Below are 144,179 nucleotides of genomic sequence, written 5' to 3' on the forward strand. Positions count from 1 at the left end.
ACAACATTTCTAACAAATTATTAAAATACTGCTCCAGCCATGTAAGTAAAGTCCTTTGCCACATTTTGATGCGTCACTTAAGCAAGGAATAGTTCCTGAGAGGCTTAAGTATGCAGTTGTAAAACCGCTGTATAAGAAGGGGGATAAGACGGATACTGCTAACTATAGGCCAATATCGCTACTGACAAGCTTTTCAAAAGTTTTAGAGAAACTAATGCATGCCAGGATAGTTAAGCATCTCAGTGAACACAATAGCTTCAGCAAAAGTCAGTTTGGATTTCAGAAAGGTTTGTCAACAGAAGATGCAATATTTGCATTTACTGGCAAACTCTTGGAATCTATCAACAAAAAACTGAAAGTGATTGGCATATTTTGTGACCTAACAAAAGCATTTGACTGTGTAAATCACCAAATTCTTTTACAAAAAGCTGCACATCTCGGTATAAGTGGTGCAGCAGGGAAATGGCTCGACTCATATCTGTCAAACAGAAAACAAAAAGTTGTAGTAGATAGTCAAGATGGTGTCCCAATATCTTCAGAATGGGGTACCATTACATGTGGAGTGCCGCAGGGCTCAGTTCTTGGCCCCTTACTTTTTATTATATTTATTAATGATCTTCCCCTCTCTACGGAATATTGTAGATTCACCATTTTCGCGGATGACACTACACTACTTATTGATAATTCGGAAGATAAGCTTGAGGTAACGGCAAATAAGGTTTTAAATGAAACGGTAAACTGGTTCAACATTAATGGTCTTATTTTAAATTACTGTAAAACAAACTACATTCAGTTCCACAAAACATCCAAAGATGAGGAAATATTTGTAAAGGTAGGTGAGCAGACAATAACCGGGGTAGATTCCTCAAAATACCTAGGCTTGCATATTGATAGCAAACTGAATTGGTCCAACCACATCATGGATCTGTGCAAAAGACTAAGTTCAGCAACATATGCATTGCGCATTGTTTCTTCTTATAGAAATATGGAAACCATGAAGTCAGCGTATTATGGTTACTTTCATGCAATTATGGCATTTGGAATTATATTTTGGGGAAATCAGCCACTGGCTAAAAAAGTACTGTGTGTACAAAAAAGAGCCATAAGGATCATGTGTGGAGTCCAACCTAGAGCCACATGCAGGAATCTTTTTAAGAAGCTTGAAATACTTACATCCACTGCGCAATATATATTCTCATTGATGTGCTTCATAAGGAAAGAAAAATCCATCTTTAAGCTGAATAGTGCATATCACAGTCACAATACTAGAAGGAAACATGATATCCACTATGAACAGCCAAATCTAAGTATGGTGCAGAAAGGAGTCCATTTCAGTGGCTGTAAGATTTTTAGTGCCCTCCCTTCAAGAATTAAGTGTTTGGTAGATGATGATCTCCTGTTTAAAAAAACCTTAAGGCAGTTCCTATTGCAAGGATCATTTCATACATTAGAAGAGTTCCTGAACTACAGTGTTTAACATCTCTTGTATTGTAAGTTGCAAATGTATGCCCAAATTTGTATTTGTAATACCGAATATTTTTATTGTAAACATATATTTTGCAATATTTATTTCTCTGTAACACTTATTATTTTGTAATCTTTATCTCTCTCTAAAATGTATTTTTGTAGTGGGACCTAAGTTACTGTTTACTGTTTTTTGTTTCGTAATCTCTATCTATTTCTAAAATGTATTTTTTTTGTAGTGGGACCTAAGTTACTGTTTACTTTTTTTGTTTTGTTTTATGTATTACCATAAATTCTGGCCAAAAGCTTGTAAAATTGACACGTTCCATATCCTGTGATACTGTCACAACATGGATCACCGGAACAAGAGATAAATAAATAAAAAATAATAAAATAAATAAATACTATATTTAAGCCACTTCCCTACTGTTCCACTCTCTAACAGTATGTGAAAAAATGAACTCATAAATCAGAGCTCACACAGAAAGATTTCTCTTATTTTATTATGATAATCATTGCCCCCTATTTAGCTGCACACCAACAAACCGTTTCACACTCTGTGGAGAAAGTTAATAATTGAAATTTCTTGAGAAGGTCCTGCCACAGTGAGAAACACTTTTGTTTTAATGACTGCCACCCCCATCATGTATCATATCTACGGCATTCTGTCCCTTGTTTCACAATAATACAAAACGAGCTGCCTTTCTTTGAATTTTTTTGATGTCCTCTGTCAGTCCTATGTTATGTGGATCCCACACTGCCCACAAGTACTACAGAAGATGGTAGACAAGCATAGTATAAGCAGTCTCATTAATTATTCATAATTGTAATTCCTAAGTATTTAGTTGAGTTTACAGCCTTTAGATTTGTGTGATTTATTGTGTAACTGAAATTTAGTGGATTCTTTTTAGTGCTCATGTGAATATTTTCACACTGTTCATGATGTAGAGCCAAACAAACTGGTTGCCGATATGTGGTAAATTAAATTAATATGTTTTCATTAATTACTGTACATGCATGTGTAAGTCTATTGTAAAATAATAATATATATGCTCAAATTACAATTTGCACTGTAGCTGAAATTGTACTGTAAATGTACACTGAGATATCCAATATCAATCTGAACAGTGCTCCAAAAATGAATAAATAAATAAACTAAATTAATTGTCTATTTTTTCATCATACAGATATCATGTCTGAATCATTCTGCAAATTGTTTTGTTCATCTGGCAATTTTACATGGCGGTAAATGACAGCATCATCTGCAAACAATCTAAGAGGGTTGCTCAATTGTCTTCTAAATTGTTTATGTAGATCAGAAATAATGGAGGGCCTATAACACTTCCTGAAGAACACCAGATATTACTTCTGTTTTACTCTAAGACTGTCCGTCAATTATGAATTTTGACCTTTCTGAGAAGAAATCATGAATCCACTCACACAGCTGAGATGATATAATTTGATTAAAAGTCACTATTTCTGATAGCAGTAAACACTCCACCACCAATGGTATTTAATCTGTCCTTTCTGAACACAAGTAGGTCATCTGTAAAAATTTCAGCTTTAGCCAAGTTCCCATACCTAGAACAATTTGAGATTCAGCACTTTCAATTAGTGCTCAGAGCTCTGGTTCTTTTTCAATACAGCTAAGTTTACAGCTACTTATGATTATTTGTATGTCTATCCTGTTCCCGTGTTCTTCCTGCACCCTTTGGAACTGAAGCCCTTTCTTGAACCTTCTAACCTAAAAAAACCACCCAGTTCCCTCCACACAGTACCCAACTACCCATGTAACCACTTCCTGCATACTGTGGACTCCTGAACTATTCAGCAGACCCCAGAAACCCACCATCATATGGTGCAAGTTGAGGAACCTGCAACTTACACAGTTTTAGAACTGTCTGGACCTCTGACTCAGGCCCTCCACTTTGTTCTGTACCAAAGGACCACAGTCAGTTCTGTTTACAATGCTACAGATGGTGAGCTCTGCCTCCCTCTCTCAAGTAAGACTGCCTGTCTTTACTACTTCATTTAGCTACATGAAACCAGAGAGAATCTCTTTTGATCCAAAGTGACACACATCATTAGTAAGAACATGAGCCAACACCTGCAGCTGACTGCAGCCTGTGCTTTTCATGGCATCTGAAAGCATCTGGAATGGCTCCACTCAAGTATGCACAGAGTGCACACTGGATTCTGCAGCCATGTCCCTAAAGAGCCACAACATGTACCTATCACTGTAGTTCCCAACTACCAGTAATCCCACCCTCTGAACCTGCAGGCTGAGTGGAATCCTCTGGAACAGGGCAAGTGACTTTCACATGGCTCAGGGACTTGTTCCGTCACAGACAGTGCCTGAAACCTGTTCATCAATCAAACCGGGAAGGCTCTCCAGTCAGCTCTTGGAAAGTCTTTTGCTGTCGGCCAAACCTTACAATGACCTCCCACTCGAGCAAGGGCGAGGGATCAACCTCAGTGTGAGCAGTACCTGGGACAGCCACATTAGTGGGCTTATTGGGGGGAGGGGGAGGGGGGCGGGGTTGTCCTGGACATCCCTTTGATAGTCCCTCCCCCCCCCCCCCCCCATTAGCAACAGCTTCAAACAGTGAGACCAAAGGCAACATTGCCTGGAGCTGTGAGTGAAGGGTCACCAACTCAGCTCACATCTGAACACAGCAGTCACATATTCTATCAATGATAAAGACAGACTGATAAATAATACATGCCATCTTTGGTCATAAGGACTTATGCCAGTGTGACTTTGTAATGATATGTGATGACACCACACAGCCAACCTGACAGATACCATACAAGGCTTACGAACATACGACATACTAGTGTGCAGTGTTACTTCTGAGGTTCAAACCTGCATTCATCCTGCAGGATGACCAGATGATACCCCTCACAGCCATCGGTTCCCATTTCATTTCAACATAGACTATGCTGATGCCAACAGCATCATAAAACAACTCCTTTCTTTCTAGGGAATTACCAATAAAATATGGTGCACCACAGGCCTCAATCTTAGGTCCACAACTCTTCTTGATTTATGTGGACGACTTGGTTGAATATATGAGTCCCACAAAAACTATTCTGTTTGCCGATGACACCAGCATATTGCTCACTGGATCCAGTCCAGAAACTTTGCGGTCCACAGCAGAAAGTTCTATGAAAAGACTTTCTGAGTGGTTCACAAAAAACAAACTCATTATAAATACTGAAAAAACTGTGTGTGTCGATTCTCATTTAATTCCTCCAACTAATTAAATGTCTATTCAAGCCCAATTAAAAAATGATCCCCTAGAAAATGTAAGTGTCAAGTTATTCAGATAGTGAAGGGAGACAAAAATTAAATAGACATGGGTGACTGGAAGTCAGTAGTAGGAAAAGGAAGAGAAGGAAACGTAGCAGGTGGATATGGAATGGGGGTAAGGAATGAAAGAGGAATCCGCCTGGTAGAATTTTGTACAGAACGTAACTTGATCATAGCTAACACTTGGTTCAAGAATCATAAAAGAAGGTTGTATACATGGAAGAAGACTGGGGATACTGATATATTTCAGATAGATTATATAATGGTAGGACAGATTTAGGAACCAGGTTTTAAATTGTAAAACATTTCCAGGGGCAGATGTGGACTGACCACAATCTATTGGTTATGAACTGTAGATTAAAACTGAAGAAACTGCAAAAAGGTGGGAATTTAAGGAGATGGGAGCTGGATAAACTGACTAAACCAGAGGTTGTACAGAGTTTCAGGGAGAGCGTAAGGGAACAAATGGCAGGAATGGAGGAAAGAAATACAGTACACGAGGAATGGGTAGAAAACTTCCTGGCGGATTAAAACTGTGTGCCCGACCGAGACTCGAACTCGGGACCTTTGCCTTTCGCAGGCAAGTGCTCTACCAACTGAGCTACCGAAGCACGACTCCCGCCCGGTACTCACAGCTTCACTTCTGCCAGTACCTCGCCTCCTACCTTCCAAACTTTACAGAAGCTCTCCTGCGAACCTTGCAGAACTAGCACTCCTGAAAGTCTCGGTCGGGCACACAGTTTTAATCTGCCAGGAAGTTTCATATCAGCGCACACTCCGCTACAGAGTGAAAATCTCATTCTGGAAGAATGGGTAACTTTGAGGGATGAAGTAGTGAAGGCAGCAGAGGATCAAGTAGGTAAAAAGACGAGGGCTAGTAGAAATCCTTGGGTAACAGAAGAAATATTGAATTTAATTGATGAAAGGAGAAAATATAAAAATGCAGTAAATGAAGCAGCCAAAAAGGAATACAAACGTCTCAAAAATGAGATCGACAGGAAGTGCAAAATGGCTAAGCAGGGATGGCTAGAGGACAAATGTAAGGATGTAGAGGCTTATCTCACTAGGGGTAAGATAGATACTGCCTACAGGAAAATTAAAGAGACCTTTGGAGAAAAGAGAACCACTTACATGAATATCAAGAGCTCAGATGGAAACCCAGTTCTAAGCAAAGAAGGGAAGGCAGAAAGGTGGAAGGAGTATATAGAGGGTCTATACAAGGGCAATGTACTTGAGGACAATATTATAGAAATGGAAGAGGATGTAGATGAAGATGAAATGGGAGATACGATACTGCGTGAAGAGTTTGACAGAGCACTGAAAGACCTAAGTCGAAACAAGGCCCCAGGAGTAGACAACATTCCATTAGAACTACTGATAGCCTTGGGAGAGCCAGTCCTGACAAAACTCTACCATCTGGTGGTCAATATGTATGTGACAGGTGAAATACCCTCAGACGTCAAGAAGAATATAATAATTCCAATCCCAAAGAAAGCAGGGGTTGACAGATGTGAAAATTACCAAACTATCAATTTAATAAGCCACAGCTGGAAAATACTAACATGAATTCTTTACAGACAAATGGAAAAGCTAGTAGAAGCCGACCTCGGGGAAGATCAGTTTAGATTCCGTAGAAATGTTGGAACACATGAGGCAATACTGACCCTATGAGTTATCTTAGAAACTAGATTAAGGAAAGGCAAACCTATGTTTCTAGCATTTGTAGACTTAGAGAAAGCTTTTGACAATGTTGACTGGAATACTCTCTTTCAAATTCGGAATGTGGCAGGGGTAAAATACAGGGAGCAGAGGCTATTTACAAATTGTACAGAAACCAGATGGCAGTTATAAGAGTCGAGGGACATGAAGGGGAAGCAGTGGTTGGGAAGGGAGTGAGACAGGGTTGTAGCCTATCCCCGATGTTGTTCAATCAGTAAAGGAAACAAAAGAAAAATTTGGAGTAGGAATTAAAATCCATGGAGAAGAAATAAAAACTTTGAGGTTTGCCAATGACATTGCAATTCTGTCAGAGACAGCAAAGGACCTGGAAGAGCAGGTGAACAGAATGGACAGTGTCTTGCAAGGAGCATATAAGATGAACATCAACAAAAGCAAAATGAGGATAATGGAATGTAGTCGAATTAAATCGGGTGATGCTGAGGGTATTAGATTAGGAAATGAGACACTTAAAGTAGTAAAGGAGTTTTGCTATTTGGGGAGCAAAATAAATGATGGTTGGTTGGTTGGTTGGTTGGTTGGTTGGTTTCGGGGGAAGGAGACCAGACAGCGAGGTCATCGGTCTCATCGGATTAGGGAAGGATGGGGAAGGAATTCGGCCGTGCCCTTTCAGAGGAACCATCCCAGCATTTGCCTGGAGTGATTTAGGGAAATCACGGAAAACCTAAATCAGGATGGGGATTGAACCGTTGTCCTCCCGAATGCGAGTCCAGTGTCTAACCACTGCGCCACCTCGCTCGGTAATAAATGATGATTGTTGAAGTAGAGAGGATATAAAATGTAGACTGGCAATGGCAAGGAAAGTGTTTCTGAAGAAGAGAAATTTGTTAACATCGAGTATAGATTTAAGTGTCAGAAAGTCTTTTCTGAAAGTATTTGTATGGAGCGTAGCCGTGTATGGAAGTGAAAAGTGGACGATAAATAGTTTAGACAAAAAGAGAATAGAAGCTTTCAAAATGTGATGCTACAGAAGAATGCTGAAGATTAGATGGGTAGATCACACAACTAATGAGGAGGTATTAAATGGAATTGGGGAGAAGAGAAATTTGTGGTATAACTAGACTAGAAGGGATTGGTTGGTAGGAGATATTCTGAGGCATCAAGGGATCACCAATTTAGTATTGGAGGGCAGTGCAGAGGGTAAAAATCGTAGAGGGAGACCAAGAGATGAATACACTAAACAGATTCAGAAGGATGTAGGTTGCAGTAGGTACTGGGAGAGGAAGCAGCTTGCGTAGGATAGAGTAGCATGGAGAGCTGCATCAAACCAGTCTCTGGATTGAAGACCACAACAACAACAACAACAACAACAACAACAACAACAGATGGTCACCTCAACACCTGGTCCAATATCATCTGTACACCATGTGCCAACTCGCTCCTCTGCCCCCCATGGTAGACAATGATAATCTATGCATGCTGGAGGCCTCAGATGAACTCACCACCATTTTACAGTAGACATCTGCATCTGTAGCTACACTCTGCAAACCCGTTAGTTGCATGGCAGCCATCTGACAAATGCCTCAATGAGCAATAGTCTGACTATGTCTTGCTCATGCACCAATGAGCCACGTACAAGCAACCATATGCTTGTGAAATTTAATAAAAATAGTGAATTACAAAGGGCATTCAAAAAATTTTGCACAGTCGGCTCTAATTTTTTTATTTTTTGCAGGAGGAGACATGATGCTGGCAATAATCAGAGCAAAATGCCTCGGACCTTTGGAGGTGACGGAGTCCCACCTCTAACTGACAAACCAGGGACTCCTAAGATACGACTTGGCAAACAAATGGTAATGAGATGGGGAGCTATTAATATCAATGGGGGCTACTCTGGGAAGAAGGTAGAGCTGGCAGAGGCTGCAAGTAAGATGGGGCTGGACGTTTTAGCTGTTAGTGACATTCGGGTAAGGGGTGAGAAAGAAGAGGAAGTGGGAGAATACAAGGTCTACCTCTCAGGAGTCAAAGCAGGAATAGCACAATGGGGTGTAGGGCTTTACATCAGGAAAGAAATGGAACCCAGCGTAGTCGCAATAAGGTATGTAAACGAACGACTGATGTGGATAGATTTGACAGTGTCTAGCAAGAAAATTAGGATTGTGTCAGTATTTCGCATTGTGAAGGGACAGAGCAAGATAAGATGGATAGTTTTTATGAGGCACTCAGTGATGTAGTTGTTAGAGTAAAGGACAAGGACAGTGTTCTGCTCATGGGCGATTTTAACGCCAGGATTGGAAATCGAACAGAAGGGTATGAAAAGGTTATGGGTAAATTTGGAGAGGATATGGAGGCCAACAGGAACGGGAAACAACTCTTGGATTTCTGTGCCAGTATGGGCTTAGTAATCACAAACTCCTTTTTTAAACATAAGAACTTTCACCGGTATACTTGGGAAGGCAGGGGAACCAGATCTGTCATTGACTATATAATAACAGATCAGGAATTCAGGAAGGCTGTGAGGGACACACGTGTATTCAGGGGATTCTTTGATGACACTGATCATTATTTAATCTGCAGTGAAATTGGGATTGTGAGGCCGAAAGTGCAGGAAGTCAGGTCCATATGTAGGAGGATAAGAGTGGAGAAACTTCAGGATAAGGAAATCAGGCACAAGTACATAACAGCAATCTCAGAAAGGTACCAGTTAGTTGAATGTAGTCAATTACAGTCATTGGAAAAGGAATGGACAAGGTACAGGGACACAGTAATAGAAGTGGCTAAAGAATGTCTTGGAACAGTAGTGTGTAAAAGTAGGATGAAGCAAACAGCTTGGTGGAATGATACAGTCAAGGCAGCCTGTAAAAGGAAGAAGAAGGCGTATCAAAAATGGCTACATACCAGAACCCAGGTAGACAGAGAAAGTTATGTTGAAGAAAGAAACAAAGCCAAACAGATAATTGCAGCATCGAAGAAGAAATCGTGGGAAGACTTTGGAAACAGGTTGGAGACTATGGGTCAAGCTGCTGGAAAACCATTCTGGAGTGTAATTAGCAGTCTTCGAAAGGGAGGTAAGAAGGAAATGACAAGTATTTTGGACAGGTCAGGAAAACTGCTGGTGAATCCTGTGGATGCCTTGGGCAGATGGAGGGAATATTTTGAAGAGTTGCTCAATGTAGGTGAAAATGCGATCAGTAATGTTTCAGATTTCGAGGTAGAATGGGACAGGAATGATGATGGAAATAGGATCACATTTGAGGAAGTGGAAAAAATGGTCAATAGATTGCAGTGCAATAAAGCGGCTGGGGTGGATGAAATTAAGTCGGAACTCATCAAATACAGTGGAATGTCAGGTCTTAAATGGCTACACAGGATAATTGAAATGGCCTGGGAGTCGGAACAGGTTCCATCAGACTGGACAAAAGCAGTAATCACACCAATCTTTAAACATGGAAACAGAAAAGATTGTAACAACTACAGAGGTATCTCTTTAATCAGCGTTGTGGGTAAAATCTTCGCAGGTATTGTTGAAAGGAAAGTGCGAGTATTAGTTGAGGACCAATTGGATGAAAATCAGTGTGGGTTTAGGCCTCTTAGAGGTTGTCAGGACCAGATCTTTAGCTTACGGCAAATAATGGAGAAGTGTTATGAGTGGAACAGGGAATTGTATGTATGCTTTATAGATCTAGAAAAGGCATATGACCGGGTTCCTAGGAGGAAGTTATTGTCTGTTCTACAAGATTATGGAATAGGAGGCAAACTTTTGCAAGCAATTAAAGGTCTTTACATGGATAGTCAGGCAGCAGTTAGAGTTGACGGTAAATTGAGTTCATGGTTCAGAGTAGTTTCAGGGGTAAGACAAGGCTGCAACCTGTCTCCACTGTTGTTCATATTATTTATGGATCATATGTTGAAAACAGTAGACTGGCTGGGTGAGATTAAGATATGTGAACACAAAATAAGCAGTCTTGCATATGCGGATGACTTAGTTGTGATGGCAGATTCGATTGAAAGTTTGCAAAGTAATATTTCAGAGCTAGATCAGAAATGTAAGGACTATGGTATGAAGATTAGCATCTCCAAAACGAAAGTAATGTCAGTGGGAAAGAAATATCAACGGATTGAGTGCCAAATAGGAGGAACAAAGTTAGAACAGGTGGACAGTTTCAAGTACTTAGGATGCATATTCTCACAGGATGGCAACATAGTGAAAGAACTGGAAGCGAGGTGTAGCAAAGCTAATGCAGTGAGCGCTCAGCTACGATCTACTCTCTTCTGCAAGAAGGAAGTCAGTACCTAGACTAAGTTATCTGTGCACCGTTCAATCTTTCGACCAACTTTGTTGTATGGGAGCGAAAGCTGGGTGGATTCAGGTTATCTTATCAACAAGGTTGAGGTTACGGATATGAAAGTAGCTAGGATGATTGCAGGTACTAGTAGATGGGAACAATGGCAGGAGGGTGTCCACAATGAGGAAATCAAAGAAAAACTGGGAATGAACTCTATAGATGTAGCAGTCAGGGTGAACAGGCTTAGATGGTGGGGTCATGTTACACGCATGGGAGAAGCAAGGTTACCCAAGAGACTCATGGGTTCAGCAGTAGAGGGTAGGAGGAGTCGGGGCAGACCAAGGAGAAGGTTCCTGGATTCGGTTAAGAATGATTTTGAAGCAATAGGTTTAACATCAGAAGAGGCACCAATGTTAGCACTGAATAGAGGATCATGGAGGAACTGTATAAGGCGGGCTATGCTCCAGACTGAACGCTGAAAGGCATAATCAGTCTTAAATGATGATGATGATGATGATGATGATGAGAATGAAATTTTTTTGTGAACATACTTGGAACATTTAGCTATACATTGAGCCTACTCAATATGGCCTCCATCAGCTGTGACGCATCTGGCCCAACATTGCTTCCATGATGTAAATGCACTTCACTTGACACGGGAAATAAGGTCTTTCTCACTATCAAATGTTTTACCGTGCAGGAGCCAAGTCCTGACTATAGGGAGGATGAGGAACAATTTTCCAACCCATTTTCCTGATTTTCTCCTGCATCATAAGGGCTGTATGGGGTTTGGCATTGTCAGGGTGTAGTCTGATGAGCTGACCCTGAGTCTGTGGGTGTTGATGGCATGTTGCAGCTTGTCTAATGAAAAACACTAATGGTCCTGGTTAATTGTAGAGCCAGGTTCCAAAAAGTCAATGAAAATGACACCACACTGATCCCAGAACAAGGAGGCCATCACCTTTCGGCCTGCTGTTTGTGAAAGTCTTTTTTTCTTCTTCCGAGGGGAACCTGGATGCCGCCACTCCATGGATAGGGAGTTACTCTCAGGTTCGGATGATGAAAAAAAAAAGTTTCATCCTGGGTAATGACGTCTCTAAGAGGAACGCCATCACCAACCGTTGACGCTACCTGGCATCTATTTCACAGTCAATGATGACTCGCCTGTAGGTAAAAGAAAATACTTTATATACCAACTTACAGCTAAATGTTCCAAGTATGTTCAGAAAAAATTTCATTCTCCTCCTGCTAAAAATAAAAATAGAGACGACTGTGCAAAACTTTTAGAAGAATCGAATTACAAAACAAATATGTATTTTAAACTGGAAGTTCATGGTTTACTACAAAATACACCAGTTCATCTTATTCTCAGTTCAGGAAACATGGTTTGTATTATTGATAAGTGGTTCCTAGAATTGAATGATTTAATGAACAATTTGCTCCAGTTACTGATAACTGGAATAAAAGCAATAGGGATCATGGGAATGACTGGTAAACCAATTGGAGAAGAATTATTGAGTAACTTCAGTGTTCAGGATTACACACTGGAATACCCAATGTACTCAGTAGTCGGGTTCAATGCCCTGATTCTGTTAGGCATTTATAGCTAACAGAAAATAAATTATTTAACTTTGATGAGGTACTGTGACTTTTCCATATGACATAGGAAAAATTCACTGACAGTTAAAACCAAATATATTACATTTGTTAGAAATAAAATTTATAGCTGAAGCCTTACTATTAGACAATGTTCCTGATAAACAAATGGTAACAAATAGCAATAGTGTTCAGGAAGATTTAAATGAAATAGTTAATAAGTCTACATTCCCAGGAACAAGTGAAGAGAGTGCAATAGGAACAATATTAAGTAAACATAACAATGCTTTCTCTATATGACCAAGAATTATTAAAAATTTTGAGTGCAAGCTAAAAACAAAACCTCACATACAATTTTATATTAGACCTTATCCAATACCCATAACTTTAAAAGAAGCAGTATGACATTCAGTTGAGAGAATGGAAAATTATTGAAATTCTGGAAAGCTGATATAACATTCCATTAGTAGTGGTAAAAAACAGATGGGTCAGTCTGTTTCATATTAGATGCACAAAACATGGATAAAACAGTGGAGATCAAAAGAAACAGGCGTCCATAATTGATGAATTATTAACTAGATTTACTGGAGCTAAGTATGTAAGCAACATGGAACTTAAAAAGCTGGCTACAGACACACAGCTCTTGCAAAGGATTTGAGAAAGTGTACAGCATTTTTGTTTGGTGGAGGATGTTACCAGTTTTTAGTCTTACCATTTGGTTTAAACATATCAGTATGTTTTTTCATAAGAGCACTAGATAAAACCATGAGACAACTAAAAGAAAAAAATATTAATTTATGTATAGTCTTTAAACAGTTATTCTAGGAATATACTACAGGCCCCTATTTATTCCTCACATAGGGATTGTGAGGATAAGATTAGAACAATTACTGGACTCACAAAGGCATTCAATCATTCTTCTTGTACTCCATATGCAAATGGAATGGGAAGAAACCCTAACAATTGGTACAATAGGACATACCCTCTGCCATGCACCTCACAGTGATTTGCAGTGTAAACATAGATATAATGACTGCCTGGAGTCCTTGTGTCCCAGCCATGATGGGCATGTACTCCTTGGCATATGCAGTGAGTTGCCAGCCTAAGCACCAATAGTGTGATCCCTGCATGGTCAGAGGGGCTACCACACCCCAACAACAGGATGGTTACCGTGTTGGGTTTCGAGTGTGTTACTTTCGCCCGGAAGGAAGGTGGTAAAGATAGAAAGGCACAAAAGGTGAGTAATCATGGTTATTTGTATATTTCTGTAAGTTTGTGGTATTCAATGGTAGGTAATGAGCAGCAGCAGCTGAAAATAGTATATATGGAAACCCACTCATCTTTTCAAGAATTTTAACAATTTTTATGTTCATTTACTGCTGTTTTAATAATGCTCTTTCTTGATAATGTAAACAGACAGAATAATAGCTTATGATATTGAACACAGCAAGTTATAACAAATGTTCTATATTTTAATTTAGTTCTTCATTCAGTCTTATTCTTTATTCCTAAAGGTGCAAGACATACAGAACATGATTTGAGACTACATAAATTATGAAATCAGTGGTATATGTTTCTGAAGAAACATAATTCTGTGTCAATGAAGGTAATAAATTTTTGACAATATAAAGTAATTGGGCAGATAAAAAATCTACTGATCAATTGGTGGCAGAAGAACACACATTAAAAAAAAAAAGAAGGTTTTTGGTATACAGGCTTTTGGAGCCATTGGCTGCTCCTTCCGGCAGAAGGGTTGAAATCCTGTCCGGAAAGTCTCCCCTGATTCGGGTTTCTGGGTGACTCTTTTGAACTTTGCCCCATTTTCCTAATTCAACTTTGGGTGGGTGGGTGGGTGGGTGGGTGGGTGCTCGCGTGTGCACCACCACTATGGGGAGACAATATTCACATAAATGTTTTTAGTGGCAATTACTGACAACTTCCTGCAGCAGCATATGAGGTGGTCATGAGGTTAGTTTGTACTTTGAAAGTGCAAACCAAACATTTTGACTATGTAAATTGTTTAATTATGCATCTTACTGGACATTAACCATACTGGGCAGCACATTGTGTTCACACTCACTTAAGTTGGCAAGTTATTTCAAAATGCTTGTAGTTGTAACAACCAATAAATTACGTGAGACACTCATTATAAACTGTTAACCATCCTTTGCTTTCAGTATTTGAGTTTAAATAGATTTTAAAAAAGTAGTTAATTTTGCTTATGTTTAGGCTTAGTATTATATTTTGCAACTGTGCAACCTTGTAATAACTAATCTGAAGAATTGTATTGGATGGCTATTGCACTGGGAAAATGCCACTGTGTCTAATCAGTAGATATTACACATATTGATGAAAAATTTAAGTAACAAACAATATTTATTTCACATAATAACTATTTAATTTATATTATTTTTATAAAAATAGAATTTTATCTAAAGTCAGATTAGTACACAACCTCTAAATACAAATTACAAGCTGCCAATAACTTCAGGTATCTGAGATTCAAACATTATCCATTTCTTCTATAAAATTACAATTTTTTTTGCATAAAACAACAAGATTCAACATTTGTATGGAGTAACTTTTTAGGTACACAAAAACACACATTTTATGAATTCATAGAAGAAACCCTTTCTCGCTACAAAAACTTGTGTTTTCTTTTGCGAAAATATTTAAAGCTGCTTAAGCAGAACTTTCTCATAACAAGTGTACCTCCATAATGATACAATAATAAACTTAATAGTTAGAGTGTCTATGAATCTAACTTAAGTAATTTTCAAGTATTCATAATTGAAGTGTTACTCATTTTTATATGTTTGATCTCTGGTCCATATTTTTACCACTTTTTACATGTTGTTCCTCTAAAAGCAGCTTTACGTTAGTTTGTATTTGTTCTATGTGCTGTATCAATGCTGACAAGCCATCTGTGTCACCTCCATTCTCTAGGGAAAATAATCTGTGGTTTGTCACAATGCTTTTAGCTTCATTTACTATTTTTGAATTAAATCTTTTTACAATATCCCCGTGTTCTCCTGAAATCCTTGCTTGTGTCCCTTTATTGGGCCAAGTAAACAAGCAAGCTTCCTCTAATGATTTTCCTGAAAACAGCAACAAATTCTGAAAACGTTTTGAAATACATTTACAGTTTTTAAATAATGTATATAAACTAAGTGCAATATTTTCAATTTCATACAAGAGTTGTATTTGAGACATTAAACTCAAAATCTCTGCATTTCCCCTTATATGCTGTTCATCAGAGACAGCAAGAGCTGTCAAAAGATTTAGTAATACAACATGTAGAAAAAATAAGAAAAGCAAAAATACAACTGAAGTAAGCCAAATGTCTGTCAGGAAAGGAAGATTGCTAGCTTCAAATTCTCCTGTCATCATAATGACAGTTTTTAACAATGTTTTTAATGGATTTTCAAAGAAATTGATGGCTTCAGTTCCTTCACCACCAGTTTGTGTTTGATTAAAAATATCTGCAGTATTATTACCTTGAGAATTTGTCGTAGGCTGATTGGTAGATTGTGAGAATATTACATAGAAGCTGAGACAGAAAGCAAAAATTATGAATATGTAAGACTTTAAAAACTGTAGGTAGTTTAATGATACAGCCTTTAACATTTGTACATTAGTTGAAAATTTGTAGTGTCGGCCAGTCACAATAAAAAGATCTCGCCACGACAGCAGAATAGCAATAGTAAAGGCCCACTGAGTAAATGCACCAAGAGGACAATGAAGAAGAATAAGTGCTGCTGTGAGTATCAGACACAGATCAAACAGATTTTCACAATTTTTAGTATACAAATTTGTTTTTAAAACAAGCTGTGCAGTTTCTCTGAGTAACATGAGTATGGTACATATAAATGCAGCTGCACAAAAGCACATTTGAATAGAATGCACCAGTGTGGAATTTTCATTCAGTTTACCAACTTCAATTATAATATATACATTTAACGTAATAACAAAAACAACACAGAGTATGAGGTTCAAGGACAGGAATGGTCTCATACAGTCATCTTTAATTCTCAAAAAACTAGTGATAAGTGGATGCTTTAAGAGTGGTGCATATTCACATGAGCTGCTAAGTGAGTGTAAGAAGTTCATTTCAGAATAGTTTACTTGAGACCTGGGTCCAAGTAAAACTGATTTTCCATTTTTACTTTCTGCTTTTGATGGGCTGCTTTGGATTAGACTGCTGTTACAGCCTTTCAAACAATTTTTTTGGTTTTGTTGAGATATCAACATTTTATAATTGAAGATTAGAACAAAATCATCATTGCTTGGCAACATATTATCTCTAACTTCTATGCTCTTATCTAGCAACCTCTCCATTTCTTCAACAGATAAGGGATACTTCCCAAACATATTTTTTGCAAGTATGTCAGCACCATGACCTAATAATTCAAATATGATGTCCATATTTTCATTTTTAGCAGCATAGTGTAGGGCAGTATTTTGTTTATGATCAGAAATATTTGTATCTACTCCTTTGATAACTTTAGTATTTAACAATATATGAACCATGTGAGAGTCATTCTGGAGACAGGCTAACATAAGAGGTGTTCTCATATTTTTTTCATGTGTTTCATTTGGATCTACCTTTTCGAGAAGTTTCTTTGCAAAATCATGAAGACCTCTTTCACAAGCATACTGCAGGAATGTGTAACCACATTCATCACATTTCAGAAAGTTTTCTTCAAGAGACATTTTTTCAAACATCTCTTCAAATTCTGCATACCTCCTTTGGATCATAAAGTCAAAAAGTATCTTCTTCTCAGGTATGGGCTTGGGCCAAATGTCTTCACCTTCACCATCAAACAAAATAGTACTATCAAGTGGAGCAACATCACCACCTGCATTACGCATGAACTGAATTGCAGGTTTTATCAAGTGAGTGGGACCTCTTCGACTGGAAAGCCGAACAGGTGGAGACATTCCACTTTTGATTCCACCTTTTTCTTCTATCATTACTACAGCAGCATCACATCCTGCAACATCAGCAGGTGTCCTCCCAAAGTCATCCTTTGCATTCACATCAATGTTACCCACATTCAACAGTAATTCTAAACAATCATGCGTATGTTCAGAATTCAAACAAAATGCGGCGATGTGGAGAGGTGTCTGTCCATTACCATCCCTCACATTAACTTCAGCAAGTGGATGTTCAACAAGTAGCTTAAGTGCTGCCCAGTTGCCTGCTGCAGCTGCTACATGCATTGGAGTCCTGAAAATTAAAGTAAAATTTTAAGTTCACTAATACAGTTTTATACTTTTAACAATGTACACACACACACACACACACACACACACACACACACACACACACACACACACAAGGTGTGCTTGCTAGTTTGTGTGTGAATAGTGTGTGTGTGTGTGTGTGTGTGTGTTTTTTTTACTGATGAAGACTGTGACTGAAAGCTTATCCAAGTATCTTAATTTAATTGTGCCTGTCTGTGCCTTAATGTGTCTTCTTTACAGTAAGTAGCAATCTGTATTTTCTGACATTGTTGATATTCCTACCTGGTGTTTGGTAGATGATCTCCTGTTTAAAAAAACCTTCAGGCAGTTCCTATTGCAAGGATCATTTTATACATTAGAAGAGTTCCTGAACTACAGTGTTTAACATTTCTTGTATTGTAAATTGCAAATGTATGCCCAAATTTGTATTTGTAATACCGAATATTTTTATTGTAAACATATATTTTGCAATATTTATTTCTCTGTAACACTTATTTTGTAATCTTTATCTATCTCTAAAATGTATTTTTTCTAGTGGGTTAATCATATGAGAGTGCATAAGAATGGTAAAATTGAGGCACTGAAAGCAGTATTGATGAGAGAAATAATTTAAAGAGACCTAAAAGTATATTGACTGGGTTGGCACATAGCTCAGAACAGATGAGGGATGTCCGTGCCTCATCTGTGGTGAGAGAAATCCCACCCATATCTGACCTGTCAAACCCCTCCACCACCAGCCCAAGTGAGGACTAAGACAGTTATAATAAGTAAAGAATGCCTTCTAGCTGGGTGACACTTACTAGCAAAAGTGAGAAGGCTGAAAATTTAAATGGCATCAGCTCGATCAACAATAAAAAAAAATAGGGAGAGAGAAGTAATTATGTTAGTAGGTGGGTGGGTGGGTGGGTGCAGGTGAATGTCTCGCAGAGCTCTGCATATGGGATCATATTCTGGGGTAACTCATGAAACAGAGCAAAAGTTTTTAGTGTGCAAGAGTGTGTAATAAGAATCATTTGTGGTGTAAACTCAAGAACATCATGTAGAAATTTGTTCAAGGAACATCGTGTTTTAACCACTGCTTCTCAGTATGTGTATTCATTAATGAAATTTGTTGCAAGTAATATAGCTCTAATTCCAACCAATAGTTCAATATATAGTATCAATATTAGGAATAAGAACAATCTACATAAAGACCTAAAATCACTTACCTTGGTCCAAAAAGGGATCCAATATTCAGGAACACACATTTTCAACAAAATGCCAGTGATCATTAAAAGCACAGTTTACACAAAGTTTGAAAGACTTTTTGATAGGAAACTTCTTGTAGTCTATAGATGGATAACTTAACAGGAAATGTTAGACCAGCTTAAATAAAAATGTGTTAGATTTCAGTTTTGACTGCACTTGGTCACAACAGTCAAGATTAGGTATGTTGTGTATGATAAATTTATAAAAAGTACATAACAATGTTTCATTCTGACAGTATATTAATTCTGTAAATATTAGCAGTTCCAGTTTACTGTAATGTATTCACCAATTTTGACAATCTTCTGACAGATTATCAGGGTAGTAAGTATTACATTCAAATGTTATGTTTTTTTTTTTATATTATATTATACTTTCTGACATGTTCCACACCCAAGAGAATCCTCTCACTTTTGGGCCTTTGGAATGAAAACTGAATCTAATCTAATCTAGATGTTTTTTCTCATGGTATTTGACTGGAGTGTAGCTTTGTATGGAAGTGAAACCTAGATAATAAGCTGTTAAGAGAAGAGGCCTGCACAGGACAGACTGGTGTGGAGAGCTACATCAGACCAGTCCTCAGAAGGCCATAATAGCAATGTGGACTATGCATCCCTACCTTTTGTTCAGAATAGATTTTTTACATTTTGGCAAACAGAAAGTTAGAAATCCCCAGATAACACAAAAAAGTAAGAGTGCCTCAACCACTACTACTATAACTCATCTAAATATTTTGAGTCAGTAGGTATTACCGATAATTATATAACAATATGAATGAAATAATGCTCAACATTTCTTAACTTTTCTGATATTTTTTTTCCTTCTTCAAATTAGCCACATTTTGTGTAGATACTAATACAATACATTTTTTTTTTCAATTCCCTTTGACTTTTGATTGTGCACAAGGAGAATTTGCAGTAGTGTCAGTTTTAGATTCATTTTGCAATTGAGAGTTTAAGGAATTGCTGTTGGTAATTTCTCCTCTTGCACATTTAATAGGTTTCTTTACAGATGAAGTTTTACATAAATGTAATATTATCATTTCAACTAAAATTGTAAAACACTGAAACATTGTAATATGTGTGATACTAAGTGAGACAAGTTGACCTTTATGAATGTATCGGGGCGTCGGTAGATGAAACGCCATCAGTGGTGTCTGAAGAGCATGTAGGATACCAATTGTCACATCACGTGCATGACCAAGGAATTGATGTGTTTGTGGCCACTGTTTTGAGGCTTTTTATTGGTGTTATGCATACAATTTCAGTACAAACTGTGGACAATTAAGATAAAAACTAAATGTATTAGATTGCTTCACATCATGGATTAACATTCAAAAAATTAAACTTGAAAATATGATATGCAATTAGCCAGGTCGCATGGTTATTGTGTAATGGCATTCAGTGTGTGTACAGCACAAACTGTTCAATGTGATTGCAGATTTAAAATCTTAAATTTTAATGTATTCTCACATTTTTGACAGTCATCCCAAAGTGAACTTTAAGGCAAAATATGTGGGCAGTGCAGCAAGCTGTCTGCCAAGGGGACAGATTTTGCTGAAAAAGAGCTAACTGCAAACACTATAAAAACACAGCTTATAGTGTTGTTTTATAACTTATTGTATCACAAACTAAAATGGTGAAAGTTACTTATTGGGACAAAAGAGACAATTATATCAAGTTGAATGTTTTATGAGAACAGTACAGACTGTGACTTTGTGGTAACAGAACTAATTTCTTGACATGGACTGACATTTTGTGCAATAACAGTTGTAACACCATAATGTTGGGACTGAAGTAAGATGTGTAACAACTAAACTGTTTCCGAGACATATCACAGGTTGCAATCAGTGGTCCTAGCTGTAACCTGACATGAAACTAAAAAATTATAACAGTGACTAGCAATGATTAGCAAGTGCAGTGATGTCTGGATAGACCACACATTTGCCGAGTGAAGCACATTTGAGCTACATCATCAACTGCAGATATTTTAAACATGAGGATACTGTAAACATTGCGTTTCTTGCTGCATCTTCGAATGAGTGGTAATTTTAAAGGATAATTATGAAAAAAGTTTGGGCTTCTAGCTAGTTACCATCAATTACACCCACAACATTTCGATTGGGCATCTGCCAATCATCCTCAGGTAGTCCACAAAAGATTGGCGGGGATGTCCTCCTTTCTGCAATATATAGTGTGCTCCGAGTATTTTGCACATGCATCAAAATCATGTTGACAGAGCGACCAAATTTCCTGGCAGTAGCGCTTTTGCTGGTGGAACTGTGGAAATTAGTTGTCCTCTGCATTACTGCCTGCCATGACCATCAATGCACTCTATTGTCTTTGATTCGAGCAAATCATGGAGAAGATGGGATTGCATCCATTCTGCAGCTGTCACAGTTCATTAGATTTTCCAATATTTGTATTTCCATGGATTCTTGAATAATGGAGTCTCAAAAAGACATTGGTGTGGACAAAATTATCGTTTTATCATAATCCATTGAAAGTCTAGTGGAGATACCATGCCTGGCAATAGCAGACTTGCTTGGTTGCAAAATGTGAGTGCAAACTGACATTCAGTGCAGTATTCTACCATGGTGCATGTGGTCTGGCCTAGGTAAGCCATCCTACTGTAACATACCACCCTCTGCCCGCCCGCCCGCCCGCCCGCCCGCCCGCCCCCCCCCCCCAGCATTACTATAATATTCAATACCCAGAATCTGTAGCCAGGTATCGGTACTTTCTGTTACACAAAGAATAAAAATCATGCCAATATGTCACCTTTTTCTGTTATGTAATTGTACTATATAATACTATGAATGATATTTAAACAAAATTTACGATTAAGTGAATAATATGTAAATATGCAACATAATAATCACTATGAGCCATCAATATTTACTCAGAACCATAATAATCAGTATGTTATTCATTTGATTATAAGTAGTTATAAATGTTAGCATCTTTATTACTTTCGTTAATTAACTGCAGTTAGATCTCGAAAGTTCAGTTTAGAAAACGTTATTGTAAATCGATCAAAAAGCAGAACCAAATTTAAATTCATGTAATTTTGAGTGATATGTAATTTCAAACTCAAATTTGTAAACCAGAATTATTACCATTACTAAATTAATTAATTGATCATTGCTATAACATGTAATTAACTCCATTAATTGTGTTTGGATGCATATTTCAAAGTTATTAGCCATTAAAAAGGTCAAAGAACTTGTGTATATATTACATAGATGTTAGCAATATTTTCTGATCAATAATTGATTTGTATTTATTAAATTAATGAAATGCATTATTGTGAAAAAGTCATTTAATTTTCAATCTTAAATTTTACCATTTTTAACCTAAAACTCATCTGTAATGAACTAATATTTTATGCTGTAAGTAATCTGATTGTCAACCTTTTGTATATTTGTAACTTTTAATTCTAACTTAATTTCACGATGGTGTAATAATTGAAGTAATGAACACTCATTGTTTGGAATATATATATAAGCAAACACGGCAATGCAGCGTCAGTTCGCCTAGGGGTCCACTTTGTAGTCAAGTCTTAATGTTATCATCAACAAATAAACCTCTGCAAATTGTATGACCTGGAGTTTTAATTAGAAGGAAAGTACAACAAAAATACTTTGCTGTGCATCGCCCTTACTTACATCCACTCCAGGTGCAAATATATAAGTAATTATATTAATGCACTGGTAAATAAATCATATGCATTCATAAAGTAAGGGAGATGTCATACTACTCTGGAAATGTATTTTTTCCACAGTAACAAATTTTCCTTCATTTCACCTAGCAAGACCGGGAGGGGGGGTGGGGGGGTGGGCAGACCGGGGGGGGGTGGGCAGACCGGGGGGGGGTGGGCAGACCGGGGGGGGGTGGGCAGACCGGGGGGGGGGTGGGCAGACGGGGGGGGGTAGGCAGACGGGGGGGGGTGGGCAGACGGGGGGGGGGTGGGCAGACGGGGGGGGCAGACGGGGGGGTGGGCAGACGGGGGGGGTGGGCAGACGGGGGGGGTGGGCAGACGGGGGGGGTGGGCAGACGGGGTGGAGCAGAAGGGGGGGCAGAAGGGGGGGCAGAAGGGGGGGGCAGAAGGGGGGGGGAGAAGGGGCGGCAGAAGGGGGGGAGAAGGGGCGGCAGAAGGGGGGGAGAAGGGGCGGCAGAAGGGGGGGAGAAGGGGGGGCAGAAGGGCGGGCAGAAGGGCGGGCAGAAGGGGGGGCAGAAGGGGGGGCAGAAGGGCGGGCAGAAGGGCGGGCAGAAGGGCGGGCAGAAGGGCGGGCAGAAGGGCGGGCAGAAGGGGGGGCAGAAGGGGGGGCAGAAGGGGGGGGGGGAGAAAAGTGGAAAAAACTGTCACCTCACTACCACAGTACCAGGATGGGTAATTTACACTGTGCAAAGATAAATCCAAGTAATAACTACATGTGTTACTTTCAAGTTTTCCTTCAGTCATTATCTCCAACCCTTGCAATTGCATGACTATAGTTTCAGTCTATGTTGCTGTACTCTTATCATTATCTAGTTGTTTTATTATTAATTTTCTTACCTTCTGCTACAGAGATTAACAGAAGATGGATGTGCACCAGCATCAAGAGTGACTCTGACAAATTCTGCAGCAAGTTTTGAGTCTCTGAGGCCACAGGCTCGTTCAAGAAGTCTAGTATTATATGGCTTCTCGAACCAGAAATCAGCATCAAACCCATCTTTCGCAGCTTCTCGCCTTAGCAGTCGCTGATAAAGGGAAAAGTCACCCAGATCCACTGCCTCAAGTAGACGCTTCTTGCTGGCAGGAAAGTTTTTACCATGAGTGATCAGTCTCAGACACACATCTGGCAGCTCCGCTTGCAGCGCCTCACGCGCTGTTCGCCCACGTGTTAAATGTCTGTCCACATCTAGATCACGGTGTGCAGCCCTGCAAATGAAAGTCTATGTATTACTTATCTCATACAGAATTTATTTCATTTTTGTGAAGTATTTCAGTTGTGAGGGAATATTGCTCGCACATTCTTTAATAAAAGAAGAGTATCATAAGGCTCCAGAAGAATCTATATTACTAAAATGTTATCTTGGTAACATACCAGTTGCAGTGTGGAGGCAACAATGTCAAACTACTCATTAAGGTGTATAATATTATGTTAGAAGTTTAACACAATAAGACAAGTATTACAGTCAGAAACAGTGAGCATCTTGATGCATCATAACTAATGGTGCTATAGTTGACTGACTCCATTCAGCCAGCATGTAATTCTAGATCTGTTAATGACTCTAGATCAGAGATAACTTACTGTGTCCTCCCTACCAAAAAATCTTCACTCAAGTCAAAAATACTGACTGATACCACATATGATTATAATTTTGATAATAAGCAATGATGTCTTGCTGAGACAAGTGTTTTTTAGGAAATTGAGGAATACAGCATCTACTTGATGTCTTGATTTATGGCTTTCAGTGTGTCATGTGAGGAAAGTGATAGTTGAATTCCACATGATCTATGTTTTTGGAGTCCATGTTAGTTGTCACATTGGAGGTCGTTCTGTTCAAGATACATCATTACATTTGAGCTCAGAATATGTTCTAAGACTCTACAGCAAATGAGTTTTAAGGACACTGGATGGTAGTTTTATAGGTAATTTTTGCTACCTTTCTTATAGAAGGGTGTGACCTGTGCTTTCTCCCAGCTACTGGGATGATTTTCTGTTCTGAGAGCCCTGTTACTGTTTTAGTCCAAAGACTAGTTTGATGCAGCTCTCCATGCTACTCTATCCTGTGCAAGCCTCTTCATCTCCAACTAACTACTGCAACTTACATCCTTCTGAATCTGCTTAGTGTATTCATCTCTTGGTTTCCCTCTACAATTTTTAGCATCCACGCTTCCCTCCAATACTAAATTGGTGATTGCTTGATGCCTCAGAACATGTCCTATCAACAGATCCCTTCTTCTAGTCAAGTTGTGCCACCACAAATTACTCTTTTTCCCCAATTCTATTCAGTATGTCCTCATTAGTTACGTGAGCTACCCATCAAATCTTCAGCATTCTTCTGTAGCACCACATTTCAAAGCTTCCATTCTCTTCTTGTCCAAACTGTTTATCACCCATCTTTCACTTGCATATGTGGCTACACTCCATACAAATACCTTCCAAGAAAGACTTACTGACACTTAAATCTATACTCGATGTTAATAAATTTCTCTTCTTCAGAAATGCTTTTCTTGTTATCATCAGTCTACATTTTATATTGTCTCTACTATGACAATCATCAATTATTTTGCTGCCCAGATAGCAAAACTCATCTATTACTTAAAGTGTCTCATTTCCTATTCTAATTCCCTAGGCATCCTTGTTTTGCTTTTGTTGATGTTCATTTATATCCTTCTTTCAAGACACAGTCCATTCCATTCAACTGCTCTTCCAAGTCCATTGCTCTGACAGAATTACAATGTCATCGGCAAACTTTAAGGTTTTTATTCCTTCTCCCTGGATTTTAATTCCTATGCCAAATTTTTCTTTTATTTGCTTACTGCTTGCTCAGAGTACAGATTGAATAACATCAGAGATAGGCTACAACCTTGTCTCACTCCCTTCCCAACCACTGCTTCTTTTTTGTGCCCTTCAACTCTTATAACTGCCATTTGGTTTCTGTACAAACTATAAATAGCTGTTTGCCCCCTGTATTTCCCCCGGTCACCTCCAGCATGATAGATTATAATTTAAAGAAAGGCTGAGTCAGCTTGAGTTCACTGTAGAATCCAGTACATGTTACATCAAGCCCTGGAGCATTGTTCATTTTTAATGATTTCAGCTGTTTCTCAAAGCCACTGACAGTAATATATATTTTACGTATCTTTTCAGTGACACAAGAATTAAATCTGGGCAATATTCCCACATGTACCTTTGTAAAGGAATGTTGGAAAACAGGTCAGCATTTATGCTATTGCTTTGCTACCTTCCGTTTCATTTCCTGTCTCACTCGAAAGTGCCTGGACACCTGCTTTGGTGCCACTAACAGCTTTCACACATGAACAGAATTTCTTTAGGCTTTGTGAAAGGTGTTTTGACAATATTCTCATAAAGTGTCACTGAAAGCTTCATGCAGTGCTCTCGAATCAGTCAAACACATTTCATTCAATATCTCGAGACACAACTAGTTGGTATCCTTCAACTGTTAATACTTTTACTTCCACAAATGACCAATATTTTCCCTGAACTTAGTACTCATTTTAATATAGTTGTACATGAACATTTCTGAAAGTGTTATTTAGTTGAAGTTCCATTTAAATTTTTTATTCAGATGGTTATATTGAACTTGCTGAATTCAGTTATGCAATTAATTTTACTAGAAGCTCAGTTAATTGGAAGTTGTAGCTAACAGAGTTTTACTACAATATATAATGAGGAAAACATTTTGCGCAAATTGACAGAATAAGAAGTATTTTTACCATTCATTCAGAAGCAGTCATTCCACTCTTTCTGAGAAAATACTTTAAATTATGACACTAATTAACTTCCAAGATAATTAAAATTGCAGTTCACATGTTGTATAGTTTCAAGTGCCAATTTTACCTCTGTGATTGTTGGATTATAAACTTTGACATCATATTTTTGTCACTATATTTTTTCTATCTAGATTACATACCTCACTAATTAAATAGATCAGTAATCAATGACTTTGATAATTTGATATCACAAAAAATAAATTTAAAGATGGATTCCATACTTGCAATTAGCGTATTCCCAAGGTGGAAGCATAAGATTTCTACATACTTTTATAACTTACTAACCTTCAACATTTTTCAGTTCAGTCATAGTGCATCTAAAATAGCAAAATCTAACTAAGCCAATCTTCAACACATTATGTAGTTTCTGAGACTAATAAATATCCATACGCCAATCTTTAAATAGCCCACCTCACTCCAGAATCTTGAGTATGCGACTGGAAATCAATCATATAACACAATTGTGTCGGTCTGTGTTAAAGTCCGCTGGTCGCATTAGTTCACAGAACAGTTATTTTGGTCAATAAGAAATAGTCTGAGGGCTCCAGTCATATTGTTAGCATCTATGTATCTAAAAGTCTGCAGTCTGAAAGCTCAGAAGTAACAACTATGGTGGTTAGAGTGGAATTATAGCTCTGAAAATCTGTTCTGGTGGAATAATATCTGTGCATCTTAAAATCACAGATGCAATAGTAATCTTACAAAATAGAAATGTGACTGTGCGATGAAACCTACTTACTGGACAATTTAATTATGTTGTCAAATGTCTAAACGACAATAACATGCACTGTATATTAAGATGATATATTGCTACTGCATCAAGTTTTTATTGAAATATCCAAAGAACAGAGTGTCACTGAATTAAAGCCAAGTTATTGTATTGTGGACATGCTTATGGAAGAAATGTGATTCATCTATCTATAAAAAATGTGTATTGTATCATCAGAACTGGCCATCAAAATTTTCTGTGTGTGAATACAGTGGGAAGGAACCATTTAATTTTAACTGTTGGATGTCTCAAATAATTTGGCACTATCATTTCTAAAATTACATTTCAGAATGATATTTCAAAAACATCAAGATATGAGACTTCTACATCCACATTGACAAACCACTAAAAACTGCACAACAGCAGGCTATGTCCCTTTGTACCAGTTAATAATAATAATAATAACAATAATAATAATAATAATAATAACAATAATAACAACAATAATAATAATGTTTATTTGTCCATGTTAACTTTACAGTCTTGGACATAGTCATTTTTTGTACAATTATATCAATATCATTTCATTCCAAGAATGAATATACACATCAAGTAGCACATTGTATATCACTCCATACATATAATGATTATATACATCAGTTAGCCAATAATAACAATACCACCACTAATATACTGCAGTATCTAAACGGATAAACTAACAGTACTGCAGCTCAGAATTCTTTTAATGAGTATAAACATCTTTCTATTAACATTTTTCTACTAACATTTTTCAACTTGCCCTTGAAAAGATTGCCTTTGGGTTGTTTTCTATTTTTTGGCAACTTATTATAGAATTGTCTCCCAGTTACATATGGACTGTGGTCTGTAGCTTTCTTGTTAGTCCGTATCCTAAGATAGTCACTTTTGGCTCGAATATTGTAATTATGGGTGTCACTGTTCTTTATACTATTATCCATGTTCTCTTTTACAAACATTATGGTCTTAAATACATGCAATGAGTAAACAGTCAATAATTTATAATTTTTGAAATAGTCCCTATAGGACTGGCGTTTGCCTATATTAGCAATTATCCTAACTGCTCTCTTTTGAAGTCTGAAAATGCGATCCATATAGACAGTGGGTGCTCCACCCCAGACCTCGATCCCATATTGCAGATGTGAGTGTATTAACCTATAATACACTTGTTTAAGGACAAGGGGAGCTACTTTATTTGCAACACATTTTAGTAAGTAAATATTACTAGAAACCTTTTTACAGGTGGAGCCGATATGCTCTTTCCAGGTGAGATGTTCATAAATCAATAGGCCTAAAAACTTATGTTTGTCAGAAGTTTCAACTGTAGAAAGTGATTGAGTATGAGTATTATTAAAATGTAGCAAGAACTTTATTACTACAGTCTTGTCCTTATTCAGTGTAAGCTTATTCACTGTTAGATATTCTGTGATCATTTCAAAGTTCTCTTTGTTGCTTTGGAATGCTGCCTGCTCTACAGCCCCAGCTAATAAAATATGTATCATCAGCATAGTTCACTAGTTTGGAGTTTTGTGGCTGTGTTATGTCATTAATATATACTATAAACAAGAATGGTCCAAGTATACTTCCTTGGGGAACTCCACAATTGAGAGTTCTATACGCTGACTTTACTGTTTGGATCTTACTTTCATTCTTATAATTTAGTTTTGTGCACTGTCTTGTATCACAGAGATAAGAACTTGGTAATTTAGAGCTACTCCTCTTATCCCATAATTTTCTAACTTGGATAACAATACTGCATGATTCACAGAATCTAATGCTTTAGACAGATCTAGGAAAGTCCCTACAACTTTGTTTCCTTTATCCAGCCAGTTTAGTAGTTTATGGAAAAAAGTTGCTAATGCTGTTATTGTAGAGCATCCTTTTCGAAACCCATGTTGTGTTTTATTTAATAGTTTGTATTTACAGAAGAATGATTCCATTTGATCTAGAATTATTCTTTCAAGCAGCTTGCCAAGTGTTGAAGTCAAAGAGATTGGCCGGTAGTTATTTGTCTGTGATAGCCCCCTTTTTATACACTGGTTGTATCTCAGTGATTTTTAAAAGCTCTGGAAAGGTCCCCTGTCCAGTTGAATTGTTAATTAGATGTGTTATTGGTTTTATTAACTCATTTTTGCATTTTTTAAGTAGTGTGGATGATTATGTCATCCCAGCCACTAGATGATTTTACTTTGAGTTTTGAGATTATATTCATGACCTCAAACTCTGTTACACTCCTTAGGAAAAATGAATTACTCATTTTAACTGTGTTTATCTTCAGGGGTGATTCATCTTTTAGAGTTTCTTCACATTCCATTCATGTATAGAGTGCAAGAAGAATACTTGTTTGAATGCCTCTGTGCATGCTGTAATTAATCTAATGTTGTCCACACAATCACTATATGAGCGATAAAGAGGGTGTCCTAGAGTCATCATTAAAACTGATTCTTGAAACTTTGTTAATATACTTCCTCAGGTTAGTTTATGTCTGCCTTCAAGAGTCTGCCAGTTCAGTTTCTTCAGCATCAATGTAACACCCTTCCATGGGTCAAATGAAGCTTTGACCATTTGTGCTGCCCTTGTCTGTATATGTTCAATATCCCCTGTTAGTCCTATTTGCTATCGGTTCCACACATTTTAGCAATATTCTAGAACTGGTTGCACAAGTGATTTGTAAGTAATCTCCTTTGTAGACTGATTGCATTTCCCCACTATTCTAACAATAAACCAAAATCTACCACCTGCTTCACCCATAACTGAGCATGTGTGATCATTTCATTTCATATCCCTACAAAGTGTTAGACCCAGGTATTTGTACAAGTTGGCTGATTAAAATAGTGACTCACTGATATTATAGGCATAGGGTACTACATTTTTTCATTTTGTGAAGTGCAAAATTTTACAATTTTGGACATTTAAAGCAAGTTGATAATCTTTGCACCACTTTGAAATCTTCTCAAGATCTGACTGAATATTCATGCAGCTTCTTTCAGACAGTACTTCATTATGGATAATGATACTTCTACCCCCGATGATGACTCTCCATCCAAGATAACAGCTGCATCCTTCCTTCCTAAAAGTCCTCAATCCAGTCAACAAATTTAACTTGGTACCCTCTATGATCAAACTTCACAGTAAGTGTAGGTGAGGTACTGAGTCAAATGCTTTCAGAAATCAAGAAAGTACTGCGTCTACCTTACTGCCTTGATTCGAAGCTTTCAGTATGTCATGTGAGAAAAGTGCAAGTTGGGTTTTCACATTAGTGGTGTCTTTGGAATTCCTGCTAGTTGACATGGAGGAGATCAGTCAGTTTAAGACACCTAATAAAAGGAAGGAAGGAATGAGCTCAGAATATATTCTACAATTCTGCAACAAATCAGTGTCAAGGATATTGGATGGTAGTTTTGTGGCTCACTTCTACTACCCTTCTTAGAGACAGCTTTGTCGCATGCGTTCTTCCAACAACTGCACATGGCTTTCTGTTTGAGGGGGGTCTATGATAGATTATAGTTAGAAGAGGGACTAACTCAACCAGAAATTAAAAATAGAATCTGGCAGGGAGAGTCCTATGCTTTGTTTTTGCATCTATCCAAGCAGTAGTCTGTGTTTCTTTATAACTTTCTTTAAAGTGGCTGTATACCATAGAGTGGTCCCTCCCATTATAAACTGTTCTACTGGGTAGATGTCTATCCAGTACATGGTCAACTGTTCTTCCAAACTTGAGCCATAATTCATCATTTTCCTGCCCTGTGTTGCAAGTTTCAAGTTCCTCATTGAGATACGACACTATTGATTTTTTATCTAATTTACTGAAAATATATTTCTTTTTCCTTGTTTTAGTTAGGCTTTGTACTCTGGAAGTCATTGTTGCCACAACCATGTCATGGTCACTGATAACAGTTTTGATGTGGACATCCTTAAAGAGGCCAGGTCTGTTTGTTGCCATTAGATGTAATACATTTTCATCATCAGCAGGCTTCTGAACCCTCTGTTCTATGTAGTTTCCAGAGAAGGCATTTAGTAATGTTTCACAGGATGTCTTGTCATGCCCACCACTAACAAAACTAAGTATTCCAGTACTCGCAAGTGAACAGAGTTCCTCTCTCAAGTTTTCAATTACAGCATAGGTGAGTCTGTTGGTTGATAGAAGGATCCAATTATAATTTTATGCCTTCCCTTCATGTTAAGTCTTTTCCAAACAGCCATGTATGCAGCTTCAATTTCTATCTTTGTGCATTTGAGCTTTCTGTCTACTGCGACAATTACATTACTTCCACTTCCCTATCCTTTCAATATATACCTAAATTTTAACCAGATTTCTGCACTTAGCATTTTGTTAGCTTCACTGCTTGTCAGGAGTGATCCAAACACTGGCTCTTTGTTGCGAATGCTTCTGCAGCTAACTAATAGGATTTTAATACTTCTGCCTGTGGTGGTGGTCATTCCTTTGGATGTTACAGTAATTCTCCTGGGTCTCTTACAGCTGTCATTGTCTGGATTAGGTGGAGAGTCACCCAATCTAAAGCACCCTTGTGTACATCCCACATGCAGTCGGCTGTCTGGGCAGCAGCCTTTGATCTAGAGTGCACACCTGGCTCATTTAGGGGGACCCTACAGTTCTCAACCCTATGGCACAAGTCCAGGAAGTTGCTGCCTAGGTTGTGACAGAATTTTCTGTGTCTCAGATTCAAGGCCTCCACACAACTCAGCACCAAGGGGGCCCATGATCTATTCTAGAGACAGTGCTGCAAATTGTAAGATTCATTGAAAATCCATGAGCAGGGCTGATCTTCTCAACCTTCTACCAGTCACTATGTAGAGGTTCACCCACTTTGTTTCTTCATTTGTCGTTTGTTGTCCTCGGTATCTATGTACTGGCTGAAAAAATTGGGGTTGGATGTGCAACTACTGTCTAGTGTAAATGATGTAGCCGACAGATGCACAGTTTCATTTCACAGTCTTTTACTTTCACTTTTCACAACCCCCCAATAATACACAGTTACTTGCTAGTGCACTGGTGTTCTAACTTCCCATAAGCCTCATTACTAGTTAGCAAGTGAAAATCCACATAATGCAACAATAGTTTACTGTTGAACATCTACGAGCAGTAAAAGCCTATCCAGAAAGTTCACAGTTTTTGAAGAATAGAAAGCTACATATAGTGCAGACACTGTCACTGTTTTAACACATGGCCTAATCGTGTAACACTTATTACACTGTTAAGTTGATGCATTGATGTTGTCATAACCAACACAGGTTCCTCGTCTGAAACTTGGCCGTGGACTGACTGTCTTATGACCAAAAACTGTGCCCTTATATATTCTCACAATAATAAGTGCTGAAACTACACACTGTTCGAAGTTAAATTTACAGAAATTACAATTAAAACTTAACCCATTAAATAAACTGAATACATCAAAAAATTCCATCTTTTTAACTGTTTCTTCTACTACACGAGTTAGGCCAAATTATTTGTTTAAATTGTGAAATTAACAAGCATAGTTACACAAACAATACTTTAGACAAAACTGTTAATTACTTTGAAATTAATTAAGGGCTGGTGTTGCTAACATGTTTTCGACTAAAGCAAAATAGTTACTTTAAGAATACCAGCATTTTGTATTCCAAATGTTTACAATTATTACATAATTTATATTTGTTTATACGTCAACAATAAAATTTAAGTTACAAAACAATTACTGATTTCACCCTATAACAAAAGATACTAACCAGGAATAGTCAAAATAAATTAGAAAATCAGTTACATACATAAAACTAAGCACAAAATTAGATCTGGTGCTATATTCTTTAAAACTGAGGGCCACCCTTTCTCTTTTATGACAATGCAGATTATACCCAAGTATGTTAATGGTAATTAGTTCAAAAGTGAAAAAAAAATTAAGTACGCAGTTGGCAAAACAAGAGGGGAAGCAAAAATATCCCAGCTTGCTTCATCACAATTGGAATGATTCAAGTACGATCTCCAAGCCCAAATGAGAGGCATTGTTTGTCACAATGAGAGCCAACATCTGCATTTGGTTGCACCCTGTCCACTCAGTGGCTGCCAGGATAGTCTTTTCAGCAGGCTTAATGAGGTCCCCAGGCATAAATACTGATTGTACGTGGTATTCCTCCCTTGCTACCATTTGCCTGAGGTGGCACCATTATTTGCTGTGCATTTGAACTGCTGAGGATTACTAGACTTTTGCCACCCCCAGACACAGGGCTTGGCACATTTCCCAACAAATGAAGTGTGTCTCACAGGCTCAGTTTCAGTCTCCTTAGAAGGTAGCATTTATCGGCTAGGGGGCTGTCTGTAACATTCTGAGCCCTCTCTGGTCCCTGCCTGCCCTGTAAAAGATGCCTACGCCCGCCACTGACATGCCACTCACAGTCGAGCGCATAAGTGGTATAATAGCTCCAGTATTTTCTGCAGAAGAGACAGAGTCCATAATTGAGGATAGAACAGAACTCTTGGTAGCTCTCTCAACACATCAGTTTGCAGAAGCATTCAATCACTTGACAGTCGTCAAGATGATTTCCAGCTGCTCTAAAGCGAAAACGAAGTGTAAGAGGGATGCTGGATGAAACGCATTTGGCTATCAAGAGAGACATGTGTGATGCCTTCAGTGACTACCTTATCAGAATATTGTCAAATGACATTTCATAAATTCCAAAGAAATTCTGGTCGTACCTAAAGGCTGTTAGCGTCACCAAAGTTAGTGTCCAGTCCCTAGTGAATGAGACAGGAACTGAAAATGAGGGTAGCAAAGCAAAAGCTGAAATGCTTAACTCCAGTTTCAAATGTTCCTTTGCAAAGGAAAACCCAGGAGAATTGCCCCAATTTTATCCTTGTACCGCTGAGATGATGAATGAAATAAGTATTAGTGCTAGTGGTGTTGAGAAACAGCTGAAATTATCAACATTGAACAAAGCTTCAGGCCCCATTGGAATCCCTGTCAGATTCTATAATGAATTTGCTGCTGAGTTAGCAACCCCCCCCCCCCCTCAAAACTATAATCTATCAGATTCCTCGAACAAAAAACTGTGCCCAGTTCTTGGAAAAAGGCACAAGTCAAATCTGTCTAGAAGAAGGGTAGTAAAAGTGATCCACAAAACTACTGTTCAATATCCCTGACATCGATTTGTTGTAGAATCTTAGAACATATTTTGTGCTCAGACCTAATGAGGTATCTTGAACAGAATGACTACCTCAATGTCAGTCAGCAACAATTCTGAAAACATCGATCATATGAAACCTAACTCTCACTTTTCTCACATAACATACCAAAAGCTTTTGGTTGAGACAACCAGGTAGATGCAGTGTTTATTGAATTCTGAAAAGCATTCGACTCTGTGCCACACCTACACTTACTGTCAATAGTATGATTATATGGGGTATCAAGTGAAATTTGTGACTAAACTGAACTTTTTAGTAGGGAGGACACAACATGTTATCTTGGATGGAAAGTCATTGTCAGATGTAGAAGTAGCTCTGGGTGTGCCCCAGGGAAGTGTGTTGTGACCCTCGCTCTTCATGTTGGCTTTTTGCAGATGGTGCAGTTATCTGTAATGAAGTACTATCTGAGAGAAGCTGCATAAATATTCAGTCAGAGCTGGATAAAAATTTTTACATGATGCAGAGATTGGCAACTTGCTTTAAACGTTCAGAAGTAAAATTTTGTGCTTCACAAAACAAAAAAAAATATAGTACCCTCTGACTATATCAAGAGTCATCACTGGCATTGGCCAACTCATACAAATACCTGGGTGTAAAACTTTGTAGGGATATGAAGTGGAATGATCGCATAGGTTCAGTCATGGGTGAAACAGGTGGTAGACGTTGGTTTATTGGTAGAACTTGCTTACAAATCACTTATGCAATCCATCACAGAATATTGGTCAAGTGTGTGGGACCCACAGGGGGTATTGAACATATACAGGAAAGAGCGGCACAAAAGGTCACAGAGATACTGAAGAAACTGAACTGGAAGACTCTTTGAGACAGATGTAAACTATCCCAAGAAAGTCTATTAACAAAGTTTCAAGAACTGGCTTTAAATTACTCTAGGGATATACTACATCTAGGGATATACTACAACTCTCATGTATTACTCACACCGGTATCGTGAGGATAAAATTAGAATAATTTTTGCATGCACAGAGGCATTCAAACAATCTTTCTTCCCGCACTCCATATGCAAATGGAGCACGAAGAAACCCTAATAACTGGTACAATGGGACATACCGTCTGCCATCCACCTCATGGTGATGTGTAGATGTAGATGCAGATGCTTATGAATAGCAACTACATAACTCATCCCATGCCTCAGGACAGCATACACAATGGGGCTGCACTATGCCTGTTCCAATATTTTACTGAATAGTAAACAAATAACTTTGGACCAAGCCTGCTGATTATCTTTTAATTTATGGGAATGATATGCTGAAGGTATCCAAAGCTTTTAGAACTGAAGTAATTAACAGCCAAACTGAGATATCTATTACAAAAACAGGAAAACTTTGCACCAACTGTTTCTTTCTAGGTTATGCTCACTAACAATTATAAAAATATCGGTAGCCTAATTTATGATAATTGCAGACAGTATACACTGCTGTTGATGGGACCTGATATTTTAGTTATTGACAGTAACTGCCTATTTACTATGAAGCTGGTTATGCATGACTAACAACTTGCAAAAATTCACCTAACTATTACATTTGGAAGAGTCTCAAAATTCTAAAAAATATGACTTTTTCACATAAAATATATAATGAAATTAAGGAACAACTGGTTTACAATGAGGATACTGTGACCAAAAGTTTCTGAAAAGCACAAATTAAGGTTACAATTGATATTATAGTAACATACGAGGTGTCTTTTTTTGTACTCAAAAATGTTTGAGAAAATACAGTGTATTATGATAGACACAAGTGTTGACAAAATGAATGGAAGATTAAGTAAAAATGACAGGAACAGTGTTGTAACACATTAGGATGTAGATTTTTGAATCGGACTAATCTGGCACACATGGACTTGCATAAAGGAAAATTCGTAAGTCTGCTTATGTAGGCTGCATAAATGAATGTGGGAACCATACAATTTTTAAATTTTTTTTTTACCTAGTTGGGTGGATCTGTGATAACTTCTACACTGGTGTGCCGAAGACACAAGCCACCTCTTGGATGTCAGGGCAGCCGAGAGTTAGAATTGTACACAGTGAGTGTCATATCATAATTAGTTACTAATACTGACACATATGAAAGTGTATGAGGGAAGTGGAAGGGGGATGGGGGTGCCCCATGAAAAGTGTGGAGCATCATCAGCTAGTGGCAGCTAACAATGCTATTTGCATCTGGCTTTTCCCACACAGGAATTTTTCCTTTCTCAATGAAATCTATGTAACAAGCTGAGTGAGAGTATGAATGAATAAATGGATGAATGGATGGATGGATGAAAACAGTTTTACAGGTTATCTAGAAACTGTTTATATATATTTTCACTATATGCTTTCAGTGTTAACTTTCAATGAGCTGTACAAAATGACCAGTGATCCAGTAAAATACTTGGTGGTGCTGACTGATATTGGTAACCTGGTAACAATGATTTAATTTCTACTCTCAAAGACTAGATGAAATACATACAATGCCATAACACCAAATAAAGCTCTCTTACAAAAGCACAGTGAGAGCTACAGCTATGTTTATATGATGTTCCTTTTTCATTACCTTGATTTCTCAATAATAGCAGTAGCAGCTCTATATCTTTTTTTATTGGCAGCCAGATGAATTGCTGAAAGCCCTGTATTATCAAGAATATTTATATCAAATCGCTGGCATTCTATGAGCTTTTCAATGCAAGACTCAAACTCTGAAGCTGCTTCTGGAAGGCAGTCATCTCTGAAGGCCAGCACAATGTAATGGAGGGCACTCTGACCCGAACTGTCCACCGCATTCACCCGCGTTGCTGCATGTGACAGTAAAACTCCGAGGACTGCTGCATTACCACACCTGTTGTAACAGCATTAAAAATAAATAATTCTTCACATTTCCATTGGTGGTAAAAAACAAATAATTCTTCACATTTCCATTGGTGGTCAAGTTTGATGTTTGGTACTTATTTTGTGTGGAAATAAAGTGAATGTCCATTAATACTACACACATATTTCTGTATAGATAAAAATAATGAGCACAATGAGGAGAACTATTAAAAGTATGAATTAAGAGAAAGTAGCTTTGTAAGGCCAACATGGAGTTAAATTACAAACCTAAAAATTTTATATTTCAGCTTATTTTTCCATTATTTATTAATTAATTTATATTTTTGTTTTCTAATCAGCATTTCCAACAATAATAATCTCTCCCCTCATTATTGAGGTGCTCAATTTTTTTTAACCTGTGTTTTTCCAACACAGAAATCCTGGGTGACTTTCCTACCTAATTCCCAACTAGTCTCAATTCCTTCACTTGCCTCTTTCATCAGATAAAAACACCTCCCATTCCAAATAATTATTTGTGTAACTACAGCTTTCCTGCCATTTAGTGAGTGGAATTTCTTTATGTATTTTTAACTGCTAAGGTAATTTATCATTAAGTCAATCATCCTCAATGAAAAAATTGTTATAGGCTCTTTTCCTTTCTTTGAAACCATATTAAGCATAAAAAGTTGAATATTAAGACAAAGGTTAATCTATAAGAAGAAACATGTCTATGGGAGAGGAGGAGAGAGGAGAAAAAAACTGTTGCAAAATGTGATGCACTAAGCCATGTGCTGACACGACCAATCCCCTCCATACTACACATCCAATGATGCCAGTGGCAGCAGATGATGTGGTAGTTGTTCAGTCCAGATGGGCCTTCCAAGGCCTGTGGACAGAGTTTACATTTTTCCTTCAGGTTTAAACTCTCTCCTTTAGATTCTTCCAGTGAACCTCAGTCCTGCACTTATTTTTTCTACAACTAGTTCCACGTGATCGTTCCATTTTTGGTTGTGGCAGAAGCATAATCCTAAGTATTTTGCAGTTGTTACTGTCCTCGGTCATTGATCACCAGCCATGTAATCAAATAATAAAGTATCTTTCTGCAATACATTACATTTATCTACAACGAGAGTCAGCTGCAGGCCCTGCACTCAGTGTCGATTCTTGGCTGGTCTTTTTGAATTTTGCAAAAATTTTATCATGTTGCCACTTTCCAGTTTACTACACCATTGATTGTGAATAGTCCCACTGAGTTTTTAATGTTGTCCACCAGTTCATCTCGATACATTGCGAACAGTAACAGCATCCAAACACACTCAGATGGGTCATGCTCAAACTAACTTTAAAATAACATCTGACAATTTAGACCAATTCAAAAGTGTGTGTTGAGCTCTATTTGCTATGAAGCCCTCAAACAAATCACAAAGCTGGACCAATATTCTGTGTGATCGTATTTTATTCACCTGGCAGCAGTGAGGAAATGAAGTCAATGCTTTGAACAGAAATAAAAGAACACAGTGTCAGTCTGGGTATGATGACCTACTGCCTTCTTGATTACATTAATATACAGAACAAGCAAGAGTTTCACAAAATGTCTATCTGTGGACTGTGTTGAATCATACAGAGAAAATTTTCAGTCTCCATAAGATCATAATTCCCACGAATAACTTATATTTCACAATTCTAAAACAGATTGCATTCACAGATACCAGTCTACGGTTATCTTGACAACCACAGTGACTCATATCTTTTTACAATCAGTTAGTTGTTTCCACACTTTGTGGTTCATAATAGTGACCTTTTGCTATATGGGACAATCCTTTGTGCCACACAAGTTGTGCCAAGTTTATGGCAGCAGTAATTTAAAGAAGTTCATCTAAATGGTGTTCATGAGAGAGAGAGAGAGAGAGAGAGAGAGAGAGAGAGAGAGAGACTCACCTGGCAGCGTAGTGTATTGGTTCAGGTACAACTACATTGACATTTGGCTTCACACCACATTCCAGTAGTTTACTTGTAAATGTTGCTGGAATTTCAGGATGGCGAGATGCTATTTCTAGACAAGTAGAGAAGTGAGGGAAGCCATAGCGATACAGAGGATTAACCTGACCTCTTTCAAGCAAGTTACAGAATGTCTGGAAATCATTTCCCAGTAGTGCATCTAACAATGCTTTCTGTGCATCCACTTCACTTTGTTGGGGAGTTTGATGATCCATTACTTTCCATCTGCAAACAAAAGAAAGACAACAGTTACACTAGAAAGCATCTGTTAAGTTCTATTCTTTTAACGGTAATAAGTTCAAAGCCAGTTTTCATAGTATCACTAGCAGGGACAGTATTAGAAAGTGGAACTAATTTGTTAAAAATTTAGGTCAATGTGACAATTTTCAACCACATATTAGGGAAACAAATCAACTTAAAATAAATGTTTCACAACCTGTGACAATAATTTAGCAACACAAGGAAAAATAAGAGCTTTTTTTTAATGTTTGAGCATTGCAGCAAAATTAGAGAAGTGATGTAGGAAATTAACAATAATATCTTTGATTGTGTAGTTCTTAAAATTCTAATAACAAATGTGCACTTTTATGGCATTTCCTCACCATACGTTAAATATCTTAACAATAGAGAACAAAGGTCCTCAGTAACAAATGATATCAAACTAATAAAATTCAGAGTGGGAAAGCATTAAATGTAGGATCCAGAATGAATTTTCATTCTACAGTGAAGTGTGTGCTGATTTTAAACTTTGTCATATCAAAACCATTTTCTGAACCATGGCTTTAACTTGGAACCTTCAGCCTTCATGGGTAAGTGGTCTACTTTCTGGTAGAAGACAAGGTACTGGTGTAAGTAAAGCTGTGAGGGCATGTCATGCTGGACAGCTCAGTCAGTAGAGCACTTGCGCACAAAAGGCATAGGTACAAGGTTCGAGTCCCAGTCAAGCAAAGAGTTTTGGTCTGCCCGGAAGTATTGAACATAGTATCTCACAAGATTTGGTGTTTGGCCTGCTTCTCTTCTTGACCTACATAAATTATTTACCATGGGAATGGGGAGGCTGTTCAGAAACTTACGTTTGTTGATATGTATAATGGTAAATGTCCAAAATGCATCAATACAAAATGATCAGAAAAACAGCAAAATAGGCTTGCAACTGATTCACAGCAAATACCTTAACCCTTAATATTAGAAAAAGTCAGTCAATGCAATTCCAAAGAAATAAAAATGATTTTAGTAGCAGACAAATCAGTGGACACACACAGCATGAAGGTACAAGTCTTAATTTACAGGCATATAGACCAATTATAAACTGAGGTGGAACTGGTATGTCAGTAAGGTAATCAAACATCTTAACTCTGCTTGCTTTGCATGTAGAAGTCTCTCCCTCATTTTTTAGATCTACAGACAGCAGTGCTAGTACATTTTGCATTCATTCGCCGAGTACTACCCAATGGCATAATCGTCTGTTGCAGTGCTGCTGAGGCTAAAAAAGTATTTATTGGACAGAAGTGTGCAGTAGGAATCTTAAGTAGACATCAAAACAAGACATCTACAGAAGCCTCTTCAATAACCTTTACATTCTTTCTCTCTGAGTAATTAGTCTTCTGACTGGTTTAATGCAGCCTGTCGTGACTTTCCCTGAGTAGCACTTGCACCCAATTATTTTATGGCTGTATTCCAATCTCTGTCTTCCTGTACAGTTTCTACCATGTACACTTCCCTCTAGTGCCATGGGAGTTATTTGTTCATGTGTTATCACGTGCACCATCATCCTGTCCCTTGTGAGTGTTTTCCATATGTTCCTCTCTTTGCCAATTCTACAGACAACCTTCACATTTCTCATCTTATCTATCCATGTGCTGCCCGCCTCAGGCTTGTGCCACAGGATGAATGAGATGCATCATCTCATAGCCATTCTGGTCAATACCAGAGAAGGTACTAGTGTCATACCCCGTCATCGTGTAGTATGCCAGCGACACCTTTCGCCGTGACTCTGCGAGCAACTAACATCTTCTCAGTCACGGTTTATGGCTCTACTCATCTTAAACTTAAATTTCAATTAGCATTTTGTTTTCATTGCAAATTTAATGTGACAGACTTCGATGAACCTGTGTTAGGCACAGACTTTCTGCGATACCACGGGCTCTCTCCAGAACTTTCATCAGTCACGCTGTTACAACCTCCCTCCAACTGACGCATCGCAGGCTCCATCACAATGCCCTTGCATTCGAGAATGATGACTGCTGCCTCTCTGCCACAGTTAGCTGAACTCTCGTGCCTCATTCCTGACCCGGTAAATTCATTGTGCAAACTACTCGACAAGTGACACGACATCACAGCTCTATACCTCAGTCACAGTCTTCACTGAGAAGGTTCACGTCAACCTGGCATCTTGCTCACCTGGTGAGTAAGCTACTTCCTCCACAATAGATAGCTTCAATGAGACGTCCGCCACCGAGACAAAACCATCCCCTTCGCAGTAGTTGAGCCAACGAGCTACACAGCTACTTCTACAGCTCCCGCCGAGCCTCTACAAGCCCGCACCACGGCACCCACCGCAGTTGACAGTGACCGTGTGACGTTGACCCCCACCCCAGAGTGACTACTGCTCGTCTGACTTTGAGGACATCCATTAAGGTTATTACAAACTGTACTTGTCACAGGCAACATACCTCCAAAGGACCTCCTGTCCGCACAAAGGCACGCCGCCTGTCAGGTAAGAAACTTCGCGCTGTCAAAGAGTACATTCAGGAATTCTTAACTTAGGGATCGTACATATTTCCGACAGCAGTTTGTCACCACCCATTCATCTCATCCCCAAAAAGGACTCAACTTTCAGACTTTGCAGGGATTATCGTAGGCTCAATGCTCGCAGCATTCTGGACAATTACCACACGCACCACATTCGGGACTTTGCATTGCAATTACATGGCGCTCAGTATGTCAGCGTCATTGACTGTCATAAGACATACGTACATCACCAGATTGCAATTTACAAAGACGACATTCCTGAAACTGCCATTATAACTCCCTTTGCCGTGTTCAAATACTGCTTTATGCCTTATGGACTCGAAAATGAAGCTCAGACATGGCAACGTTTTGTGAACTATTTCTCCAGATTCCATTTTGTTACACTTATCTCGATGACATTTTAATTATTTTCTGTGACTGCTGAAGAACACGAGAATCACCTTTCCCAGGTACTCCGCATACTCTCTGATAACAGTGTAGAGATAAATGACAACAAATCACAGCTGTGTCTGACGGAAGTTACTTTCCTAGGTCACACCGTGAACTCTAAAGGCATACTTCCCACGTCTGAACATGCCACTCACATTATTAGCTTACCACTGCCCTTCAGTTTTCGTAATCTCCGGCATTTCTCGGGCACGATCGATTTCTTCAGGTGCCACATTCCTCATACCACCTAAAATGACTAGCTAATGCAGTTCACGCTAGCTCCTCCCAGCACCAATAACCCAATTTCAATCACTACTGATGCTAGTTGTACCGCGATTGGTGCTGTGCTGCAGCAACATATAGGCAAGACCTCTTTGCCACTGCACTTATTTTCCGAAAAGTAGTCTGCTTCTCAGCATAAGTGGTCTGCCTTTGATAGGTGACTTCTTGCTATCTACAAAGCTATACGCTACTTTCAAGAGGGTACCGAGGCACGAGATGTCAATATTTACACGGACTACCGTCCCCTCGTTGATGCTCTACGTAATACTGCCAGTGATCTCCCTCCACGCCGCTTTCTGCATATGGACTTCATCAGCCAATATACGACAGACGTCTGTTTTATCGAAGATGTGGATAACATCACAGCAGACTACATGTAACACATTGATACTATTACAAGCCTCTTTGACCCGGCAGAACTCTTACAACTACAAACTACAGATCCTGAGGTGCAGTTAGTAACTACAAACAACTTCACTTCCCTCTGCATCCGACCGTGCCCTTTTCCTAGTGTTGAGCAACCAGTCCTTTGTGATACATTGACAAACACATCACAGCCCCTTGTGCCTCTTCCCCTACACCAGACCATCTTTTCTCCACTACATGACTAGCTCACCTGAGCATCATAGCAACGGTTCAGCTTGTCACTGAACATTTCGTCTGGCTGAATGTTAAGAAAAACTGCTTCGAGTGGGCTCGAGCACGGGTGTTGTGCCAGCATGCTAAAGTTGGTCAGCACACTCAGCTGTCTCTTTGACACAGATTCTGAAGGGACATTTTAAACACTTACACACGGATCTCGTCGGCCCCCTATCCCCTCTGCTGACCACTGCTACATTGACCACATAACAAGGAAGTCTCTTGGAACGATATCTTGGCAGATACTGTGGCCCGAGTACTCATTACCCGCTGGCTCTCCTGTTTTGGCTGCCCTTCATCCATCATCACGGATCAGGGCCACCAGTTTGAATCTTTGATCTTTGACTGCTTACGGGTTCTACGCGGTGCAAAGAGATTTCGTACGACAGCTTATCACCCACAAAGTAACGGGTCGGTCGAATGCTGGCACCGAACACTGAAAGCAGTTTTAATGTGTCACTCGAACTTTCGGTCCCATGGACTTCCGTGTGTTCTATTGGGCATATGCACAGCCTATAAAGACGAAAGATGATTTGAAAGTTTTGCTTGCAGAAATCCTTTACAGAAAGCCTCTCGTACCACTCGCTGAATTTGTAGAGGACCCTAATACTACCGAAGATGAGGTACTGTCCTCTCTAGTCGAGCAAGTTCGCTCTCATATTGCACACATGTACAACCCTGGCTGCACACACGCCCACAAGCTATTCTGCACAAGGACCTTGCAAGTTGGGACTTTATTATATTATGAAACTGTTCATCCGACCATAACTCTGCTGTAGTGAGGACCTCATCAGGTTCTCAATTTATCGGAAAATACAACGGTGATCTTGCTAAATGGCATACCACAAACAGTCTCCCTACAACAGGTGAAACCATCATGTGTCCTTGCCAACCAGCTCTCAGATGACGAGGACTCTGAGGTCACCCCAAGTATAGTCGTGAAGAGCGACTCAATCCCTGGTGAGTGTTCAGTAGGCACTCCCACCTCATGCTCCCTCCATCGTCGTCAGGGTAGTGTAAGTGATAGTGTTCCTAGCAGTGAGTACTGCATGTGATGAATTGTCACAATTTTCTTCCAGCGCCCACGACTTCTGCTGCCACGGCTACGTTCACTGTCGCTGTCTCTGCATACCCCAACGCGGATATTTCCTGGCACTGTCAAAAAGACAATTTGTTATTCATGCACCACCTCACTCCCTCGGAGATTCTGATTGTAACCTAACGCTCATCTGAACTTTCCAATTACATACTGACTTTGTAGATGGCTCTCTTCGAGCTTCCATCAGTGATGTCTCCTTACATTTCACATCCAGTGCGATCAGCCCTCGCAACCTACGCCTATTCGTGTCCTATCCTCCCATGTGGGTTGACCTCTGCGCCAACCGGCATGCTTACAAGATTATGTCGTGTCTTCACTTCCTGCTGTCTCGATCAATCTCAATTTCTCTAACTGCTCCTCGCTGCAGCCACTCGCTGATTTTTGTCAAGATTTTTGGTATCCATCTGGCACAAAACTTGTAGTAACCAAGCTTTTCGGTAATGATTTCATGCAACAAACTTCGTGAAATTTGTGGAAAACTCATAGAGAGTTCCGTTATTGTGAAATTACGGTTTTCACGGACCGCGGCATCGACTTTTTCGACAAGTTCGGCAGTCACTATGCTGGGTCTTCCACTTCGCTCTTCGTCGTGAACGTTAGTTCGGCCATTTTTAAATTTTATGACCCATTGACGCACTCCACCTTCAGTGATTATGTTGTCCCCATACACTTCACAAAACTGCCGATAGATTTCTATCGGTGTACAGTTTTTTGCAGTCAGAAACCTTATTACAGCACGCACTTCACACTTCGCGGCATTTTCAATTAACGCTGACGTTTCAAACTGTCTCAGTAACTGAACGGAGTACAGCACGAACCTCTCACTAGCACGGCAGGATGCCGACTGAGCGGCGGAATGTAATGACACCAAGATGGCCGCGCTAGCCCCGCCCCTAACGGACACAAACGAAGACTTAAATGTACTTTGTGGATAGCCCTCGTATTAATGCCCATAAAGGAACATAATGTTCTATTTTAAACAATGTAATGCTAATTTTCTATAATATTCTGAACCACGCAAAGTTCAGAAATATTCAGTATGGAAGCATGTCGAAAACGAATCAGTGAGAACGTTTCTTGGTCGGGGCAAGAGTGATGGAAGAGACGTGACTGTGCGTCGCTGATGACAAGCACTATCTTCAGCGGCCTGTGCTGCTACAGACAGCAGGGTGTGCCACGATGCAACCTGCAGCTCGTCAATATGCTGTAAACTCAAGCGGCACTCCCGCTTCTGTTTTGCAGACTCCTGTTGGATTACAGGCTAAGTGAGCTCGTAACACTTGGGTGGCATGAGTACTGGTCTCAGACGTAAAGATGGCTGCCATTCACTGCGCCATATAGAAGCAGGCATCACCACCACCTTGAGTAGTGACTCAAATTCATTGACTTACGTAAGTGCTACTTCGTAAGTGACCTCAATTTGGTAGTGAATGTTCAGAAATGCTTGTGTTTCTTTGTTGGGAATGAATATAGCGCCTAGAAAATATTTTGCATTATTTATCATGTCCCAAAGCCTTGAGCACCATCTGTTGAGCAGCGATACATTCACCAGCAGCATGGTGAGGGGAGGCGGGGGGGGGGGGGGGTCCTGTGCATCCAGAAGCGCTGGATCAGCTTTCGCCTTTTTTGTTATATTCCTCCTTTTTCTCCATATAAGTTGTAATGCTGAGAGAATCTGCAACGGAAGCTGAGCGAACCATTCTGCACCCAGTACGGTATGCTTCCTTCAATCACTGGGCGGCATCAGGACGTTTCTATGGCAGTTTTACGTTGCAATTTACACTTGGCAGTTTAATGGACATACAGACTGTGCCAGATGTACCAAATCTAAAAATTACGTCCCTTATTTATCTCCATTTAGAGCTAAATGATTGTCTTTGAACTAGTTACTAGATATTCTAAGTTTGCTTCTGTTCTGTTACATCAGGCTCCCCATATCATTTCGAGTCGCAGTGAGAGTAGTAACGACAGCATAAAGAACAGATTTGCATACCGTGATAACAGGGAGGTTGTTTCCATAAATCACAGAAAAAAGTCCAGGCACAGAAGCTTGAGGAACACCTCTAGAAAGCTTTCGAGATCCAGAGTGATTATTATTAAACTTCAACTTTTGTTTCCTGTTATTAAGACACGATACTACAAGAGAGAGTTGTGTTAGAATTTAAGGACTCACAGAATCAAACGTCTTGCTTAGATCTATCGCAAATGATTTTGTCTCAAAGGCGCCATGTAGTGTTAAATTCTCAACAGCTTTCAGAGTTTATGAGTTAGTCCTGCCACAGTACTGAGAGTAAGAGCTACTCTATTAAATGAGCACAATATTTCGCCTGAAGGCTCTGCAGTTTAAGCACAGAATTATGCATTTAAATGAAATCTGTGGCTCGTTTGGAAGAGTAGCCTAGCTAAACGAAAAACGAAACGGAAGTTTTGAATAGCTGAGACGGCGGAAAAAGTTAAGGATATTTACCTATTCCCACTTTCCATGAGTGCAATAAGACAACATTTGAAATCGCTGGCACATCAGTGGATTCCGACCTCTCCCAAGAGAATGTGCACGGAGACGCGGACTGCGTCTTCGAGTTACAACCGACTCGGAAGCTGGCTGCGCGTGAATCGATAATCCGCGCCCACGTTGGCGCCACGCACAGCCAGACAGCCTCCGCTACACTCGTGCCAGCATGCGTAACGCGATAATTTTGTGGTCGTCAGACTGTTTTACTGAAGAGTCAATAGTGACGTCCGTTCTCAACGCTCATTGGTAACCTACATAAATCAGTGTGTTATGGATCCCAGCCAGCCATCCCTACTTAGCCTTTTTGCACTTCCTGTCGATCTCATTTCTGAGACGTTTGTATTCCTTTTTGCCTGCTTCATTTACTGCATTTTTATATTTTCTCCTTTCATCAATTAAATTCAATATTTCTTCTGTTACCCAAGGATTTCTACTAGCCCTCGTATTTTTACCTACTTGATCCTCTGCTGCCTTCACTACTTCATCCCTCAAAGCTACCCATTCTTCTCCTACTGAATTTCTTTCCCCCATTCCCGCCATTTGTTCCCTTACGCTCTCCCTGAAACTCTGTACAACCTCTGGTTTAGTCAGTTTATCCAGGTCCCATCTCCTTAAACTTCCACCTTTTTGCAGTTTCTTCAGTTTTAATCTACAGTTCATAACCAATAGATTGTGCTCAGAGTCCACATCTGCCCCTGGAAATGTCTTAGAATTTAAAACCTGGTTCCTAAATCTCTGTCTTACCATTATATAATCTATCTGATACCTTTTAGTATCTCCAGGGTTCTTCCATGTATACAACCTTCTTTCATGATTCTTGAACCAAGTGTTAGCTATGATTAAGTTATGCTCTGCACAAAATTCTACCAGACGGCTTCCTCTTTCATTTCTTACCCCCAATCCATATTCACCTACTATGTTTCCTTCTCTCCCTTTTCCTACTACCGAATTCCAGTCACCCATGACTATTAAATTTTCGTCTCCCTTCACTATCTGAATAATTTTTTATTTCATCTCACATTTCTTCAATTTCTTCGTCATCTGCAGAGCTAGTTGGCATATAAACTTGTACTACTGTAGTAGGTGTGGGCTTCGTATATATCTTGGCCACAATAATGCGTTCACTAAGCTGTTTGTAGTAGCTTACCCGCGTTCCTATTTTTTTTATTCATTATTAAACCTACTCCTGCATTACCCCTATTTGACTTTGTATTTATAACCCTGTACTCGCCTGACCAAAAGTCTTGTTCCTCCTGCCACCGAACTTCACTAATTCCCACTACATCTAACTTTAACCTATCCATTTCCCTTTTTAAATTTTCTAACCTACCTGCCCGATTAAGGGATCTGACATTCCACGCTCCGATCCGTAGAACGCCAGTTCTCTTTCTCCTGATTTTGTCTCAAAGGCGCCATGTAGTGTTAAATTCTCAACAGCTTTCAGAGTTTATGGATTGGTCCTGCCACAGTACTAAGAATAAGAGCTACTCTATTAAATGAGCACAATATTTCGCCTGCCTGCAGGAAAATTAAAGAGACCTTCGGAGAAAAGAGGACCACTTGTATGAATATCAAGAGCTCAGATGGCAACCCAGTTCTAAGCAAAGAAGGGAAAGCAGAAAGGTGGAAGGAGTATATAGAGGGCCTATACAAGGCCGATGTAGTTGAGGACAATATTATGGAAATGGAAGAGGATGTAGATGAAGATGAAATGGGAGATAAGATACTGCGTGAAGTGTTTGACAGAGCACTGAAAGACCTGAGTCGAAACAAGGCCCCGGGAGTAGACAACATTCCATTAGAACTACTGACGGCCTTGGGAGAGCCAGTCCTGACAAAACTCTACCATCTGGTGAGCGAGATGTATGAGACAGGCGAAATACCCTCATACTTCAAGAAGAATATAATAATCCCAATCCCAAAGAAAGCAGGTGTTGACAGATGCGAAAATTACCGAACTATCAGTTTAATAAGTCACAGCTGCAAAATACTAAAGCGAATTTTTTAGAGACGAATGGAAGCCGAACCTTGGGGAAGATCAGTTTGGATTCTGTAGAAATATTGGAACACGTGAGGCAATACTGACCCTACGGCTTATCTTAGAAGCTAGATTAAGGAAAGGCAAACCTACGTTTCTAGCATTTGTAGACTTGGAGAAAGCTTTTGAATATGCTGACTGGAATACTCTCTTTCAAATTCTGAAGGTGGCAGGGGTAAAATATAGGAAGCGAAAGGCTATTTACAATTTGTATAGAAACCAAATGGCAGTTATAAGAGTTGAGGGGCATGAAAGGGAAGCAGTGGTTGGGAAGGGAGTGAGACAGGGTTGTAGCCTCTCCCCGATGTTATTCAATCTGTATATTGAGCAAGCAGTGAAGGAAACAAAAGAAAAATTCGGTGTAGGTATTAAAATCCATGGAGAAGAAATAAAAACTTTGAGGTTCGCCGACGACATTGTAATTCTGTCAGAGACAGCAAAGGACTTGGAAGAGCAGTTGAACGGAATGGATGGTGTCTTGAAGGGAGGATATAAGATGAACATCAACAAAAGCAAAACGAGGATAATGGAATGTAATCGAATTAAGTCGGGTGATGTTGAGGGTATTAGATTAGGAAATGAGGAACTTGAAGTAGTAAAGGAGTTTTGCTATTTGGGGAGTAAAATAACTGATGATGGTCGAAGTAGAGAGGATATAAAATGTAGACTGGCAATGGCAAGGAAAGCGTTTCTGAAGAAGAGAAATTTGTTAACATAGAGTATTGATTTAAGTGTTAGGAAGTCGTTTCTGAAAGTATTTGTATGGAGTGTAGCCATGTATGGAAGTGAAACGTGGACGATAAATAGTTTAGACAAGAAGAGAATAGAAGCTTTCGAAATGTGGTGCTACAGAAGAATGCTGAAGATTAGATGGGTAGATCACATAACTAATGAGGAGGTGTTGAATAGGATTGGGGAGAAGAGAAGTGGAACAACTTGACTAGAAGAAGCGATCGGTTGGTAGGACATGTTCTGAGGCATCAAGGGATCGCCAATTTAGTATTGGAGGGCAGTGTGGAGGGTAAAATTCTTAGAGGGAGACCAAGAGATGAATACACCAAGCAGATTCAGAAGGATGTAGGTTGCAGTAGGTACTGGGAGATTAAGAAGCTTGCACAGGATAGAGTAGCATGGAGAGCTGCATCAAACCAGTCTCAGAACTGAAGACGACGACAACAACAACATGGATCCCAGCAGACTGGCTGTAGCAACGGCGCGGGAAGTTGGCCGTCGGCCCCCAAAGTACTAACACTAATACCTCGTGTCGACTTTTGTTTCAGATTGTTGCCGCTCTCTGCGACACAAACTTGTGAGACTGATTCCAGACTAAGTTTTGTTGTGAGCGGATGATTTATTTATTAATAACAATAATAGTACATGCCTTATGCTATATGAGACGATTACAAAATTAATGTTTACTACTAAATGTTTTGAATATCATTTTTCTTCTTCTACTCACTGCGTGTTTGTAATACAACATTTTTATTGTAATTTCATATGCCTTACTATAGAAATGTACCGCATTTGGAGACGACTGTCTGTAATGCGCATTCTTGAATCCGTGTTACTTCCGTGTCAAAATTTATACCATAACATCCGGTCGGTACGAGTCGTTTGTGCCCTTGAGTTGTCAGCACTACAAGACAATGAAACATTACCATCCCTCCCATATCCTCGAAGTCTAATCGGGCGGTAGCCGCGCTATTTAACGCTCAGCCCGTAAGGTCGGGCCGAACTCACCAACGTCAATTGAAACCAAGCACATCTTAAAATGTTACTGTCCCTAAGTATTTTTTATCAGCTACTGAGCAGGAAAATTACACCTGAGTAGCCGTTAGATCACTTTTTTGGCATCGACTATTAGTTGCTAGATGCAATTGTTATGTAATAAGACAGAAGCGCGGCCCGCAGTTTGGCGACGACCCCTGACCGATTAATAAGTCACGGACATAGCGGCAACCGCCGAGTTGGGTAAATGGGAATCAAAAGTCGCGGCATTTAAGTTCAGTGTAACGTCCTTTCAAACTGTATCTACGCACTAATTTGCAAATTCAAATAGGTTCGAAATGCGAAAGTGTGAAAAATTCGACGGACTGTACACGATCACTATTTCACAATGGTATTACAGGAGAACATTCTACATTCTGGCATAAGAAATGGAGCCTTTGAATAAAACGGAAATAGAAAATCAAAATCCTAAGGTTGGTTTTCACACCACCTACATGTACGTCTCGCAAACCACCGAACGGCGTGGGAGACGGTACCTTCCATTGCGCAAATCAGGGCTTCTTTCCTTATCATTGGCGTATGGATTAACGTCATTTTACCTTCGCGGTATCCACGAGAGCGATACGGCTAGGCGTTAGTATATTCCTGGAGTTCTCATTTAAATCTGGTTCTTGAAACACTAAGTAGACCTTCACGAGACAGTTGGCGTGTGTCTACAACAATTTGTCTGTCCAGACTTTTCAGCATCTCCGCAAAACCTTTTCGCAGGCCAAATAAACTTGCGAGCATACGTGTTGCCCCTCTGTGTATATTCAGTATCCCCTGTTAGAACTATTTGGTAGGGGCCCCACACATTTGAACAATATTCTATGATGGGTGGCAAAAAATTATTCGTAAGTAATCTCCTTCGTAAACTAATTAGATTTTCTCGTTATCCTACCAATGAATCTACGTCTGCTATCTGCCTTACGTTCGACTGCATCTATGTGATCATTGCACTTCATTTCCCTATGTATTGTGACTCTTAGGATATCACGTTTCTTCGTTACTCTATGTACACACCATTAACAGTTTTGAACACTTAAACCAGGATGCCAATCTCTGCATCTCTTCAGAATCTTGTTGACTAATTGTGGAACTGTTTTCAGGTAGTACATTATAGGTAACTGTACAGCTGAAGAATGTCTGAGGTTGCTACTGACATTGCCTGCAAACATCATTAATATACAACACGAATAGCAAGGGTCCAAACGCACTTTCTTGGGGTGCACCCGAAGTTACTTCTACATCCAAGATAACGTGTTGCCTCCTCACTGCCAAAACATCCCCAATCCAGTCACAAAAGTCATTTCACAATCCAGTCACAAATGTCATTTCACACCCGTAGTTTATAAGCGTTGATGCGAAACTGAGTCAAGAGCTTTTCGGAAGTCAACGAAAGCTGCACCTACGTGATCCACGGATTTCACAATGTCACGGGCAGAATGCGAGAGTGTGATTCCGCATGATCAGTGTTTTCGAAACAATAGCTGATTTGCAAGGCGGAGGCCACTCCGAGATACTTCATCATATGTGAGCTCGGAGTACGTCCCAAGATTCTATGGTAGAGTATGTCCCAAGATTCTATGGTAGTTGGACGCCGATGACATTTTACTGCAATTTTGTGCACCACTTCTACTCTCCTCCTTGCGGACGGGTGTGACTCACGCTTCCTTCCAACTCTGCTACTGGGCACAGTTTCTTTCTCTTTTTTTTTTGTTCGCTAGATCTACGGTATATTGTGGTTCAAAAGAGGAGATGGGTCAGTCACGAATTCTGTATAGAATCTCTAAAGGATTCCACCGGACCCCTAGGCCGTATTCAGTTGCAGCAACTTCAGCTGTTTCTCAACTCGGTGATACCGAATATGGATGACTCATCTTTGCAGTGGTTCGAGAATTAAACCGTTTCAGTACTCCTGTACCTTCTACCTTTGGAGAGCAACTCTGCTTCGCTGGGCATGCTCCTATTGGAAGTGCTACGTCCTTCCCTTCCTCCGATTTCGAACTCACTCACCCAGCCAGTTACACAATTAACAGAGGAACGGAATAAAATTAAGCTATCATTAAAGAATTAAATGCAATTCCCGAAAAAGATACAGCTTTGGTCTTGGTTTTTCACGACACATATTCGACTTATTACTACTTAACCTACTTAGGATCTGGGGAAACAATGTCAATGTAGGCCACTACTGAAAAACCCGATAGCATTGCGTAGCCAAGTCACGAGCGGGCATCATTTTCGAAACTAAGGGAAACAGCTTCACAGAGCCATATTTGCATTCTAAATTATTGGTTAGATTTCATCCAGGCATGATTCCCTTTCGACGTGAGTTCAAGACTTTTTGCCACGTGATACAAGTAAAAGGTAATTTGAGTTTAACCAAGTCGAAGAAACTTTTCAGTGATGAAATAAACTTCTAAGACTGGTATCCGATGAGATAGTATCCACATACACCGCAACCTGTTGTTCACTGCATGACAGAGGGCTGTCTTCGTGGCAATGTTAGCGATTTAGTGATTTTTTTTTCGTGTATGGCGCAAGGAAAAATTTACTGTATGCCTTGTAACGTGCTCTTCTCTTCGTTATTCTTGTGATCCTAGTCCGAGATATGCGTTGCAAGCAGAACTGCGGCACAGTCTTCAGTCTTTGGTTCATGTTTGAGTAGGCCTACCTTCGTTACGCATTCTTATGGGTTAGACCAATCTGTTACGAATCTACTAGTGTGTCTCTAATTTCGTGTGATGTATTCTATCACGCCTGCTTGATAACAATTTCGAACGTTAGAGCAGTACCCTAGTAATGATCGCATCGCGTGTGCAGTTTCCTCCACACGAGAACCGCACGTTCTAAAAACCACCCAAATCCACAAGTTTCTCCATGATCAAGCACTACTAGCAGTTTTACAGGTTCGCAGATATTTTTTACGGTGATGGAACGAGGGGTATTTCCTCTAGTTGATGGTGAATGCCGGGATAGCTCCGCCATCCACTTGCCTCACAAAATGACCAATGAAGACAGAAAAAAAACACTGCACAACACAAAGGATCACTTTTTTGAAACCCCATACATATTTCCCATTGCTACTTGTAAGTTTGAAATTTGGCTCCAAGGTGCCTACAACTTTCTTCTGTAATGACGCAAAAGTGTGGCGCCCTGAGGAGTCACGCCCGGCGACGATTCGAACAGCAAGGCACAGATAGATACGTGCTAAGAAAAAGGCCAGAGCTCAGGAGTTCATGTGAGGTATAAGGTGGACGACTGATGCCACACTGGTGCCACATTTCACCACAATTCTGCCCAACACCGCAGAGGAAGTGCCACACGGTGGGGAAGGGGGGGGGGGCTGAGGCAGCCCCTCTTACCCACAATTCACCTCTTCTTTTGACGGCTCCGCGATGGATGTCAGAACCGCGACGCCCAGCGCTGAACTTACGCGGTTTTCCTCTGTGTGGCCGAGGAAAACTTACCACACACATCGCCGGTCCGAACCGACGCGAAAAATCCTCAGGGGGTGGCATAAAGCGCGTCAGTAATACCACAGTTCCGCTTGAAGCGCTCACCTTCAAACATTTTGCGATCGAAAAAGACAGTTCGCAGTGCAGTGAGCACCAGGACGAATTCATCGTCAATCTCTGGCACTGCCGACACCTCACGGATGCTGCAATCCTTTTCTAAGGACGTCGTGGCCTAGCAACCGCACTGAAAGTAATTTCACCCCTCTAGAGCGGACCTCTGCGACTTCAGTTTTTGGCCTGGTGTACAATGTGGAACCACAAGGGACCGTTCAAAACTGGTCACACCTCCGTCCTGGCATGTCTACCGGCAGGCGACCAGGAGTCTCGTCACACGTTTTCTCTGTACAGGACATTTTTTTGAAGCGCTCAAAAAACGTGGGCGCGTGGCACTGAGGGTGTTGCAAATCTGGAGGATCTTTTAGAAACCCTTTTGAAGCTCGCTTAGTCCATCGATTCGGGCAAAGGGGTCGCAAAGCAGCTTGGTCGTTGGCTCTCTCACAGCGTATGCTTCTAGAAAGTCCCATCCTTTTGTTGGATTCCCTTACGGTGTTTATTAAGTCCTTGGCTAAAGCCATAATATCCCTCATAGACGTAAGATGGCGGAGACTGTCTACAAGTGCCAAGTTTAAAACTGTGAGCAGTGCAGTCACATAATGTGCTTTTGGTTGTATATCCAAAACTAACTGTTTTTAGTGCTTTGAACTTACCTCTCATATTCGAGGCACCATCAAAGCACTGTCCTCTTAAGTTATCCATTGAAAAATCAAGATGAGCAAAAACGTCTTAAAATACTAAACAGAGTTTGTGATTCAGTGTTGAAGGTCTCGTATAAGCCAATAAAGTCTTCGTTGATGATTAAGGAATCGTCTACAGTACAAATACAAAATGACACTTGTTCGTGAATCGAAGAATCGGTTGTTTTGTCAACCATAATAGAAAAATGTTCAGTCTTCTTGATTGAAGCCAATACCTTTCTCAACACACTTTCCCAGTAGATCAATAATCTCGTTTTGAATATCGTGGGACGTCCACTTATACCCCGAAGGCCCTAACCAATCTTTAAACTCAGGTATGTCATTCTTTCGGCGTTCCAACAATTGAAAAAAATTTGAGTTTACATCTTCGTGCCCTATAATTGGTAGTCCTTGTCAGCGTAGAAATCGCACGGTAGTAAAAAACCGTCTCAACAGCTTAACGGCCTTTCTGCGTATCACTATCTAACTGTTTCATTCAATTGGGAAGCCACACTTCGGTTAGTAATAGAATTTAGTTTCCCAAAACCTTCTCTATGCGTAAACATTTTCATCGAGACAGAATTTTTCCAGAGCCTTTCTCCAGTTAGAAAACCCTACGGAAGTAAATGCATCTTCTTTTTTTGAAGAAAATTTTAATAGATTTTTAGCATCTGCCTCTTTGTAGGTCTTGCAAAAAACTTTTTCGGTAGATGCTTCATATTCTAACCATGTATATGTGATCAACCAAGACTTCTGAAATGATCTTCCCTTACCAGTTTGTCCAGGTCTCGGCTGTGAACGGTTCCCACCTGAAGAAGACAAAGCAATTGATGACTAATTGTTGGAGGTTGACTTGCAGTATCATCAACTTCCAAGCGCGCCTTTCTGATAACAAATTTATCCATTGCAAACTTAATTCACTATACTCTAAGAGACTAAAGTAAACGAATAAAATATAGCCATAAAATTGTCCACTAGACACTAAAGTCGGAACACTACACACCTCTGCAGCATGCACTGAATGAAACTATCTAAACTGAATGATTGCGACAGCAGTGTGGGCTTTATTATACCTGCGGCATCGTAATGATTCGAAGCGTCAAAGCGACGCACGGCGGAGGGTTCCAGGCGCTTCTGCTCCAGTCCTTTTGATGTCGCCGGGGCCGCAGCGCTGGCCCGCCGGCGCCAGACTTCACCCGAAGTTTCGCGCACCGGGACAAATTCTAAGTGTGCTCGCAGCACCGTAACACTATCATGATTCACACATCTCGTTTTTAGTTAACCTGCTTACTACTATAACAATTTGTTTTATCCCATTACTCAATGTATTTTAAAAGGTAACTATCGTCATACAAGGAAAATAAAAATTTCCAACATAATTTTGTGATTTTACAAAGCATAATATGACTAATAATTTTCTCAAATTATTGACGCGGGGGGGTCTGCCCCCCAAACGAATTTTTGAGGGGGCTCGGGCCCCCTCAGGCCCCATGGAGTCGGCGGCTGTGGCTCTGAGCACTATGGGACTTAACATCTGAGGCCATCACCCCTAGAACTTAAAACTACTTAAACCTAATTAACCTAAGGACATTACACACATCCATGCCCGAGGCAGGATTCGAACCTGCGACCGTAGCGGTCGCGCGGTTCCAGTCTGAAGCGCCTAGAACCGCTCGGTCACACCGGCCGGCACGGCGCCTGTGTATACATCAGCCCAAGAGTAGGCAGCTAAAAACAGGGACGTGGAGAAAGGGTTAAGAAAGACACCATACAGAAACGGAGGTCCAAAACTAAAAATTAAATGACCTTCGCCGTACTACTTTGGCGGATAAAAAAGTAAAACGGTCGAGAGCCCCCGCGTCATTTGCTAAAACGGCCGATAATTCAGACGGCAAAACCAAGATGGAACGTAAACGGTTAAGAACTGGACATTCAGTCAGGAAATGACGGACAGTTAAAACTTGGGAGCAATGTGTACAAAGTGGTGGGGTAGCGCCATTTATCAAACTATGATGCAGTGCCCAATACGCAACGTCGTTAAAATTAGCTCCCCCTGGTGGTGGTGCCGGGAGGAGGTCGTCCAAGCCGCTGGGAGAGGCTTAATAAGCCGGAGCTTATTCCTGTGAAAGGAGAGTGTGGCGGTACGCCACATAACGTGAAAAAATAATATTGAAGAATTCCGCAAATTTAACAAAACTGACGACGTAATGAAATAAATATTATCGCAGAAAAATCGAAAAGACTATGTAATCAACTAATATGATCTGTGACTGTTATTGTAATCTCTGTTCCTTCTGATAAAGGATCAGACATTTCCCTTTTGTTTCTTGGTTGTGTAAGAAGCCGTTTTGTGACGAGGCACTAAAGCGCCTAAGTTTCATGTAACATTTAGACCAAATATAATCAAATATTACTTAAAAGTGTCGCTAATGTTTTACTGCAACAACTCCTATATTCATGAAGTGATATATATTAACGATTTATGCAAATTTTATAGGTGAACACTGGCGCTGAGGTCAACGCCATTGTTCTAAAAAGATAACGGCCTAGAGTCAAAATAAATATTTTAATATTTGCTAATTTTGACAAATAAATAAAAATAAATGTAAATGTAGGAGATTTCTCTTGATTAGTAGTTCTTTTGAAACAGTGAGTTTTTCTAATATTGAACCTTATTCATTTAACGTGATTTCAGTAAATTTTTTTGATCGCCGCTTAACGGATATTGCGGAATTTCCTCAGCATTGTCTTTCCACAAAAGTAAAAAGAACAATTAACGAAAGTAAACTGTAGCTGTATATCTGGAATATTGTGTGTTGGTGGTGTCTTTTGATATAAAAACAGCTTGTCGGGCAAACTAACCGAAAAGTACCATGGCGTAAATAATTTTCCAGTTGTGAAGCAGGCAGAATAATACTATCTCCAACTTTACATAACCAACAAATACCAACAATACATACAACCACCACAAGGACCATTGGCGATGCCAAAGGGACATCACCTCCTGACAGACGGCAACACAGAGTTCATCGGAAGGAATACAGGCACTAGCGGGCTGAGGGACGAGGACTGCAGCCTTGGCAGCAGCGTCAGCAGCCTCGTTTCCTGGCAGACCGACATGACCAGGAACCCACGTAAACATCACAGTGGCTCCACCAAAAGTGAGCAAGTGACAGTTTTCCTGGACCCACTGCACTAAGGGATGGGCAGTGTACAGTGCACATAAGATTTTGAAGGGCGCTGAGTGAGTCTGACCAGAAGACACAATCGAAAAGTGTGTCGCCGTATGTACTCAGAGACCAGATACAGGATGAAGAGCTCGGCTGTAAATACTGAGCAGTGTGCCGGAAGCTGATATCGAAAGACACGGGTGCCAATGACGAAGGCACACCCGACTCCACGGTCAGTCCGAGTGCCCTCAGTGTACATGAAGGTATTATCGCGAAGTTCCATGTGAAGGTCGAAGTCCAGGAAATGTGCCGTCGGCCCATATGCAGTTCTACGTATTAAGCAGAAAGTGCTTTCCCACAAGAGAAACATGCTGCAACATCTGAATGTGGACAGCATCTGGCCCTGGGGCGGAGGATAGGGATGAACTGAGAGCATGATCTAGCTCCCTCATAGTAAAGACGGCGTCGTAGCACTCCCGATTCTGAGAAGAGAAGGGTACCGCCCGAGCCTCCTCCGCTCGTTGCTGATGGTGGGAGGCAGGGTGATAGTGGGAAGAGCACGAAACTTCCGCAAAATGGCTGCCCAAGGTGTTGGAGATAGCAAAAGGTTCCACAATAGCGTTGTCTGCTACTGTTCAAATGGCTCTGAGCACTATGGGACTTAACATCTATGGTCATCAGTGCCCTAGAACTACTTAAACCTAACTAACCTAAGGACATCACACACATCCATGCCCGAGGCAGGATTCGAACCTGCGACCGTAGCAGTCGCGCGGTTCCGGACTGAGCGCCTAGAACCGCTAGACCACCGAGGCCGGCTGCTACTGTCAGGCCGGAAATTGGCGAATGGATCTTGGTCCCAGAGAGCTATTGGAAATTGGCCCACACGATAAAGGAAGGGGTGGAACTGTTAAAAGAATTAGTGAATGAATTCCACTTAGCTTTTTGCTATCCGGAAGAACTTGGCGACACATGAGTTAAAAACGCGGAGAGCACGTCTCCGTGTGCGAATTGCATCGCGGCATGCCTCAGCCCACTAAGGGACTGGGACACGTCGTGATAAAGAGGAAGTGCAAGGAATGGAACGTTCTGCAGCAGTAAGGATAACGTTTGTGAGATATTCCACCTGGTCTGCATAACTGGGGAAATCTTTTTCTTCGAAGGTTGCCAGGGAGGAGTAAAGCCGCCACTCAGCCTTAGTAAGCCGCCATTTGGGTGTGCCACAGGTGGGGTAGGGGTCAACAAATGGATAACGGTTGCTCGGGCAGGCGCCAGAAAGAACGGACCACCCAAGGCGATGGGCAAGCTGGACAGTGCAGAAGGATAAATCTAAACGGGAATAGGTGTGCAAGGAGTTGGAAAGGAAAGTGGTTGCTCCAGTGTTAAAGCAGAAGAGGTTGAGTTGATCAAGAAGATCAGCCAAGAAGTAACCACTGACAGGTTCTGGGAGAACCCCAAAGGAAATGATGCACATTAAAGTCACCAAGTAGCAGAAAAGGGAGAGATAGCTGCCCAATAGGCTGAAGGAAGTCTCCCCTGGTGATATCTAATGGTGGAGGGATATAAATGGTACAGAGGGAAAAACTCAGGCAGGAAAGAAAAAGGGAAACTACAACAGCTTGAACGTGGGTAGTCACGGAGATGGGTTGAATATGAATGTCATCCCATATGAGCAGCATGACGCCCCCATGAGATGGAATTCCGACCTCAGAGGGAAGGTCAAAACGAACCAGGAAGAAATGTGAAAGCTAAAAGCAGTCATGAGGGCGCAATTTCGTTTCCTGAAGGCAGAGTACAAGGGGACGGTGCGATGCTAAAAGCAGCTGTAAATCCCCTTTGCGGGACTGAAGGCCGCTAATTTTCCACTGGAGGAGAGGAATCATGAGGAAGAGATGTAGGGATGACTCTCGGCGGCTGCCGAGTGACAGCCTGTGAAGAGTCGCTGCTAAATGGCACAGAGGCACGAGGATCCTACTCCACGGGGTCCACAGAAGCATCGGCTTGCTTGTGCTGTCGGTCTGTGGATTCCAATGCTGAAAAACGGTTGGCGGTGTGCACCGGCGACACAGAGGCTGGCCAGGCTAAGGAATCACGTGGCAACACTGTTGAAGAGGATCTTAGAGTCAGGGAAGGAGAAGACCATTTGCCTTTGGTGGACTTCTTCAAGCCTTTCCGGTTAGAGGAAGACTCAGGTGTTTGGGTGGAGGGACGTAGGGAGTCTTCACGGGAGTACTCCTCCTGCCCTTTCCGGCCTACCAGTTGCGTAGCTGGTGGCTTCGTCCCTTGAGACGAGAGTTTGATGGCTTGTTGCACAGCTGGATTGGGGGCATGGCAATGCTACCTTAGCACAACCTCGGGGATGAATTTGAGGTTGAATGTCTGCATGGCCATGTCCTTCATAGAGCGAGGGGTAACAAGAACAGAACTATAGGTGCCAGGCGGGATAATACAGGGTTTGTGACTAGCGAGCGACTGGGTAAGGCACTTTTTCCTTTACTCAGATCTCTTCAACAGCCTGATCATCAAGATACACTGGACAATCCCAAGAGGTGGTGGCACAGCCGCCATTGCAGTTGATACAGTGGGAAGGAGGTGGTGCACATCCCTACCACGAGTTACACATTTGGCTGGGTGTTGACAAGACGTTCTAATGTGGTTGAAACAATGACACTGGTAGCAGTGCATCGGGTTCGGAATGTACGGCAGGATTCTGATAATTTCACAGCCTGCTTTGATCTTGGGTGAAAGCACACCTCTATCTAAGCTGGGAAAAAGAGTGCAGGTTGGCACCAAGCAAGAATCGACCTTTTTCATCACTCGATGATCAGAGAGGTAAGATTGGATTTCGTCTTCGGTTAGACCGTCAAGCAGCCTAGTGTAAATAATACCACGGGGTCTCGAAATGAACATGGTAGCTGTGGAGAAGCGAGGCGGCAAGCAGTTGCTGTGCATGGTAATCAGAAGTAGTTCCCAAAAGCAAAGTGCCATTTTGTAAATGAGAGCAGGATCTCACAGGGCTGGCAATTGCATCAACATCTTTCTGAACAATAAACGGATTTACCACGGTGAAGGATTGACCTTTTTCAGTACGTGAGACCACGGGGAACCGTGGTGCAGTGGGAAGGGTCTTTGAATCATTAGTCTCATTACGTTTACGCTTTGTTGACATTGCTTGTGAAGATGATTGCGGGAAAATGCCCCATAATTGCCAGTGTCTCTGATGGTGTGCTCCTTCCAACTGGGAGCCCCCTTCACAAGGGGGTGCACCCGCCTTAGGCGATTGTTCACACCTCCCGAACACCTGACAGAGGGACCAATCGGCAATTTGGGGAGGTTGTGGCTCAAGCAATCACCCCTTCCTGGGCCTGGCCTGTACCAGGGGGTACGTGTAAACTCTACCTGTCGACCTGGGGCTGGAAATTACGCGTTACCCAGTCACCTGTTAGGTGTCAGACGCACGAGCCGGCCTTCAGGAGCACACAGGGAGGAAGAAGAAAAAGAGGAACCTCAAACACCGAAGCAGAGGAACGAGAGAAGGGAAACAAAGAAAGGAAAAGAGAGCGAAAAAACAATGGTGAGACTTATTACGTCAGCGTCAGACAATGCAGAACATTCCCAATAACACGTCAGACATGTTCTCCAAGGGAGGGGAAAAAGATTAGCAAGAGGATAAACATGTGGCACGGAAGAAGGGGAAAGATGTTTCAAAGGCTGGGGCCCCGTATTAGCCAAGCACGAACCTATCAAAGTGTGACGAGCTTACTGAGAGTGTGTGGAGGGAGGTGGGGGGAGTGGCAACGGGGAAGGAGTGAGGATAGGGAGGGAGGGGCAGGTGAAGGAAATGCAGCCAGGGAATGAAGAATGGCCGCAATAACTCGGGGCCCAAGTGCGCCACGCACGAGCTCACGAAGAGCTGCGAGCCCCTGGGAGGGTTAGAGTGTGGATGAGTTGAGAATTTTGAGTCTAACAGGAGTTGTGCTAGACAGGGGCTGGATGGGGCAGTGGTCAGTGCACGTGCCGAGCAAGCAGGAGGCCTCGGTTCGAGTCCTGGTCTGACACAAATTTTTCACTTTCCCCATTGATTTAAAACAATACCCACTAGCAGATAATGCGTCATTTCTTTATGTATAGCAGAAGTCATCCAGAAGAATAACCGAGACATAGATTATGTTTCAATTTGTCATTGTTTCATACTCAAGTCTGACCGAGGTAACACTTAGTTGCTGTGTGTGTTTTGTTTTAGGGTGCACAAAAACAACTATAGAGTCATACGCGCCATGTCAAAACTATAGAACACGAAGACAGGGAGGAGTTGAAACACGACTACACGTCAATCCCAATCGATGAAAGAGAAGACAGCTTAAAACAGGGATGTGGAGAAAGGTCTAGAAACTATATTATAAAGAAACTGAGGTCCAGAACTAATATTTAAATGGCCTTCGCCGTGTTGCTAAGACGGATAAAAACTAAAACGAGGTCGACAGCCCGTGCGTCCTCTGCTAAAACGGCCGATAACTTTTAGTTGCGCTACGCCAGATTACTAGATTGGATTTGATAGTAACTGGATCTCAGTTTAAGGAAGGAAACTAGATATTATGACTTGTTTTTCAGAATTATTTGTTTAGAGATTCACTGTTTTTGTTTTAGTGATGAGAGTGTGTGAGTGAGTTGATGGTGATTATTTTGCTAGTTTACAGTACTGTGCAAGCTTTTCTTTTCATTTGATCGGTATTAACATTTTAAAGGAAAGAATTTTTTTCCTTGTACGGATCGCGCTTTCAAATTGATATTCGCTCTTAGAGGGGGAACCTTTGTTATTGTAACGGTTACGTCTCTTTAGGCATTCAGATGCAAATTTAGGTCTCCAAGAAGACCAAGCATATATCTGTTGCGCACAATAGGGGACTTTTGTGTTAGACTCCTTTTTGACGGACTGTTCACTATAGCCAGAAGTCTATTACTTGTGAAATTCAGCGCTCGGTAGCGGGACGTTCGGTCTGTAATTACTTGAACCCAGTCTTTCAAGCCATTACAAACGAGAACCGAAACGCCGTACATCATAAAGCCCAAGTCAAGCGGCGGCAACGGCCCGACGTTAGAATGTTGCTTCAAGCATCGAAAATAGTTTTGTGGTACAACTAATCAGTCGACATAAAATTTGAACTTCTAAGCCAGTATGGCGAAGAGAGGTACAGAGAGTGACCCAGCGCTTAATTTCTAAAATTTTAGATGCCGGAACCACCTCTTCAACCATACACCACTGCCCCCCGCCGCCCCCCCCCCCCCCATACCTCATAGTTCAGCTCCATACATATTGGCAACCACAACGGAGGGGTATCTGTTGAGAGGCCAGACAAACATGTGGTTCCTGAAGGGGGGCAGCAGCCTTTTCAGTAGTTGCAGGGGCAACAGTCTGGATGATTGACTGATCTGGCCGTGTAACATTAACCAAAACGGCCTTGCTGTGCTGGTACTGCGAACGGCTGAAAGCAAGGGGAAACTACAGCCGTAATTTTTCCCGAGGACATGCAGCTTTACTGTATGATAAAATGATGATGGCGTCCTCTTGGGTAAAATATTCCGGAGGTAAAATAGTCCCCCATTCGGATCTCCGGGCGGGGACTACTCAAGAGGACGTCATTATCAGGAGAAAGAACACTGGCATTCTACGGATCGGAGCGTGGAATGTCAGATCCCTTAATCGGGCAGGTAGGTTAGAAAATTTAAAAAGGGAAATGGATAGGTTAAAGTTAGATATAGTGGGAATTAGTGAAGTCCGGTGGCAGGAGGAACAAGACTTCTGGTCAGGTGATTACAGGGTTATAAATACAAAATCAAATAGGGGTAATGCAGGAGTAGGTTTAATAATGAATAAAAAAATAGGAGCGCGGGTTAGCTACTATAAACAGCATAGTGAACGCATTATTGTGGCCAAGATAGACACAAAGCCCATGCCTACTACAGTAGTACAAGTTTATATGCCAACTAGCTCTGCAGATGATGATGAAATTGATGAAATGTATGACGAGATAAAAGAAATTATTCAGGTAGTGAAGGGAGACGAAAATTTAATAGTCATGGGTGACTGGAATTCGTCAGTAGGAAAAGGGAGAGAAGGAAACATAGTAGGTGAATATGGATTGGGGGGAAGAAATGAAAGAGGAAGCCGCCTTGTAGAATTTTGCACAGAGCATAACTTAATCATAGCTAACACTTGGTTCAAGAATCATAAAAGAAGGTTGTATACCTGGAAGAATCCTGGAGATACTAATAGGTATCAGATAGATTACATAATGGTAAGACAGAGATTTAGGAACCAGGTTTTAAATTGTAAGACATTTCCAGGGGCAGATGTGGATTCTGACCACAATCTATTGGTTATGAACTGCAGATTGAAACTGAAGAAACTGCAAAAAGGTGGGAATTTAAGGAGATGGGACCTGGATAAACTGAAAGAACCAGAGGTTGTAGAGAGTTTCAGGGAGAGCATAAGGGAACAATTGACAGGAATGGGGGAAAGAAATACAGTAGAAGAAGAATGGGTAGCTCTGAGGGATGAAGTAGTGAAGGCAGCAGAGGATCAAGTAGGTAAAAGGACGAGGGCTAATAGAAATCCTTGGGTAACAGAAGAAATATTGAATTTAATTGATGAAAGGAGAAAATATAAAAATGCAGTAAATGAAGCAGGCAAAAGGGAATACAAACGTCTCAAAAATGAGATCGACAGGAAGTGCAAAATGGCTAAGCAGGGATGGCTAGAGGACAAATGTAAGGATGTAGAGGCTTGTCTCACTAGGGGTAAGATAGATACTGCCTACAGGAAAATTAAAGAGACCTTTGGAGAGAAGAGAACCACTTGTATGAATATCAAGGGCTCAGATGGCAACCCAGTTCTAAGCAAAGAAGGGAAGGCAGAAAGGTGGAAGGAGTATATAGAGGGTTTATACAAGGGCGATGTTCTTGAGGACAGTATTATGGCAATGGAAGAGGATGTAGATGAAGATGAAATGGGAGATAAGATACTGCGTGAAGAGTTTGACAGAGCACTGAGTCGAAACAAGGCCCCGGGAGTAGACAACATTCCATTAGAACTACTGATGGCCTTGGGAGAGCCAGTCATGACAAAACTCTACCATCTGGTGAGCAAGATGTATGAGACAGGCGAAATACCCACAGACTTCAAGAAGAATATAATAATTCCAATACCAAAGAAAGCAGGTGTTGACAGATGTGAAAATTACCGAACTATCAGTTTAATAAGTCACAGCTGCAAAATACTAACGCGAATTCTTTACAGACGAATGGAAAAACTGGTAGAAGCGGACCTCGGGGAAGATCAGTTTGGATTCCGTAGAAATGTTGGAACACGTGAGGCAATATTAACCTTACGACTTATCTTAGAAGAAAGATTAAGAAAAGGCAAACCTACGTTTCTAGCATTTGTAGACTTAGAGAAAGCTTTTGACAACGTTAACTGGAATACTCTCTTTCAAATTCTGAAGGTGGCAGGGGTAAAATACAGGGAGCGAAAGGCTATTTACAATTTGTACAGAAACCAGATGGCAGTTATAAGAGTCGAGGGGCATGAAAGGGAAGCAGTGGTTGGGAAAGGAGTGAGACAGGGTTGTAGCCTCTCCCCGATGTTATTCAATCTGTATATTGAACAAGCAGTAAAGGAAACAAAAGAAAAATTCGGAGTAGGTATTAAAATTCATGGAGAAGAAGTAAAAACTTTGAGGTTCGCCGATGACATTGTAATTCTGTCAGAGAGAGCAAAGGACTTGGAAGAGCAGTTGAACGGAATGGACAGTGTCTTGAAAGGAGGATATAAGATGAACATCAACAAAAGCAAAACGAGGATAATGGAATGTAGTCAAATTAAATCGGGTGATGCTGAGGGGATTAGATTAGGAAATGAGACACTTAAAGTAGTAAAGGAGTTTTGCTATTTAGGGAGTAAAATAACTGATGATGTTCGAAGTAGAGAGGATATAAAATGTAGACTGGCAATGGCAAGGAAAGCGTTTCTGAAGAAGAGAAATTTGTTAACATCGAGTATAGATTTAAGTGTCAGGAGGTCGTTTCTGAAAGTATTTGTATGGAGTGTAGCCATGTATGGAAGTGAAACATGGACGATAACCAGTTTCGACAAGAAGAGAATAGAAGCTTTCGAAATGTGGTGCTACAGAAGAATGCTGAATATAAGGTGGGTAGATCACGTAACTAATGAGGAGGTATTGAATAGGATTGGGGAGAAGAGAAGTTTGTGGCACAACTTGACTAGAAGAAGGGATCGGTTGGTAGGACATGTTTTGAGGCATCAAGGGATCACAAATTTAGCATTGGAGGGCAGCGTGGAGGGTAAAAATCGTAGAGGGAGACCAAGAGATGAATACACTAAGCAGATTCAGAAGGACGTAGGTTGCAGTAGGTACTGGGAGATGAAGAAGCTTGCACAGGATAGAGTAGCATGGAGAGCTGCATCAAACCAGTCTCGGGACTGAAGACCACAACAACAACAACAACAACATATTGGCAGAAGTCGGTTGTCTTTGTGACTGACATGTTTTCAGCTATTGGCAACCGCTACGTTCAAACGGTTGCATTGTTATAGGTATGTCAAGCCCTGGAGTGGCTCGATGTTCCGATCCACGAATTCTGCAAAGTGGTCAGAACGTCTAGGAACTGTGATCGTCAGCAGTGTGTGTGTGTGTGTGTGCGCGCGCGCGTCGTGTCAGTCTGCAAAGTGCTGCATCGCCATGCTGTTGTCATCGGTCAGAATACCGCAGACATTTCGGAGAAACTGGTCACCACAGACTAGTCACGCGTTCAGCTACGGCAATGGAAGACCAGCTGCTTGCTACGTAGCTCCGATTTGTTTTTAATTAATTGGCTTACTGTACGTGGCGTACGGACACCTCAACTGTGGAATGTCGATTATGTCGACGACAACACACCGCAATAGAAGAAAACTTCCGACCCGGCCGGGAATCGAAACCGGTCCCCTTCGATTAATACTCCGTCGCGCTGACCAGCTCATAAGTTTTGAATGGCTTTCGCATTACAAGTCGATGTCACGTTACCATAAGTCAGAACCGGTAATACAAAAATGGTTCAAATGGCTCTGAGCACTATGGGACTTGACTTCGAAGGTCATCAGTCCCCTAGAACTTAGAACTACTTAAACCTAACTAACCTAAGGACAACACACACACATCCATTCCCCAGGTAGGATTCGAACCTGCGACCGTAGGGGTCGCGCGGTTCCAGACTGAAGCGCCTAGAACCGCTCGACCACCCAGGCCGGCCCGGTAATGCACCCTGACTGTAAACTTACCAGACACACAGGAAGCTTCATTTAGCAAACCATTCAGTTAACGAAAAACGCTACCGTGCAGTTTTCAGTTTGTTCCTTTTACGATATATTTAGCCGTTTTCTACACGCCCACCCTTAATGCAAAAACTCATGAATGCGTTCTATGAATTCATTGCCAGTTTTTACTGGTTTCTTTTCGACATATTGGTTATACATTATAAACCCATTCAATGGTTTTATCTAATGTGAATCAGACATATATCTTTCAACAAAACTGTTGGGCATGCGTGTCTACCGACTGTGTAAGAAGGTTTCTCAGGCAGTCAGTGTTACTTCTGAGAAATAATTCATAAATATTAAAACCCTGAAATGTAGGCCCAATTTTATTCTTCGTATTGGAAACAACTGTTTTGTTTCAATTTTGAAGAAGACTTCACGTAGCCTGGAAGGCATTAGGTATACTTCCCTCTAACACCACTTAAAACAGGAGTTTGTACTGTCTGTAAACAGAAATATTAATGGGTCCTTGGTGTTTTGACAATTTTACAAATACTGTGTGTCGCATCTCAAAGGAAGAAGAAAAAAAATTGAAAAAGAATTTATTTTGTTTCTTTTCAGACTTGATAAAATTTTTTACATACAATTTCCCATGGTAGCTTCTCTTGCCACAGTTCAGGAAGCGAATTATTTCATAAGATCCGTTATACTGATTTTTCGAGCGTTGTCTCAGTGAATGCGAAGGAGCAGATGCCAAATCCTTGACAGCATTTCGAGCTGTGCGTGAAGCCTGTTTCGATTGAAGTCTGCTGTACTTACTCCAAGCAAATAAATCCAAACGTGGTGTAGAGGGTATAATTGTTTGGGAGGACGTAAAACAGTATTTCTTCAAGATGGGACAGTCGCTTTATATCCCCTTGAGTGAACCTTCGATCAGTCTCGTTCAGAAGGAGTTCACGGATTTCAAACACGTCTTCCGTAAATCTTCGTCCATGGGAGGTTGGTCGCGCTGCGCGCCTGCGAGACAAGACTGCGCAGAAAATTTCTGCATCATCCCTGCGTTTGTGGGAATGTGTTTGGGCTTATATTCAACGGGAGTAGGAAATAATAGAGTAAACCTTAGAAAATAAAACGTACGCAAGTGAGTTGTGAGAAAGATACTTCCGATCAAGTTAAGCCTAAACCAAGCAAGTTATCATGCTGATGCATAACTACTGTGAACAGTAGGCCACATCACTACGCAAGTCATTAGGATAGCTACTAACAACGCAAAGGAACAAAGAGAGCAATTTCTTGAAAGTTTCAGAATTTTCGTCATAAGTTTGGTGCTCCTCCCCCAAAAATCGGCGCACTAGACGGTCAATGTACAGTTCACCCTTACACCACCTGATCAAAAGTGTCCGGTCGTCTATTGATGGGCATTAATGAGGAGTGCTTTCGTCCTTCACCTTTATGACGGGTTGAACCCTGCTGTGTACACTTTCAAGGAGGTGCCCGGATGTCTGTGGTGGAATGGCAGCCTATTATTCCTCAAGAGTCTGAACCAGAGAAGGCAGTCATGTTGGACACTGGACTTTGGAGCAAAGTCTCCGTTCAGAGTCATTCCAAAGGTATTTGATTGGGTTCAGGTCAGGCTCTGGGTGGGCCAGTTCATTTCGGGAATGTTGTCCACAAACCATTGCCTCACAAGGTGCTGTTTTATGAGAAGGTTGGTTGGTTGGTTTAAAAAAAGTGGGGGGGGGGGGGGACCAAACTGCTAGGTCATTGGTCCCTTGTTCCCATTAAAATAATTCCAAGGGGGTGGGAGTAAAACAAACTAGACACACAAAACAAAGCTCAAAGAAAGGAAAAAACCAGAGTAACGGCAGAAGGGCAACAAACACTAACATCGACAAAATTGGACAAGAGAACCACAGTCGACGTAAGAAACAGGTAAAAGGGATAAAAACAAGAGAGCAGATGACCGTCGCTGGCCGACTACGAGAATAAAAAGGATAAGCCAGCCACTCTGCGACATATTAAAACATCTAGCCTAAAAGCAGTGGGGTGGAGAACGCAAAGGGACAAAGGACATGCGCTAAAACTCAGATTAAATGATAAAACCCGTCGCAGGGCAGCCAAAGGAGTACAGCTCAACAAGATGTGCCACTGTCAGCCGAGCGCCGCACTGACACCGATGTGGGTCATCATGGTGCAGGAGGTAGCCGAGTGTTACCCAAGCGTGGCCAATGCGGAGCCAGCAGAGGACCACAGAGTCCCTGTGAGAGGCTCGCATGGAGGTCTTCCACACATTCTTAGTCTCCTTAATAGCAGACAGTTTGTTGGGTGTACTGACATTATGCCATTCCGACTCCCAAAGCCATAAAACCTTGTGGTGTAAAACTGATCACAGGTCAGCTTCGGAGATGCCAATCTCCAGAATCAGTTTCCGTGTAACCTGTTTGGCCAGCCTGTCGGCAAGTTCGTTGCCTGGGATTCCGATGTGCCCTGGGATCCAGAGAAACAACACTGGACGACTGGACCGTTCCAGGGGATAGATGGACTGCTGGAGACTCCTGGATGGTCGCTACCAAAGGATGACGATGGTAGCACTGGTCGACATCTTGGACGATGCTCAAGGAGTCAGTACACAGGAGTAACGACTCCCCAGGGCATGAATGGATGTGCTCAAGAGCACGAGATATAGCCAACAGCTCTGCAGTGAAAACGCTGCAGCCATCGAGCAAGGAATGCTGTTCGGTATGTCCTCTATGGACATACGCGAAGCCAACGTGACCATCAGCAATCGAGCGGTCGGTGTAAACCACTTCATGCCCTCGGTACATGTGAAGAATCGAGAGGAAGTGACAGTGGAGAGCCACAGGGATAACTGAGTCCTTAGCGCCATGTCAAAGGTCCAGGCAAAGCCGAGGCCTAGGTGTACACTATGGAGGTGTATGTGAATGGACCTCAAGTATAGGTGGTAAAGGCAAGGACTCCAGTTCAGATAGAAGGGATCAGACACGAACAGCAATTGTAGACCCTGATCTGGGCCGCCAATGAGGGAGATGAACCGCCATGGGTGCGAAAAGGAGATGGTAATTCGATGGGCAGGATAACTACAAATGTGTGCAACATAACTGGCGAGCAGTTGTGCATGCCTAACCTTCAATGGAGGGACTTCAGCCTCCACCAGGACGCTGGTCACTGGACTCGTCCTAGAAGCTCCCATCGCTAGTCAAACGCCACAGTAGTGTGGGAGCGGGCCCCTGGAGACCCCACTCATGCGATGTGACAAGGCTATGATATCGCCAGGTCGTGTCGTATGCTTTACGTAAGTCAAAAAAGATGGCAACCAGATGTTGGCGTCTGGAAAAGGCTGTTCCGATGACAGACTCGAGGGACATAAGATTATCAGTGGTAGAGTGACCCTAGCAGAAGCTGCCCTGACATGGAGTCAGAAGGCCACGTGATTTCACGACTCAACCCAACTGCCAACACACCATATTTTCCAGCAGCTTTCAAAGAAAGTGTGTGAGGCTGATGGGCCAGTAGCTATCCACATCATGGGTTTTGACTGGGTTTGATCACCGGAATGATGATTGCGATGGAAAGCCGCCATTGCACCAGATCCAGTTGAAGGTGACAGATGTCGCTTTTAGTCAGACGAGAGATGTTTAATCATCTGACTGTGGATCCGATCCAGCTGAGGAGCTGTGACGGGGCAATTTGCAAGGGCACTGAGGAGCTCTCACTCTGTAAATGGAGCGTTATAGGGTTCACTGTGGCGTGTAGTGAACAAGAGGACTTTTCTATCCATCCGCCGTTTGGGGGCGCGAAAGGCTGGGGGGTAGTTCTCTGGCGCAGAGGCTCGAGCATTGTGCTCAGCAAAGTGCTCGGAAATCGTGTTTGTGTCTGTAGATAACAAGCCATTGATGTTAATGCCAGCGACACACGTTGGGGTCTGGTACCCAAAAAGACGTCTGATCTTCATCCATACTTGGGTAGGTGAAGTATGACACCCAATGGTCGACATGTACCTCTCCCAACACTCCTGTTTCCGTCATTTTATAAGCTGGCGAACATGGACACGGAGCCACTTAAGGGCAATTTAGGTGCCCTAGAGAAGGGTGCCGCTTATGTCGCTGCAGAGCTCGACGACGCTCTTTAATTGCCCCAGCGACTTCCGACGAACACCAAGGGACTGTCTTTCGCCGGGGGGCACCGTAAAGGACAAGGGATCACGTTTTCCGCAGTAGAAACAATCGTTTTAGAGATCTGCTGAACGACGACATCGATGGCACCACGTGGGGGAGATTCAGCGGTGACAGCAGAGGTGACGGCTTCCTAGTCTGTCTTGTTTAAAGCCCATCTGCGTAGGCGTCCGTGGGCGTGACGCCGGGGGAGTGGTCACTACCCCACAGGCCACCATCTGCTCTCCAGTTATTGGCTGCAGAGGGATAAATTAATGGCCAAGTAAATGCCGAGAGCCACACTGAAATGTGTGGGAGCCTCAGTATTTAAGAGGCAGAGGTCGAACTGAGACAGTAAAGCTTCAACATCTCTGCTAGTAAGCGTGGTGCCACCCCACAAGGGGTTATGAGCGTTAAAATCTCTCAAAAATAGGAAAGATTTAGGGATTTGATCAATCAGTGCATCCAATGCATTCAGGGGTACTGCACCATCTGGAGGAAGATATACATTGCAGACAGTTATTTCCTGTGTCGCCCTTATCCTGACAGCCACAGCTTCAAGAGGGGTTTGAAGGGGCACATGTTCACTACAGACCGAGTTTAGGACATAAACGCAAACTCCACCTGACACGTGATTATAGTCACTATGGTTCCTCGAATATCCCTTATAGCTGTGGAGGGCAGGGGTCCACATAGCCAGGAACCAGGTTTCCTGGAGGGCAATGCAGAAAGCAGGGTGTTAAGCTTAGAGCTTCCATAGCTCAGCCAGGTGGTGGAAAAAATTGCAGCAATTCCACTGAAGGATGACATCGTGAGGTTGGAAAGACGAAGTTCGCAAAGAGGCAGGTTATGCCTCAGGGTCATCCACTGCCACCAACTGAGTATTTGTATCTATTCCTATGGTGGCTGAGGCATCACTGAGATCCAGGTCCTAAGGGGACACTAAGATCACCACCTCATCCTCAAATGCAGAATTGGTGGGGAGTGGTGGTGCTGGGGCTACCAGAGGGTACTGTTTCTTTGCAGATTACTTCTTTGTTTGCTTGCTCTCTCGCTTCTGTTTAGGGGCTTGCTGGGAAGACTTCTCCAAAGCAGCTTCAAGCACAGGGGAAGTCTCTAAGGCTCTTCGTCCAGTAGATTTTGGCTCCTTTAGCCACTGGCGAGTGTCCTCTTTGGCATTAGTGGCGACATTGGGAGAGAGGGTCTCAAGGGAGCCCTTCCACACCAGAGGAGGCAGAGGAGGCTGTTGCTTCTCTGGCAGTGGGGAGGGGACCAATGTCCTCTGCGTTTGGGGGGCCTTGCTCCCAAAGTAGGTGGTTTGGGAGCAACGGAGGAAGATTTGCTCCCCTACAACCAAGGGGGCAGATGTGTTCTGGGGACCCAGAGGTCCCACTGTTTGTGGCACAGAATGAGGAACCACTGCCACTTGGGACGGCGATGGTGAAGTAGCTGCAGCATATGTCGACGTCAACTGAATGGGGTGTAATCTTTCAAATTTGCGTTTAGCCTCTGTGAAACTCAACAGGTCCAGGATCTTTTGCTCCATGATTTTCCGCTCCTTTTGGAGTACTGGGCAGTCTGGCGAGCAGGATGGTGGTGCTCTCCACAGCTGAAGCAAGTGGGAGGAGGCGCACATGGAGTATTTTGGTGCAGCGGACGTCTGCAGTCTCGACATGTGGCACTGGATGTGCAGCAGGAAGACGTGAGCCTGAATTTCCAGCACTTAAAGCACCGCATAGGTGGAGGGACTTATGGTTTAACGTCAGAGCGGTAAACCATCACCATGACCTTTTCAGGCAATGAATCACCATCAAAGGCCAAGATGAAGGCACCAGTAACAACCCTGTCGTCTTTGGGTCCCCTGTAAACGCTCTGGATGGAATTAACACCATGCTGTTCTAAATTGTCGCGGAGCTCGTCGTCAGACTTCAAGAGGAGATCGCGATGGAAATTGATCCCCTGGACCATGTTGATGCTTTTATGGTGAGTGATGGAAACAGGAATATCATCCAGCTTGTCAAGGTGAGTAACGCTCGGGATTGGGCTGGGGACGCTGTCTGAATCAAGACTGCGCCGTTTTGCATCCTGAACAGCGCTGTCACTTCTCCAAACGTATCCTCAAGGTGTTCAACGAAAAACTGAGACTTCGTAGGTAGAAACGAGTCCCCATCAGTTCTGCTACGGACTAAAAACCGAGACGAATATGGCTCTTCTTACTGTAGCCCTACGTTCCTCCCATGATGTAGCGAGGGAGGGAAACTATTTGGGGTCATACCTGTCAGCACTGTGTTCGGTCTTGCCCTTCTTAAAGACTGCTGGCGCCATACCGTCACCAGCAAGAGATGACTTAGTCTGCTTCATAGTGGGTCATCCGCCCTGATGCCACACACTCCGATCAGGGGCTCTCCCCAAAGGCGCCACCCAGCCACAGCAAAGGCCATCTGGCATGATGGCTGTCGCCAGGGGTCCAGATGACCCACGAAGATAGACATCTCCCCCTTGGCATACATGGGGAGTTTACAGGTCAGGCATCAGCAGTGCGATCCCTGTGTTGTCAGGGGGCTACCACCAAATGGGTTCATGATGACCCCACCACAACGGTCTGGCTATTGTGCTGGGTATTGGGTGCAGAGAAATCCAATATTGTCATGCGGGCGAAAGAAGATGACGTACCCTGGAAAGTGTCCTCACCCAAATAGTTGAATTGCAGGTGGAGATGCAAAGCCATGACAAGTGATTCAGGAGATCGAATTTAAGGGCACTATGGACAACTTGTGCATCACTTAAGGCATCCTTCCCCATATGACCCGCACTATAGAATTTGGGAAGTGGCAGGTCAAACCAGAAAATGGGACCTGAATGTATAGGGCCAAAAAGTGAGAGACTCCTTTCAGTCTCCTCTTGCGACAGGTAGGAATACCTCGGGCCTATTCTAACCCCAGGACTCGCAGAGGGGCTTTATGAGAAGGCGCATTGTCATGCTGAAGAAACAGGCTTCATCTCCAAACTGATCCTCTACTGTATGCGGCACAGAGACTGTAAAATATGTTCATATCCTTTTACATTAAGCGTTTTTTAAGTGCAATAAGCGATCACACCCTAAGAGCGAGAAACAGCTCCATGCCATAATACCACCTCCTTCGAACTTCACTGTTGGAGCTACACATGAGGTAATTAGGGGTAATATTCTACAGGCATTTGCCCAATTCAGACCCATCGGATTGCCACAAGGTATACGTAATTGACCGCTCGAAATCATTCATTCCCAGTCATCCACTGTCCAGTCGCGTCGCTCTTTGCAGCACCTCAAGCCTCACTTAGCACTAACTGCGGGAATGTGTGGCTTATGAGGGGCTGCTCCAGTAATGGACCCCATTCCTTTTAACTCCGTAGGCACGGTCAGTGTACAAGCTGGACTGCTGGTAGCGCTTCGGAATCCGCGAGTGTTTCCTTCTGCTGACTTCATGCGGTTTTTTACAACCACACCCTGAAATGCTTGACGGTCGCTGTCCACCAGTGCGCGAGGGCTGCCTGGTTCCTTCGTGTCACCAACAGTCGACTGACGAACGTGATACCGAGGCGACATCCAATGACGAGTCCACTTTCGAAATCACTGAGCTCTGCTGGCGCTGGCGGACCCGTGTTCCTCTACTCCTAGCCTCCTTTTACACTGGTTGTCAGTTCCGCACTGCACAGGGCTGTCCTAATTCTTTTGATCAGACAGTGTACAACAGTCACGACCACTGGTCAGTTGTTTATGCAGAAGTGATACCCGGAATTTAATACGTATCCTGACACAGGTTATCTCCTAGTATCACTCTTCTTTGTGTGGAGTTATGGGGCACGGATTGTCAAATGGGGCCGAAGGAGGGAGAAGGAGAGGGTGTAGGGGCACATCCTCTTCTAGCATTACCTTTCCTCAACAGAACTTGACGACACCAGTTTTATTTTTCGAGTTTTCGACAGGTCGGTATTATCTCAGGTGCTTTTCTGAAACTTTTCATATAATTTTATGCATAGTATGTTCTATTTCAAGCTAAATTTATGAAAAGGAATTACTTCATAAAAAAAATTTGTCTTGATCTTACAAACGACAATTACTGGCTCTGAACCTACAGCTCAAATTATTTTTTAGAAACATTTGAAATAACGAATTATTGGCACACTTAAAATTTATTATTAATTACGCAATCCTGTACTGTTTACTATATTTATTTTTGAATTCATTTATGAAACAATAATCGAAATTAATAATGTAACACCAACTACTAGAAATTAATTTAAGAAAAATTGGAAACCCTTTGGAATATAGTTACTTCCGCGGAGTGTGAGTCGCAAGAATGCCTCCGATGTGATTGGACGAATTTTTGTACGAACAATGTGATTTCGGCTTTGTTAATGTGAAAAATCAAAAGACTATGATATACTAAAATTCTGCAACAGCAATTTTCAAATTTATTTGATTCGATCCAACCGTAAGAACCTAAGATGTGACACTTTCAGCTTCAAGAATCAGACCACTAGACAAGAAGAACTCAACATGACAAGCTAAGTAAACTAGAAAGTTTATTGTAACCTTCGCTCCTCTCAAATCTTCATAAAATACTTTGTTTAATGTGGACAATAGATGGAAGCAGGAAGGAGGAGGCAGGTTGCAAGGGGCAGGGTGAAATGCAGTGGGAGTTATAAGACGTTTAAACATCGTCTGGCGTTTACTAGCGTCAATCAAGCGTGTGTTTTAATCAGTTATAAGCAAAAACAGCTGTCGATGAAAATACTAATCGCACATTTTATGGTGTGTAGCATAATTCTTATGACTGACTTTGCTCACAGATCGTTCACATTTGTAAAGGAATCAGGGAGGGGCGCCAGTGTCCACTGGCTAATACGCCGTTGCGTGTCTTTCCCCTCTACGCTCGCAGCCACAATTAGTGGCGAGCAAGGCCACGATCACGTAATTTGTGGCCACGACACGCGATAGCAATGAGCAGGTCCCAGACGCCAGTTGAAGGGGACCCGCAGCGGCTGCAACATTCCGCGAAATACCAATGCGCACATTTCGAGAAACCACGGAGTATGAGGCACAGCAAAGCTGGGAAGAGACAAAATGACGGCCTTGGGAAGCACCGAGTACACATTCAACAACAGCGACGTCAGTTTTTCGTTTTTGCGGCGCAATGACATCTGGCGTTATGCCTGAAACTGGAACAAATGACAGATGCAGGATTAATATGGGAGCCATGAGGTGGTTGTTGTTGTGGTCCTCAGTCCTGAGACTGATTTGATGCAGCTCTCCATGCTGCTCTATCCTGTGCAAGCCTCTTCATCTCCCAGTACCTACTGCAGCCGACATCCTTCTGAATCTGCTTAGTGTATTCATGTCTTGGTCTTCCTTTACGATTTTTACCCTCCACGCTGCCCTCCAATACTAAATTGGTGATCCCTCGATGTCTCAGAACATGTCCTACCAACCGATTCCTTCTTCTAGTCAAGTTGTGCCACAAACTCCCCTTCTCCCCAATTCTATTCAATACCTCCTCATTAGTTATGTGATCTATCCATCTAATCTTCAGCATTCTTCTGTAGCACCACATTTCGAAAGCTTCTATTCTATTCTTGTCTAAGCTATTTATCGTCCACGTTTCACTCCCACACAAGGCTACACTCCATACAAACACTTTCAGAAACGACTTCCTGACATTTAAATCTATACTCGATGTTAACAAATTTCTCTTCTTGAGAAACACTTTCCTTGCCATTGCCAGTCTACATTTTATATCCTCTCTACTTCGACCATCATCGGTTATTTTACTCCCTAAATAGCAAAACTCCTTTACTACTTTAAGTGTCTCATTTCCTAATCTACTTCCCTCAGCATCACCCGACTTAATTCGACTACATTCCATTATCGTCGTTTTGCTTTTGTTGATGTTCATCTTATATCCTCCTTTCAAGACACTATCCATTCCGTTCAACTGCTCTTCCAAGTCCTTTGCTGTCTCTGAAAGAATTACAATGTCATCGGCGAACCTCAAAGTTTTTATTTCTTCTCCATGGATTTTAATACTTACTCCGAACTTTTCTTTTGTTTCCTTTACTGCTTGCTCAATATACAGATTGAATAACATCGGGGAGAGGCTACAACCCTGTCTCACTCCCTTCCCAACCACTGCTTCCCTTTCACGTCCCTCGACTCATAACTGCCATCTGGTTTCTGTACAAATTGTAAATAGCCTATCGCTCCCTGTATTTTACCCCTGCCATCTTCAGAATTTGAGAGAGAGTATTCCAGTCAACACTGTCGAAAGCTTTCTCTAAGTCTACAAATGCTAGAAACGTAGGTTTGCCTTTCCTTAATTTTTCTTCTAAGATAAGTCGTAGCGTCAGTATTGCCTCACGTGTTCCAACATTTCTACGGAATCCAAAGTGATCTTCCCCGAGGTCGGCTTCTACCAGTTTTTCCGTTCGTCTGTAAAGAATTCGCGTTAGTACTTTGCAGCTGTGACTTATTAAACTGATAGTTCGGTCATATTCACATCTGTCAACACCTGCTTTCTTTGGGATTGGGGTTGTTATATTCTTCTTGAAACCTGAGGGAATTTCGCCTGTCTCATACATCTTGCTCACCAGATGGTAGAGTTTTGTCATGACTGGCTCTCCCAAGGCCATCAGTAGTTCTAATGGAATGTTGTCTACTCCGGGGCCTTGTTTCGACTCAGGTCTTTCAGTGCTCTGTCAAACTCTTCACGCAATATCGTATCTCCCATTTCATCTTCATCTACATCCTCTTCCATTTTCGTAATATTGTCCTCAAGTACATCGCCCTTGTATAGACCCTCTATATACTCCTTCGACCTTTCCGTATTCCCTTCTTTGCTTAGAACTGGGTTTCCATCTGAGCTCTTGATATTCATACAAGTGGTTCTCTTTTCTCCAAAGGTCTCTCGAATTTTCCTGTAGGCAGTATCTATCTTACCCCTAGTGAGATAAGCCTCTACATCCTTACATTTGTCCTCTAGCCATCTCTGCTTAGCCATTTTGCACTTCCTGTCGATCTCATTTTTGAGACGTTTGTATTCCTTTTTGCGTGCTTCACTTGCTGCATTTTTGTATTTTCTCCTTTCATCAATTAAATTCAGTATCTCTTCTGTTACCCAGGGATTTCTACTAACCCTCGTCTTTTTACCTATTTGATCCTCTGCTGTCTTCAGTATTTCATCTCTCAAAGCTACCCATTCTTCTTCTACTGTATTTCTTTCCCCATTTCTGTCAATTGTTCCCATATGCTCTCCCTGAAACTTTGTACAACCTCTGGTTCTTTCAGTTTATCCAGGTCCCATCTCCTTAAATTCCCACCTGCCATGAGGTAAGGTCTCTAATATTGCAACTCCAGTACGAAGTCCGTTGTAAAAATTCCGGAACGTTAGTAATTTCGTGCCTATGGTGTGTTGGGGCGAAATGCGGCAGACATCCCTGCATATGCCTGTATTTAATGTCTAACCGCCGGAAGTTTTATTGCTTTGTGTCTGTTATTGTTCAAAGCTGTTGTGTCGCATAATTTCCGAATTTCGAGATGGAGTTAGAGAAGCAACGCGTCTGCATTAAATTTTTCATGAAACTTAATAAAACATTGCAGAGAAACGCTAATTGATGTAGAAAACCTACGGTGATCAATGCTTAAGCCATACTCGATGTTATGAATGGTTCACACGGTTTACAAATGGCCCGACGGAAGTTAAAGATGATCCTAGTTCAGGACGCCTTTCGACGTCAATCGACGACGATCATATCAGGAACATCAACGAAATTGTGTGTGTCAATCGAAGACTGACTTTCCGAGAAATTGCAGAAGAATGTAACATTTCAGCTGGATCATACCATGGAATCCTCGCATAGCATCTTTGAATGCACTGTGTTACCACCAAGTTCGTCTCACAGCTCAGGATTCGAGAGCAGGAAGACCTTCGTCTCGCAAATCTGCGAAGAGCTTTTGGATCGCGGAAATGAGAAAAAGATGTTCCTTAAGAGAATCATAACTGGTAATGAGATTTTTATATTTTCAAAGTTGAAAACCCCGTTGAAAGGAGGAAGATTTGCAACGATAGACGAGATAAAAGATAATTCGCAGACGGCGCTTCGCGCGATCCAGCAAAAGGCGTGCTACGACCGCTTCCGGAAGTGGAAATGGCGTTGGGAGCGGTGTAGCAATTGTGTGGGAGAGTATTTTGAAGGAGACCATGCACAATAAGGAAAAGCTAAGCGCAGGAAAATTTTGTGACCAAAGTTCCGTACATTTTTGAAAAGATCCCATGTTGTTGTTGTGGTCTTCAGTCCTGAGACTGGTTTGATGCAGCTCTCCATGCTACTCTATCCTGTGCAAGCTTCATCTCCCAGTACCTACTGCAGCCTACATCCTTCTGAATCTGCTTAGTGTATTCATCTCTTGGTCTCCCTCTACGATTTTTACCCTCCACGCTGCCCTCCAATACTAAATTTGTGATCCCTCGATGTCTCAGAACATGTCCTACCAACCGATTCCTTCTTCTAGTCAAGTTGTGCCACAAACTCCCCTTCTCCCCAATTCTATTCAATACCTCCTCATTAATTATGTGATCTATCCATCTAATCTTCAGCATTCTTCTGTAGCACCACATTTCGAAAGCTTCTATTCTCTTCATGTCTAAACTATTTATCGTCCACGTTTCACTTCCATACATGGCTACACTCCATACAAATACTTTCAGAAACGACTTCCTGACATTTAAATCTATACTCAATGTTAAATTTTTCTTCTTCAGAAACGCTTTCCTTGCCATTGCCAGTCTACATTTTATATTCTCTCTACTTCGACCATCAGTTATTTTGCTCCCCAAATAGCAAAACTCCTTTACTACTTTAAGCGTCTCATTTCCTAATCTAATTCCCTCAGCATCCCCCGACTTAATTCGACTACATTCCATTATCCTCGTTTTGCTTTTGTTGATGTTCATCTTATACCCTCCTTTCATGACACTGTCCATTCCGTTCAACTGCTCTTTGAAGTCCTTTGCTGTCTCTGGCACAATTACAATGTCATCGGCGAACCTCAAAGTTTTTATTTCTTCTCCATGGATTTTAATACCTACTCCGAACTTTTCTTTTGTTTCCTTTATTGCTTGCTCAATATGCAGACCCCATATATGATTGATATTTGTGTTGAAATTTGACGTACGCATCAAGACAAAGCTTGCCTTGGCGTCTGTTCCAATATGCCCTTAACCGATCGGGGTCTGCCGGTGGAGCTAGCTCGCTCCCTCGTTCATTATTCAGTGTGCGCCGATAACACACCAACAGAAGACGCTTTACGTCCTCCTTGTCAGCAGGTGCTGTTCAATTACAGCCGTGCGGCGTGATTGACACTGCACCTGGCACACGTCAAAGCATTCCGCGACGGCATCGTCAACTTCAAGACATCAGCTTTTTACGTAAGTGCTAATCTGCGGGTCCTCTCTCTATGTGCTCCTTCAAGGCGTATGACGTACTCAACAAGTTTCGCACATATTCTACAAAAGCCTACTCGACGTTCTGGACGAGAGTTAGCCATTCCCAATAAGCCTGTCAGCGTGTTTTGCGGTAACGTTCGCGTTGTAAACTGTACAGGTTTCAAATATGGGTTCACAAGGACCACGTAATTTCAAACCCTGGAAGTTTGTCACCGGAGTTATACCAACTAAGTGATCATTCGCCAGAATGGTTGTAATAAACATCAGACGCGCGTTCCGATGTCGACCAACCGTGAATCAGATGTCTACAGCCTTTTTGTCACACACAGGTAGCATTCCCAACAGGACTGCTCGTAGTCTGCGGAAACACGGAGTGAAGTGTGTTTTTCGGTTACCATCTTCTATTGGAGGCCTTCACATGGCCTCTGAAGGTTGATCTTTGTTAGGATAAGGCGGGCGTCTCTCTACCTCACGCAGTTGTGGCATGTCATACATCGGTCAGACCATAAGGACCATGGAGCTGTGGTGTCTACAGCAGGTGTTCTCAAACTTTTCTGTTGCGTCCCCCTTCTAAAATACACTACTGGCCATTAAAATTGCTACACCAAGAAGAAATGCAGATGATAAACGGGTATACATTGGACAAATATATTATACTAGATCTGACATGTGATTACATTTTCACGCAATTTATGTGCATAGATCCTGAGAAATCAGTACCCAGAACAACCACCTCTGGCCGTAATAATGGTCTTGATACACCTGGGCATTGAGTCAAACAGAGCTCGGATAGCTTGTACAGGTACAGCTGCCCATGCAGCTTCAACATGATACCACATTTCATCAAGGATAGTGACTGGCGTATTGTGACGAGCCAGTTGCTCGGCCACCATTGACCAGACGTTTTCAATTGGTGAGAGATCTGGAGAATGTGCTGGCCAGGGCAGCAGCCGAACATTTTCTGTATCCAGGAAGGCCCGTACAGGACCTGCAACATGCGGTCGTGCATTATCCTGCTGAAATGTAGGGTTTCGCAGGGATCGAATGAAGGGTAGGGCCATGTGTCTTAACACATCTGAAATGTAGCGCCCACTGCTCGAAGTGCCGTCAATGCGAACAAGAGGTGACCGAGACGTATAACCAATGGCACCCAATACCATCACGCCGGGTGATACGCCAGTACGGCGATGACGAATACGCGCTTCCAATGTGCGTTCACCGCGATGTCGCCAAATACGGATGCGACCATCACGATGCTGTAAACAGAACCTGGATTCATCCGAAAAAATGACGTTTTGCCATTCGTGCACCCAGGTTAGTCGTTGAGTACACCATCGCAGGCGCTCCCGTCTGTGATGCAGCGTCAAGGGTAACTACAGCCGTGGTTTCCGAGCTGGTAGTAAATACTGCTTCAAACGTCGTCGAACTGTTCGTACAGATGGTTGTTGTCTTGCAAACGTCCCCATCTGTTGACTCAGGGACTAAGACGTGGCTGCACGATCCGTTACAGCCATGCCGATAAGATGCTGTCATCTCGACTGCTAGTGATACGAGGCCGTTGGGATCCAGCGCGGCGTTCCGTATTACCCTCCTGAACCCACCGATTCCATATTCTGCTAACAGTCATTGGATCTCGACCAACGCGAGCAGCAATGTCGCGATACGATATACCGCAATCGCGATAGGCTACAATTCGAACTTTATCAAAGTCGCAAACGTGATGGTACGCATTTCTCCTCCTTACACGAGGCACCACAACAACGTTTCATTCAGCAGGCAACGCCGGTCAACCGCTGTTTGTGTATGAGAAATCGGTTGGAAACTTTCCTCATGTCAGCACGTTGTAGGTGTCGCCACCAGCGCCAACCTTGTGTGAATGCTCTGAAAAGCTAATCATTTGCATATCACAGCATCTTCTTCGTGTCGGTTAAATTTCGCGTCTGTAGCACGTCATCTTCGTGGTGTAGCAATTTTAATGGCCAGTAGTGTATAAATCATGTTACGCCCATTCCCTACTTTTTTTCCCTCAGCACTTCTCACACTTCACAAAAACGGCTCACGATATGAGTTTATTTCTAATTATTGCAGCAGTTAGTTACAACAACAGTTACAGTTAATGTGTGTCCTTCGAGCACATGAGAGCTAAGTTACCTTTTTTTCTTTTTTAAATTAGTATACATTTGTATAATCCACAGGTACTGAAAGTTAGGAATTACAACTAGTTTATAAATAACCCAGCTGCACGTGTAGTTGTTGGGACTGAGCAGATATGTATTTCACTATTTTTTACAAATGAGTTAATGAAAGTTTAACTATTTTATTTTATGTTCCATCGTAAAGTCAAGCGCCGGCACGGCAGTCAGGAACATTAGAGCAGAGAGGGCTGTGAAGAAGACGTCAGCCAACAGTATGCTGACCGACCCCTCTCTAGGACGACACCGAGACAGCAGCGGCCTCTAGGCGAAGAGGGTCAAGCGCCGCGCAGCGTGGCCACCGCCAGTTGAAGAAGACTGACCATTCTACGAGCGCTACAGCAGCATCAAGGATAGGCACTTGTATAGCAGCGACCTAGGAATTGTGTACACTGAAGAGATTTTCTTTATTTTGTCTGTCGCCCAGTGCTTGCGACAGATCATTGTAAATTCTCAAAGTTAAGTATTGTCATTTATCTTACTGTAATAAAAACTCATCAATACAATTTGCTTGAATTGTTGTCTAGCGATCCAAGAAAAAGGGTTTCCTAGGTAACCCATAGAGGCGAATAGGCAGGAAACAACAACTTATATTGCTTTTAATTCATTTACTGTGTTTTAATATTTGAAAGATCACGACGTACAAATGACGACAGGGCAATAGTCAACATTTAACTCCCAATTTCGAAAGCTGTTGTATTTAAATTGATCACAAAATAAATAAATAAATAAACGAGAGTGAAAATGCACACGGTTCAAAATTCTGAATTTTACTGACACTTTCACGTTTGGTGTGATGGTGTCACGTGTGCGATTAATTTTGTTAAGAAACCACGAGCAGTTTTAGTTGTATCTTTGAAACAGCGACTCTCCGTTCCCTTCCCTGCTGCGGTCAAGACTGATGTTCCGTCTTGATTAATGCCATTGCGGAAAATGTTCTGATTTTAGTGGTTGTTAATCTTTGTTAAGTAGTTAAGATTGCGGGTGATCGGTGACAGGGGCTGTGAGATAAAATGTTACTCTCGACTTATCTCAGCGTTCCTGCTGGATAGTTCTTGTGGAACAAGACAACAAATTAACAATGGTGGAGCTTCCTAACTTGGTTCATCGAAATGAGAATCTGTTCAAAGAAATTCTTTTTCTTTCATAATACGAAATAAAGATGTTTCAGTGAAAGCCGGCGCCCCCCCCCCCCCCCTCTCTTACTCTCTACGCGCCACCCTCTTTGAGGGCGGCTGGTCCACAGCATGAACGTCAAACGCGCGCACAACAACCGAGCACATTTGCTACTGTCTTGGTACCGGTCAACCCATGTAATGCAACACGGAGAGTCTGAACTGCGAACTGCGCTCGCAGCTATTGAGATAGTCTCGTCATGGAAGCAATTGAGATGAAATTTGCTTAGTCTTGCTGCGACCATTTTTCTTAATGAGCTTGGCGCAAGCAACTGCAATAGAAAATGAGTAGTTAAGGAATAAACAGCGACATATGTGCTCTGCATTTAGGCGCTGACTGTTCGCATATTAAGCCTGATTAACATTTTTTGATCCCCTTTCATTACATTATGTGCGAAGTATGTACTTTTAATATAGGACAGGTCAACTTCACCTAATATCTTAAAATATTTAGCCCACAGGTTATAATATGAAACAACATGCTACAAGTTATTTACATATTACAACATTTTCAGTTGATTACGACACACACACACACACACACACACACACACACACACACACACACACACACATTCCTCACTCTTGCAGATATATTTCTCTACACTACGAAATTCTGTTTTCGTTAAGCAATACTTTAACAATATCTCTGATGTCCTTCCGCTCTTACTGTTTCTAGACTCTTGAGAGGATGCTTTACAGTTTTACATCTGAGTACTGAGGACATTTTTCAGCAGCTCTCAGTCTGTGAGAAACATTTCACAGCTAACCTTTTTTCCCAAATCTTAGTAAGACGGAAAACACTGAAGATTTGCTTGGTAGTGGTCATGTGCGATCAACAATGCCAGCTAGTAACTGCTAGCTATATCGGCGCTTAGCGTTTTTAAGGCACTCCGATTTGTGTAGTTATGTCATGTTCCGTAGATCATTTTCACTATTATTTTATAGATATGAAATACATGAATAGTGCTAATATTAATATTACTGAAATTTTTAGTTCTGCACATGCAATTACGTTTAGAGGTACAATTAATTAATTTATTTATTTATTACCAGTTTTGAAACAGGAACTCGTCCATGTAATAGAAGGAGCTGTCCAAAAGAAATGATTTTAAGCTAGGTTTAAAACTTGATCTGCTACCTGCCAGACACTATGTTGTTGGGCAAATGATCAAAGATTTTTGTTGCTGAATAATGTATTCTTTTGAGCAACTGACAGCTTCAGTAACTGATAGGAAAGGTCATTTTTTTCCCTCTAGTGTTGTACGTATGAACATCACTGTTCTTTGCAAATTGAGATGGATTATTTATAACGAATTTTATTTGCTAATATATGTACTCTGATGATGCAGTTAAAATACCTAACTCCTTGAATATGTGTCTACATGACGTCCTTGGGTGAACACCACTAATTATTCTCACTGCTCTCTTTTGTGCAATCAGTACTTTATATCTAAGTTGTGAGTTACCCCAGAAACCTATTCCATAAGACATTATTGAGCGGAAATACGCAGAGTACGTTAGGAGGCTGATCTGTTTATTACCAAGACTAGCGATTATACGAAGAGCGAAAGAAGTTGAACTTAATTGTTTGAGAAGCTCAGTAATATGCTTCTTCCAGTTCAAGTTGTCATCAATGCGAACACCCAAAAATTTGGAGAAATCTACCCTGTTAACTGAGCCCTGTTCATATGCTACATCAATTGTCGGTATAACTATTCGGTGTACAGAACTGGATATAGTGAGTTTTTTTCAAAATTAAGGTAGAGTCCATTTTCTGAGAACCACTTAATTCTTTGAAAGACATCCTTCACAATACCTTCAGCTGCTTTTTCTGGAATGGGATTTATTATAACACTCGTTTCATCTGTAAAAAGTATCAATTCTGCTTGCTGAACGTTAAGTGAGAGGTCATTCACACGAATAAGGAACAGTAGAGGACCCAAAATTGAACCCTGTGGGAGTCCCTTTGTGATAACTCCCTATTCACTAGCATTTACCACCCTCCCAACATTACTTGTGTTATTCAGCACAACTTTTTGCTTTCTGTTCATTATGATTCAAACCAGCTGTGTGTTTATCAAGAGCACGAAACCTACTCTACACGAACTCTTTATTTCTAAACGTATCTTACGAACACAAACCCGTCTCCAGCATTGCAGTGTGCGGAGAAAGTTTGCAAGTAAACACCACGAATGGAAACTAAATGAGCAGCGTCGGCTTGACTGTCGAGTGCAGAGTTTGTCCGACGCCTGATGAGTCATGGGACAGGCGTGGCGGCCAGTAGACCCGTGCGCGTCTCGGGGATGGCACATCCCGCTGGTTCAGCTGCGAGGTGGCTCAGTCGTGTTTCGGGTTCTGACACCCCTCGCCATTATCGGTGTCAATTTGAAGGTTGTGCAGTGTCGGGACAGGATTCTCCAAGCAATTAGGCTGCCCTACAAGTCAATATTTCGGCGACGGGTTCGTCTCTCGAGATGATATCGCAGATGTACATCGCGTTCAACTCGTGAACACCGTGGCCAGCAGTCGGGAACCAGTGTAATGGAATGGCCTGCAGTCGATGCCGACAGCGACCTGATTGGACACCTCCGGGTCTAGATGAAAGTTTACAGTCTCTGGGAGAATCCTCACACACTGTGCGATCTTAGGAGAATGGGAAAGGTTGGAACGACTTCTGGGAGACACGGTGTGCCAGTAAGGGAAAGGTGTACACTATTGAAGAGATATTCCCTACTGTTATTTTGTTTTTATTTCACATTATTATTATTATTATTTATTATTATAACGATTGTTCCCCTTTAGGAGAGCGATTGAACTTGAATTCATAATTTCATCTTCGGATGTTTTTCTTCTTTGCTTCCCAAAACCTCCTCATCCTCTCAGAATGCTCCTTCTTCCGTTGCTCTGTCCATTTTTTACCAGGCTGACGCGATGTTCTTTCCCGAAACTTCACACTTGTGATTTTATGCCGGCACTCGGTGCGATCTTCGAGATTTTTTATGTTGATCAGCTGTAGATCCCTCTGGACCTCTTTCAGCCATTCCGTGCCACATTTACTCCTTGTTATAATATTGAATAATTTCTTTGCTGTTCTGGAGTCTTCCATCCTGTAGATGTGTGTATAAAATTTGGCTCGGCGCTTTCTGATTTCATCTGTTACTATGTTGATCTTTCTATAGAGCTCGTTTTGTGGTCTCTTCATCCAAATGCCATTTTTGTTGATTGGACCGTAAATCTTCCTGAGAATTTTTTCCTGCTTTTCTATTTCCTTAATTTTAGAATGACCATCAATCACCATTGATTCAGCTGCATAGATTGCTTCTGGAAGAATCACTGTTATTATTATTATTATTATTATTATTATCATCATCATTTTGGCTTCACCTTCTCACTTCCTGCTTCTCTTAAAATAAAGCCCCCACAACATACGTATGTAGATACGCAGTTGGTACAGAAGTTGCTCTGAGCAGTTTATCTGGCTGGGTCTCGTCAGCAGTCGGTGTACCAGTGGGAACGAGAAACGGTACGAAGTAGGGAATAGCCTGCTGGGGCGACGTGCAGTGTCGACTGTGGACTGTGTGTTCCGCGACAGTTTGTTAGCTACGGGGCCCCCAGCAGGAACCCTGAAACGTGTCGGCTAAGGGCGCTCTGGCGAAGAAGGTTTATTAGGCGCAGATGGCCAAAGGTGAACAATTCGTGGTTTCAAAACAGCATATTTGCTTCGGCATCCGTTCGCCGACGACTTCTATCATTCTAGAAGCAAGAACTATTGCTGAACACGAGTGAGCTGTGTTAACCAATCACACTGCTGCCACCAAAACAGCCTTATGCTCGCTAACGGTCGTTTCTTTATGAACCTACTTCGACGAAATGACATGGACAACAGCCTGTGTTTACAGTCGCGGGCAGACGGAAGTGCTGCCTCTCGTTGGTACGGAGCAGGGGCACCGGGGCTACGAGAGGTCACGTACCTCCCCGAGCAATTCTTTAGACGTGTTTCTTGTTTACTTTTTTACTGTCAGTTCTTTTCGCCCCCTCTGCGCCTGTACCCCTTGCGCGAGCCTACGTCGCCATCCGCTACGGCCCTGGCTTTGAATATGGGTAAATATAATACGCAGGAGTACAGAATTACTGACACGAAGCTGGAGTCAAATATATGGTTTAAATATATCAGCGTATCATTAAGAAGCGACAAAAATTGGAAAACACACATGACCTCACATTTCACCTGTAGGTCCTAAGACAAAACGAGAAATTAATGCGTAATGAGCAACAAACAAGTTTTCACAAGTTTCATTCGCAAGTGGTTCAAAGTAAGGACAAATATATCTAAATACATTCAAATTTCCAGACGTTAAAACTGTGTGCCGGACCGGGACTCAAACCTGCAGTCCATCACTTCGTGGTGTACGGTCTTACCGCCTATCCAGGCTCCAGCAGCAGCCAGTTATACGTTAATGTGCTACAGAACACTGTAAATATTGCACTAAAATTGTGCCATCTCTCTTCGAGTGTGTACCGGAAGTATCACTAAAATTGTGCCACTGTTCTTCGAATACGTGCTGGTACACAAATAAAATGAATGAAAACTTGTTTTTTAGCGCTCTCTCGGCGATAACTAGAAACCGGTACCGATTGCCTTAATGATGGTCAGCCGCCACTACGATCAACTCTGACAAGGGAAGCAGATATCCGTTTCCGACTGCGCATGCTCTTGATGGAATGGCATCCCTTCCAGTATGAGTGCTATGTTGCCCACAGTACCAGGTCGGTATTTTTCTTTCAGCTTTTTGAGGATCTGATATCTAAACAGACCCGTGGCCATGTGGTCCAACACACCCTCAATTGGTCGAGTCGAGTTCAAATCCCGCTGTTACCGACACTTTTTTTATTCCTAGATATTCAGTTTATATATGTAAAATTTATATATCCGGTTTAGTTACGTACCCCTGTAAGTCAAAAGATTAGAGGTCACCACATTGTAGCACAGTCATAAAATTTTGCTCGATCCGCCACTGCGAAACTCATTTCAGAGTTTGACATCTAACTTCGCAGCCAGCAGAAAAAAAGACAGCTTACAATCAAAGTCGACCTGTGTGACCAGCATTAGTGCCTCTGGAACATTCGCTACCTATTATTATTATCTTTACTTTCTCAGGCGTTAAGTCTGGTTAAAAATGGAGTGACGCGGACCTTTATCAAGCGTCACTTCCTTTTTGCTGTACGGTACATGTTATATTGCATTTAGGAACTTTCGGGTAATTGAACATGTATCAATAATTACGGATTTCTGTAATTGTATATATATGTTTGGATGTAGCTGTATTGCATTGATGTATTGGTGGATATTGTGTGGTATGACTCCTGTAGTTGATAGTATAATTGGTATGATGTCAACTTTATCCTGATGCCACATGTCTTTGACTTCCTCAGCCAGTTGGATGTATTTTTCAATTTTTTCTCCTGTTTTCTTTTGTATATTTGTTGTATTGGGTATGGATATTTCGATTAGTTGTGTTAATTTCTTCTTTTTATTGGTGAGTATGATGTCAGGTTTGTTATGTGGCGTTGTTTTATCTGTTATAATGGTTCTGTTCCAGTATAATTTGTATTCATCATTCTCCAGTACATTTTGTGGTGCATACTTGTATGTAGGAACTTGTTGTTTTAAAAGTTTATGTTGAAAGGCAAGCTGTTGATGTATTATTTTTGCGACATTGTCATGTCTTCTGGGGTATTCTGTATTTGCTAGTATTGTACATCCACTTGTGATGTGATCTACTGTTTCTATTTGTTGTTTACAAAGTCTGCATTTATCTGTTGTGGTATTGGGATCTTTAATAATATGCTTGCTGTAATATCTGGTGTTTATTGTTTGATCCTGTATTGCAATCATGAATCCTTCCGTCTCACTGTATATATTGCCTTTTCTTAGCCATGTGTTGGATGCGTCTTGATCGATGTGTGGCTGTGTTAGATGATACGGGTGCTTGCCATGTAGTGTTTTCTTCTTCCAATTTACTTTCTTCGTATCTGTTGATGTTATGTGATCTAAAGGGTTGTAGAAGTGGTTATGAAATTGCAGTGGTGTAGCCGATGTATTTATATGAGTGATTGCTTTGTGTATTTTGCTAGTTTCTGCTCGTTCTAGAAAGAATTTTCTTAAATTGTCTACCTGTCCATAATGTAGGTTTTTTATGTCGATAAATCCCCTTCCTCCTTCCTTTCTGCTTAATGTGAATCTTTCAGTTACTGAATGTATGTGATGTATTCTATATTTGTGGCATTGTGATCGTGTAAGTGTATTGAGTGCTTCTAGGTCTGTGTTACTCCATTTCACTACTCCAAATGAGTAGGTCAATATTGGTATGGCATAAGTATTTATAGCTTTTGTCTTGTTTCTTGCTGTCAATTCTGTTTTCAGTATTTTTGTTAGTCTTTGTCTATATTTTTCTTTTAGTTCTTCTTTAATATTTGTATTATCTATTCCTATTTTTTGTCTGTATCCTAGATATTTATAGGCATCTGTTTTTCCATCGCTTCTATGCAGTCGCTGTGGTTATCCAATATGTAATCTTGTTTAGTGTGTTTTCCCTTGACTATGCTATTTTTCTTACATTTGTCTGTTCCAAAAGCCATATTTATATCATTGCTGAATACTTCTGTTATCTTTAGTAATTGGTTGAGTTGTTGATTTGTTGCTGCCAGTAGTTTTAGATCATCCATGTATAGCAAATGTGTGATTTTGTGTGGGTATGTTCCAGTAATATTGTATCCATAATTTGTATTATTTAGCATGTTGGATAGTGGGTTCAGAGCAAGGCAGAACCAGAAAGGACATAATGAGTCTCCTTGGTATATTCCACACTTAATCTGTATTGGCTGTGATGTGATATTATTTGAATTTGTTTGGATATTAAGTGTGGTTTTCCAATTTTTCATTATTATGTTTAGGAACTGTATCAATTTAGGATCTACTTTGTATATTTCCAATATTTGTAGTAACCATGAGTGGGGTACACTATCAAAAGCTTTTTGGTAATCAATGTATGCGTAGTGTAGCGACCTTCGTTTAGTTTTAGCTTGATATGTCACCTCTGCATCTATTATCAGTTGCTCTTTACATCCTCGTGCTCCTTTGTAACAGCCTTTTTGTTCTTCATTTATAATTTTGTTCTGTGTCGTATGTGTCATTAATTTCTGTGTAATGACTGAAGTTAATATTTTGTATATTGTTGGTAGGCATGTTATGGGGCGATATTTAGCTGGGTTTGCTGTGTCTGCTTGATCTTTAGGTTTCAGATAAGTTATTCCTTGTGTAAGTGTATCAGGGAATGTGTATGGGTCTGCAATGTAACTGTTAAATAATTTAGTTAGATGTGAATGTGTTGAGGTGAATTTCTTTAGCCAGAAATTTGCTATTTTATTTTTTCCAGGGGCTTTCCAATTGTGAGTAGAATTAATTGCTTGGGTGACTTCATGTTGCAAAATTATCACTTCAGGCATTTGTGGTATCATCTTGTATGTGTCTGTTTCTGCTTGTATCCACCGTGCATGCCTGTTATGTTGTACAGGGTTAGACCATATGTTGCTCCAGAAGTGTTCCATGTCTGTTATGTTTGGTGGATTGTTTATTTTAATGTGTGTGTTATCTATTGTCTGGTAAAATTTCTTTTGGTTTGTGTTGAATGTTTGGTTTTGTTTCCTTCTATTTTCACTTTTTTTGTATCTTCTGAGTCGTTTGGCTAGTGCTTGTAATTTCTGCTTCTTTTCGTCTAATTGCTCTGTCGCTTCTTGTTGTGAGATTTTACCTAACCTTTTTCGTTTTTTTTCCGAGATTTCATTTCTTATAAATTGTGTTAGCTGTCCGATGTCTTTTCTCAGTTTTTCTATTCTGATCTGTAGCCTGTGTTGCCATGCTGGTTTTGTGGGTTTCTTCTGTGTGTTGGTTGGTTCTGATCTCTGTCTAGTGTGTATATTTAGTGTAGTGAGTGCTCCTATATAAACCAGTAGTTGTAACTCTTCCATAGTTGTGTTTTCATTTATTTTGTTGTGTATGATTGTGTTGATAGTTTTTATTGTTGTTTCGACTTGTGGGTTATTTGGTGGTCTATGCAAGAATGGTCTTATGTCTGTATTTGTGTCTTTGTATTCTATATATGTCAGCTGAAATTTTTCTTCTATATCTAACATGTGTGTCACTTCGTGTTCTATTTGTGCTTGTTCTGGTGGCTGTCTTAAGATTTCGTTTTCCTCTGATTGTTTAATTGGTGCGTGTTGTTCTTTGTTTGTTTGCTCTAGGATGTTTGAGTCCATTACTGTATTTTCTTCTTCTGATTGCACATTATTTTGTTCCAATATTTGTTGTACTTGTTGTTTGATGTTTTCTAATTCTGACTGGGGTATCCTGTTATTTTTGATTATTACACGGATCTGATCAGCTAGTCGTTGTTCTGTTAAAAATTTTAATTCTGGGTATCTGGTAATAAATGTTGTGTATACTTGTGATCTGTATCCAGTTGTGTTGGTTCCTAGGTTTGTTGCTTGGTAATAACAGAACATGAGGTGTCGATTAACTTCATCTGACCATCTCATCCTCTGTCTTTGTTTTCCTTCTAGGGTGGTTGCAGGAAGCATATCCTGCAAAACACCTCTATTTGGATTTAAATCATTTTCCAGTTGGCTAGCAGTGTCGTTACCATTGTGGGCGGGCATAGGGTTCAAGCGTCGTCCCCGACCATGACGGCGCTTGTCCGAGGCTTCTTTAGTTCTGTCCTGAACCAACTAATCACACTAAAGGAGGGTTAGCCCTATTAGTGGTTTGTTCTTTTCGTCGCCTTTTACGACTGGCAGAACATACCGGAGGCCTATTCTTTTCCCGGGCCTCCACGGGTATTATTATTATTATTATTATTATTAATTTCCTGCGGCTCAACCGTCTGGATCTTCGGCGACGATCGTGTTCCTAACCTACCCCAGCAATCCTGTCTGTGAAACGAGCCGTGCAGTATGACGTGGAATACGATTCACGTGCCGTTCCTGGCGAAACGTCGCGCCGTTGATAGGCGAAGGCTAGGGTAAAGGTAGACAAATTTTTGTGCAATTCGGAATTCGATTCTGTGAGCTGTTTTCAGGCACACGCATTACTAATGATTAACAAAAAAGCTTTTCTGTCTCACTACAATTTTTGCTGAGAATCTTTGTACAGCGCGGAGGAAAGTCGCCAGGAAATAATTGAAACAAAAACATCAACAGCAAGCGGCGCAGGCTTTGATGAATATCGTCCAAGACGGATCTGGTTCAAGAGTGAAGACTTTTTCTGGGGAATGGCTTGTCTTCTACGTCGGTTCTTTTCTTAACAGCAATGTAGCATCATCATCAATGTAAGACGTTTTCATCACGGCGTAACATTTCACTACTTACAAACACAAAAGAAAATTGCAGCGTTATGACGCAGTATAACACGACGGTTGTGCAAATGCCGACTTCTCTGGTACATGCAACCTGCAGCATATTTTTACTGAACGGGTGACGGCACATATTGCGATTTAGTTTCTTATTATGTGTGAGATGTTCTTGGAGGAGTACGGTATAATATTGACAAGGAGTGAAAATTAGTTACTTCTTACAGTGGGGGCCGCGCCTATTCGTCATTACTGATCTCGTCCAAATTTATTTCATATGAAAGACTGCCAGATGAAGTGGCAGTAGCGGGTTTCCTGATGGCGTAACGATTAACGGGGGAAAAAAATTAGCATTTTTGGCGCGGGACAGGCGTGGCCTGACTCGTTTATGTTAGTGCAATTTCCAAGCGGCGTTTGGCCCAGCGGAAAGAGGATCGTGGGATCAAATCCTTATGACTAAACCTTTTTTTAAATTTTCAGTTTTTACATTACTTACACTGTAAATACACAGAAATGGAACACAGTTACTCACTCCTAGGCAGGGCAATACGCTACAACCCGTTCTGCAAAATTATTGCAAGCAGTCTACGTATGCCTGCAAGAGACTACTGGCTCTTTTGTAGAGGTAGATGAATACGTCACAAAACGTAGGAATGTTGTCACCACTTCGTCGAAACCTGGTAAACTTGAAACAGCTTTATACAAACATTGTTTGTCTGATGTGATGAGGCCCTGCATGTACGGCAACAAATTTCTGTTAATTGGCTCGTGGGGAACACAAACGAATCCACAATTATATGACGAGATTGTTCAAGATGGATTGCCATTGTGCAGTATTAAAATGATTCCTCCCGAAATGCACTCCGCTAGTGCAAACCCTGCGGTGATTTTTATCAACACGTACAGAACATGATCAAAAAGCTTCAAAATTGCTCTTACCTCATCAGAGAAGAAGAAATCCCACCCCGAGAACACTGGATCAGAACAGAGTCCATTGTACATCAGTAGCTATCGTCGCCAGTACTCGGCGAATTCACACGTTACGTGTGGTTTGCTGCCAAACTGTGGTATGATGTAGAACTCTGTTTTTCCGCACAAATAAATTATGTAATGTAAAACTATAAGAGTAATTTTACGTACGAAGTTCTCGTGCACCCCTTACAATCTCTTCCTGGAAATTTATTTCAATCTCAAATTTTCCTTTGACTTTCCTTTTTATGCCTTTCATGAAAATATCAAAAAGTATGTTAAGAATTACTTCAATTTATTTGCATTGTAAGTAAAGTACAAACAGAAAATAAAAACTTCAGCAATTTCCCCATAGTGATCTTGTGTCCACGACCCTCTGGTTACCGTTGTGTGCTTTTTCCGCTACGCCAACCGCTACTGACAAACTATACTAAACTCACGCCCCTCCCCCGGCTCGCGCCAAACATGCTCCTGTTTTCTAACCGCTTTCCCATCTGGAACTCCCACTTCGGTCACTTGCTTTTCTGGCCAGGCCCTGCGTACATCACAAATTCGGACGAAATCGGTGATGAGAGGGCGGTCCTCTTGTTACACCTTTCCCAATTTTTCATCTGGCAGTCACTGACTAGATCGTTACTGATTTTGACGAGTATTTCACGCAGAATAAAATTTAGTGCTACATGCGATGACAAACGTGCTTCGTTTGAAGACACTTTCAATATGTATTTTATAATAGTCGTCTGAACTGGTGAAGGAATCTATTTCTTCACTAATGTACAAGAACAAAGTTTCAGATATTTAGATGCATCTACAAAGAGACGTTTATTTTTCTTTCTGCAGTATCCCCTCGCCTTCAAAAGCGGGGTACGTTAAGAACTCGGTACCGCGCTGATAACATTACCAAATTAAAAACCTATAAGTCGAGCCTACACGAGAGTAGATGGGTTTGGACGAGACTAGTATTCCTATAAACCCCTGCAAACACTTTTAAATACTTCAAAATACAGGGCCACATAACTTTCAAGTGTACAGCGTATATTAAAAAAATAACAATAAGATGTGATACATTGCCTTTCCAACCTAACATAAACCACGGAATACACGACACATTATAAACAATAAACAAATCACACGACCGACGACAAACATACAAAAGAAAACATCCCACTCACCATCTATGTCACATATAACATCATACTTCAGAAAATATACCAATCGCTCGTATTCATTAGACTAGGAAAGGGCATTCTTACAGAACACGTCTGCGTCCCGCAGAGAAATACCACCAAAGTGTGTAGGCTGCAAAGATCTTGTGCGCGGAGGAGCGATGCGAAAGCTAGCAGGGTTATTTCCCTCGAAAGAGAATGCTGTAAACACTCAAACAGACACTAAGAAAGATGACCATCTTGTAAAAACGTGTTTAGAAAGCTCCGAGAACTGGTTTTCCGGGCGGAAATTGCGTATAATCGTCAGTCTCCCATGTATCGCTTTCAAGAAAATTAATTACGGCCGGCACCGAGGTCATTAAGCAACAGTACTTCCCCCGCGCTCCTTCCACGAATGTCATCACTACAAAACATGTTGTACAATAGTAAATACCGTTTGCAGCGCGCTTTAAAGTGATTCGCAAAACAAACACACGATCCTGTACTTCCACCACTGCTGGAACATGCTGTATTTATCAGTGAAATCGTCAAGCAAAGCCGGGAGAATAGCTCTTCAACGTGTGGGAGCAAAATATCAGCAGATGTCGCAAACAGAATGACACACATTCCGAAGTGTCGTTGCCAGATACATCAGTCATACGAAGCCCAATTCGCGCGTTTCTCACAGAACATCCTGAAGGCCATAGATCAAAGCAGTGAAGAACATGTAGTTTCTTTACTTTGGAAAGCATTTAACTCAGTAGCATATCCACTGTTATTAATGCAAATACGATCGTACGGAAAATGAAACTTTTTGTTACTGGATTGACGGTTCCTTGGTAATCAGAATTTACTGTCTCATACTATACAAGTTAAAATGATCTAAAGAACGACGCATTGTGTTGTCTTGTAAGGAGCGTTGGGGTCGTTGCTGTGCGTCTTTTATATTAATGAGCTGCAATACAGCATTAATATTACTCTCACACTTTTCGCAGATGATGCGGTTATCTGTGATAGACCTCGCTCTGAAAATACGTGTACCAACATTCAATCAGATCTCGATACGATCTGAAACTGGCGCGAAGATTGGCAACTCATTTTCTATGTCCGGAAATTTAAAATTTCGCACTTCACAAAATGCGAAAAAAACTTTATATCTTACGACTACATCACCAATGAATGATATTTGGAATCAGTCGTGTCTTTCAAATTCCTAGGTGTAACAAATCGTAAGTATATGAAATGGAACAATAACATTGGCTCAGTCCTGGGTAGAGCAGGCGTCAGACTTGGATTTAGTGATATGATGTTTGGAAAACGCAACCAGCCTACAAAGGAGATTGCCTAAAAGACGCTCGTGCGACCTATCCTACTTTTTCTAATGTTGTTCAAATGTTTTGGGACCTATACCAAAAATGATACTGAACGTACAGCAAGAAAGGCAGCATACAGGATTGCCTGCTGGGAAAATGTCACGGAGATGCTGAAGAAACTGAATTGGCAGATATCTGAACGTAGAAGCCAACCATCACACGAAGGCCTACTCGGAGTTACGAGAGCGAGCATTAACTGAGGGATGTTACAGTCCCCTACGCATCACTTCCGTAGCGACCGTGAAGGCAAGATCGGGCTAAAACGCGTACAGAGTCGTTCAAGCAATCATTCTTCTCGCGCTGCGTACGCAAATGGAAGTCAGAAGCCTGAGTTAACGTCCCGAGGGCAGTGTGCGATTTGCAGGGGGGGATTTCCCCCCTCTGCATCAGACCATCCCCTCCTCTGGTTTTAGTTTATGCATCCCAACCTGGGATGTTTATTTCCCACGCACTGGAGTAAAACTTTACATATAATTTAAATTTGTGGAGCCGAACACTGATAGTTTTTAATACAGTCATACTATTAATATGTTTGCTTATTAATTTTGAAAAAGTGTTATGTAGTAGGTAAGCATTTGAAAACATTTAGAACTAAACGACAAGACGACGCACGCCATATTTCCGTAGCATGCCACAATGTTGCAAGACGTCGCCCGAGCGTAAACGAGGCTTTAGAGCCGGGTCTGTATTGCATGGTGGATGTGATGTGTCGCGTACGAAACTAAAACCTGCAGTCAGATCCAAACGTCGTGGAAAACTGTGAAGAGGTGTCATCCTGCAGAAAGATAACGCTCGCCCACATTCTGCCAAACGGACAGCAGACGCAATAAAGGAGTTGAGATTCGAGGTGCTGGAACATCCACCATAGAGTCCAGACCTGGCTGCAAGCGATTTTCACATGTTTGGACCCTTAACGGAAGCACTACAGGCAAGAAGATTTGAAAGTGATGAAGACGTCACTGCTGCGGTGCAAAATTGGTTACAGATGCAACCGATAAACGTATTGTCTGATGAAATAAAAAACAAAAACTCGTAAAACGTCGGGAAAACTGCATTGAAGTCCTGGGAGGTTACGTGGAAAAATAACGCATGTTTCAGTTTTCTATCATCAGAATAAGTACAGCTTTTCAAAACGTTCCTTTACTTTTTGAATTCCCCTAGAATACCTGTATGTAGATGATTTTGTAAATAAGCTTTACCTATAAAGTACTTTTAAAGATATAACAAGGGATGGCTTTTCTGATCGTGCTTAGGCGCGAATAGTGAGTTTCGGCATTAACATCTATTTATAAATAACTGTTTAACCATGGGTAACGCCACGGTCCAAGCTAGTAACATATATAATTCTACTAACCCCCCCCCCCCCCCCCCGGTAAAAGCACAAATCGAACACTGTCCCAGGGTAAGTACCCTCTGCTACGCACTTGGCACTGGTTTGCACAGTGTAAGAGTAGATACAGCAGTACTCACGTGTTCTGCGCAGAGTCAGTGCCCACGGCGTTGGGTGGTCACACTGGTCGGCTTTGGCCACGCGTCAGAAGAATATCGTGTACGACCGTGGCAGTACCAAACACACACGGCCGCTCGCCGCACAACACTGGCGCGGATGTTTGCGAGCGAAGCCTGCGACGCTGCACGGCTGATGCGCGCGCAGCTCTCAACGCCGACCGTGAACCGGGAAAAGCCTGCAGGCCTCGCGCCGGCCACTGCGCGAGCAAGGTCGCCGGCAGAACGCGCTGGTCATCCGCTCAGCTCCGCCGCGCCACTGGGGAAGCGCTGTGACGTCACGCGGCCAGTGGGTCGCTTCTTCTGGCAGGCCTCGTACCGTTACCTCCAGATATTCCCCGTGACGCCAACTTGCCTCTGACGTCTCAGGTGAAATCTGCAGTAGCGATCTCGTGTGAAGTATGGCAGTAGCCCTCTATTTACGGCGATGTGACGTGAGTCGAAACAAGGCCCCGGCAGTAGACAACATTCCATTGGAACTACTGACGGCCTTGGGAGAGCCAGTCCTGACAAAACTCTACCATCTGGTGAGCAAGATGTATGAGACAGACGAAATACCCTCAGACTTCAACAAGAATATAATAATTCCAATCCCAAAGAAAGCAGGCGTTGACAGATGTGAAAAATACCGAACTATCAGTTTAGTAAGTCACCGCTGCAAAATACTAACGCGAATTCCTTACAGACGAATGGAAAAACTGGTAGAAGCCGACCTCAGCGAAGATCAGTTTGGATTCCGCACAATCTCAACTAAAATATCTGCTTGTGACAGTCTGAGGAAAACAATTACAAATGGTAAAATTTAACGAATTTTAATATACCAAGCATTTGTTTAGTATGTCCTCATATGAGGACGCCATGACCGAAAGGGTTAATCGATACTCACTTCCTTGCCGACAGATTTTTCTCGGCATTTTTTTTTTTTTTTTGCCTTATTGCATCTGAAACAGCCAAGGCAAACTTCAGTTTTTGTTTCAGTGAAAACCAAGCGGGATTTCGTAGAACATAAACTCAATAAAAAATAAATGCCGTGTGATTAGGGTCTCCCGTCGGGTAGACCGTTCGCCAGGTCCAAGTCTTTCGATTTGACGCCACTTCGGCGACTTGCGCGTCGATGGGGATGAAATGGTGATGATTAGGACAACACAACAACCAGTCCCTGAGCGGAGAAAATCTCCGACCCACCCGGGAATCGAACCCGGGCCCTTAGGGTTGACATTCCGTCGCACTAATCACTCAGCTACCGGGGGCGGACATAAACTCAACGAACTTAAGATATGCAAATCACAACAACAGGGCGGGTCGTGTGCTGGGTGACACGGAATTGGTGGGGCGACCGATAAAGAGATGCGTCTGTAGGGATCTTTAATTGGGACAACGTTTGCTACTGATGTAAGACACAGTAGTATACAGAGAAGCTGCAGCATTAGAAAATTGTAGCGAAATGCAGGAAGATCTGCAGCGGATAGGCACTTGGTGCAGGGAGTGGCAACTGACCCTTAACATAGACAAATTTAATGTATTGCGAATACATGAAAGAAGGATCCTTTATTGTATGATTGTATGACAGCGGAACAAACAATGATAGCAGTTACTTCTGTAAAATATCTGGGAGTATGCGTGCGGAACGATTTGAAGTGGAATGATCATATAAAATTAATTGTTGGTAAGGCGGGTACCAGGTCGAGATTCATTGAGAGAGTCCTTAGAAAATGTAGTCCATCAACAAAGGAGGTGGCTTACAAAACACTCGTTCGACCTATACTTGAGTATTGCTCATCAGTGTGGGATCTGTACCAGATGGGGTTGACGGAGGAGATAGAGAAGATCCAAAGAAGAGCGGCGCGTTTCGTCACAGGGTTATTTGGTAAGCGTGATAGCGATACGGAGACGTTTAGCAAACTCAAGTGGCAGACTCTGCAAGAGAGGGGCTCTGCATCGCGGTGTAGCTTGCTCGTCAGGTTTCGAGAGGGTGCGTTTCTGGATGAGGTATCGAGTATATTGGTTCCCCCTACTTATACCTCCAGAGGAGATCACGAATGTAAAATTAGAGAGATTCGAGCGCGCACGGAGGCTTTCCGGCAGTCGTTCTTCCCGCGAACCAGACGCGACTGGAACAGGAAAGGGAGGTAATGACAGTGGCACGTTAAGTGCCCTCCGCCACACACCGTTGGGTGGCATGCGGAGTCTAAATGTAGATGTAGATGTAGCTTTTAACCACATATACACACTTGTCTCGCAAGACGTTTAGCTCCATGTTTCCAGGAGCGTATGTTCTTCTTCTATCGTATACTGTCTGGCGTCATCTCACCCGAAACCGCTCCCCTCCCTCCTCCTCCCCCCCTCCACCCCCCCTCCCCGCCACACAGTTTGATGCCCCAAGAAGCCGCTCGTGTCGACTGCCACTGTGAGCCCCATTTGGTGTCTGGCGTAGGGTACATTTCCCGTTTTCCTGTTCCAGTCGCGAACGGTGACCTGGAAGAGCGATTGGATCTCTCTAATTCTGTCTTCGTGTTCTTTTCGCTAAATATACGCAGTAGAGAGTAATATATTGGTTGACTCTTCTAGGGACATACGCACTCGGAAATTTTAACAATAAACCGCATCGTGATGCAAAACGCACGTCTTGGCAGCGTGTGCTACTGGAGAAGGCTAAGCGCCTTGCGAGGCTTCGTGCTTAGTAAGCGAATCTGTGGAGGAAGGCAGTGGCAAACCACCTCCGCTAGCACCTTGGCTCTTCTCCGTTTCCTCTATCGATCCTATCTGGTACGGATCTCAGACTGAAAAGGAACATTACTTTATTGGTCTAGCTAGGGTGTTTTTAAGGTACCTCCATTGCGGCCAGACTCTCCCTGAGGACTTTGTCAGTAAGTATCAGTCTGGCATCTGCCGTTTCCGCGATTAGTTTTTTGTGACCGTTACACTTTAAGTCACTGCTTACAGACACACTCCTGCGTACTTTACGCATGTAGCTGCTTCCAGTGATTGTTTTGTAGTCGTATAATCATACAGCAGTGGGTCTTTGTGCCTAGTTACATTTGTTTATGTTAGGTATTTATGTGCTAAACCCCGAACCAAGTGTCGATCGTCTACATGCCCTCCTGCTTTTCGTTACAGTTTTCTAGCCTTGCGGCTTTTCTGCTTACAACAGCATAATCCGTGAAAAGCCTCATGGAATTTAACGACGTAGACCCTCAAGAGAAAATACAAGGTGTTTCAGAATGTTTCGATGGTTTCAAACTAATGGCGAAACAAAGTTGAAAATTTTACACAAGGTACAAAATTTATTCAAATTTACCTAAGAAATACTGCAATGGACAAATGACGACCCTTCGCGGCTACACCAATTGTCGAGGCATTTCATCGAGTTTTTTGAACACGTCTTTCGTAACTGCTGCAAAGATTCTGAAAAATTCATCGAAAGTTTGATCTTTTAGCTGTTTTAAGCTTCTCGCCAGGCCGTTTTTGTAACGAACGACGAGGGCTCACCTGTAAGCTGCTAAGCATACGTTCGAGCTGCTCGGAAATTCAGACGACTTTCCGAGGGCCGGTTGAATTTCGATTCGATGCACTGGCAGTTGCACGGAAGTTTCGTACCCAGTTCAATATTGTCCTACAAGGAGGAATTGCATATCGCGGCTCCATCTCGAAATGCTTACGAGAGGCACGTTGCACGCGCACAGAAGATTCCTCGAAGCGAATAGCACACCAACGCGAACGCACGACGTTGCTGTGGTTAGTACGACATATCTGTATGTGGGATGAAAATCGACATTCTGGACTACTCATAGACGGCGCCACTGTCGCGCGTTATTCAAATTTTCAAGTCGTCAAAACTTTGTGAAACTGCCAATATGTTAGGCAGATAGTGCTACGCTGCTCGACAAAGAGTAACAACTAATTAGTAGTAAAAGTGGTTAAAATGGGTCACGTTTTATGGAGTCTACTTCTTGGACACGATTTCGTTCTTTTAATCTAGGAAAAGACGTCATAAACGAGTCTGGCGCTCGTCCTCCAAAATTCGCTGAGCTGGGTGGCCATTTTACTGTCTACCTAAGCGGCAGATGTGGCCACTGTCGACCCTTGTGCAGATGTTTACGCGAAAGTGATAACTATTAATTTGTTACATATCGTGACAAACGGGAAGAAGCGACAGACAAGGAGAGGGGCGCAGCAGAATGTAGTGGGAGCTACAAAACGGCAGCTCCAAGGATGTGACAGTTTGATTCACTCATTAGCAGAAACCGCCGTCAACAAAAACACTAGTCACATCTGTGCTGACGTGGAGCGTATTACTGATCGCTGGCTGCTGCTTTAGATCCTGGACATCAATAAGTAAATTTGGGAATAAAGCTAGAAGTGTCTCTGACCCCTCCGCCCTCCAGACTTTCAAGGAGGGTAGGAGGATGGAGTTTCCTTACTACTGATACGGCGTTGCTCGACTGAAGACCGACGTGAGAAACTCAAGCGCGCTCGAATCACTGAAGACTCGGCTGCGCCCGACAACCCCTCGCGCCCTGGCAGAGGGCGTTGGGAAGAAGGCGGTTACCTGCGAACGGGCGTCTGCGTGCAGGACTCGTGGGTCCGACAACAGGGCTTTGTCAGCGGAGGAACTCGGCAGGTTACATGCAAGGGATGGAAATAAAAGGAGTGGAGAAGGTGATGTGCTATGGAAAGACCATCTGAGACACTATACTGACCTGCGTCTGTCTTCTAAACCTTGTCACTGTCCGCGCGGCTCCCCGTTGGGCATGGGTGTGTGTGTTGTGCTTAGCGTAAATTAGTTTAAGTTAGATTAAGGGGCTCCGGAACGCCATATACTTGCAATGTTAAAATAACGCTTATAAATTACATCTTTCCTCACAAAGTATTTGAGGTAGGAAGTTGAACTTTTTACAGATTATTTATTGGAATATGGGCTACAACTTAACACAGGGATTTTACAAAATTTTAGTTCAGTTATTAAAGATGATTTTTTTTGAATTGTAATGAAAATTCACAACATTTTTTTTGCAATTTTTTATTTATATATTCAAAAATACACAGTTTTTTGGAAAAAGGCTGTGTTAAATTATGTAGAAGGTACTGTGTAACATTTACTGAAAGTTTGAAACAAATATGTTTGGAAGATCCTTAGAAAACATGTAATTAGTATGAGAAAATAAAAGTTTTGGGAATCGAGCGACAAAGATTGGATTAACTTTTTAGTGCATTCCAGGTCCATAGGATGGATTATCTTCATCCTCTGCAAACTCCTCCTCCAGCTTCCTCTTGTTCCTCCTCCTGTTTACTCTTGCTTGTATTTCTAGACTCTTTACAGCCCTGTCTGCAGCCCGAAGGCGTTCCTTGTCTAAAGCAAGCATCGCTCGTACCATGTTAGAACCTATCCTCATTCCCATATTTCTAAATACCTTGCACCTTACAATGTTGCCATCATTGAAAGTCGCAACAGCATCATACACACCAAAGTGAAGTGTTTCTATTCCAACAAATACAGTCTTGGGGATTCTCGACCATATAACACTATTTACACTTTCATTGGGGTTTTGAGTTTTTCCGTGAATATACTTTTTCAACAGTTCAGGTGCTGCTAAGTCTCTGAAAATAGGTTTTATCACCTCCATTATTGCATGAGGCAGACTATGCTTATGAGTGTACACTTCACCAGTTAGCAATCCTTTGTTATATTTACACCAACTGTCTTCTTCTTTGGGACACAAGCTATGTTGGGGATTTTCATCGTCTTTATTGTTTACAGTAATAACACATACCTTTGGCTTTCCAACATTTCTCCTTTTCTTAAAAGCCTTCAGAGGATTTCTAATAACTTTACTTTTACTCGCTATTATACTTCAACAAAACAGAGACTCAAGAAACAGAATTAATTACGAATATTTTCGAGATAACGACAGAGTAAATAAACATGAAACAATCGACAATCACACCAGCGATATATATTGAACCATCACAGGTTAGCCACAACACATACTTCATCTCACATCACTAAAATGTACCTGATGAACACGGACGTTAATAATAACACCATTTGACAGCAGTTTAACAGCGCCACAGTGGGTCACGCCCATGTAGAACACATTTCAAAAAAAATTTAAAAATAGTTGTAGTCTTCGGAATTGAATAAAGTATATATCTATTAAAGGGTAATAGTCTGCAGATTCAGAAAACGCAAAAAAGTAAAAATTGAACTTTTCATGATTTTGAGCCTTTACGGAGCCCCTTAAGTAGAGTGTAAGCCTAGGGACCGATGACCTCAGCAGTTTGGTCCCATAAAAACTTAACAAAAATTTCCAAATTTCTAACCCTATCCCGTCGTACGAAGCGACACAGGGACCGCTCTTGAATTCTCTAAAGACACAGCTGTACTCAACTCTGCAACTCTCCCTGACTCATGACTCTGCTGACATCCTGAACTCAACTGACTGTCTTGCGGCAACGCCCAGTGTTAACGCCCTCTAGTGGCGCACACTTCCTGCGTCACATCACAGAGTCCACACACTTGTTTGTCATCGAAAATGTTGTACCTCATTCTCCGACCACGTGCACGCTGTCCTTTGACTGTAAGTTGCACTTGGACCTAATGATTCACTCTACATCTCTCTGGCTACGCGCTCACGGGCTGCTGACGTCCAGCAAACCCCACACGAGCGGCTTTAAGGCCAATATTTGCCCGCACTTTGGACGCGACCGCTGTCTCTGGAGCAACCTACCCCGCCTGATGTAAGTGAGTACCCAGCTCAGCTGGTGTCCACTGAGATTCTCACAAATATTCTTAAGCTTTTTACCTATGCACGACACAATGAGTTACAATTTCATAGAGCGACCACTTGCGGCAACCAGTGCTAACTTGGACGCCTGCTTACCGTAGTCAAAACATTACGAGAATCCGGTATGTTTCTGGGGCTCGAAGTGTTACCTGTTTTCCTGTTAGAGAAATATTTAATTTTTGTGGAACATTTGTGTAACAAAATACAAATTAAACATATATGCAATATCTTCAGTATTCAATTGCACATATCGAAACGATAAAACAATAAATACCGGGTGATCAAAAAGTCAGTATAAATTTGAAAACTTAATAAACCACGGAATAATGTAGATAGAGAGGTAAAATTGATACACATGCTTGGAATGACATGGGGTTTTACTAGAACAAAAAAAAACAAAGTTCACAAAATGTCCGACAGATGGCGCTGGACAGCAAAACGTCAGTGACTGCGCATGACAATCGCGCAGAAAAGGAGCTGTAATGAGAGAGAGAATCAGATGCGCCAGCAGTCGCAGCATGTTGACGTTACCTGAAAAGGCGTTTTCAGTGAAGCTGTATTATCAGAATGGGGAATGTGCTAGTTCAGCGTTACGATCCTACCGCCATAGGAAGGGGATTCGAACGGGTAAAGGCCCGTTGACAAATGCAGCTGTGGCGAGAATGATTTCGAAGTTCGAAGCCACGGGTTGTTTATACGATAGACCCCGTAGTGGCCGACCGAGCACAAGGCGTAGTGCTACTGAGACAGTTCAGGAAGAAATAGAGACTGTAGCGGGTTCGTCTATGCACTGGGAAGTCAGCGCTCGTGCAGTCGCACGTCGCACCGGCATTCCATAGACTACTGTTTGGTTGGCACTAAGGCGTACCCTCCGATGCTATCCGTACAAAATCCATCGGCATCATGACACTGTTACCTGGCGATTTAGTGAAGTGGAGGGCATTTGCGGTGTGGGCGTTTCAAAACATCGCGGAAGATGACGATTGGTTGAGTAACGTGTTGTGGACCGACGAAGCTCATTTCACGCTCCGAGGATCTGTCAACGCCCACAACTGCAGAATTTGGGCTACCGAAAAAACTGTCGTGGAAACTCCATTGCACGACGAGAAAGTCACGGTATGGGTTGTATTTACCACATCTACCGTTATCGGGCCTTTTTTCTTCGAGGAAATGCGCGATTCTGGTTTTGTAACTGCTACCGTGAGGGTGAGAGGTACGCCGATATGTTACAGAATCGCATCATCCCCAGCCTGGCTGATAAACACCTGCTGGAACGTACGATGTTTATGCAGGATGGCGCTCCACCCCATATTGCTAGACGCGTGAAAGATGTCTTGCGCGCGTCGTTTGGTGATGATCATGTGCTCAGCCGCCACTTTCGTCATGCTTGGCCTCCCAGGTCCCCAGACCTCAGTCCGTGCGACTATTGGCTTTGGGGTTACCTGAAGTCGCAAGTGTATCGTGATCGACCGACATCTCTAGGGATGCTGAAAGACAACATCCGACGCCAATGCCTCACCATAACTCCGGACATACTTTACAGTGCTGTTCACAACATTATTCCTCGACTACAGCTATTGTTGAGGAATGATGGTGGACATATTGAGCGTTTCCTGTAAAGAACATCATCTTTGCTTTGCCTTACTTTGTTATGCTAATTATTGCTATTCTGATCAGATGAAGCGCTATCTGTGGGACATTTTTTGAACTTTTGTATTTATTTGGTTCTAATAAAACCCCATGTCATTCCGAGCATGTGTGTCAATTTGCACCTCTCTATCTACATTATTCCGTGATTTATTCAGTTTTCAAATTTATACTGACTTTTTGATCACCTGGTATTTCATATTACAGGCAAATATATTAGTATAACTAAACTACAAAATACATTTTAACGTTTATTAAAGGATCAAGGGTTGTATTCCAATTGTAATTATACTTAAGGTAAATGTAGGAAAGTCTATTACAGGATCAAGGGTTGTATTCCAATTGTAATTATACTTAATGTAAATGTAGGAAAGTCGTTTACTTTTCAATAATTACAGATTTCGTATAAAAGACTAGGAGCTAACGACAAAATGGATGGTGAAGATGCAACAAGTCAACTGGTTTCCGACTAGAGCCAGTTACCTGTGCTCAACTTGTTTTGAACAGGTATATACGTGAAACTTCCTGGCAGATTAAAACTGTGTGCCGGACCGAGACTCGAACTCGGGACCTTTGTCTTTCGCGGGCAAGTGCTCTACCATCTGAGTTACCCAAGCACGACTCACGCCCCGTCCTCACGGCTTTACTTCTGCCAGTATCTCGTCTCCTACCTTCCAAACTTTACAGAAGCTCTTCTGCGAACCTTGCAGAACTAGCACTCCTGAAAGAAAGGATATTGCAGAGACATGGCTTAGCCACAGCCTAGGGGACGTTTCTAGAATGAGATTTTCACTCTGCAGCGGAGTGTGCACTGATATGAAACTTCCTGGCAGATTAAAACTGTGTGCCGGACCGAAACTCGAACTCGAGACCTTTGCCTTTCGCGGGCAAGTGGTAGAGCACTTGCCCGCGAAAGGCAAAGGTCCCGAGCTCGAGTTGTCGAGTTGTCAGTGTTAACAGAGAAACAACAGTGCGTGAAATAACCGCAGAAATCAACATGGCAGGTACGACGAACGTATCCATCAGGACATTGAATCGAAATTTGGTGTCAATGAGCTGTGGCAGCAGACGACCGACGCGAGTGCCTTCGCTAACAGATCGATATCTGCTGCAGCGCCTCTCCTGGACTCGTGACGGTGTCGGTTGGAGCCTGATGAGATGAGCCCCGATTTCAGTTGGTAAGAGCTGATGGTAGTGTTCGCGTGTGGAGCAGACCCCACGGATCCACGGGCCCAAGTTGTCAGCAGGCCGGTCTTCGAGCAGACGATGGCTCCACAGTAGTGTGCGGTATGTTTACGTGGAATGGACTGGGTCGTCAGGTCCAATTGGACCGAAATGGTTATTTCGGCTACTCCTTTCCAAACAACAATGAAATTTTCATGGATAACAGTAAGTCATGTCACCGGGCTACATTTGTTCGCTATCGGTTTAAAGAACATTCTGAAGAATTCGAGCGAATGATTTGGTCACCCAGATCGCCCGGCATGAATCCCATCGAACATTTATGGGAAATAATGGAGAGGTCAGTTTGTGCACAGCATCCTGCACCGGCAACAATTTGGCAATTATCAACAGCTGTATAGGCAGCATGGCTCAATATTTCTGCAGGGTACCTCCAACGACTTGTTGACTCCATAACCCCGGCCGGGGTGGCCGAGCGGTTCTAGGCGCTACAGTCTGGAACCGCGCGACCGCTGCGTCGCATGTTCGAATCCTGCCTCGGGCATGGATGTGTGTGATGTCCTCAGGTTAGTTAGCTTTAAGTAGTTCTAAGCTCTAGGGGACTGATGATCTCAGAAGTTAAGTCCCATAGTGCTCAGAGCCATTTGAACAATTAGCATGAAGCGTTTCGACAGCATGATGCCTCCATCAAGTGCATTACTGCAGGGTGGTTATAATTAAACTTTCACTATTTGAGTCAGTGTAGACAGAAAATTAAATACAGTATGGTTACCTAACTTTATAGGAACGATCTTTAGACAGTGCGCTGAATGATTTGCGTTGTGAGTAGTGTTGGTGTCATGACTTGCCGTCAGGCGCCGTACTGGTGCGGCGACGTAGGGCTGAAACTCAAGCAACAGTGTGCATTGCAATTGCAGACAGTCAACGTCAGTCTGCACAAGATGAGCAGGGCTTTACTCATAAAGCTGTTTCATCGAAGCTGCTGCTCTTCTCGACTATCGACACATTAAAGGAGCTCGCAGAGGTCCTGTTTTCGCACTGGGCTTGAAGAACGTGATTCTAAAGTCTGAACTAACTGGCTTTTTGTGAATTGCTACTGGGAGAGGCCGACGGCCTTTGCACCACAAATTGTTGAAGACGTTACTGTTTCCACGGCTGAGAATGTTGGACGCAATATGCAGTCTTCAAGCAGTGCACGATCTGTGTCACAATAGCTGAACAGTCCATGGCCACTGTTCGAAAAATGCTGCGAATAATTGTGAAATGGTATCTGTGAAAACTTCGAGGCCCTCGTGGATGGACATGGTCGTCACATTGAGTAACATTTGTACTCTGGATGTTAAACATGGTATGCAATTAACAAATGTTAACCTGTTTCATGCAGAAAACAGCCAAATTTGCAAAATTATGTTTGTTTTAATTTAATTGATGACTAGTTGCGGGTTAACAGAGCCCATTTTCAAATAATCCGAACAGAAAAAATTGTGTCATCGGTAACAGCATACAAACCAGGTCAAGATCGTACATACACTCATATCGAGGTCAAGTTTATCAATGAACATTGGCAGGACAAACATACAAATTGTTTGACACAAATTGTTGTCCCCTTATTAACCAAGCGTGTTGGAAATCTGTGAATGTTAATCTTTCATGTGCAAATTAAAATGTGTTTCTTTCAATGGTTTATTCGTTACTTCTCTTCCACATGTCCCTACAAATGTTTCCACAAAGTTTGATAGTCCTACGATCACTCGTTTTTAACAGAGGTCCTCTCTAGTAGCTCAAGTTTGGTTATACCCACCCCATATATTTCTCTGAAGTGTGATGTTGATTATTTGATGGGTGTGCCAGTGCATTTATGATACGAAATTTAACCCTGTACATAAATTTCTCTGTACAAGTTTAAATTTTTGTACATAACCTCACTAGCACATCCAGCAAATAATCCTCACCATACATAAAATTAGTCTTCATGTAACTATAACGCATTTGATAATGTCTCCACGCTTCCACGGCAGTATGCTTCCTTAATGCCCGCCCGGTTGGCCGTGCAGTCTAACGCACTACTTTCCGGGCGGGAAGGAGCGCCTGGTCCCCGGCACGAATTCGCACGGCGGATATGTGTCGAGGTCCGGTGAACCGGCCAGTCTGTGGATGGTTTTTAGGCGGTTTTCCATCTGCCTCGGCGAATGCGGGCCGGTTCCCCTTATTCCGCCTCAGTTACACTATGTCGGCGATTGCTGCGCAAACAAGTTCTCCACGTACGCGTACACCACCGTTACTCTGCTACGCAAACGTAGGGGCTACACTCGTCTGGTGTGAGACGTTCCCTGGGGGTGGTCCATTGGGGGCCGAAATGCACAATAACCCTGGGTTCGGTGTGGGGCAGCGAAGGGGTGAAGTGGACTGCGGTAGTCGTCGTGGGGTTGTGGACCACTGCGGCTGCGGCGGGGACGGAGCCTCTCCGTAGTTTCTATGTCCCCAGTTAACATACAATACAATACAATGCTTCCTTAATGCATCATTATGACAAACATTAGGAAAAAGTGACTTAAACAGTCTTTACCCCGTGGCTTCACCCAAGTGTGCGTTCGACATATACATTGAACGGTGTCCACCTCTTCCTCCCTCTGTGTCCAACCTCCTCCTCCCACTTCTGTCTATCTCCTCGTCCCTACTCTTTCTGTCTCTTCGTCTCCTGCCCCCTCTCTTTGTCTGCTTCCTCCACTCCCCTCTCTCTGACCATATCTTCCTCCCCATCCCTCTGACCATACACTCCTCCGCCTCTCTCTTTTCATCCTCGTCTTCCCCTCTTCCTTTTCCATCTGCCCACATCTTCCATTTGCCACACCCCATCTTTCTGTCGATTCATTCCTACCAATCGCCCTGTCCATACTCTCCTCCAACCATCTCACCCTGTTCACAACCATGCTCATCAACACGTGTAGCTCCTGCACTACAGTTCAAAAAATGAAGCTCATACTACTCCCACAACATGCCTGTCATGCAGGGCAGGATACACAACAGCGGTCTCAAAATCATTTGGTTGCCAAAATTCATTTAGGTGCCCCTGATGTAAAGGCTGCCATGCAAAGCAAGTCGATGAAATAGGACGATACTACAGTACTCCAATACAACATACTTGTCATCCAGGGCTGTGTACATGTTGTGATACCGTTTCTTACCCCTGACATGGAAGCTGCCTTGTAAAGCAAGTTGATTTGGCAGGCTGATGCTATTCCTACACAACATGCCTGTCGTGCAGGGCAGTCTATATGCCAGAGGCTGGAAAGAAGTGTGTTTTTGCATGTATCTCTGCTCCTACTGGAGCTAGGAGGTTATAAGCCCCACAGTGCAGATACTCATGAGGACTGCTGTTTCTGTGCCATATTTGATTGAGATCGATCCTCAGGTTTGAGAGGAGGTAGCAGACATGCACAAATGCACTCTGCATATATTTTCCAAGTTTTACCACGAATATGTGAAAGGAGCTGGTTTTTGTGGCTAATGTCTATAGGCAGCAACACTCTCATATTGCTAGGCTGATAGCAATGCTCTATTGCATTTTGCATACCAAGCACTGCAGGTTACGCAAGAGGAGCAGTATGGCGCAGTAAAATTCTGTGTTCGGTTAAACCATACAACCACTGAAACTTAACGAAAAGCTGCAGTAAGTATACAGTAATGATCCACTACCTCGTACAACAGTGTTTAGGTGGTTCAAGGACTTCAAAGAAGGCCGACTTGTCTGCGTTAGGCAAGGTGAGCCTGGTGTTTTGTCTTTTGCTATGGCTGACGCCAAAATCAACGCAGCTGCTGTGATTGTCCTTGAGGATCAGCATATAACATTATGTAACTTCAGTGAAGTGTTGAGACTTTCATATGGCAGTGTTCTTTCGATTATGCATGATCATCTCCACACGACCTGTGTTTGTGCCGATGGGGTGCCACGTCTGTTGCTTCCTGAACAGAAGGCTCTGCAAATGGAGACAAGCCGTGAGGTGCTGCATCTCTTTGCCGATGGAATGTATGCGTTTTTGGAACTGATTATCACCGTGATGAGTCACGGCTGCATCATTATGATATTGAAGGAAAACGAGTCAGCACGATGTGGAAATCGCCAGGTTCCACAAAATCAAATGAGGCGAAAGTACGAGTTGCATTCAAGTTCTAAGGCCTCCGATTTTTTTTCTAATCAACTACTCACCCGAAATCGATGAAACTGGCGTTACTTCTCGACGTAATCGCCCTGCAGACTTACACATTTTTCACAACGCTGACGCCATGATTCCATGGCAGCGGCGAAGGCTTCTTTAGGAGTCTGTTTTGACCACTGGAAAATCGCTGAGGCAATAGCAGCACGGCTGGTGAATGTGCGGCCACGGAGAGTGTCTTTCATTGTTGGAAAAAGCCAAAAGTCACTAGGAGCCAGGTCAGGTGAGCAGGGAGCATGAGGAATCACTTCAAAGTTGTTATCACGAAGAAACTGTTGCGTAACGTTAGCTCGAGGGTGCGGGTGCGTTGTCTTGGTGAAACAGCACATACGCAGCCCTTCCCGGACGTTTTTGTTGCAGTGCGGGAAGGAATTTGTTCTTCAAAACATTTTCGTAGGATGCACCTGTTACCGTACTGCCCTTTGGAACGCAATGGATAAGGATTACGCCCTCGCTGTCCCAGAACATGGACACCATCATTTTTTCAGCACTGGCGGTTATCCGAAATTTTTTTGGTGTCGGTGAATCTGTGTGCTTCCATTGAGCTGACTGGCGCTTTGTTTCTGGATTGAAAAATGGCATCCACGTCTCATCCATTGTCACAACCGACGAAAAGAAAGTCCTATTCATGCTGTCGTTGCGCGTCAACATTGCTTGGCAACATGCCACACGGGCAGCCGTGTGGTCGTCCGTCAGCATTCGTGGCACCCACCTCGATGACACTTTTCGCATTTTCAGGTAGTCATGCAGGGTTGTGTGCACAGACCCCACAGAAATGACAACTCTGGAGGCGATCTGTTCAACAGTCATTCGGCAATCCCCCAAAACATTTCTCTCCACTTTCTTGATCATGTCGTCAGACCGTCTTGTGCGAGCCCGAGGTTGTTTCGGTTTGTTGTCACACGATGTTCTGCCTTCATTAAACTGTCGCACCCACGAACGTACTTTCGACACATCCATAACTCCATCACCACGTGTCTCCTTCAACTGTCGAAGAATTTCAATTGGTTTCACACCACACAAATTCAGAAAACGAATGATTGCACGCTGTTCAAGTAAGGAAAACGTCGCCATTTTAAGTATTTAAAACAGTTCTCATTCTCGCCGCTGGCGGTAAAATTCCATCTGCCGTACGGTGCTGTCATCTCTGGGACGTATTGACAATGAACGCGGCCTCATTTTAAAACAATGTGCATGTTTCTATCTCTTTCCAGTCTGGAGAAAAAAAATCGGAGGCCTTAGAACTTGAATGCACCTCGTAGTTCCATCCTCAGGGAAAATGATGTGATCACATTTTTTGACTTTCATGGAATGATCTACCTGCATGCAGTTCCCTCTTGCACTACTGTCACAGCAGCATAGAACACGTCAGTATCGGCTAAAGTGAGGCAGTAAATTGCAAGGAAATGACTAGAACTTTCTAGACCTGGGTGTCGACTTCATCATGACAATGTACAGCCTCATGTCACAAATCGAGACGTGCAGTTTCTGGTTCAGTTCATTACTACCTATGCCTTACAGCTCCGACCTTGCACGCTCTCATTATTTTTATTCCCATGTCTAATGGCAGAGCTTTAGGCCATTTGATATGGTAACTCTAAACAGTGCTAAAAAAGTGAGACGATTGTCAAGGACCTGAAAGAGAGCAGTCTACACCTAAAATACAAAATGAGACGGACAGATACGAAGTCGCTGCAAGATTTGTTCAGCCATTAAACTAGCCGGTACCTCGATCATGTTCACTGTTGTAAAATGTAATGCTTAATAACAAAACCTCTACGTCTGACCAGTTGTTAAACCAGTGTTTTGCAAACATAAGGTCTCAAAACTGTAACATCTGAAAACTGAGTCCGCCTTGACGCAAATCACCTCGTTATTCGTTTTTTCTTTATTTTCCCAAACTAGTTTCGGCGAAAAATATCACCATCGTCAGTAGGTTTTTTTTTAATCTTATTTATTGTATGTTAAAGCATGTTTTAAGCAATTATGGTCGCTGTTTGTGACATATTTTCTGTGCGATTTTTTTCTACTGCCGTTTTTTACTTAGCGAACGTCATGTCATACGTAACCATGTGAGCGGCTGTTAGTAAAATATGTCGCAAACAGCGACAATGATTGCTTAAAACATGCTGTAACATACAATAAATAAGATTTAAAAAAACCACTGATGGTGGTGATATTTGTCGCCGAAACCAGTTTGGGAGAATAACAAGGTGTTTTACATCAAGACTGACTCAATTTTCTGATATTACTGTTTTTCTATGCAAACACGGACCAAATGGAAAAGTTCCAAGATAAAATTATTGTTTCAGAACTGTCTAATGTACAAAGACTTTAACGTTTAACAATTAGCCGTTCCGCAATAAATTACTCAACTGCTCACACTAAACAGAACTTGAACAGAAGAGTAAACGTTTATTGAATCGTATCAAGGTGGACATTACCACATGTTTTGCAGAACCTTTGCGTCCTCTGCTACATATTTCATCGTTAACTAAGAACACACAGTGGTATTAATTCGTGCCAGTTTCAAGCTCTTCAGCTGCTCATCGGATTCCACTCGATTTCATTCGCAAGCGGCGACTCGCCGCGGCGACCCAGCGGTGCAGACCTCCTCGTTACACATTCTACCGAGCGGGCAGCGCCCCGCAGACGCGCGCGGGTTTCCTGAGCTGACCGCCACCGCGTCGAGGCCACCGCCGGTCTCAGGCATCCTTGCGAGCGACTTGTTCGCTTCATTAGTCTGACTGTCTCCATCCTTGCATTGACCTCATCTGTGAGTCCTTCAGTTAAAATCTCACGCACGAATTCTGGGAGTACTGTGAAGGCATTGCTAATTACGCATATAAAATATTTTTTCGTCATTTTCTTTAGATTTCCATTCTTTTTCTTTTGTTCACATGGGCATTTCTAATTGTGATTATGTAAAATTCTACTGTGGTTTTTAAATGTAAATATGTAATTGTGATTATTTAGTTTGCCAATGGATAAATATGTTTCTTGCTTTGTGCCTGTGTTAAAGTTTGTGAAGTTCTCTTTTGGAATATTATTAATTGTGAAAAATGTAGTCAATAACATTTATAAAGATTTATGTAATTTACGATAACGATATAACATCTATAGACAGGGAACAGCGATAGTGATATCGATAGTCGAAAGGTTGTTGTGCAGTAGAGGGGATGGTGGATGGTGTGTCTGAAGCGTGCGCGGAAAAATAGTACTGTGTTTTATGAAAAGCATACATAATTGTATGGACAGTGATACCGAACTATCGGATTGTTAATTCTCTTTACCACTGCGGTATGTAATGCCATCGCCAGCGAACTTCAAGAGCAAATAAACCGGACTCTGAAAGTGCCGCTAACAATACTTTGTTGTGGCCGACACGAACAGTGCTTTTATGCGAATGAACTTTGCTGGTATTGGTTTTGGGTGGTGGAACTATTGTCTATCACATTCTATCAAGCCGTGAAAGTGAAGACTTTAATTTACTGTGCAATATAAATGACTTTCAGTGACGTTGTCGAAGTTTGATATGCGAGAACAGAGTGGACATTGTTTACGGTGTGCTTCACACACAAGAACAATTCTATGAACTGTGTATTTGTGGCTAAGACTATATGAATGTGACTAACTGTGTAATTATCGACGATAGCGTCACGGACAGTGCATGAAGTGTAAAAACGAGCGATGTCTACGTAATGTACTTTGAAACTGAGGACATGTCAACAACGTTCGTATACTGGCGTCTTGTGGTTTGTTAATCACCACGGGGTTAATGATACAGCTGTGCCGGAACTTTATTTGCGTTTCGCCGGAGAAGATTAACCAGCGGAACTGCCTGTATCCTGCTCTCATCATCATAACCCGCCGACATCGTGCTGCCCAACGCAACGCTTCGTATGTAACAAAAAGTTAAGAGATTTCGCCGAACGCTATCCCCTGACCTAGAAACTTTCTTTCTCTATTAAAAGTATAAGAATTACAGACTCTATTCAAATAAATTCTTTGTTTAGTTTATGTTTGCTTTCTGCTAACGAAACTAAAATTACAATCAGAGAATTAAATGTTACCTGGTAGTCATTGTTGAAACACCAGTAAATATAAACTTCTTCCTCTCATTGGAACTAATTCTCCTTGTATTTCAAAATTATTGTAGTTATTTTATGTAGTTTTATGTATTGTTATGAGACTAGATATATGACAGTGACTAATAAGACTATTTTGTCGCGAAATATGGCTTCGCGCGAAAATTACGGCGACCGCCATAATTGCTTGCGTTCTGACTAATAACATAAAAGCTGCTATTCCCGTATTGGTGCATTTCCTGACGTGAGCGTTAATTATAAATGTCAGCTGTCAAATCACGTAGGGACTGTTTACCCAGTAATAAAAGTTTTTGGTACTGTATTGCTACGAGACGTAGTATTAAGAGACACTGGTTATACTCAAAAGTGCGTAGATGTATTGTGAACCCCCGCCAGTGTTCATGCAATTATTAACAGTATTGTGTGTGATTCACGAAATTTTGTCACTTTTTCTAATTCCTTTCAGATATTGTCTTAGATGTCTTTGAATTTTCAGAGAATATATACACAATTTTGTCGGTTCAGGTTAATTTCAGAGCAGTTTCTCGTGAATATTAGAGTTTTCAGTTAATAAACAAAGTGGGATCGTGACCATTTGAGAAGTATAACAAAGAGTGTGGTTTACCAACTAGAATTTTGGATGACTTCACAGCTCAGATTTTGATAATTATTTTTCCTGTGGGTTGAGGTCATCACAGTACCCATCGTTTACACTCAGTTTCTGTCCCTGTTTACAGCAGGAATGGCCGGCCGGTGTGGCCGTGCGGTTCTAGGCGCTTCAGTCTGGAACCGCGTGACCGCTACGGTCGCAGGTTCGAATCCTGCCTCGGGCATGGATGTGTGTGATGTCCTTAGGTTAGTTAGGTTTAAGTAGTTCTAAGTTCTAGGGGACTGATGACCTGAGAAGTTAAGTCGCATAGTGCTCAGAGCCATTTGAACCATTTGAACAGCAAGAATTTGAGCTGCTCATTTGAACTCTGTCCATAAATACACTGACGGAAAAAATCGGTAACCCCAAGCAGGAGTTGTGCGACATAAATGAAAACTTGTAGGCGTGTTTCAGCATCTGAAAGATGAGGTCTATTCAAATTTCGCGCTAGTCGCATAAGAGTGGTGGCAGCTGCACCACAATGAGGAATGCAAATCAAGTTTTCTTTAAATAACGCTTCAACTGTCGTGAGTGATGAGTTGATGTTAGTCAAGAGTGCCTTTGAGGGGACAAAGAAGCTATTATCGACACTTCATTGGATTTGAACGAGGTCGTGTAATAGAGCTACGAAAAGCTGGGTATTCCTTCTCTGATACTGCACAAAGACTTGGCAGGAATGTAGCCACTGTAAATGAATTGCTGACACCGGTGGTCATGAGAATGTCCGACCTCAAGAAGACTGAGCTCCAGACGGCCCTGCGGCACTACCGCAGGGGATGACCGTCGTGTTCAGAGTATGGCTGTGGCGCATCGTACTGCATCTGCAGCAGCAATGTGAGCAGCAATGGCACCACAGTGACACAACGAACTGTTGCAAATCGGCTACTTCAAGGACAGTTCCGTGCCAGATGGCCTGTAGCGTGTATTCCACTGACCCCAAACCACCGCTATTTGCGACTTCCGTAGTGTCAAGCTAGAGCTCATTGGAGGGCAGGGTGGAGGTCGGTTGTGTTTTCTACTGAGAGCTGATTCTGCCTCGGTGCCAGTGATGGCCATGTGTTGGTTAGAAGCAGACTAGTTGAGGACATGCACCCAACCTGTCTGCGTTCTAGACACACTGGACCTCCAACAGGAGCTATGGCGTGGGACAGGATTTCGTATGACAGCAGGGGCAGTCTCGTGGTCATGCCACCCACCCTGACTGTAAAACTGCACCTCAGTCTGCTGATTCGACCTATTGTACTGTCATTCATGAACAGCATTACAGGGGGTGTTTTCCAACAGGATAATGCTTGTCCACATATCGCTGTTGTAGCCCCACATGCTCTACAAAGTGTCGAAATGTTGCCCTGGCCTACTCAATTACCAGATCTGTCTCCAATTGAGCACATATGGGACATGATCGTATGACAATTCAAGCGTCGTTTGTTCCACAAACAGCATTAACCGTCCCTGTATTGACCGACCAAGTGCAACGAACACAAAACTCCATCCCATACTCTGACTTGCAGCACCTGTATAACACAATTCATGCATGTATTTACGCTTGCAATCAATATTCTGGCGGTTAGGGGAGACCAGGGCATGTTGAGCTTTTCCTCATTACAGAGGCTTATCTCCAACATAAACTCGGAAATTATAATACAAAGAATAAACGTTCTTGAACTATATTTTCAAAATATTCCTCCAGGTGTTTCGATCTTGTGTGTCCTCTTTCTCTGCGCACATTCTCCTCATTGCGTGCTGTACATTTTGGAGCCAGGTGGTCATAGGTCGTCCTCTTCTTCTTCTCCTCTCCGATCCCATTCCAGTATCAATTCTGGTATTCTGTCTTTCTCCATTCGTCTTACATGCCTATACCACTGTAATTTCTTCCTATCCATTACGTCGTATATTCTTTCTTTTATTTCCATTCTCCTTACTATTTCGGTGTTCCCTATCTTTTCTTTCCTGGAGATTCTTGCCGATCGTCTCCAGAAGTCCATCTCTAGAGTTTGTAATTTTTTAATGTGCTTCAGGTTAATTGTACAGGTCTCCGTTCCATATAGAACCACACTCTCTAATATGGATTTGTATATTAATTTTTTAGTTCTGCTCATTACATTCCTGCTCCATAAGACTGAGTTAAGCATCCCAATGACCTTCTGACCGCTACTAATTCTTTTATTGATTTATGACCCTGATTTTCCCTCGATTTCTATAATCGATCCCAAATAACAGAAAGTTTTTATCTTTTTGATTTTCTTTCCTTCAATGTATAGCTCATTTAAATCATTAGTCAAGTATCTGTTTTTTGGTAATTAATCTTCAAACCCCAAGTTCTGTTTGCTACTGTTAATTGATTGCACATATAGTTAGCATCTTCCCCATCTTGTGCTACGACTACTTGATCATCAGCAAACAATAAATGATGTAGGTAAACTCCATCTCTTATTTCTAATCCCATACTATTACATTTACGAGACCATGTTCTAAGGCTAATATCTACGAGTATATAGGTTTTAAATAATGATGGTGACATGGGACAGCCTTGTTCTAAATTTCTGTGAAAGTTTACTACCAACTTTCACTTGGAAAATACTATCTTTATACATCTGTTGTATTATTTTAATCAAGGAAGGGTTTATGTTTGCCATATGTAGTGCTCTTCCAAGAAAATTACTTTGGAGAGCACTACATACTTGTTATTTTTTTAAATTATTATTTTTTTTCATATTTAAATTTATGAAATTATTGTTAAATTCTAGAGCATTATTACTGAATCTGGATGGCAATTATTAAACTTGAAAATATGAGTTAAAAAATTAAAAACAAAATTAATTACTGGACATATGTTAAGTGGACTAATCTGCCCCTACCTCGGGCTAAGTTGGCCCAGAGGCTGGGGCAGTTCGACCCGTGTAATCTTTTGATAAGTTAAACTAGTATAACTTTAGGAAATGTAAATAAAACTAATAGTTATCAAGAAACATACTTTAACGTACATAAAATCAAGTTGAATATTGAGTTAAATGCTTAACATTTTATTATGGCAGTGGGAAAGCTTAAACTTATTAGTATTTATAATGTCTTAATACAAACCAATCAACTTTAATCACTGTCCAGATCCAAAGGATCAGTACAGTTATAACACCCATAAAACATCCCACGGATTTCATTTTTCACGCATGTCTGATGAGCCCAATGCTTGCAGTTTGTGCACTGAATCCATTGTGCTCCAGGTTGACTGTTTGAAAAAGGCTTGAGACACCTTAGGCACATTGAGTCTTCATCTTCCTCATGGTCATCGTCATCATCGATGTCATCTTGCCTCGGTTTCTTCCTGCGTTTTAGGCCTACTGCAGAGATTTAGTTAATTTCATTCTACCATTGCTGGTACTTTCTTTTTGATGAAGTGCTTCTTTAGCCTATAATTTAATTTTTCTTTCCAATGCTTTCGCCTTCTTTTCTTTTGCACCTTTTTGTTCTTCCTCGAGGGCTGTTTTTACTGGAGTGTCTGTCACTATGGCAGAAACTCTTTTCCTTTTCCCTGCTGCCAGTCTCAAGATCTCAATGTTATTGAGCGTTTGTGTTCTACTTTGGAGAGAAGGATACGTCGTAGCTACCCATCTCCATCATCGGTGCCTGAACTTGCCACAATTTTGCAGGAAGGCTGGTATAAGTTTCTCTTGAAAACCACACACAACCTGCATTCATCCGGTGGAAGATGTTTTGAATACCAACGGTTTTTCCTGCGCCGTACTGGGCATGTTTGATGTGTCGTCTTTCTGGTGTTTCCATATGTTTGTCCCTCTTCTGCATTAGTAATAGGAAATAAATTCAGGAGATGACCACATACGAAGACATGCTGAAAACTAACACCTTCGAATTTTAATGTGAAAATTCTTAAAGCTTTTTAAATAAAACAAACGTTACTAACATTCTACATACTTATTCTTCATGTCTAAATATTTATTTCTCACTTCTACTTACAGCGCTTCATCGCTATCAAAGTGAAGTCCTCGAAAGTGATCTTCAACTTTTGGAAACAGGTGAAAATCGGATGGGGCCAAATCGCGTTTATACGGAGGATGATGGAAGACAGTGAAGCCAAGGCGTCGGATTGTCGCAGATGACGCAGCGCTCGCGTGTGATCGCGTTGTTATCCTGAAGGGGAGGGTGCCCCACGTGTGGACGAGCTCTTCGAATTCGAAACTCGATTACACAACGGTGTTCATCACGCACCGACATAGTTTCGTTACAGACCGCCACGTTACCAACAATTTGGAGCGCTCTAGGGCTAAAGATCTGCAAATATGTAGACATGAAGAATAAAGATAAAGAATGTTAATAACGTTTTTTTAAAATTCTTTAAGAGTTATCACATTAAAAATTCGGAGGCGTTACTTTTCAGCACGTCCTCGTAGGTTTTCGCAGTGACATTCATTGATAAATGCTCCACGCAATTCTAGCCTCCCAAAACTTGCGTTCAATCTCAGTCTTTTGTCGACTTTCTTCATCCCCATCGTCAGTAGGTTTCGGTAGGCCGTTTCGTACTTCGTTTCGTTGATCGAATTATGTCATGTCGAAGTCGCGAAGTCAGGGAAATTCCATACCGTATGCTAGCAGAAAAATTTGGAGTAGGAATTAAAATCCATGGAGAAGAAATAAAAACTTTGAGGTTTGCCGATAACATTGTAATTCTTCCAGAGACAGCAAAGGACATGGAAGATCAGTTTAACGGGATGGACAGTGTCTCGAAAGGAGGATATAAGATGAACATCAACAAAAGCAAAACGAAGCTAATGGAATGTAGGTGATGCTGAGGGAATTAGATTGGGAAATGAGACATTTAAAGTAGTAAATGAGTTTTGCTATTTGGGGAGTAAAATAACTGATGATGGTCGAAGTAGAGAGGATATAAAATGTAGACTGGCTATGGCAAGGAAAGTATTTTGATGAAAAGAAATCTGTTAACATCGAGTATAGATTTAAGCGTCAGGAAGTCTTTTCTGAAAGTATTTGTATGGAGTGTAGCCATGTATGGAAGTGAAACATGGACAATAAATAGTTTAGACAAGAAGAGAATAGAAGCTTTCGAAATGTGGTGCTACAGAAGGATGCTGAAGATTAGATGGGTAGATCAATTAACTAATGAGGAGGTACTGAACAGAATTGGGGAGAAGAGGAATTTGTGGCACAACTTGACTAGAAGAAGGGATCGGTTGATGGGACGTGTTCTGAGACATCAAGGGATCACCAATTTAGTATTGGAGGGCAGCGTGGAGGGTAAAAATCGTAGAGGAAGACCAAGAGATGAATACACTACGCAGATTCAGAAGAATGTAGGTTGCAGTAGGGACTCGGAGACGAAAAAGATTGCACAGGATAGAGCAGCATGGAGAGCTGCATCAAACCAGTCTCTGAACTGAAGACCACAACAACAACATGCTAGCAGAATTTATGTCAATGTACTTGATGGAATAACACTGGTAGCGATGTTGATTTCCTTAGATGATAGTCGGTCGAAGTGGCCGAGTGGTTCTAGGTGCTACAGTCTGGTACCGCGCGACCGCTACGGTCGCAGGTTCGAATCCTGCCTCGGGCAGAGATGTGTGTGATGTCCTTAGGTTAGTTAGGTTTAAGTAGTTCTAAGTTCGAGGGGCTGATGATTTCAGAAGGTAAGTCCCATAGTGCTCAGAGTCATTTGAACCAACCCTTAGATGATAGATGACTTAGTTTATTTCTCCCTTGACTTTCAGCATCAATCCACCCCACCAAGCGAGGTGGCGCAGTGGTTAGCACACTGGACTCACAATCGGGAGGACGACGGCTCGAACCCGCGTCCGGCCATCCGGATTTAAGTTTTCCGTGATTTCCCTAAATCGCTTCAGGAAAATGCCGGGATGGAAAGGGCACAGCTGACTTCTTTCCCCGTCCTTGCTTACTCCGATGGAACCGATGTCCTTGCTGTTTAGTCCCCTCCCCCAAATCAATCAATCAAAATAAATAAATAAATAAATAAATGTTCAAATGTGTGTGAAATCTTATGGGACTTAACAACTGCTAAGGTCACCAGTCCCTAAGCTTACACACTACTTAACCTAAATTATCCTAAGGACGAACACACACACCCATTCCCGAGGGAGGACTCGAACCTCCGCCGGGACCAACCGCACAGTCCATGACTGCAGCGCCCCAGACCGCTCGGCTAATCCCGCGCGGCTATATCAATCAACCAAACCATCAATTCACCCAACAAAACAAAAGAGATGCTGCGTCCAGTAGAGGACAGCTTCGCTCTCGGTGTTCCTGTAATTAATGAAACACGTTGTGAACATGGTGGCAGCTACTTTCGATCAGGCAATACGAACGATTTCAGAAGGCTGCACATAGCACTGACGCCACATTAAATATCGCGATTTCGACAAACCTGCCGCTGCCGAACACAGCCTCATAAAAAAAAACATCGGGGAATGTTTGATGAAACGGAAATATTGCCCACGCAAGGATCTACTGGGATTCTGTCATCAAAGAAGCCTTTAAATAAGAACGCGTAGCAACAGTTGTAAGTTGTAACTGGGACAGTGGCTGCACACTTAGTGGTCGATGGTAAAAGGCACTCCACGCTGTAAGGCGACAGACAAATAAACTGAGTCATCCACTACATCTACATCTACATCTACATCTATACTCCGCGAGCCACCTTACGGTGTGTGGCGGAGGGTACTTATTGTACCACTATCTGATCCCCCCTTCCCTGTTCCATTCACGAATTGTGCGTGGGAAGAACGACTGCTTGTAAGTCTCCGTATTTGCTCTAATTTCTCGGATCTTTTCGTTGTGATCATTACGCGAGATATATGTGGGCGGTAGTAATATGTTGCCCATCTCTTCCCGGAATGTGCTCTCTCGTAATTTCGATAATAAACCTCTCCGTATTGCGTAACGCCTTTCTTGAAGTGTCCGCCACTGGAGCTTGTTCAGCATCTCCGTAACGCTCTCGCGCTGACTAAATGTCCCCATGACGAATCGCGCTGCTTTTCGCTGGATCATGTCTATCTCTTCTATTAATCCAACCTGGTAAGGGTCCCATACTGATGAGCAATACTCAAGAATCGGACGAACAAGCGTTTTGTAAGCTACTTCTTTCGTCGATGAGTCACATTTTCTTAGAATTCTTCCTATGAATCTCAACCTGGCGCCTGCTTTTCCCACTATTTGTTTTATGTGATCATTCCACTTCAGATCGCTCCGGATAGTAACTCCTAAGTATTTTACGGTCGTTACCGCTTCCAATGATTTACCACCTATGGCATAATCGTACTGGAATCGATTTCTGCCCCTATGTATGCGCATTATATTACATTTATCTACGTTTAGGGAAAGCTGCCAGCTGTCGCACCATTCATTAATCCTCTGCAGGTCTTCCTGGAGTACGTACGAGTCTTCTGATGTTGCTACTTTCTTGTAGACAACCGTGTCATCTGCAAATAGCCTCACGGAGCTACCGATGTTGTCAACTAAGTCATTTATGTATATTGTAAACAATAAAGGTCCTATCACGCTTCCTTGCGGTACTCCCGAAATTACCTCTACATCCGCAGATTTTGAACCGTTAAGAATGACATGTTGTGTTCTTTCTTCTAGGAAATCCTGAATCCAATCACAAACCTGGTCCGATATTCCGTAAGCTCGTATTTTTTTCACTAAACGTAAGTGCGGAACCGTATCAAATGCCTTCCTGAAGTCCAGGAATACGGCATCAATCTGCTCGCCAGTGTCTACGGCACTGTGAATTTCTTGGACAAATAGGGCGAGCTGAGTTTCACATGATCTCTGTTTGCGGAATCCATGTTGGTTATGATGAAGGAGATTTGTATTATCTAAGAACGTCATAATACGAGAACATAAAACATGTTCCATTATTCTACAACAGATTGACGTAAGCGAAATAGGCCTATAATTATTCGCATCTGATTTATGACCCTTCTTGAAAATGGGAACGACCTGCGCTTTCTTCCAGTCGCTAGGTACTTTACGTTCTTCCAGAGATCTACGATAAATTGCTGATAGAAAGGGGGCAAGTTCTTTAGCATAATCACTGTAGAATCTTACGGGTATCTCGTCTGGTCCGGATGCTTTTCCGCTACTAAGTGATAGCAGTTGTTTTTCAATTCCGATATCGTTTATTTCAATATTTTCCATTTTGGCGTCCGTGCGACGGCTGAAGTCAGGGACCGTGTTACGATTTTCCGCAGTGAAACAGTTTCGGAACACTGAATTCAGTATTTCTGCCTTTCTTCGGTCGTCCTCTGTTTCGGTGCCATCGTGGTCAACGAGTGACTGAATAGGGGATTTAGATCCGCTTACCGATTTTACGTATGACCAAAACTTTTTAGGGTTCTTGTTTAGATTGTTTGCCAATGTTTCCGTAGTACCTTTCGTACATGATTGTTATACCACGGTGGATCTTTCCCCTCGCTTTGGACCTTAGTCGGTACGAACTTATCTAAGGCGTACTGGACGATGTTTCTGAATTTTTTTCCATTTTTGTTCCACATCCTCTTCCTCAGAAATGAACGTTTGATGGTGGTCACTCAGATATTCTGCGATTTGTGCCCTATCACTCTTGTTAAGCAAATATATTTTCCTTCCTTTCTTGGCATTTCTTATTACACTTGTAGTCATTGATGCAACCACTGACTTATGATCACTGATACCCTCTTCTACATTCACGGAGTCGAAAAGTTCCGGTCTATTTGTTGCTATGAGGTCTAAAACGTTAGCTTCACGAGTTGGTTCTCTAACTATCTGCTCGAAGTAATTCTCGGACAAGGCAGTCAGGATAATGTCACAAGAGTCTCTGTCCCTGGCTCCAGTTCTGATTGTGTGACTATCCCATTCTATACCTGGTAGATTGAAGTCTCCCCCTATTACAATAGTATGATCACGAAACTTCTTCACGACGTTCTGCAGGTTCTCTCTGAGGCGCTCAACTACTACGGTTGCTGATGCAGGTGGTCTATAGAAGCATCCGACTATCATATCTGACCCACCTTTGATACTTAACTTAACCCAGATTATTTCACATTCGCATTCGCTAATAACTTCACTGGATATTATTGAATTCTTTACTGCTATAAATACTCCTCCACCATTGGCGTTTATCCTATCCTTGCGGTATATATTCCATTCTGTGTCTAGGATTTCGTTACTGTTCACTTCCGGTTTTAACCAACTTTCCGTTCCTAATACTATATGCGCACTATTTCCTTCAATAAGCGATACTAATTCAGGAACCTTGCCCTGGATACTCCTGCAGTTTACCAATATTACGTTAACTTTTCCTGTTTTTGGTCTCTGAGGACGGACGTTCTTTATCAACGATGCTGATGTTCTCTCTGGTAAGCCGTCAGGTATTTTATCGTTTCGCCCAAGGGGGGGGGGGGGTCCCTCTAACCTAAAAAACCCCCGTGTGCACGCCACACGTACTCTGCTACCCTAGTAGCTGCTTCCGGTGTGTAGTGCACGCCTGACCTGTCTAGGGGGGCCCTACAGTTCTCCACCCAATAACGGAGGTCGATGAATTTGCAACCATTATAGTCGCAGAGTCGTCTGAGCCTCTGGTTTAGACCCTCCACACGGCTCCAAACCAGAGGACCGCGATCGACTCTGGGCACTATGCTGCAGATATTAAGCTCAGCTTGCACTCCGCGTGCGATGCTGGTTGTCTTCACCAAATCAGCCAGCCGCCGGAAGGAACCAAGGATGGCCTCAGAACCCAAGCGGCAGGCGTCATTCGTTCCGACATGTGCTACTATCTGCAGCCGGTCACACCCAGTGCGTTCAATAGCTGCCGGACTATCTAACGAAATCAACATCGCTACCAATGTTCTTCGATCAAAGACATCGGCAGAATCTTTGGTAGCAGACAGAAGTTCTGTGACTTCGTGACGTCTCCATGACATAATTCAGCCAAGTAAATAAAGCACCACACGGCCTGCTTGAATCACCTGAGGACGACGACGGAGGGGGTTGTCGAAATCTCGAGACTGGATACGCATATGACGCGGCTAGAATTCTGCGAAGCATTTGTTCATATTCGAGGGATAATACAGTTATACGTCATCTGCAGCTTTGTGAATTCTGAGGTGTGTGTAGCACGAATGTGCTACAATCCTACCTCTAGACGTCTTGATTTGAAATTAAAGAGGGCTCGCATATATCCCCGAAGAACATTCCTTCGCTCAATTTGTATGTAAGAGTGTATCTAGCGTGGGGAACGCTGCTCCATTATCGTATTTAGCTATGGAAAAACATCCTCATAAGCGCTGTTATTTTTTTATAGTATTGCCACACAATCGTGAAGACATCAGGGGTAGATAAATTCGAGAGTTATTGCACAAGCGAGATGACAGTTTATGCATCCAAATTACTACGCAAAATAATTACCAGAATAACGGAAAAGAAAACTGAGGATGTGTCAGACGACAATCAGTTTGCGTATAGGATGCTTAGGGAAAAGGCACTGGGGAAGCAGTTGTGACGTTGCTTTGATAATGGAAGCAAGAAAAACCAATAGGTTATGAATTAAAACACGCACGACTCTAGTGTAATATTCTGCGATACTTATTATTTATTTCAAAAACCTGTTTTCGACTGCTTCGCCATCATCAGGCTTAATAGACAGCGTGCTCAATGATAGGGTGTTCCAAATAAGTATGGACACTGACTACAGCTCCATCAAAAAACTGAAGAATGGCTTACCACAAGAATCAGTTCTTGCACCACTGCTGTTTAGCCTCTATATTGTAGACCTGCCGGAAACACAATCAAGAAAGTTCGGGTATGCTGACGATTGGGCCCTCGCTACAAGATGTAGCACAATTGAAGCATCTGAGGATATCCAAACGAAAGATCTGAAGATATTGGGTGAATATTTCCGTAAGTGGAGACTTCAACCAAATGCTTCCAAAACAGAGGTTAGTTGCTTCCATCTCAACAACAAACTCGCTGGAAAGGAACTCAACATTCGATTTGAAAACACCGTTCTCAGGCATAATAAAACTCCGAAGTACTTGGGCATGACGCTGGACAGAACACTATCTTTTAAAGAGCACCTAACAAAGACTGCCGAAAAATTGAAGACAAGAAACAACATTATCCAAAAGCTCTGTGGCACTACCTGGGGAGCAGCGGCCTCCACTCTCCGCACCTCTGCTTTAGCAATTGTATTCTCGGCTGCCGAGTACTGTGCTCCGATTTGGCTAAACAGCCCACATGTAAAAAAGGTGGATGTCGAGTTGCATAACACTCTAAGGATGATTTCTGGAGTAATTAAATCCACTGCAACGCAATTAAGCCACATCCCGCCGCCACACCTGCGACGTACTGACGCCCTTGTACGTGAATACAAAAACAACGTGGGAAATCGAAGCCTGCCAATCCACCAAGAAATTGAGGCTGCAAACACGAATAGGCTTCGATCTAGGAACCCGCCAACAAGAACAGCAAGGAACTGTGTACAAGAAGGTTTCAGTATCACAAACGCATGGTCTGAAAAATGGAACGCATGGCAAAATCATAACACGCCTTGCATCACACAAAAGCCACCTGGTTTTGACCTACCACGCGAAACGTGGTCCACTCTAAATAGGATTAGAACTCGTCATGGCAGATGTGCTTACTCCCTGTATAAATGGGGTAAAATACCATCCCCTCAGTGTGACTGCGGAGAAAGTCAGACCATCAGCCACATTGTTGAAGAGTGTTCCAGAAGAGCCTATAATGGGAGCCCCGACGACTTCCTCCTCGCAACTCCAGAGTCGATATATTATATTAATAGACTTGACGTTTGTTTGTAATCCGTAAACTTTGTTACATTAGTAATGTTGGTTTGCAATTATTAACGTTTGTTATATTAGTGATTTGTCTGTTTGTTTCTTATGTGTCTGTATTGCCATACGATAAATAAATAAATCAGGTAAAAAGTTAAATATGTGTTTTCCGTTCATAATGTATAAAATATTCTGTCGAGAACCGACGGATCAGTCAATCAATGCAAAAAGAAGTATCAAGGTAAAAACCAGTAAACCTTAGTAGGAACTGTCGATCTAGAAAAAGCGTTTGACAAATGCTGCAGCGCAAGACGTTGGAACTACTAAGAACAAGAGGAATTCGCTCTACAGACAGACACATAAAGAGGCTGTCCCATGAAGAACGGAACTTTTGAAACGCTCGTCATTTCTGTTCTGCTAAGTTGACAGTGCTGAAGGTTGTACAATTTCAATCTGTTTTCTTTGCGGTGCGCTTCACAGCAGAACAGTGTGTTGTCATAATGGAAGCTTACTACATCTGAATGTTGTGCAGGTACGGTTCGCAAATTCCGTGAAATGTTTGGTCAACGTAATGCACCAAATAAATTTTAGATGGGCACTAAACTCTAGAAGTGTCCTCGTATTAGTCGTTCTGTGCATAAAATCACCATCATGAGTGATACAGTTGTTACAGATCCCGTGAAATCTATTTACTGACCTTCACGGAAGTTGGAAATTCTCAGAATCAGTAAGCACGAATACCGAAGGAAATCTGTACCTTTGGACCTATAAAATCCACTGACACAAGTGCTCAAGCCAAATAATCACGAAAAGCGCCGAGAATTTGCCCACTGGATGCTTGTGAGACAAAGAGCGGACAACAACTTCATGAAGAAATAATGTTCACTGATGAGGCGCACTTCTCTGTCCAACGGCTTCGAGAACAAGCAAAACTGCAGCATCTGAGGCACCCGTTGTGCGCTGCCAACTGTGGTCCAGGATGTCGGTTGTTGTGAAGACTGGGCCCTGGTCATAACCATGGATCGACTGAGACTTCAGCAGATATAATGAAATTTTTATTGAGACATTTGAGTCTCAGCTTTCTCTATGGTAATGAAAGAAGCCGAAGAAATGAATTTTCTGGTATAGCCAGGACTTGAATCTAGGTCCCCTGGCCTACTTGGCACCGCAGCAATATAGCTAACACACTTGCATGGACTACCATAATCCAATGGCCTCTCCAACACAAATTTCAACTCATGCCTTCAGCTTATTTAAATATTGTCAAGGCTCTCCAGTAGTGGAACAGCACTCCAGCATTCGACATAATGAGAAAATCCTGCGTATGCATCAGGCATAGGTGGTCTATAGATGTCATATGATTAAATTTACCTTGAGACAATTGAGTCTCAACTTTATCTGCGATAATGGTAGTAGCTGAAGAAATGAATTAAAATTTGTGCTACGGCCGGGTTCAAATACCGACCATTGCACACATTTTAATTTATTTCTCCAATTGCTATAATTATCATAGACTTCAGCAGATGTTCAGGAGTTGGCCACGGGACTGCACGAATGCTTCAAGCTTGGTCAGTGTGTAGATTATGGCTTGCAGATCATCTGTGATGAAGTGTTGAAGTCCGCAGTCAGCAAGCAGGTACGAAGCGGACCACCATCGATCAAGTTGTCTCGGTTTCACTGAAACTCAATAGACTGACATTCTCTCTCGTTCTAGTGACACAGACAGAACGGCCTCATGACTGACTGTGTCTTCGAACTTCGGAAGACTCATTATTTAAAGAGCTGAGACTGTGCCTTTGATGTGGTGGCTCTGGGTTTACGAAAGCTTTTGCCCTCTCGTACTGGCCTCATCAACACTCCACGCCTCACTGTGGTAATTCATTAATTATTCTGGGTCGCTGAGCTTCGGTCTTTCTACCTACGTTCAACTCTGAAGTGGCGCTCTGGAGCTGAAATTACAAAATGGTACTTCACATTATCGGCGGCACGTCTTGTAGGCACACCGGCCAGGAGCTAGTCCTCTCTGCCCTGACTAGCCAGGGACATTTTTTTAAAAAATTAAGCATCTACCACAGTTGGATAGGGACTGCACTTGTGTACGACTGCAGGAGGAACTGGTCACTGTACGTGGATAGCTGGAAGGTATGTTGAACCAGGGCTTCACTTAATGCTGCTGACTTGGGCTGTGTTGCTGCTGGTGCACCCGGGACGAGCTTTGGCGCCTCTGGGTCCTACAGCGTCGCCAGAGATCCCTCATGTCGCAGCGCCTCCCGGTTCGTTCTTCTGGTCCACTGGCACATACCTGGCAGTGAGTGGCAAACAGTGGTATGGTCGCGAATTCCTAGACGAAAGTTGAAAGTCCGTATTGGCAGTACGACTGTCGATTTACCCTTAAAAATTGTTTTTTTCAGTGCTGAAATTACATCTGAGCCGGCACATGATGCCCTGCTGTTTGCACCGGGTCCGATTTTCCTAAAATTTCCGGACAAATCCAGAGCCTGGAACTGCTTGTGATGAGGAGCTCCAGCGGTGGAAGGAGTCTATTAGGGAAACGGTGAAGGGTTCGACAACGCAAAATTATTGAACAAATTCTATGTTCGAATATGATAAATTTCCTTGAGGCAGAGAAGCTTATGTCCACGAATTAGCACAGTTTTAGAAACTATCGCTTTTGTGACACTGAGCTTGCCATTTTCTCACGTGATAACCTGCGAACGATGGACGCATGGGAACAAGGACTTCCCATATTCTTATATCCCCGAGAAGCGTTAGATACGGTAGCCCACTGAAGACTGTTAACAAAGGTACGAGTGTGCGGAATAGGTTCGCAGGTATGTGGTTGGCTCCAAGACATTTTAAGTAAGAGGACGAAGGATGTTATCTTTGATGAGAGTGTTCGTCAAGACGAAGATATCGTCAGGACTGCCCCGGGGAAAGGTGATAGGACTATGGCGGAGCTGTTCGATGATGATGCTGTGGTATACCGGAAGGCATCGTCGTTGAGTTACTGTATGAGGATACAAGAAGGTAGCTCTAAAAAGGTAGGTAAAACAAACCTGTAATGTTGAATATAGCATTAGTAGTGTGATGCTTGACGCAGTCACGTCGATTAAATATCCAAGCATAATGTTGCAAGTGAATATGAAATGGGATGAGCTTGTATGGATTGTAGTGGGGAAGGTGAATGGTCAGATTCGGTTTATTCGGAGAATTTTGGGAGAAAGTAGTTCATCCGTAAAGGAGACTGCATAAAGCACACTAGTGCGACCCATTCGTGAGTACTGATCGATTGTTTAGGATCCGCACCAGGTCGGATTAAAGGAAGGCGTCGAAGAAACTCAAAGGCTGGCTACTAGTGATGGGAACAACCGAATAAAACAATCGATACATTTGGTTGTTCGAAAGCAATCGACGCATTTAGTTGTACTTTTACGTATCGGTTGAATTATTCATTCATTCTTTTGATTGAAACCAGTCCGTGGGAGCAGCCGAATGGAAACGATCTAGTAACTCGGTTGTGGTTTTACGTGTCAGTTGGATTATTATTGATTAATTTTTTCGAGTGGAAGCAGGCAATGGGAGCAACTGAATGAAAACATTCGACACCATTGCAGCTTTGAATATTGACTGAATTATTAAGTGAAAAACGTTTTATATTAAAATTTCACGCACACGAGACTAAACATTAGAAAATAACTACTCAGACAAAAAACGTTTTATATTAAAACGTTTTTTGTCTGAGTAGTTATTTTCTGATGTTTAGTCTCGTGTGCGTGAAATTTTTCAACTGATTTCAAACATTTTGATGAAATTACAACAGGAGCATGTGTAACTTTCAGGTTTATTTCAGTTTCTCTTCAACTGCTTCTTTCTGCTTCCTCCTGCGTATATCTCGTTAAAAGAGCCGGATGTAAAAATTGGAGAGAATCGAACTCACACGAAGCTTAGTAGCAATCGTTCTTAACTGCGAAACATTCGCGAGTGGAACAGGGAAACATGGAAATAGCAGTGGCACGCCAAGTACTCTCAGCCACACACCAGGAAAGAAAGCGAGTTAATATTGCACTGTCATTCACTTCTGAGCTAAGTTGAAAGTTTTGAACCTTTAGCTTATAGAGAAGTTGGTTTAAAATCAATTGCAAAATTTGTGCCGAACAGACAGACCGAAAACCGAAGTTCCGTCCGCCAAACGCCAGGCTCTAAGGCGAGTTAATACTGCAGTGTCACCCATTTCAGAGCCATGTTGAAAGTTTAAAATCTCTAGCTTACGTGGAAGGTACTTTAAAATCAACTGCAAAAATATTACCGAGCAAACAGATAAGAAGAAACCGGCCTAATAAAAACACGTTAAAAAGTGATTGTTTATTTATACATACAAAAATTAACAGTGCAGCTCCCGATATTAAACTTTTGACACCAACGAAAAACTGATTTTTAATGTTACAAATACGAAAATTCATATTTGAGTACGGAAACATATGTTGTTGTTGTGGTCTTCAGTCCTGAGACTGGTTTGATGCAGCTCTCCATGCTACTCTATCCTGTGCAAAATGCTTCATCTCCCAGTACGTACTGCAGCCTACATCCTTCTGAATCTACATAGTGTATTCACCTCTTGGTCTCCCTCTACCATTTTTACCCTCTGCGCTGCCTTTCAATACAAAATTGGTGATCCCTTGATGTCTCAGAACATGTCCTACCAACCGATCCCTACTTCTAATCAATTGTTCCCTCAAACTCCTCTTCTCCCCAATTCTATTCAATACCTCCTTATTAGTTATGTGATCTACCCATCTAATCTTCAGCATTCTTCTGTAGCACCACATTTCGAAAGCTTCTATCCTTTTCTTGTCCATACTATTTATCGTCCATGTTTCACTTCCATACATGACTAAACGCCGTACAAATAATTTCAGACACGACTTCCTGATACTGAAATCTAAACTCGATGTTAACAAATTTCTCTTCTTCAGAAACGCTTTCCTTGCCATTGCCAGTCTACATTTTATATCCTCTCTACTTCGACCATCATCAATTATTTTACTCCCCAAATACCAAAACTCATTTACTACTTTAAGTGTCTCATTTCCTAATCTAATTCCCTCAGCATCACCCGACTTAATTCGACTACATTCCATTATCCTCGTTTTGCTTTTGTTGATGTTCATCTTATACCCTCCTTTCAAGACACTGTCCATTCCGTTCAATTGCTCTTCCAAGTCCATTACTGTCTCTGACAGAAATACAATGTCATCGGCGAACCTCAAAGTTTTTATTTCTTCTCCATGGATTTTAATACCTACTCCGAACTTTTCATTTGTTTCCTTTACTGCTTGCTCAATATACAGATTGAATAACATCGGGGAGAGGCTACAACCCTGTCTCACTCCCTTCCCAACCACTGCTTCCCTTTCATGTTCCTCGACTCTTATAACTGCCATCTGGTTTCTGTTCGAATTGTAAATAGCCTTTCGCTCTCTGTATTTTAGCCCTGCCACCTTCAGAATTTGAAAGAGAGTATTCCAGTCAACATTGTCAAAAGCTTTCTCTAAGTCTACAAATGCTAGAAACGTACGTTTGCCTTTCCTTAAGCCATTTTCTAAGATAATTCGTAGGGTCAATATTGCCTCACGTGTTCCAACATTTCTACGGAATCCATACTGATCTTCCCCGAGGTCGGCTTCTACCAGTTTTTCCATTCGTCTGTAAGGAATTCGCGTTAGTATTTTGCAGCCGTGATTTATTAAACTGATAGCTCGGTAATTTTCACGTCTGTCAACAGCTGCGTTCTGTGGGACTGGAATTATTATATTCTTCTTGAAGTCTGAGGGTATTTCGCCTGTCTCATACATCTTGCTCACCAGATGGTAGAGTTTTGTCAGGACTGGCTCTCCCAAGGCTATCAGTAGTTCTAATGGAATGTTGTCTACTCCTGGGGCCTTGTTTCGACTTAGGTCTTTCAGTGTTCTGTCAAACTCTTCACGCAGTATCATATCTCCCATTTCATCTTCATCCAAACCCTCTTCTATTTCCATAATATTGTCCTCAGGAACATCGCCCTTGTATAGACCCTCTATATACTCCTTCCACCTTTCTGCTTTCCCTTCTTTTCTTAGAACTGGGTTTCCATCTGAGCTCTTGATGTTCATACAAGTGGCTCTCTTTTCTCCAAAGGCCTCTTTAATTTTCCTGTAGGCAGTATCTATCTTACCCCTAGTGAGCTAAGCCTCTACATTCTTACATTTGTCCTCTAGCCATCCCTGCTTAGCCATTTTGCACTACCTGTCGATCTCATTTTTGAGACGCTTGTATTCCTTTTTGCCTGCTTCATTTAATGCGTTTTTATATTTTCTCCTTTCATCAATTAAATTCAATATTTCTTCTGTTACCCAAGGATTTCTACTAGCCCTCGTCTTTTTACCTACTTGATCCTCTGCTGCTTTCACTACTTCATCCCTCAAAGCTACCCATTCTTCTTCTACCGTATTTCTTTCCCCCATTCTTGTCAATTGTCCACTTATGCTCTCCCTGAAACTCTCTACAATCTCTGGTTTAGGCAGTTTGACCAGGTCCCATCTCCTTAAATACCCACTGTTTTTGCAGTTTCTTCAGTTTTAATCTACACTTCATAACCAATAGATTGTGGTCAGAGTCCACATCTGCCCCTGGAAACGTCTTACAATTTAAAACCTGGTTCCTAAATCTCTGTCTTACCATTATATAATCTATCTGATACCTTCTAGTATCTCCAGGCTTCTTCTATGTATACAACCTTCTTTCATGATTCTTGAACCAAGTGTTAGCTATGATTAAGTTATGCTCTGTGTAAAATTGTACCAGGCGGCTTCCTCTTTTATTTCTTACCCCAGTCCATATTCACCTACTACGTTTCCTTCTCTTCCTTTTCCTACTATCGAATTCCAGTCACCCATGACTATTAAATTTTCGTCTCCCTTCACTATCTGAATAATTTCTTTTATCTGATCATACATTTCTTCAATTTCTTCGTCAACTGCAGAGCTAGTTGGCATATAAACTTGTACTACTGCAGTAGGCGTGGGCTTAGTGTCATCTTGGCCACAATAATGCGTTCACTATGCTGTTTGTAGTAGCTTACCCGCACTCCTGTTACATTTTGAAAATACTTTATTTTTAGAAATAAATTATTATTCACCTGTCCTTGCGATAAAATAATTTATTTCTCTGTAAAAAGTTGTCAGTCCTAGTCATGGTTCACGTATAACCGAAAAGCCGGAAAAATTATGTAAATAAAATAACTCAAACCCGGTGAGTGAGTGAAAACATTCATGAAACTGATATGACCGTAGAGACTGGTTTCATTCGGTTGTTTCGTTTGACTAAAAAAACTGATTGAATGGAAAAACAACCGACTGACCATTCGGTCTGCTAGATTTGTTACTGGTAAGTTCGAACAACACGCAAGTGTTACGGAGGTGCTTCGGGAACTCAAATGGGAATCCGCGGAGGGAAGGCGAAGTTATTTTCGAGAAAAACTATTGAAAAATTTAGAGAATCAGCATTTGAAGCTGACTGCAGAACGATTGTACTGCATCCCATATACATTTCGCGTAAAGACCACGAAGATAAGATAAGAGAGATTAGGGGTCATGCGGAGGCATACAGACAGCCGATTTTTCCTCGCTCTGTTTGCAAGCGGGACAGTAAACGAAATGACTAGTGTTGATACAGGGCACGCACCGTAGGATGGCTTGCGAAGTACGTATGTTGAAGCAGATATATAAAAAATAGAATTTGCAGTTAAAGTGTTTGCCTGCTGTCCGTTGGTTTTACAAGTAACGTTCGCATCCACTGGTAAGATAATTAGCGCGCTACATGGTTGCAACACAAACGCTCCGCAGGCCTAACGATCGCACGCACTCGACTGTACACAACAAGCCGTAATTTAAGTTCTGCAGCAAGGTAGTTCCAATGAGGTAACAACAAACGCGGAGGAATATCTCGAGCAATGTTTAATTCTGTGTTAAGCATACGATGTACAGAGTATAGCGTGGGTAGTGCGCCGAAAAGCATAAGAAGGCACTAAGCTTCAGATGATGCTAGTGCTGTTAGAACAGAACTTCATGAAGAGTTATTAACTTTAGAGCACTCAATTGGATCCATTTGGCAGGTGGTGATTTAAGGTTTCCCAGTGGCCTAATGTGAGAGAAAGCAGACGATACAAACTGCCGCGCGTGCTGGCATCCGGGACCCTTCACTAAAGCGCGCTGTGTCTGTAGTCAAGAAAGGGACGCCGTTCAGCCACTCGACGTGCCTGGAGGGGTCCTCTGGAGCTCAGAACCAGACTCTGCGTCCAGCGCGGGAAGCTGCCTGCCCGATTGGCACACAGCACAGCGACGCCCTGCCGAGACTGGACCTCCGGCGTGAGACGCGAAACACCTTCGGTATTCCAGGAGGATCGCCCGGATTCAACAGTGCCAGCTGTTGACCACGGTATACAAGGAAGGCTCGCAGGTATCCCCGGAAAGATCGCATCACAACTGTACGCTGTCATTCTGTCGGCAACTTTGCAACCCTATCTGTACTCAGAATGAGATTTTCACTCTGCAGCGGAGTGTGCGCTGATATGAAACTTCCTGGCAGATTAAAACTGTGTGCCGGGCCGAGACTCGAACTCGGGATCTTTGCCTATCGCAGGCAAGTGCTCTACCAACTGAGGTACCCTAGCACGACTCACGCTCCGTCCTCACAGCTTTACTTCTGCCAGTACCTCGTATCCTACCTTCCAAACTTTACAGAAGCGCTCCTGCGAACGTTGCAGAACCAGCACTCCAGAAAGAAAGGCAGAAGTAAAGCTGCGAGGACGGAGCGTGAGTTGTGCTAGGGAAGCTCAGTTGGTAGAGCACTTGCCCGCGATAGGCAAAGGTCCCGAGTTCGAGTCTCGGTCCGGCACACAGTTTTAATCTGCCAGGAAGTTTCGTATCTGTACTATCGATTTGGAAGAGTGAGGATCGCGAAGTAGAAAATCAAGTAAAATCGCGCAGTACTGAAAAGACACGACAAAATACCTGTAAGGATCTGTTTGGATTATGCGAAAGAACTTGTCTCAGTCCAGTAGCAGCCTATCGTAGGTCCCTAGAGCAACGGAAGTTACCAACACACTGAAACAAAAGAAAAAGAAACCGCAGGTCACTCTTGATTCAGTACTTCCTAGCAGCTGCAGCTCAGTAAGTTACTCCTATCGGGGCAGTGCGGAATATCTAGAAGTACAGGTATAGAAGTATGAAACCAGAATTTCCCTATAGATGCTGCTAGCCGCCAGCGTAGGGCCCGTGAGACCGCTCCTCCAGCGCCATCTGCTTCAATTAAAGGCTGACGACGAATGTCAGCACACAGTAACCCAAGTTCGATACATCGGTATCTGTTTCAAATCCGTAAACATATCGATTTTTGTGCCTACGAATTACGATTTGCGGAAAGCATTGGTTTTCCGTTAGCATTAGAAGAAAACTGCTGCAGAATCGCATCGGACACGCGTCGAAGCTTTCACAGTGTTTGAGAGGTTCAGAAACTCCAAACGTGGTAATTTTGACGTGAGAAACGACGAGCGCCGGAAACCACCGAAAAAGCTCGAAGACAACGAATTGCAGGCCTTACTGGATGAAGATGATACTCAAACTCAGCAGGAACTCGCGGAACAACTGAATGTCACGCAGAAAGCCGTTTCTCTTCGGTTGAAAGCTATGGGAAAGGTACAGAAAGCGGTGAAATGGGTTCCGCATGAACTGAATGAGACAGCAAACAAATCGAAAGACCACTTGTGAAATGCTGTTCGCCAGATACAGAAGGAAGTCGTTTCTCCATCGAATAGTGACAGGTGATGAAAAATGGTTATATTTTGAGAATCCTAAGCATCGTGAATCCAAGAAAACTATCGACATCCACTGCAAGACCAAATCGCTTTGGATAGAAGACAATGCTCTGTGTTTGGTGGGATCACAAGGGTGTCATGTATTACGAGCTGCTAAAACCTGGTGAAATAGCTACCAATGGTCGCTACCTACAGCAAATGACCGACTGAAATCGAGAATTACGTGAAAAACGACCGGGATATGGAAAAAGGCAACAAAAAGTCATATTGCTCCGCCCCATCAGACACAGCAAAACGGGTCAGGGGAACGACAGATGCCTTCAGTTGGCAAATACTAGGGTATGCGGCTTATTCTCCAGACTTGGCTACGTACGATTATTATAATTAATTTGCATCACTGGGACACACTGTCGCTTCAATTCATATGAAAATGTACGAAAATGCCTTGCGGATTAGTTCGCTTCAAAAGTTGTTGTTGTGGTCTTCAGTCCAGAGACTGGTTTGTTGCGGCTCTCCATGCTATTCTATTCTGTGCAAGCTTCTTCATCTCCCAGTACCTTCTGCAGCCGAAATCCTTCTGAATCTGTTTAGTGTATTCGTCTCTTGTTCTCCCTCTAAGATTTTTACCCTCCACGCTGCCCTCCAGTAGTAAATTGGTGATCCCTTGATGTCTCAGAACATGTCCTACCAACCGATCCCTTCTTCTAGGCAAGTTGTGCCACAAATTTCTCCTCTCCCCAGTTCTATTCAATACCTCCTCATTACTTATGTGATCTACCCATCTAACTTTCAGCATTTTTCTGTAGCACCCCATTTCGAAAGCTTCTATTCTCCTTTTGTCTAAACTATTTATCGTCCACGTGTCACTTCCATACATGGCTACACTCCATACAAATGCTTTCACAAACAATTTCCTGACACTTAAATCTATACTCGATGTTAACAAATTTCTCTTTTTCAGAAACGCTTTCCTTGCCATTGCCAGTCTACATTTTATGTCCTCTCTTCTCCGACCATCTACATCTACATACATACTCCACAATCCACCATACGGTGCGTGGCGGAGGGTACATCGTGCCACAACTAGCGTCTTCTCTCCCTGTTCCACTCCCAAAGAGAACGAGGGAAAAATGACTGCCTATATGCCTCTGTACGGGCCCTAATCTCTCTTGCCTTATCTTTGTGGTCTTTCCGAGAAATGTAAGTTGGCGGCAGTAAAATTGTACTGCAGTCAGCCTCAAATGCTGGTTCTCTAACTTTCCTCAGTAGCGAATCAGGAGAAGAACGCCTCCTTTCCTGTAGAGACTCCCACCCGCGTTCCTGAAGTATTTCCGTAACACTCGCATGATGATCAAACCTACCAGTAACAAATCTAGCAGCCCGCCTCTGAATTGCTTCTATGTCCTCCCTCAATCCGACCTGATAGGGATCCCAAATGCTCGAGCAGTACTCAAGAATAGGTCGTATTAGTGTTTTATAAGCGGTCTCCTTTACAGATGAACCACATCTTCCCAAAATTCTACCAATGAACCGAAGACGACTATCCGCCTTCCACACAACTGCCATTACAAGCTTGTCCCACTTCATATCGCTCTGCAATGTTACGCCCAAATATTTAATCGACGTGATTGTGTCAAGCGCTACAGTACTAATGGAGTATTCAAACATTACGGGATTCTTTTTGCATTAATTTAGATTTATCTATATTTAAAGTTAGCTGACATTCTTTACACCAGTCACAAATTCTGTCCGAGTCATCTTGTATCCTCCTACAGTCACTCAACGACGACACCTTCCCGTACACCACAGCATCATCAGCAAACAGCCGCACATTGCTATCCACCCTATCCAAAAGATCATTTATGTAGATAGAAAACAACAGCGGACCTACCACACATCCCTGGGGCACTCCAGATGATACCCTCACCTCCGGTGAACACTCACCATCGAGGACAACGTACTGGGTTCTATTACTTAAGAAGTCTTCGAGCCACTCACATACTTGGGAACCAATCCCATATGCTCGCACCTTAGGAGTCTGCAGTGGGGCACCGAGTCAAACGCTTTCCGGAAGTCAAGGAATATGGCATCCGTCTGATACCCTTCATCCATGTTTCGCAAGATATCATGTGAAAAAAGGGAGAGTTGCGTTTCGCAGGAGCGATGCTTTTTAAAGCCGTGCTGATGCATGGACAGCAACTTCTCTGTCTCAAGGAAATTCATTACATTCGAACTCAGAATATGTACGAGAATCCTGCAACAAACCGATGTTAAGGATATTGGTCTGTAATTTTGAGGATCCGTCCTTCTACGCTTCTTATATACAGGCGTCACCTTCGCTTTTTTTCAGTCGCTCGGGACTTTACGTTGGGCAAGAGAATCGCGATAAATGCAAGCTAAGTAAGGAGTCAATGCAGTAGAGTACTCTCTGTAAAACCGAATTGGAATCCCCTCAAGTACATCGCCCTTGTATAGACCCTGTATATACTCCTTCCACCTTTCTGCTTTCCCTTCTTTGCTTAGAACTGGGTTTCCTTCTGAGCTCATGATATTCATGCAGGTGGTTCTCTACCATCATCAGTTATTTTGCTCCCCACTAGCAAAACTCCTTTCCTACTTTGAGTGTCTCATTTCCTAATCTAATTCCCTCATCATCACCCGACTTAATTCGACTACATTACATTATCATCGTTTTGCTTTTGTTGATGTTCATCTTATATCCTCCTTTCAAGACACTGTCCATTCCATTCAACTGCTCTTCCAGGTCCTTTGCTGTATCTGACAGAATTACAATGTCATCGGCGAACCTCAAAGTTTTTATTTCTTCTCCATGGATTTTAATTCCTACTCCGAATTTTTCTTTTGTTTACTTTACTGCTTGCTCAATATACAGATTGAATAACATCGGGGATAGGCTACAACACTGTCTCACTCCTTTCGCAACCACTGATTCTCTTTCATGTCCCTCGACTCTTATAACTGCCATCTGGTTTTTGTACCAATTGTAAATAGCCTTTCGCTCCATGTATTTTACCCCTGCCACCTCCAGAATTTGAAAGAGAGTATTCCATTCAACATTATTAAAAGCTTTCTCTAAGTCTACAAATGCTAGAAACGTAGGTTTGCCTTTCCGTAATCTATTTTCTAAAATAAGTCGTATGGTCAGTATTGTCTCACGTGTTCCAACATTTCTACGGAATCCAAAGTGATCTTCCCCGAGGTCGGCTTCTACCAGTTTTTCCATTCGTCTGTACAGAATTCGCGTTTGTATTCTGCAGCTGTGACTTATTAAACTGATAGTTCGGTAATTTTCACATCTGTCGACCCCTGCTTTCTTTGGGATTGGAATTATTATATTCTTCTTCAAGTCTGAGGGTATTTCGCCTGTCTCATACATCTTTCTCACCAGATGGTAGAGTTTTGTCAGGGCTGGCTCTCCCAAGGCTATCAGTAGTTCTAATGGAATGTTGTCTACGCCCGGGGCCTTGACTTAGGTCTTTCAGCGCTCTGTCAAACTCTTCACGCAGTATCATATCTCCCATTTCTTCTTCATCTACATCCTCTTCCAATTCCATAATATTGTCCTCAAGAACATCGCCCTTGTATAGATCCTCTATATACTCCTTCCACCTTTCTGCTTTCCCTTTCTTTCCTTTCCTGTAGGCAGTATCTATCTTCCCCCTAGTGATATACGCCTCTACATTGTCACATTTGTCCTCTAGCCAACCCTGCTTAGTTATTTTGCACTTCCTGTCGATCTCATTTTTGAGACGTTTGTTTTCCTTTTTGCCTGCTTCATTAACTGCATTTTTGTATTTTCTACTTTCATCAGTTAAATTCAGTATCTCTTCTGTTACCCAAGGATTTCTATTAGCCCTCGTCTTTTTACCTACTTGATCCTCTGCTGCCTTCACTACTTCATCCCTCAGAGCTACCCATTCTTCTTCTACTGTATTTCTTTCCCCCATTCTTGTCAATCGTTCGCTAATGCTCTTCCTGAAACTCCCTACAACCTCTGGTTCTGTCAGTTTATACGGGTCGCATCTTCTTAAATTCACACCTTTTTACAGTTTCTTTAGTTTTAATCTACGGCTCATAACGAATAAATTGTGGTCAGAGTCCACATCTGCCCCTGGATATGTTTTACAATTTAAAACCTGGTTCCTAAATCCTAATATAATCCATCTGAAACCTGTCAGTATCTCCAGGCTTCTTCCATGTATACAACCTTCTTTTATGATTCTTGAACCAAGTGTTAGCTATGATTAAGTTGTGCTGTGCGCAAAATTCTACCAGGCGGCTTCCTCTTTCATTCCTCACCCCCCATTCCATATTCATCTAATAGGTTCCCTTCTCTTCCTTTTCCTACTATCGAATTCCAGTCACCCATGACTGTTAAATTTTCATCTCCCTTCACTATCTGAATAATTCCTTTTATCTCATCATACATTTCATCAATCTCTTCATCATCTGCGGAGCTAGGCGGCATATAAACTTGTGTTTTTGGCGTGGCATTCATAGCCTACCACAGAGCTGAGAGAAATGTATACATAGCAACGGAGATTATTTAAAAAAAAAATATTGTTTGTCAGTTTCAAACAACAGACCTATAAGTATTGGAATCAAGTTCCGGTTTCATAATTCTACATCTGGTAATTTTGGAGGTGTCACAAAGGAGTGTTATAGACGTGTTGTTGTTTTCAATAGATATAAAGGACGGCCGAGAATTAGCTCCCTATTAAAAATCGTTTATACATTTTTTAAGACTTAACTTATTTTTATGAAACAAGAAAACGTTGTTCATTACAATGGTAGAATTTTTACTTTAGATCTCATTTATGTCATTGCATATATCAGTGGTGGACCACGCCGCACCGTGAGCCGGCTTGTTGGCACCCTGGTAGGAAGTATGGCAATCCGTGGTCTAAATAAGAGATGGTGGCCAAGTGTGAAACGACCTCGCGCCTCGGTAGATACAAAGACCACAAAGAATCGCCAATCAAAGTTAATGAACACAGGTTCCGTATCAGATGTTACGAGAAGCGGTCGACGGAGGAAAATATGCAAATGGTTCAGAAAATGTTCACACGAAGTCCTCAGAAATCACGAACACAGACATCCCGCGAAAGTAGTTGAACCCGATACACAATCCGAACCATTCTGATAAAAGAGTTGAATTTTCGTAGGTGGAAACAACATTGCAGCCTGGAATTATCAC

The 144,179-nt window shown here is 42.1% G+C and overlaps 1 protein-coding gene across 4 annotated transcripts; it reads right to left on the reverse strand.

Annotated features, from left to right (window-relative positions):
* Positions 1–14,225: 14,225 nt before the first annotated feature.
* LOC126199027 (serine/threonine-protein phosphatase 6 regulatory ankyrin repeat subunit A-like) lies at positions 14,226–98,838 on the reverse strand. Of its 4 annotated transcripts, none has more exons than XM_049935727.1 (6): positions 98,692–98,838; positions 55,597–55,632; positions 38,995–39,279; positions 36,806–37,087; positions 23,386–23,751; positions 14,226–17,566 (listed from the first exon to the last, which is right to left on the reverse strand). In XM_049935727.1, the coding sequence occupies exons 3-6, from the start codon at positions 39,267–39,269 to the stop codon at positions 15,145–15,147; spliced, it is 3,345 nt and encodes a 1,114-aa protein (XP_049791684.1). In that variant the 5' UTR covers positions 39,270–39,279; positions 55,597–55,632; positions 98,692–98,838; the 3' UTR covers positions 14,226–15,144. The 4 variants fall into 4 exon arrangements, with proteins under 4 accessions (XP_049791684.1, XP_049791682.1, XP_049791686.1 ...); XM_049935729.1 differs by lacking the exon at positions 55,597–55,632 and having other exon boundaries at positions 15,255–15,434; positions 17,081–17,566; XM_049935728.1 differs by lacking the exon at positions 55,597–55,632 and having other exon boundaries at positions 15,276–15,434; positions 16,942–17,566.
* Between the last annotated feature and the right edge of the window lie 45,341 nt (positions 98,839–144,179).

The sequence above is a fragment of the Schistocerca nitens genome, chromosome 8, assembly GCF_023898315.1.
Source record: "Schistocerca nitens isolate TAMUIC-IGC-003100 chromosome 8, iqSchNite1.1, whole genome shotgun sequence".
NCBI lineage: Eukaryota > Metazoa > Arthropoda > Insecta > Orthoptera > Acrididae > Schistocerca > Schistocerca nitens.

Coding starts and splice junctions, on each gene's coding strand:
- LOC126199027 (XM_049935725.1), bottom strand. CDS start 39,269: ATGGATCATCAAACTCCCCAACAAAGTGAAGTGGATGCACAGAAAGCA. Junction 37,088..38,994: donor CCAATACACTACGCTGCCAG/GTGAGTCTCTCT, acceptor CTGTTACAACAG/GTGTGGTAATGCAGCAGTCC. Junction 17,567..23,385: donor GTTAATCTCTGTAGCAGAAG/GTAAGAAAATTA, acceptor TTTAATTTTCAG/GACTCCAATGCATGTAGCAG.